We start from the raw sequence: 144179 nt of genomic DNA on the forward strand, positions 1-144179 counted from the left end.
AAAATTCTCATATAAATTATCAGAATCTATAAGAAACAGAAGCTGTAATATTGTGAGTATAAGTATTTATAAGTTTTCGAAAAATGTAAAGTTTACAATTGAGTAGATTTTGGAAATGAATAAGATTGTATGAGACGATTTCTGAAGTAATCATACGAGATTTGATACTGATTAATTAATGTGAGTACAGTTATTTTCCATATAGTTTATATGCTAAATGATTGAATTTTTTAGCATGAATTCAAAAAGTTTCTATTATGTATACTCAAGAATATTTGTATAAGTATTTACGCGGAAAATATTTAGCAATCTATTCACGAACAATCTATGAAATTGAATCCGTTTATTTATTCATCAAAAATTACTCAAGTAAACATTAATATTAAATATTAAAGTCATGATGTATTATGGGATATACTATAGTACAACCCAAACAGGTACTTGTTGGTCTGATATATGACGCAGGAGTACTCGAATAAATCGTATTGAAATTTGGAATATAACACTTCTGAAATAAATGTCTTACCAGGGACACTACAAATCGTAGGCGCGATCTCGTGGCGAGCACCGAACTACTCCCGCTGCTGCTACCTAGCACCGGTGACTTTCCCCTTCTCCATATCGATCTTTTCTCCCGAGAAATTTTTTCTCTTGGCTTAAGCAACTTTTGTTATTTTGGTCGGAGAATACAAAAAAACTTGCGTGAAAAGAATAGTACTTGTTCCGAGAAATTTTAATTTGTTTAACCAAAAAAATGCAACATTGCTACAAAAAAATAATGTATCTTGCACCAAAAAAAAAAAGAATGGGGCAAGATACATTACTGGGTTTGTAAAAAATCACATAAAAACTTTTATTTTCACTCATCTCCGAACAGTTAAAATATTTAAAGTACAAGAAATAGTGATAATGTTAATATTTTTGGTGTAAATTCTTATAAAAAAAAAATGAAGTTAAGCAATTATTTTTGAATGAATCTGATAAAATTAATATTTTATGTGAATGGAAATTATTTATAAAATCTCATAAGTACTCCATAATATTTTATAAGTAATAGCCTTCTAACTAAAACTTACAAAAACTCATAAATCACATAGCTTTTAAATTAAAATTAAATCTTTTAAGTTTTTACAAGTTAATTCGATTATAGATTTTCTTACTAATTCTCATAAAATTTTTATGAGAAAAAGGTCTGCATTTGTCCATGTGATTCCTGATTCAGTCTCATAAATTTTCGAAGAAATACATGTTAAATATTTTCTCATAAAATATGACAAATATTTTATGATATTCAATAAGATATTATCTCCTAGGATAACTCTTACTAAAACTTATAAATTCTGGAAATTTCATATAAAAAAATAATCTTATTGAGATTTTGTAAGTATTATAACATCGGAATTCGCCTGATCAATTCTTATTGAAAATAGATTAGAATAAACTGTAACAATCTTATAGAAGTGAAAGTACTTAATCAATCTCATAATCGTTGGCGGAATTCGAGTCACAAAATCTCATAAATTAAAAAATCTTACTCATTCTTTTAAAAATCTAGTACGGAAATCATGATAGGAACACATCAAAAGCTTTGACTCATAGATTCTCATAAAAATTCATATGAGAATTTTTTTAAATCTCATAGATATTTTCGAAGCTCATAGATTCTCATAAAAAATATTCAATATCTTATCAGAATTTATGAGAGCTTTTCCACAGGGTATAGTATATCCTATAATACATCATGGCTTTAATATTTAGTATTAATGTTTACTTGAATAATTTTTTGCGAAGTAAAAAAACAATAAATTACGTTTCAGATAAAAAAAAAAAGAATCAACACGTCAACCTTCCGGAGAGAGAATACATTTTTGACTGAGAAAAATTTAAGTTTTTATCAAAGAAGCAAACTTTTGGAGCAAGAAATTTTTTAATTTCCCCCTGAGAAAATCGACGATTTTCAAAAAATTCGGGAAGTTATTGGTTTCATCCCGATTTTCAAAAATCGGGTTTTCATCATATCTCGACGTTTGAAGGCGCTAGGATGCTATTCTGACATTTTCAGAGCGAAGTCTGTATGTATGTATGTATGTAGGGTTAGGGGGGGCAAAAGGGGGTAGGGTAGGCAAAACGGGGTACCCCCAAAATTTTATATAAAAAAATTTTATATTTTAAATGGTTTTTAAACATTCCAAAATCACTTCTGTAAATATAATTAAGCGTTACTTTGAATTGTTTTTGATAAACTTTTTCAAAAATCAATTGTCAGTTGAAAAATATTAATGACGTTTGTTTTATGATAAAAACTATTAAAAATTTTTTTTCTTCTTTTGTCTCCAATAAACATGTCAAATATAATTTTTCTTCATGTAAATTACTTACAAAAAAATTCAACTTAATGAAATTCGTTTAAAATCCAGAAATTTTTTTTTTTTACCTTTTTGAGGGGGTACCCCACTTTGCCCGCAGAAATGAAAAATTTTTTTTTTCAACGGTAACTGAAAATTTCTTCTATTTACTTTGAATATCATTAAAAAAAAAAAGATTTAGCGTATATGAGTCCTCGAAAACTTGGTATTTCCTTCAGTACCCCTTTTTGCCCCTCCCACCCCTATGTATGCGCGCGCGTGTTTGTGTGTGTGTGTGTGTGTGTGTGTGTGTGTGTGTGTGTGTGTGTGTGTGTGTGTGTGTGTGTGTGTGTGTGTGTGTGTGTGTGTGTGTGTGTGGAGGTATACCTCTCATATCTTTTTAATGAATGAACCGATTTAGATGGTTCTTGCGGCATTCAAAAGATCCCTTCTGAACTGAGATTTTCGGAAAATTTTAAATCATTTAGTCAAATAGACTGAGATATTTAAAAAATACGAAAAAACAAAAAATTTTGTTTTTGTTTTTTTAGATATTTTGAAAACTGTTGGATCGATCAATTCCAAAATCTAATCAGCTCTAGAACTCGATAAAAGCTTTCAATTGCCGCCAAAAACGTCTCAATCAGATAATCCGTTCGAAATATATCGTCGACGAAAGAAATAGAAGAAATATTTAAATGGTGTATTACCGTACGATGGACGGCGTGGCTCAATAAGTTATAGATCAAATTGAACGGAATATAGTATAGTGCCGGATAGCTCAACTGGTAGAGCACTCGGCGCGATACCGAATTGATCTGGGTTCGATTCCCAGTTCGGGCTATCTATATTTTTCTCAATTTATCTATAAATTGTCTTATTGAGAAGGTTATTTGCATGTTTGCATGTTTAGATTTCCACTATATTTAAATGGTTTTTGCGAATATCGTCGAAACGACTAAACCAATCATTCACAAAATTTTATCAGCTCTAGACCTCAATGAAACGCGCCGATTTCCACCTCAACCGTCTCAATCGGATGATTCGTTCAAGAGATATCGTCGACGAAAGAATGGAAAAGAATCGTTTTTTTTTCGTTTTTCGTGAATATTTCGGAAACTATCAAATCGATCAATTCCAAAATTTAATCAGCACTAGTACTCGATAAAAGCATTCGATTGCTGCCAAGAACGTCCCAATCAGATAATCCGTTCGAGAGATATTGTCGATGGAATAATAAATGTAAAATCTATACCTGCTTTTTCCATTGAATAACATAATAATTACTCAAAACTAATATGTTCTTCTTTATATAAGTCATTGCAAGTGATTGCTCAAAAATCGTCATGTTCGCTGGTATCACAATATACTTACACGATGTAGATACAACGTATCACGTAAATACTTATTTTTGAGCGAATTATTGAACATAATTGTAAATAAATATATAAAAAACGCTCATTCATTCATTATTTCTGGATTCTAAATTTTTAAACTTTAACATAAACCGTAACCCTTTTGAGCTTTGAAGCTTATAAAAAAGGGAAACAAAGGTATTGTCGAGCTCGAAGAGCTCTTAGAGCTTGAAAACAGCGGGAAGTTTAAGGGCTGGCTTGCAGGGCCAATCGATGCCCAGATTTTTTTTCTTGGACCAAGCAACATTTATTTTCACTTAAGCAATTTAATTTTGGGAGCAAGAGAATTTTTTATTCTTGGCCAGAGGGATTTTTTTTTTCAATCAAGACGTTTATTTTTTGGAGCAAGAAAATTTTTTCTTTGGGGCAAGAAAAAGTTTCTTGGCCGAAGTTAAACTTTTTTTCGTTCAAAACGTGGATTTTTTTGTCGAGAGATGACTTATTTTCTTTAGCCAAGAATTTCTTTTCTTAAACCAAGAAATTTTTAATTTTGCTTCAAAAATAAATTTTTTTGGAGCAAGAGAATTAAAAATTTACTGTCTTGAACTAAAAAAAAGTTTTTGAATCAAGTGTTTTAGTTTTATTGAGTCAAGAAAGAAAATTCGGAAGATAATATTTTTTTTTAACCAAGTTAACTGTTTTTTCTGTGCAGCTATTTCAATATTGAATACTCTGAAAAAAGTTTTCTATCATCATGTGTAACTCTTTTTCCATATTTAAATCTTTGGTTCAAAATGTTCATCACAAAAAAATTATCGTAAAAAAATGATTTTAAAATATTATGTATGATCCTTTATATAAATTATTTCGAATGTATAGATAACTTAAATCCGCTTTTGTCTCAATATTGAGTAAGATTAATTTAAAACTAAATAAAATATTAACGTTGAAAAAATACTGAAGTAAAAGTAAATATTTCATAAAATTATTTCAATAAAGAACAATAAAAAATCAATAAATAATATACAATGATAAAACTTATTAATAACAAGTGTCGTCGACACATATCGCACATACATTGACCTTCTGTTCATATTATATTCATCTCTCTGAAGTAAAATACTATATGGACATGTACTACTATACATCTATATAAAGACAATTCTACATACAAGACACAAACAGCGCAGAATCCAACGATCCACCCCCGATATGTATAAACACCCTTCTAACAGAGAATTCGGCGTCGCTTATCGTTTTTCCTTGTAGAATGGTGCACACTATCTTGCAGCAAACTATTACACCTACCTTTTTGACTATCTTCGTGAGCCAAGTAAGCCAAGTGATAATGATAAGACTTTCTGAGATTTAATAATTTAAATAATACTTTGTTTGAATATTAGCATATTTTATTAGTTATTTGTTTGAACATAAAGTAAAAAAAAAAAAAACAGTTTAACAATGATTTAGTGCGGTTGTATATATAAGAAAATTTTTGATCTGCATCCGTTTCAAGTCGATCAATACGAGCTGTTTCTTTCTGCTCTTTGGAGTCACTATAAACTCTATCAAATAAATCAAGTGTATTTATTTCTTTATGCGTAAGTTAAACTATTTTTTTTTTATTTTCCACGTACATACTGTTAATTTTTAAATGTTGTTACGTGTAAAACACTGGAGTGAATGTAAATTTTTAAATAACTACTATTATACAACTATTCGATGTTTATTTTTATTTTAAAATTTATTCTGGTCAACCGACACTACTGCTAAAAAAATGAGTACAAGTATGTTGACGGCTTTGTATTTGACGTAATATAACTAGAATAAACCTAGTATTATAGATATATATATAAGTGTACATATCAATAATAGTTTGATGTTTGTTCTACCCTTGAAGGTCTCTGCTAAATTCTGCAATGGAGGGCATGTGTAAGTTTTGAATGCATTATAATTGTTGCTGTTAATATCATTACTTGTTATATTATCTATACACACGATATTTTATTCAAAAAAATATGAAAGTTAATAAAACATTTGTATTTAATCTTACAGTTGCTCTCCTCCAAAAGAGTGCTGCTTATTGGGCTGTTGTTATATGTATTCACAGCCAGCTACTCCAGTTACCGAAATGTTTGCTTTCTTGATTTGGACTTATTGGTATCTATGGTTCGTAAAACTAAAATTTCAACAAGCCACTCTAAATTTTAAATGATAATGAATTCTCTTATAAATCCTTTTTATCATTAATTATTGATACGTTTTTAAAAATATTTCTTTCATTCAAGTAAAATATATTGAAATATTATTATCATTTTCTAATATAATATTCAGGATCTTTCTCCGATTTTTTCGGACATGAGATCTGTGTTGAAATACAGACACGCATTAATACTCTCTAAAACTAAATAAGTGAAAATTTCACTAATTGAAATAGTAATCTTAAAATTCACTACAAAATTAGTGATTTTGAATTAGATTCACTAATTCATTAGTGATTCCCCGGATTCTACAATGATTACTAGTGGTGCCTCGCTTAAGGACTTTTTATTCTGTCATAGAATTATCAAATTCAGGGCAAAATTAATTACGATAATTTTTAAATACAACTGAACAGTAGTAATTAAGGTAAGTTAATTAAATAAAACCTAATTTAGTTGCTAAATAATACATCTTGTTATTTTTTAATAGCTTTATATTTTTACTCCAACTTTTTTTACCGAACCTTAATCAAAACCATCATTGACAATAGAATCAGGTTATGAGTATAATTATGATATAAATATTTACCATACGAAAATAATTTTAATTGTTAATTTAGTCGATCAAGTTGCTAAAAAAATTTTATAATCAATTACAAATAATAATAATAATAATAATATTTTGATACAATATTATTAGCAACGATACAATATTTTTCCAAATAAATCCTCGTCAACAAGTGAATTAGTACATTTTTGACTAATTCAATCAGTGAAATTCTCACTAATTCTATATGTTGTTTTTTTTCACTAATTCAAAAAGTGAATAGTCACTAATTCATAGTCGTATACTTTGGACAATTTAGATTAGTGAATATTCACAAGTAATTAGTGGTTTTTCACTAATTTAGTTTTAGAGAGTACATTTCTGTACTTCGGCAGTAAATTATATCCTTTGTATCCATCATGGTTGCGGATGATTTGTTTTGCAACAAACCTAGGGACTCGTTCGGACAATTCTGTACGTGTAATCACCCGCTCATTAGTCTAGTTAACAAGTTCAAAAACACGAAAAATCTTGACAAAACTCTTCTATATACTAGGGTGGTCCTTATTTTGGACATTTTCGAATTTTTATGCTCCCAGAGGCTTATGTGGTTCGAAATAAATAAAAAAAAAATATCCTCAAAGTTTCAGGTCTCTATCTCAATTTTAACCGGTGCCTCACAGCTATGTAATTTTCTCATTTAAATAACACGGGGTTTTTGGCATTAAACGATTAATTTTTTGTTCCGGCTAAAGTAATTGTTCGAAAAATTTGAAACTCTTCAGACTTTATCTTTATATTAGCAGCTACTCCTCAGAATTTTTACAGATTTTCAGCTACACGAAGAGAAATGAAGCTCAATATAAACGAAAAAATACTGTCTGATTTTCGATTTCTACTAGATCTGTTTAGAAAATCATAAATTATGATAATTTTTAAGAAAAATTAGTAGAAAGTAATAGGTACGCAAAAAAAATTATAGAGTAGCATAATGATTTTTGAACTCTTTGATTTTTAATAACCAACAAATATAAAATAAGTTATGCTATGAAGGTAATATCAAAATAAATCTTGAAATTTTATAAATTGAAAGTAAAGTTTTGATAAGAGTTTGCTATTAATTAAAATGTAAATAAAAATTATTATGTGTTATATATTATAGTTTTTAAATTATGGATTTGTAAATTTTTTATAATTTGAATGAATAATTGTTCCAGTGTATAGCCGCATGTACGACCTTTTACACTTTTTGCCTTTACATCGCAACTGCTTCCTTTCTTTATCTGCTTTTCATTGTGCGGCTGTGGCCCGACTTGTGCTTATACTGTACTGTACCATTACGGTGATACCCTATCCTCCACCTTGGCTGTGGGGGTATAGGGGCAAGGAAAACCACAGAGAAAACCATTGCCAGTACAGTTCGGTTTGGGTGAAACTCCAGTGGTCGATAAAATTCCCATTTTACCGATCACTGGATCTTCATCCCGCGCCTAACGGTCAGAGACCTTCGTTCGAACCCAACGCGTGGCTAAACGGTCACCCAGCCAAGTAGTGGCCATGCTCAATGCTACTTAACTTCGGTGATCGCCCGAGCCACGCGTGTGCCGAACGGCTGCCTCAGCCGCTTAAAAATTTTTTATAATTTTGTATCAAAAATTATATTCAGCATAAAAATAATTATTTTAAACAGTATTAAATTCGAAATAAATTCGTTACATTTTAAACTCCCGTGTAAAATTTTTTCTATGAAAAAATTTTTTTTTTGTTTTATATTATATAAATTTTATAATTTTTGATCACACAAGAATTAATAAGAACTAAAAATAATAATTGCCACAATAGAATAACAAAATTTACAGATTTTGTCATGATATTTATATTTACTTCAATTTTTGTTATTATTTACTGGGTATAAATTCTCGAACATTGATTCAATTGAAAATTCTAAAGCTAGCATAATAAAAATTCTTAAAATTTTAAAACTTTTAGTTTTGTCAGTTGATAAGTTTCATTATATGATCAGTAGAAATTCTACTTTATCAGTAATGCAAAATTTCTCGTGCCAGCATAATAAAATTTGTGAAATTTAAACTGATATTTACTCAGTTGAGGAACAACACTTATAGAAAATCATTAAAGTTTAAAAAATTAATAACAGTCTTTACACCCATTTAATAAAATTTCATTGAAATACAGTTATTTATAATTTTTTGACAATAATTTTTGTTTGTCTTTGAGTAATTTTTACAACGGTGTTTAAACAAAATAATCTTTTGTTCTGAATGTTCGGATTTATTAGGTTATTTTTCTGATCACCCGATGAAAAAAGATTTTGTCTAATCATATATTATTATATATGTTCATATATATGATCATATATGATTATATATAATCATATATGAAGTTATATATAATCATGCATGATTATATATGGGGTCATATATATTTATATATAATTATATATGACCCCATACATAATTAAATCTGATCATACCTGGCTGTTATAAGCCCTTATATAAGTCTATATATGATCAGATCTGATTATATATAAGTCTATATATAATTAGATCTGTTCAGATCTGATTATATATGAGTCTATGTATAATTAGATATGATCATACCTGGCTGTTATGACCCCATATATAATCATGTACAAGTCTATATATGATCAGGTCTGATCATATATGAGTCTATATATAATTAGATATAATCATACCTAGCTGTTATAACCCCATATATGATCATATATAAGTCTACCCTCGCAGATTTGAATGACGGTGGAAACACCGTGGAAGTGTAAACACCGTGGATCCACCGTGGTTACACGGTGGGTTTGTTCCATCTCACCACCAGGTATACACAGTGTATCCACTGTGATAACGCGGTGTATCCACCGTGATTCCACGGTGGGTTGACCACTGTGTATACACGGTGTTCCCACTGTGATTACGCGGTGCATTCACCGTGATTCCACGGTGGTTTTTTGCTATTTCACCACCGTGGTTCCACGATGTATCCACCGCGTAATCACAGTGGGAACACCGTGTATACACAGTGGGCAACCCACCGTGGAATCACGGTAAATTCACCGCGTAATCACAGTGGTAAAATGGAACAAACCCACCGTATTTCCACCGTGATTCAAAAATGCGAGGGTATACATGATTAGATCTGATCAGACATGATTGATACAAACCCATATATAATTAGATATAGGCCTATATATAATTAGATCTGATCAGACGTGACTGATATAAAACTATATGTAGTTATATATGTCTATGTATGATTAAATCTGATCAGATTTCATTGATATGAAACCTATAAATATTTAAATATATATATATATATATATATATATATATATATTTTATATATATATATTTTATATATATATTTTATATATATATATATATATATATATATATATATATATATATATATATATATATATATATATATATATATATATATATATATATAAAATAATATGACAATTTTTTAATATCAATGTTATTAAATTTTGATTCTGTCAACTATCAATCAAACTTAAATCCCCAATACTTAAAAAATGTTCAAAGGTTTCGGCAGCAATTTAAATGTATAAAGTATCAATTTGATTATTTGAGTTAAGTAATGCCATAAACTTTTGTTAATTGTAAGTGTATAACAGACTAGAGGATCAGACGACAAACCATCGATAACCAAAGTTAAGCAGCATCGGCGTGGGACATTAATTGGATGGGTGACCTCGTAGTAAAATAATTGTCGATGGTCAATAGTTTTTTTTTTTTTTTTTTATTTAATTTTAATCGACAGTGATATTGATGAAGACAATAAATCCTAATTAAACTACTTAATTAATAATTTACAGATATTCTAAATGAGATTCTAAAAATGACTCTATTCGTTCATGCATGATTATATATAATCATATATGATCATGTATAAACAGATCAAGTTATGTATGATCAGACCTGGCCAATTTTTGGATCTGATCATATATAGACAATTATGCATGATCATATATGATTAGACAAAATCTTTTTTCATCGGAGCAGTACTCCGCGGGAATTCATTCAAGAAGCATCTATTTTATTTAGCAAGTGTCAATTATTCAGTTGAGTTTTATGGGGTTGTGTGATTGTGAAAATCTTTATTCTTGTTGATTTTAATATTATTATGCTTTTGAGATTTGTTTGCATAACTATTTTTACGTTTGATAATAAATTACACACTTACGAATAAGAATAAATTATATTTTTTTTGTTTTAATAAAATATAAAACTATTTGATGTATTATTGTGTGTAATAAATGTAAACCGCATGGATTTTAATTTTATGGAAAATTAGATGTATTTTTATTTATTTTATATCATCCTTATAAATGTTCATTAAGTTAGATGAGTAGTTATAAGACTTTTTGTAAAATTTATAATAATAATATAATAATTTTAACGAGACTTTTCTTTGCTCTGTAAATTCCATATTGTACGAATCGTAAAATTAATTTTTGAAATATATTGTCAACTAACTACCGATACCAATGCTGCTAAAAAAATATAAAATTAATATAAAATAAAAAATACAGTGTTTTGTGTTGATATTCTCTAATGTTTCTATCAATTTCATTTAATATTTATACTATACGTTTTTGTATATACATATAAGACTATTAAAGATAATTGATAGAAACATATGAGAATATTAACACAAAACACTGTATTTTTTATTTTATATTAATTTTATATTTTTTTAGCAGCATTGGAATTGGTTATTAGTTGACAATATATTTCAAAAATTAATTTCAAGATTCATGCAATATTGAATTTACAAAGTAAAGATAAGTCTCGTTAAATTTATTATGTTAGTATCATAAATTCTACAAAGAGTCTGTATACATTTTTTAGATTAGTAATATAATTTTTATAAAAGTTAATTTAAAGAGTAAAAGAACAAAAATGAAAATTATCATTTTTTTCAATAAATTTTTAAATAATTTTGATCGTATAAGTAAAATAATTAAAACAATTTTTATTATGCTAGTGGTACATTTTGTTATCATAAGACGGTGAATATTGCATCCTAGCGACTCAATTTTTGTCGTGTCAGTTATTATAACTATAAAATACTTAATAATTTTTATTATGCTCAATACGAAATGTATTATGTTCAAGAAAGAAATTTTTGTGGACCGAATCGAAATTTTATTATGCTTCAATACAATTAGTAACAACACGCATAACATAAAATATTGGAATATCATACGGTTTCAAGTTTAGTCCGCTAGCATAATAAAAATTTATGGATTTTCACATAAAATTTCTTGGAATTTTCACCTTCATTTTTCTCCGTGTACTATAATTTTGGGGGTACAGCATGATAAAAAAAAGAAAAAAATTATTTTTTTTATTTCTATCTAAAATTTTTTTTAAATAACATATCAAACCAGTCTGCATCCTTATCAGAATTTCTTAATCTTTTTCATTCTCGCACCTAAGTGGGTGAACGGTATATCTTTGTTGCACTAATACAGTAATCAGGAACTTTGCATTAGTGTGCAGTAAAGTGTGCCTTAAAAGGATTTTTTGAGTTCAATTTCAATTACGATAGGAAAAAATTCCCTTAAAGCTTGAGCTCTTAATTCCAACAGGACCACGTGCCGCAAATTTTTTTTCTTGTGATTTTTTAAGTTCATTATATTTATTTAAAAAAAAATCTATTTTATTTATAATTTATTATAGTTAGAAAATTGTAAATAAATAATTATTTCGATATTATAATTCACAAAAATATCAGCCTTTTGTTTATTATGTATTGCTTAAAACAAATAATAAACTTAAAGGTGACCAACTTATTTAAGCAAATATTGAAAGAAATTTGATTTATTGATAATATTTATTAAATGATAAACTAAGGCATAATATGATTAGTGGCATAGATATACAGATCTCAGATATCAATTGAATGCATTATGTATTTTTGAAAAAGACACAAAGTCAAATAACATAAACAAAAATATTTCTTTAAAAAATCACAAAAAAAATTTTGCGGTGACTCTTCCCGTTAGAATTAAGAGCTTAAACTTTAAGGGAATTTTTTCTGTTGTAATTGAAACTATTTTGAGAGTCGATCGTAATAAATTCGAAAAATCCTTTTAAGATACACTCTACTGCACATTAACGCACTATTGTCTTATTTAGCGAAGTGCGCTTTAATTTTTTGAAAATATTCGTTTGTTCATAAGAAAAACTCGTCCAAAGCTCCTGATTACTGTATGAGTGCAACAAAGATATGCCATTCACCCACTTGGGTGCAAGAATGAAAAAAAGTAAGGACTTCTGATAAGGATGCAGAGTGATTTGATGTTATTTAAAAAAAATTTTAGATAAAAATAAAAAAATTTTGTTTCTTTTTTTTTTATCATGCTGTACCCCCAAAATTATAGTAGCTGAAAATCTGTAAAAATTCTGAGGAGTAGCTGCTAATATAAGGATAAAGTCTACAGAGTTTCAAATTTTTCGAACAATTACTTTAGCCGGAATAAAAAATTAATCGTTCGATGCCAAAAACCCCGTGTTATTTAAATGGGAAATTTACATCGCTGTGCGGCACGGGTTAAAATTGAGATAGAGACCTGAAACTTTGAGGATATTTTTTTTTATTTATTTCGAACCACATAAGCCTTTGGGAGCATAAAAATTCGAAAATGTTCAAAATAAGGACCACCCTAACATATACGTGTTTTATTAATTTTTATCTAACTTGTTTTCTTTTATTTATAATTTTTCATTTCTTTATTATATTACTTACCTATATTTCGTAATATTATATAAAATTAATGAAACACATATATAATGAAACACGTATATAATTCAAACTATATGAGATACAGATATGATGTAAAAGTTAATTGGTAGATATTTTATCACTAAACAAAATTGTTCTAAGGTTCATAGCTGTAATTTCATTATGTATTTAACAAGTCATAAAAGATACGAAAAAGTCAAAAAAATTTCATATTTTTATAAACAAATGCATATAATAGCTGGTAAACAATAGTTACAAACTTGGTCTTTTGGTGATATTAAAGATTAATCAATTGTTTATAAAAACCACTTAAATGTTCATTGTCGTATCTCTAATAGTTTATAAGTTATATCAATTAGTTACTTGACAAATCAAGAGGCCAATTCAACTTCGGTCATGTCTATATTATTAAGAGAATAAGAAAAATTCTCTTGGGAAAGCTAACTGTACTATACTAAAGTGGCGGTAGTGTAGACTCTACATTGTACAGTGTGCTTACTGGATATAGGTAAAGTAAATGAATGTTCAGGGAATAATCGGATAGCATAACTGGTAAAGCTCTCGCGTGATGCCGAATCGGTCTGGGTTCGATTCCTACCATGAGCAAACCATTTATTTTTTCTTAAGTTGTTCATAAACCATTAATCGAGGATGTTTATCTCTTATCCTCTCTACTGCTGTATCGTGATATTCTGAATATACACATATAATTTTCTGCTTCACAACATTTAATATTTATATTAGGTTAAATTCACTCAAAAATATAGGACGATATATTTTTTCAAGTAGAGTCATTTATTTTTTTGAATCGAGACTACATTTTTTTTAAGTCAAGAAAAAAAATCATCAATGGGAGAATTTTATGTCTTCCGTGAAGTAAATATTTGCATGATTCAAGAAAAGTTATTTTATTAAGTTAAGATTATAATTTATTAAAATCAAAATTAAAATTTTCTCATTACAATAGACCGTTGTCTTGAGTCGATAATGTAGTTTTCTCAAACTGAGAGTAAATGTTCTTCTGCCACGCAAAAAAAGTTCTTGGTTTGAGATGTTGATATATATTGTGACAATATACTATACTCACCAACCAAGACAGAAAAGTATCTTGTTTTGATAGTTTTTTTTACTTGGTTGGAAACAAAATAAATTTGATTTAAAATAATTATTCTTGAATCAAGATTATTTAACTTGAATTAAAATTTAATTATTCTTGACACAATATTTTTATAATATTAGTCGAAGAAAATGTTCTCGGATTAAAAAAACCCAATTACTCAGCCCAAGAATGAAAAAATGAAGGCAAAAATTATCTTGGGCCATGTCAACCTTTTTTTCTGTGTAGTTTAAACTCTTTTTAATTGCCAAGTATTGAGATAAATAAATTTATCTATATCATTCGAATGACATTTAAATGACGCGAGAAAAAAGACGATCGTATTTATTTTCTTTAAATAAATTAATACGTTAATTATTCTGTCACTAAATATGACTGAATGTCACTGAATTTATAGCTATATTATTTATATCGCGTTACTTAATTCAAAATGACAGATTTTTTTTTGTCAACTTATAAAGAAATGCCAATTATGATTTTGAAAGAGTTAATAATTTCTTAACTAACTATTTAAACAATCAAAATATTTAAAAAACGATTATACAAAATAAAAAAATTTTTTTAAGAAAAAATTTTTCTTTAAAAATCATTATTTTGCCAAGACTATAAAATGGTAAAAATTTTTTTTTTTAAATATTGAACTTGTCTATTTGTTTATAAACAATATCTTAACGAATGATGTAAACAATGTTATTCCAACGTTATTTGATGCTATTGATAGATGTGAAAACAGCGATAACAAAATATTTATTGAAATAGTATATTACACACCTAGGGCAGAAAGTAAAAAATGTGTCAGATATATCACATGTAATACTCGGCTTCGCCTCGGCCAACAAACATGTGATCTGGGGCTCTCTTATTCAATCCCCAAGTGTGTAATATACTATTAACAACGTTTCTTGGATTTTTCATTTTTTGTTAACTTTAAAAAATTATTATAAACAAGCTAATAAACTTTTATTGCGTGATCTTGTTAAGTATATATTTAGTGGTTAAGGTAATATTAAATATAATAAACCAATTAAACCGACTAATTATGTCAAATAATTATTTTATTTAACGAACGAATTTAACACAGTAAAATTTGAGAATACAATAGAAATGCTTAGATGCGTGTATGCAGTTCAGCGGTATCACTTATTGTGTCTTTACGAATGAGGTAAAGACGGAAAATAAAAAAATCGATGTTCGGGGCAGATTACCGAAATTAATCGATCACTTATCATTGTAGCAACGCTACATATATATAAGAAAAGATCCACGAAGCCAAAAATTTATAGGTATATTATTTAAACTTTTATGTCGTCATTTATGAAAACGGAGATTGGAAAAAATATAGTTAATTCACAAAAGTATAACTTTTTGAAAATTTGGTTTAAAAATTTTTTTTCCAACGGGGATTTATTCTTTCAAGTGTCTAGATGATACCATAATTTATTTAAATTTAAATTTATATTTGTTACTATAAAAATAGTAGTTTATCTATCGAGTGCGATCGTGTTTAAGACGCGAGGTGTGAAGATTGGTGCCCGAGCCGAAGGCGAGGGTACCAACACACGAGCGTCTTAGACTCGATTGTACTAGATAAATACATTAGTTTTTGTGACAGATATTTGAAATGTACTACATTTAGTGCCTATAAATGGCAGGTTATAACCCGCATTTATTTATCTGGTAAGATTGTTTCGAGTATTTTTTGAAAATAAGAGAGGAGTCGGTAAGTGTATTAATTAATATGATGATAAATTTTGTCACAAGAAGGCTCGTTAAGTTACTTCGATATTTTTTGGTCGTTTTACGTAAGGTTACTAGAATAGGGAGATTGGGTCAACCATTATCCCAATGTTAAATTTTGTCGCTGGTCCCTTTTCTAGGGATAAATGCTGGTCTACCGATGAGCTTTCCCGAAGCATTTGGATGAATTTTCAATACTCTACAGAGATTTTATCTGTGCTCTATAGGTAATTAAAAATAAAAGCCAAGCGCGATAGATGAGAAGCAGCAAATAGTAATATTTTTATATATATTAAATTTGAAAACTAAATGCCGCTGATTTATATAAAGAGTGTAGGGAAAATGTTTCAATTGAAAATGATTATTTTCAAATTTAATTTTGCAAAACTTTGCCATCAACTAAACTAAATTTGTAAAGAAACATGGAGCTAGAATATGATCGTTCAAAAATTTTCAGCAAAAGAACTTTTTTTTTTTAATGTGGTTTTTTTAACTCAAAATAAGTTACTAACTAGAAATTTTCATGAAAAAATTTTATAAAACTTCTTGGACAACGATTATTTCATAGTAAAATGAAATTAAAATTAAAAAATTCAATCAAAATTAAGTCTTTTATACAAGCGAAAAGACTACCTTGATTAATTTTATGTGAATTTACAAAATTAAAAAACGTCAAATCTGATTAAAAAAAAAAATTATTTGCAGCATAAGTCAGTGAGTCCTGATTTTCTATAGATTTTTTTAGACGTTGATCTGCAGCAAAAACTACTGTCTCGATCGAATTTTCGAGTCTGGAGACATCAGAGAAGTCGTTTGGAAGAACGCTAGCATATGAACGTATGGGAAAAATAAATTTTTAACTTCCCGCTCAGAAAATTGTATATATTAAAAAAAAAGGGAAGTCTTTGGTTTCGGTCCGATTTTCAAAAACCGAGTTTTCAACAGATCTCGACGTTTTGAGGTCCTAGGAAACTATTCGAACTATTTTTAAGAGGATGTTCGAGTGTATGTATGTTTGTATGTATGTAAATATTCTATAACTTCTGAACGAATTAAGCGATCGAGATCGTTGAGGTGGCTTCCGAAGCGAATTATTAATCTGTAATAGGGTGCTTTTTTTGCGACTATTTTTTTTTTGATCCCATCCCGAAATTTTGTTGGAAGTACCCCCCAAAAAATTCCCTGAGAGTTTGAGCCCTTTATACCCTCGCAGATTTGAATCACGGTAGATACACCGCGTAAACACCGTGGATCCACCGTGGTTACCCGGTGTGTTTGTTCCATTTCACCACCGGGTATACGCAGTGTATCCACTGTGATTACGCGGTGTATCTACCGTGATTCCACGGTGGCTTGACCACTGTGTATGCACGGTGTTTCCACTGTGATTACGCGGTGTATCCACTGTGATTCCACGGTGGCTTTGTGCTATTTCACCACCGTGATTCCACGGTGTATCCACCGCGTAATCGCAGTGGAAACACCGTGTATACACAGTGGTCAAGCCACCGTGGAATCACGGTGGATACACCGCGTTATCACAGTGGTAAAATGGAACAAACCCACCGTGTTTCCACCGTGATTCAAATCTGCGAGGGTATTAATATTAAGTACTCGCCCGGGAAAAAAAAAATCTTAAATTTGACTTGATTTAACTTAATTTCCTTTGAAGTCGTCGAATGCCAACAACTGTATTCCACATTTTAACTTTTTAAACTTTTTTTGACTTAATATTGACTTAATCTTGACTTTTTTTTAATTTTTTGCCTTAGATTAGACTTTTTTTGACTTAAATTGTTTAGTTTCCTTTAATTTAACGTTTTTGGGTTAAATTATTTCATTGCCTTAAATTTAACTTATTTTGTGTCACGATTGGAGATCGTGATGGGCGTAGGTACGAATTTTCGTATAAACGTATTGAATAAAAGGGTACTTACATTGATCAAGGTCCAGTTCGTATGCCCGGCTACCGTTAACCAAATGCTCAGTTTTATTCTGTTTATATTCAAATCGCGCCTACACAATATTGTTGAAGACAATATTGATAAGACCCAAAGCGATTTCCAAACTATGAGTGTGACTTATTTAATTTCACAATCAAACGTCGAGCGGTAAACGTAAGATTGTGTACCCCCTACTGTTAACTATCTGTCTGAGCGGCTAAACAGGTAGAAAATAAGGGATAAAGGAAGGTGGGCTGCCGAAAAGCCTCGAGAAGCTAGTATTCTATTGCTAAAGTAAAATTGTCCAAGAAATAATGTTTTTCAAATGTTTATGCTCACGAGTAATTATTTATTTAGGATCAAATATACTCAAAATACAAAAGGGTTACAAATATTTAAAATAGTCAATGTAAAATAAAGTGTGTCATGCATATGTTTTATAATCAGGTTCAAAATATATAAAATGATAAAAGTATAATGATTATAATGGTTAAAACTTACCCTAAACAGGTTTAGGTGAGGTGTCAGTACTGTCAGCAGTAACACAGGACACTTATACACACGCGCTCTCGTGGCTAATTAATATGATTCTAATTGATCGATTTATTCAGTTTGTTTTAATTATTTATGCGTTTCAAAATCTTCGTAGTTTATGTAAAATATAAATTGATAATAAGTCTTCGCGTTTTTCGCGGTAAAATAAAATGTAAATTTGTTCGTAAAAACTTCGCGTATTTTCACGGTAAAATATAATTCTTTAAAATCTTCGCATTCTCGCGGTAAAATATTATTCAAAATCTTCGCGTATTTTCGCGGTAAAATAATTCTTTAATCTTCGCTTTTCTCGCGGTAAAATATTCTTTGATTCTTTACGTTTTTGTGGTACAATTCAATATTAAAATAAAATAAAATGATTAAAATAAGATGAAGAAAATCAGCGCTACCGGTGCTTCCGATTGATATTAAATCACGACTTACGACGATCAAGGTCCGGTTCGTATGCCCAGCTACCGTCAACCGAATGGTGAATTTAATAACACGCCAATTATTCTCCTGAGACTAGTAGAAAATGATATACCGATTATTCGAGTGCTTGCGTCGATCAAGGTCCGGTTCGTATGCCCAGCTACCGTTAACCGAATGCTCAATCGGGACATCAATCCTCTAGCCACGAACACCGTCAAGTGTCCGGAGTTCAGTATGGTTCAGAGTTTGAATCCCAAAAGAACTGATGAGCTAAAGTCCATGGTCTTTTTATATGGTCTTCACCTATGAAAAGTGGTGGTAACTTGTTTCCCATACGAAAAGACTCGGACCCACTCGAAAGTTCTAGGCTCATGCACACGTGTGATCCCTGGGAAATAGATTTTGACTATTGAGTAGGCCGATGACCTGGCGCCACTCTGCCGCCGAGGAAACCATAAATTTTGGTAGTTTCCATCAGCTTTCTCTAATTTCCAAGAATCACATGCAGGTGCACATGAGTTGGGTGGTCTATAGTTTTTTAAGAAGAAAATCAAAGAAAGACTACCGCTCCTATGCTTAGATTCTTAAATGGGAACGGATACATAAATTTTAAAAGTACGTTAAGTAAAAATGATGAAATTTAAAGGAAAAAGAAATCGATAATACACGTGGTCCATTAGTACAACACGACCTAATTGTAAAGCGTTGACAACGCTCAGGTAGGTATATTTGTCCGGTACGACTGCTGGCGTCAGTAAGTCGGACGTCATAAAAAAGGTCTAAGTGCAAGAGATCTTAGTGTGTACTTATTTGGGAAGAAAAATAATAAAATTTTTGAATGTAGCAGCCGTGACATTTGTCTTAAAAAAACAACTGGTTATCGATTCGAAATCTAGTTTTATATTTGACTTAATTTTAACTCAAAAATTAAGTCAAATCGAATGTGGTTTTTATACTTATTTATTAATTAAACTAATCTAAAATTAAAACTCAATTTTAATTATAGCAAATTTTTTAAAAATTATTTCTGATTAAATTAAAATCACTATTAAAAAAATTTTTATTGCAATGATTTTTTTTTATTCTGTTCCTGAAGAATATAATAATTATTTTTTCAATTAGTAATATTATTATTCAATACATTATTGTTATCATAACATTATGTCTATAACTTCTATTACTGGTGCTACCACCATTAATGTTGACAATAACAACAATAATAATCATAATAATAATATATTCGACATAGTTTTTAATGTTCATATTATTATTATCATTTTTAATATTATTATTATTATAATTAACATTATTATTATAACTGTCGCTAATAATTATTTCTATCATTAATTACGTGTAACTAATTATAAGTATTTTTGCACACCTCAATCGCGAAAGCGTTATTGGCAGGGTGTGGAGTATAGGGTGGGGACAATCGAATCGATTGTAGCGCCTGCAGTGGACGAAATACGCGTTAAATTGCACTTGTCTTGTAAATAGTTAAATGAAAGCAATGTTAAAAAATAAGGACAAGTAGTTGTTGTGTTGTTAATTGCAAAAATACTGACAGAAATAGTAATTGCAAGTTTTATACATTTCCATCCATGATATTCATCTTTGGCTAAAAATTATTACGGGGAATTTTTTAAATTACAAATTTTTAACCCAAAGTATTTTTAATTGTTGAGTTTTAAAATTTAAAATTACGAATAATTTAAATCACTTCAATTTCTTTACTTAATGCAAATTAATAATTTTAACTTTGAAAAAATTATAATTATAATTATTTTAACTCATTTGTTATTATGACTATTATTGTTGTTATTATTATTATTACAAGCTAACCTTATGTCGTTCAAAATATTATTTATTTTGTATTTATTAAAATTTTTTATACTTATTTTTTTCAGTACAATCTACTCTATATTTTTCCACCTTTCAAATGTGGTATCACACATATATTTCGCAATCTTTAAAAATTTTAATTATTTGTTTATAAAAACTTTCCGTATTCTCTCTGTGCTTTTTGAGGATGATTTAATGCGGTCGACAGATGTCGTTTTCGTCGCGCACCTTGCCAATTGCACACCTCAATCGCGAAAGCGTTAGGTGTGCTTTACTGTCACTCTCTCACTCTCGGCCCTTTCACGGACTTTAAATCCTCTCTACTTTCTTTATAGTACACCAAAGTTGTTAATGATATATACCATTTTAAAGGAAATTTATTAAGGAACATTTTTCAATGCAATCCTTATTTGATGAATGATGTGATTAATTAAAAAAAAATGATTTAGTTCGAAGCCCTCAGTGCGTCAATTGTGGTGTTCGGACTCGTCTAAACACGATAACTTTCGAAAAACAAGACTTATCGACTTAGTTTTTTTTTTATTATCTGGGTATTTCTGATCACAAGAACCCTTTCAAAAATTACTATCTGAATCCTTTTTGTTTTGGTGTAATTAATAAAAAACGTGAAAACTGATTCTTCGTGAAAAATTTAGTTGCTATTTTTACTGTTGTTATTATTTTTTTCATTGTTTCTCTCTATCAACTACTGGTGGCAGTACTAGCGTATCAATATGTTTGAAAAAAAAGCGACATTTAAGACAAAACAAGGCAGGATATTTAGAAAAAAATGTTAGTAAAAAAATATTCAACTGAAAATAAGAAATAAAAATAAAAAAATCAAATTGATAATTTGTAAGTTGAATAAAAGTTCATAATAAAAAAAAATATATTAATATTATATAATAATAAAAGTAATGATTAAAAATAAATTGAGCGATTGAGGTGTGCACTTTTGGATTTTCCAACATTTTTTTAATTTGCGTTGTAACTGTCTAATTTTGTTTTATTCTGACTTTGATGTAACTTTTTTTAACTTAAATCTAAGTAAAATGTATTAAAAGCGACGCAATTCTGACTTGAATGTGACTTTTTTTGTCTTAAACCTTAAGGAAATAGAGTCAAACTGAACCAGTTTTGACCTAAACGTGACTTATTTTGTCTTAAATCGATCCTAACTAAGCCACAAAAAGTCAAATCTAAGTCAAATGTTATGGAAATTTTACACTGACTAAAAAAATTAACTTAGTTAAATTTGAAGGATTATGACTCAAATTTTAAGTCATAATTAAGATTTTTTTTCGACCCGGGCGTCCCCATCGTGTGAAGATTTCCCATTAAAAATACACGGAAACTTTGATTTTTTGAATATTTTTATAGCTCAGCGGCATTTTATGGTATTATTTTGTCCAAATACGGGATTTTCTCAGAATTAAATGCTATACAAAAGTGCCGATTGTCGCGAAGTCGTTACTCATACTGGTGGGGTAGTACGGACCGCTAAACTGAATTTTTTCATACACTGAAAAAAAAAAATCTTGACTCAAGAAAATTTTTCTTCAACCAAGAAATTTTTCAGCGAGTGGAATGAAAACCGGAAATTTCTTGAACGAAGTGAAATAATTTCTTGAATTTTAAATCTTGAATTAAGAAAAAAAATTCTTAAGCCAATACACATTTCATACTCGTTCCAATAATAGGATTACTTATTTTAAAAACTTGCATTTCTAATTATAATAAACATTTTTCTTAACCTAAGTATGTTACTTACTTATACCAAGCAATATAAATATTTAGTTCAAGAAAGTTATACACTTAATTAAAGAGCTATGATGTTTTGAAACAATAAACGGTACAAACTCGAACTAAAAATAAAGGGAGTTGGTTTAAAAAATTTAAACTCTTGGTTTGAGTGTAGTGTACTTTCTCTGACCAATCACACGAAAAATCTCAAACCAAGATTACTAGAGTCTCAAGCCAAGAAAGTTTTCTCTTGGATTCTCACTCATAGATGCTCCCTCCTTCGCACCCGAAGGAATGAATACTCCCCACTCTCTCTCTTTCTCACACTAGCGTAGCAAATGGATTTTGAGTCCACCTTTTTATTTTAAATAAATTAAAAATTAAATAACTAAATTATATTATTATAATAAATTAATTAAATAATATTGAATAATTTCTCAATTTTTTTTTGTAGGTAAATTTGTTTTTTTGTTTTTAAAACTTTTTTATTTTTATGTCGAAATTTATTTATGAACGATTCATACGATCCGTTCAGTATTTTGGTAAAATGTCAAAATTAACATTTTCTTAAATTATTGGTATAACATTTGTAATATTAATTCTGTGTTTAGGATCTAAAAATGTGACTGACCATAAGCCAGTATGGCTCAGTATATGTGGGCAAAATAAACGTGTTCTGACAAAGGCTGGGATGGCTTAATTGGTAAAGCTCTCGCGTGGCGCCGAATCGATCTGGGTTCGATTCCTGGGTTAAGCGATAATTGTTTGTTCTCAATTTGTTTTAAATGTTTAACTTATTGCGAAACTGGCCTATCCCGTATAAATGCTTCTGATGCAGAATTTATTTGCTTCACAGCATTGTTTGTAATATTTAAACAAAAAAAAAAAAATTGTTCAATAAAAAAATGAAAAAAAAAAATAAAATTTTTTAGCTCGATAAATTAATTTGCTTAATTAAAAAAATTAATTTCTTGGCTAAAAATTTTTTTTTTGTTTGCGACAAAAAAAAAATTTCTTGGCCCAAGAAAGTTTTCTCTTGGTTTAAAAATTTTTTTTCTTAGTACAAAAACTTTCTTTTTTTAGTTCAAGACACTGTTTCTTGACTCGATAAGGTAACAGCCTTTAGACGAGAAAAAAATTTCTCGAGTTAAGAACAAACTTTCCTGGCCTGAGAAAAATAATGTTTTAAACCAAGAACAAACTTTCTTGGGCCAAGAAAGTTTGTTCTTGGATTAAAACGTTATTTTTCATGGTTCAAAAACTTTTTCGTTTCAGCTCAAGACATTTTTTCTTGACTTAAAAACGTAACAATTTTCAGCCAAAAAAAAAAATTTGTTGAATTAAAAAAAAAATCTTCTCGAACCAAAAAAAAAATTTTTGGGACCAAGAAAGTTTTTTCTTGGTTTAAAAAATTTATGTGTCAGACTACAAAAGTTATGTCTTCCGCGAAGGAAATAATTTCTTGATTCAAATAATTTTTTTACTTCAATAAAGTAAGAAATTTCGCTTGGTTCAAGAAAAAAATTTCGAAGACATTTTACTTCTTGGTTCAAGATTTCCTTTTTTTCTGTGTAGAATTCTTATTTTTTCTCTCACTATCTCATAAACAACAAGACCTACAGAAAAAATGTTACTGACAATTTTATAGGAAATTCAATTTTCTACAATAAAAGTCTTTAGCATCGAATCACTACACAGAAGAAAAGGAAATCTTGAAACAAGAAATAAAATGTCTTCTAAATTTTTTTCTTGAACCAAGCGAAATTTCTTACTTTATTGAAGTAAAAAAATTATTTGGATCAAGAAATTATTTCCTTCGCGGAAGACATAATTTTCTTAGTCTAAAACATAGATTCTTTGAACCAAGAAAAAACTTTCTTGGTCCCAAAAATTTTTTTTTTGGTTCGAGAAGATTTTTTTTTCAATTCAACAAATTTTTTTTTTGGCTGAAAATCGTAACGTTTTTAAGTCAAGAAAACATATCTTGAGCTGAAACGAAAAAGTTTTTGAACCATGAAAAATAATGTTTTAAACCAAGAACAAACTTTCTTGGGCCAAGAAAGTTTGTTCTTGGTTTAAAGCATTATTTTCTCGGGCCAAGAAAGTTTGTTTTTAACTCGAGAGATTTGTTTCTTGTCTAAAGACTGTTACCTTATCGAGTCAAGAAACAATGTCTTGAGCTAAAAAAAAAAGTTTTTGTACTAAGAAAAAAAATTTTTTAAACCAAGAAGAAACTTTCTTGGGCCGAGAATTTTTTTATTTGTCGCAAACAAAAAAAAAAAATTTTCAGCCACGAAATTAATTTCTTCAATTAAGCAAATAAATCTATCGAGCTAAAAAATTTTATTTTTTTTTGTTTCATTTTTTCAATGAACAATTTTTTTTTTGATTAAACATTACAAACAATGCTGTGGAGCAAATAAATACTGTATCAGAAGCATTTATAAGGGATGGGCAAGTTTCGCAATAAGTTAAATATTTAAACAAATTGAGAAAAAGCAATTATTGCTTAACCGAGGAATCGAACCCAGATCGATTCGGCGTCACGCGAGAGCTTTACCAACTAAGCCATCCCAGCCTTTGCTAGGCTACGTTTACTTTGCCCACATATACTGAATCACACTGGCTTATGGTCAGTCACATTTTTAAATCCTAAACCCAGAATTAATATTACAAATGTTATCGCCAATAATTTAGAAAAATGTTAGTTTGGACATTTTACCAAAATACTGAACGGATTGTATGAATCGTTCATAAATGAATTTCGACATAAATATAAAAAAGTTAAAAAAAAAAAAAAAACAAATTTAATTACAAAAAAAATTGAGAAATTATTCAATATTATTTAATTACATTAATCAATTAATTTATTATAATAATATAATTTGGTTATTTAATTTTTAATTTATTTAAAATACAAAGGTGAACTCAAAATCCATTTGCTGCGCTAGTGTGAGAAAGAGAGAGAGTGGGGAGTATTCATTCCTTCGGGTGCGAAGGAGGGAGCATCTATGAGTGAGAATCCAAGAGAAAACTTTCTTGGCTTGAGACTCTAGTAATCTTGGTTTGAGATTTTTCGTGTGATAGGTCAGAGAAAGTACACTATACTTAAACCAAGAGTTTAAATTTCTTGAATCAACTCCCTTTATTTTTAGTTCGAGTTCGTACCGTTTATTGTTTCAAAACATCATAGTTCTTTAATTGAGTGTATAATTTTCTCGAACTAAATATTGCACGACTCATAATGCGAAGCATTAGGGAGTGCTTTACGATCGAAAATTTTTATTCGCCTCCTTTCTACAACTATTTCTGTTATTATCGTCTTATTAGTGAACAGAAACATCTCACATGATGCACCAATTTACAGACAATGTAATAAAGATTATTTCTGCGATTTTCAAAAACAAATTCAGTGCAATAGAAACGAGAAAATCATTAAAATAAACTAAAATCTTTTCCCGTCAAGCAGTAAAAAAATTTTGTAGCTTGAAAACACAATATCTCGAAAAAGAATCCATAATTTAACTCCATTTTTTTTTTAAATGACTCGTTTTGCCCTAGAAGGATTTGCTTTCGAAAATGGCTATCTAACTTTGTGTTATGCAATTGTAATTAATAAACAATTAAATCGCATTTTCTTTAATTTTAGCCTAAAAAATATGTGTGGACATTCGTCTTAACAAGCGCGCATGCGTGGTATTTTTTTTCTAATACTATCACCCAGTGTGCCTGCGCCATACTTTTAACCGATTCATTTGGCGCGGGTATTTCGAAAATAACAATATAAAAAATTGAGATTAGACGAATAAATAAATAAATAAAAATAGTAAATAAACAAGTGAAAAATAAAAATAGAAAAAAAAAAGTAAAATTTTTCACAGATCGTACGGCGAAAAATTTCGGAATTTTTTACGTTTGAAATTTATTATTTTTTTTTTTTTTATTTTAAATAAAATTATTTTTTTTATCATTTTTATATAAATAAATAACATTTGTACTTCAAATTTTATTTATTTTTATTTTTTTTATTTTGCCTGCGACATTACCTTTTCGGAATATTTTAATGTTTACGATCAAATAAGCATTATGAGTCGTGCACTTTTGGATTTTCCAAACTTTTTTTATTTCTTGGTTTAAGTAAGTAACATACTCAGGTTAAGAAAAATTATTATTAAACTAAAAACTGCAAGTTTTTAAAACAAGTAATTCTATTATTGGACCAAGTATGAAATATGTATTGGCTTAAGATTTTTTTTTCTTAATTGAAGATTTAAAATTCAAGAAATTATTTCACTTCGTTCAAGAAATTTCCGGTTTTCATTCCACTCGCTGAAAAATTTCTTGGTTGTAGAAAAATTTTCTTGAGTCAAGATTTTTTTTTTTCTGTGTAAGATTGATATTTTCTGAGATATTAGTCAAATAAAAAATTAATGTTCTCTAAGATTTGATTTGAAATTTTATGAAATTCAATGCTATACGTAAATTTCAATGACTAATATAAGCTTAATCAGTACATTATGTTCAGAATTATTTGAAAAATAAAATTTGTGAAAAAAGTTTTTTTCGAATAACTTCGAACTTACTTCATAGATTGATTCCAAAATCTAATTAGCTCAAAAACTCTATAAGCCTTTAACTGATATCGTTAACTAAAACATTTCAAGAAAGTGTTTTTTTTTTAATAAAATCAAAAACGTTCAATTGATTATTTTAAAAAAACTTTAAGCTTAAGAGACTAAAAAACTGCGTCGAATGTCACATTAGACGTCAAAATCGGTCTATTAGTTCAAAAGATATCGGCGATGAAATATTTAAATAATATTGTCGACAAAATATATGAAAAATCACTGCTTTTTACACCTCTTAGATATTTTGTCTATTAACGCTTTGATTTGATTCAACTCATCGAACTTTCTATTTTAATCGCATTTGGCTGTCTGAACCGGCCTGGAACCCGACCAACTATAAAAAAATAAAAAACTACCTTTTTTTTTAAGTCTACAGAGCCATTAATATTCTGTTCATTCAATATTCATTACAATATTTTGAATGAACTTTATAAAGCATATGAACTGATTTTTTACAATTTTTATTCAGTCCGTCATCATTTATTGTAGGAATTTTCATACAGAAGTATTCTATTATTGTTTTCATTTTTTCTACAAGCAAAACTACCCGGATAAAAATTATTGTTCATGAATGTATTATTAAACATGATACCGTATTTTCTGTACACGGAAAGAAATTTTTCGCGGATACCACTATGCTGTATGGTCGATTCCACCATACGGGAATGGTAACATTCACAATAATCATGGCGGATGAGTCTATGCCAATATGGGCGTCAGGCCCATACTCCCAGCAAACGAAGTCGGATTGAAGTCCGATACGAACCAACCCGATTCAATGCGATTTTTGAAAACAGTGTTTCGTGTTAAAACGCATTGAATCGGATAGAATATATTCGAGGCAGAGTTCAACTTACCGACCAAGTCGGTATAAGCCAAACGCATGCAAGTGAAATTTTCCTTTTTGATATTTTATTTATATTAAGAAATTTATGTCTTTAAGGTTGGGCCGTGGTAAATTGATAAACATAATTTTATTTTTCTAATAACGTCAGAGACACAAGTTAAAATTAAATAAGTTTATCAAAAAGAACATATTATAAATTATTGTAGAAGCTAAAAATAATTTAATTTTAAAATTTCCCTAAAAACTTCTCAAAAAATTTATAAGAAAATAAAATTCTGAAAGTGAATAAAAAAAGAAATCAACACATTATTAATAAATTTTTAGAAGTTTTAGAAGTTGGTAACAAAATTTTCTGTAGTTATCCAATACTAACGTGTCGGGTCTGATCGTATTAAAACGGATTGAAAAACGGAGATTTCAAAAACTGCATTGAATCGTGTTAAAGCGGATAGGATGTTGAATCCGACTCAATCCGATCTCGTTTGCTGGGCTGCATGGTGGTATCCACAATGCTTCTGGCAGATAACCCTATTCAATATTGTAAAATCACGTATGCTTATATTGCAGTAAGGTAAAAGACCCTGTTGTTGACCGTGACCCAGTTTCTGACCTTTTCAACTTTTTTCTAACTTACTTAAAAAACTATAACTTTAATACGTAAATCGATTTTTTCTTAATTTGTAGTAATCTTTTCTGAGCCTAATTAATGGCAATTTAAAAAACATAGAAATTATTAACTGAATAAAAAAAAATATCTTAGTCATAGGTGGCTGCGGAAGCCATTTTTTAAGTGTAGTCTAAGCAGTTGATGTTAGAAAGTGCGACAATCGAATCTGTGCACTAATTATCATTTAAGTAAAAAAAATTAATTAAAAATGTATGTGTAGATCAATATTTAATTAAAATTTATTTAAATACACGTATAAAACATATTAAAATGAGTTTTGTTGCTAAAATTTGATGGTCAATAACTAGGCTCAATTTTAAAGGTGTGATCAAGTTGTTGACCCTCAAATTCTAACCTACTACGAACGAGGTTATCTATTTAATTACATGTCTATAAAATGTAAAAATAACAATATTTATAGTTTATTTTGTATTGAATTTATTGAAATTATGAATATTTATAGTTTTATTAAATTATTTTTCATTATTTTTTATAATACAGGTTTAAATTGACATTTAATATTTATTTTTATAAATAAAAGATTATGTTTAGATCTTGAAAGTATATTTTTGGAGTGATAAAATTATTGTAAAAATAATGTCAATTCTGATAGTATTTAAATTGTTATGACTCTTTAAAGTGTTAAAAAAAAAACTATGTATTTGTTATAATAATTATTTAATTTATTTATTCAAATAATAATTTTAGTTTATTTAAACTTAGTAAGTACTTCATAATTATGGTTTACTGTGAGGGTCAGAAACCGCGCCACTGTGACGGTCAGAAACTGCGATCTGAAGAATTCTGGCGGTCAGAAACTGGGCCTCTGATAGTCACTCTTTAAAACGTCAATTTTAATTATTAATTCAATTCAAATAATTATTTTACGCACATGACTTTATTTGACAAATCCTAAACTAGTCGATAAATTTTTTTTTTTTCTAATTAAGTTAAATCTTACATTAACTCTTATAGTATAACCTCAACCGGCACTCTTAAAAGGTCAGAAACTGGGTCCCTTACCTTAGTATCAGTAGTACCAAAGCTTATTGAAGTCAAAACATAGGTTATGTTTGGTTATAGTTTTAAATATATAATCTATAAATATTATAAGATTAAACCCAATATTTATAAGTAGAGAAATATATAAGAACATAATATTAATGATAAATCTATGTTATTATTAATATTAATTATTTTCAGTATAAACTATATGATTTTTTTTATTCCCGATTGAAATCAATTCATACCAATCAAAAATTCTCGATGGGATTCAGTGGAAATTGAAATATGATAAAAATGTTCTGAAAAATATTCATTGCTTTAAATAATAAAAATATATCTTTTAGAAAAATTAATTTTAAAATGATGAGGCATTATTTCTTGTAAAATTTAAAAGATAAATAGGGAAATAAATTATTATTAATTTCTAATTCAAATTAATTTATTTATGATTTCTTTTTTAATTTGATTAATGTACAGCATTATTGACATTAATAAAGATTATATAAAAAAATTAGCAACTACATGTACGCAGTATTAATGGTAATCCGATAGTGCATTGACTACTTCACAAAGATCTATTGTAACGCAGCCTAGTGGCATTGCCGTTTCTTCAATGTAGTATGGGACTCAAGCCCATACTGATATTGTCTATCCCGCTGTACAGACATGTAAACTACGCAAAGATTTTTGTACTATACAGTATAGTAGATAACGCCAAAGTACCATACATTTCTTTCCGTGTACCATGCATGATCCCGTGGTTTTTTAATTTTTTTAATGCTGGGCCGTACTAAACGAATTTTTGAATTTTACTTTTCTTTTAATTTATTAATCAATTGTTATCACATAATTTTTATAGCTTCCGAAAAAATGTGAAAGACAAACTTTTTCGGAAGGTTTTCATCATTCGAGTGACGTAATTATTCAAAATGTAATTAGAAAAGTAAAATTCAAAAATTCGTTTACTACTGCCGACCCTTAAGAATTATATGAAAGTTTTGAATACTAAAGTAACGGCATCTAACAGATGTAACAAAATTGGAGAACTGTTTACTACTATCGGTATTGAAAATCACGGAACGATCAACCATCGCTCTGAAATGTTACAGACACACGATATTATGGTTGTGTTTTCATAGAAAAAAATCGGTCTATCGGTTAACTCTGCGGGCCAGCCCCAAAACTTCCTGCTGTTTTCGAGCTCGTTAACGAGCTCGAAAACATTATTTTGAATACATTTTCGAGCTCGAAAATACTTTTGTTTGCCATTATTTTCTAAAAAAACATTTTTTAGCGTTTCTTTCTCCCACGATATCTCGCGAACGAACTAACCGATTTTGATGGTTGAGGCGACAATCGACGAGTTTTATTAAGTTCCAGAGGTAATTAGATTTTGGAATCGAATGATTCAATTTTTTTATAGATATCCGAAAAAAAACGTTTTTTACTATTTTTTTAATCAACGATATCTCGTAAACGAATTGACTGATTAAGACGGTTGAGGTGGCAATCGACGTGTTTTATCAAGTTCTAAAGCTGATTGAATTTTGAAATTGATTTATCGAGTCGTTTTTGAGAAATTTCGAAAAAACAAAAAAAAAAATTTTTTTGAATTCTTTCGTCAACGGTTTCTCTTGAACGATTAGACTGATTTTGATGGTTGAGGTGGCATTCGACGCGGCTTATGAAGTTTTAGAGCTGATTAGATTTTGGAATCAATCCATCGAACAAATTGAAAGTTATCCAAATAAAACATTTTTGAAAAAATTTTATTGCACGCCTCGAACGCGAAGCGGCGAGGTTGTGCTTTGTGTAACGGACCTGTCAAGGTCACTTGATTTTTCCTCATTAAACTGTATATATTATTTTTATGTCACACTCACACGTTATAAAAAGCACATTAACCTAAAGAGGAAACACTAATTAATAAGACTAATACTTTCATTAAGTTGTCCGATACGTATTATAATAAAAAAAAGTTCAATAACAAATATGTATCGTGGACGTCAGTTAGTCTGTAGTCCAAAAAAAGTCTATGGCACGGATATTTCGTGAACGGCTTGACAAAATGACTTTATTTTTTTTCACTGTCTTCAGAATTATGCAAAGAAGGGTCTTTTCGAAAATCACTACTGTAGACCCTCTCGTTTTTTTTTTAATAAATCATTTCTGTTAAAACCGGCACTACTCCATGTAAACAAACACACACTGCAGCCATTTTTTTATTTTATCGGGAATTTTTTTTTTATCATCGAACTTTGCTGATATCATAAGGTTCTACTTTACCATCAAATCATTTTTTTTTTTTTACCAACTGTCATAGAATTAACTAAATTAAAAAAAAAAAAACGACGAATTTCTTTCTAGATATTTATTAAAAAATTTTGTAATTAAAAAGAAAATTAATAATTTATATATTTCATTGTAACATGAGCGTTCGAGGTGTGCACTTTCGGATTTTCCAATTTTTTTTTAAATATCTCCGAACGCACTCTACCGATTAAGCTCAAATTTGTACAGCTTTAAGATATTAACAAGCCGCGTCGAATGACACCTCAAAGATCAAAATCGGTTCATCCGTTCAAGAGTTATGAATATTTACATGCATACATTCGTACGTACGTACACACATACATACACTCGGACATCATCGTGAAATTAGTCAGGATAGCTTCCTAGAACCTCAAAACGTCAAAATCTGATAGGAATTCGGTTTTTGCAAATCGGACCGAAACCAATAACTTCCCGAATTTTTGAAAATTTTCAATTTTCTTAGCGGGAAGTTAAAAATGACATGTAATAAAAAAAGGGACCAGCGACACAAACTTGTCCCAACCTCCCTATTCTACTAACCTTGGTTTTACGGAGAAGAGGAGCAACTACTTTGAAAAATTTTTTGATCATAATCCTAAACCGTGGCTTAATGATTTGAGGGCTCACAGAAAAACTATAGTGACAATTAATCGGCTCAGAAGCGGTCATAATTCACTGAGATCAAGTCTGCACAGGTTTGATATCGTAACATGAGCAACCTGCCCATGTGAGGAGGCAGATGAAACCCCAGACCATGTATTTTGGACGAGTTCTCGTTTTAACAAGCAACGGGAAACTCTTATTAAAAAATTGAATAGTATCAACATTCCTTCTGCCCAGAGAGGAAAGTACGACGGGCCCAGGCTTGGCGCAGGCTTGGCCCAAGTATGTAAAACCTTGGCCCAAGCTTGTAAGCCAGCCTTGGCCCAGCCTTGGTAGGACTCTGGAATGATAACATTGGGCCAGACCTGGTTGCTAGACCTGGCCCATGCTTGGTTGCCAGTCCTGGCCCTGACTTTTTCGCCAGACCTTGCCCATGCCTCGAGGAAACGAATAAATTTAATTAAAAAAAAAATTTTATTATTATTAACATCGTAGATTTTATGATCATTAACGTTTAAACTATCTGAAGGAGGTAAATGATGTGAAAAAAACTCGGTGAAAATTCTGCTGGGCTCCGGGCACGAACTGCCGTCCTTCAGATTGCTGGGTCCGAACGATAGCTACTGGACGAACCTACTAACGTTGAACTGATACATTTATATGATCTACTTATTAAACCATAGGTATAGCCAAACTTGGGTAATTCTACCTTGGCCCAAGTCTGGGTTGCCATTGGACGGCCAAGGCAGGGGCATCCAGTCTTGGCCCAAGCCTGGGTTGTCATTGAATGGCCAAGACTAGGTTACCCAGTCTTGGCCCAAGTCTGGCTCCCCATTGGATGGCCAAGGCTAGGTTACCTATTCTTGGCCCAAGCCTGGCTTGCCATTGAATGGCCAAGACAGGGGAACCCAGCCTTGGCCCAAGTCTGGGTAATCATTGTAACGGCCAAGCCTAGATTACCCAGTCTTGGCCCAAGCCTGGGTTGCCATTGAACGGCCAAGGCTAGGTTACCCAGTCTTGGCCCAAGTCTGGCTCCCCATTGGATGGCCAAGGCTAGATTACCCAGTCTTGGCCCAAGCCTGGGTTGCCATTGAACGGCCAAGGCTAGGTTACCCAGTCTTGGCTCAAGCCCGGGTAATCATTGTAATGGCCAAGACTGAGTACCCAATCTTGAGCCAAGCATGGGCCAATATAGATGTGCCAAAGCTAGGTTCCCCAGTGCTGGGCCAAGTAGGGCCCTGTGGTTCAACTCTGGCGGCTCCTGCATGGGTGGTAACATCGATAACCTACTCTGCAATTTAAATATTGACATAATAATAGCGTTAAGTCAATTTATTTCTAATATTGATATTTTTATATAATAGTTGAACAGAACAGATATTTCTATACGACTTAGCATTATTTCAAAATTAGTTTAATAGTGCAGAGCTAGATAGGAGGGTCTATATCTGTGGTGAGCTTGTGGACGATCCATCTCCCAATGGACCGCGAGATAGTACAGTCTGTTAATTTTTCTTTTTTCTTAATTTTATAAATGTGATGTAATTTGTGTACTGTTCCCTTAAGCTCAATCGAACTGTGTTCCCGAGCGTTCCTGTAACTTTATTTTTTTCAATAAAAAAAAAAAAAAAAAATTTTTGGTCGTTTGCTATCGCACATGTAACCAAGAATTATTTTTTGATCCGTTAATGACGTCACTATTAGAACGATTAGGAACCTTTTTTCCAGCTGTATCTTTTCTAATATTTTTAGCTGCCGGCTATAGGCGCTAAATGTCGTACATTTCGTGTCTGCCACAAAAAATTATTTTATGTGCGGTACCCTGTCTCTAGCGGCCGTGCGTCCATACCGTAACGGCCACGCGGAGCCCTATTTTCGGCGTTAAATTAAAATTATAAATAATAAAGGTAGAGTTCGGGGAGTAAGAACTTTTTTATTGGAAATTTCCGCTTCTTTACGGATCTTTTTCAGAATTTCAAAAATGTTAATAGTTTTTGAGATAATAACGAAAAACTAAATGCCATTTTTTTTTCATCTTAATTTGTTAATAACAATTGCAATTTTTTGTGTGCTAATACATCCTCGAGTTACATTTTTCTAGACATCATTCCGAATCGAATGAGCTATAGCTCATATTTTTAAGAGCTTTGTCAAGATTTTTCGTGTTTTTGAACTTTTTGACTAGACTACATGCTAAATACAGGTGTACATGAATTTCTAGCCATTGGCCTTCATTAGATCCCACAAAATAATAATCGCCACGATTCAGTGTGAACATACACTACAGATATCATGAACATCTGTACACAGACTTTTCCCACTCTGCTTTCGGTGCATATAGATTAACTATATACCACACATTTAACATCACTGATAACGATAAGTTAATTTTTAATTAATTGGGAATTATTTTTTGAATTTGTTTCAAAAAGAGCGGCTGAGGCAGCAGTTCGGCACGCACGTGGCTCGGGCGATCACCGAAGTTAAGTAGCATCGAGCATGGTTACTATTTGGCTGGGTGACCGCTTAGCCACGCGTTGGGCTCGAACGAAGGTCTCTGATCGTTAGGGGCGGGATGAAGAGCCAGTAATCGGTAAAAATGGAAGCTTCACCCAAACCGAAACTGTACTGGCTAGGTTTTCTCTGTGGTTTTCCTACGCCGCTGCACCTCTATTGCACAGGGGAGGTAGTAGGGCCTCACCGTAATGATGCAGTACAGTGCATGCACAAGTCGGGGCACAGCCGCACAAAAACAAACCGTGTATAGAAAATGAGCTGAGTTAAAAATTGTATACCATGAGACAGGCCGCTGGCCTACATACATGGTGAATTAATATAAAAAAAAAAAATTTCCTTAAAAATCCTAGTTCAAGAACTATTAACAGTATTATCTCAATCCTTCAAGCTTTGTTAAAATTTTTAATTAATACAATTTACAAATAATTGGAAATAATTCATACAACTTTTTTTATTTTAACCCAGACCATTTATGTCAAATCGGCATTTAAAAAATTTTGATCATAGTTTTAAAGTATTTTTTTTTTGTTATTCTATTATATCATCTTTATTTCAAATCAAATTTATCTATATACAAATTTATGATTCTGTGATATTTATAGAACGCTCATATAAAATTCGTTGATTAATATTATTTTGAAATTAAAAATAATTTTTTCTTTTTTAATTTTATAGGGCAGCTATATTAGCAGGATTGACCCTTGCAGCAGTATGTGGATGCTGGCTATGGCAACGACGTCGATTAGGATCATCAGGTGATAGTTCAATATCTGATCGTGTATCATCATCATCTTTTTATCCACCACCACATTACAGTCGTTGCAGTTCTTTTGTGCAAGCATTGCCACCTCCGTATAATGAGGTAAGATTACATAATAGTACATCACTTGTATACCATATTTTTTATTGGATTTATTAATATGCGAGATATTAAATATATTTCTATTATTATATTATATTATTGCTTTTATTAAGGTAACAGCGAAACCGGATTTGTACCCATTAGTAATCGGATTTGACGAGGGAATGGGTAAAGGAACATCAGGTTTTGTAATGCGATACTTCCGTACATTGTCACACGCAAGTACTTTGGACTCACTCAGCTCAAGTTTTATGTGTAATGTAGTGAATGAAGCTAATACAATTATTCCACCTCCATATTCATGCAATAATAGTATCGATGAATTATCAACAATGGGGTGTGATAGAGCAGAAATTGGTGTTGGAGAGTCCGTTGTTTCACTTGCCAATAATAGAACAACCTCAGACATATCAAGTTTAGCGGCACAATCGCCGTGTTCTCCACCTAGAGCTACTAGTCCAACATTAGAAGTAAATATATATAACATATTATAAAAATCGAATGATCTATTATAAATAATTAATTTTAAATTAATATTACAGTTACGAGAATTGTTAGATAAAATTCAACAACTACCAAATGAACATAACAGTAATGTGATAAATCACCCTCAAAATCGGCCGCTAGCACTACATCCATCAAATATTAATTCATCATTACAAAGACCATTGAGTCCTAGTGGTGAGTATGCAACGTCACGTATGAGACGTGCACGAGGAAAAATGTACATGCCTTTAGGATTACCGAATTCAAGAAATAAATCTAAACGATGGTTATCACGATCAGCGCCTACAACTCCATCTGGCAATATTCCAATGGCTTTGTTTCCTGGACAAAGTATGAGGCCTTCAGAACATGATAATTATAATCAACAAGTCATACCATTACTTTCAGAAGAAGAAACGGATAATATTGATAGTATTGAAAATTCACGTAATGTTACATTAATAACAGAACGAGAGGAAGAATTATGACAAGACTAATTTTAATTAATTATTACTAATATTAATCATGTAATTAGATTTAATGTTTTCATATCGATTAACTATATCGATTGTGTTATATGTTGTCTTTTATCAAAATTTAAAAACAGTCCTTGAATGTAACGATTTAAACGTTATAAAAAAATCAAGACTGCTGACCGGGTCAAGACCATAGTCATATTATTATTATTATTATATTTATAGTATTTTAATTTTTAATTGAAAAAAAAAAATATGTATATATATATATATATATATATTTCCTTTAGAAGTCATTTATTTCAGGACTCATAAAAATCAAAATTCTCACGTGAGATTTGAAAGTTAATATATTATGGATTTTTTTAACTCCCTTCGCGTTGTCATATATGTTTTAAAACATCTGATTGATTTAAATAATTGTAAAAATTAATAATTATTCAAGTTTAAATAAGTCTTAACCGTTTTAGTAAATAATAAAATTCAGTCTTTTCTTCTCATAAAAACTAAAAACTAATAAGAATTACGTCTATAGTGAAAAAATACATCGAATTAAATACATTTGCGTACTATTAATTGAGTATTACTAAATTTAAAATTTAAATTAACAAAAAAATTGATAACAACAATTATAACTATTGCGCATTAAAAGAAATTGCTTATAATTATCACTTCAACAAGCAAGAATACAGTATTTAAAATTTTTCAATAAATTTTATAATTAGTTATGAAAATATTAGTTAATTTTTAAAAATCCATCCAATAAATTACCACCCGGAAGAAAATAAAAGTATAGATTAGCATAGAATTTTTATGACAATATCCATTGTTAAAATAATAATAATCATTAAAATACTTTTTAAACGGCGAGATTACATTCACAAGTCAATGTACAATATCAAATCCGTCAAAAAAAAAAAAATTGAAATAATTATACATATGTGTTAAATGGGCAGTGATAAAATAGTTTGCATTCGTTTATATATGCCCAAGTGCACTCATGTATCTCTAGTCATATTAATAATTATTAATATAATAATGTAAAATCTAAAATAAAAAAAAATTAAATAAATAAATAAATGATGCACTAAAAGTGAAAAACATACACTCGATACGAGTAATTATTAATGAACGCTAGAGAAAAAAAAAAATTTACAATTTGTGGTAAACACAATACGTTTTTAAAAAAATGTGTAACTTAAAAAAAAAATAATGTAAAATAAAAATTATGTCAAGCGGCCCGATTTATTATCATACAGTAAGTATATCATCCACATACATCACGTATTGCCATGTATTTTTTATAAAGTATAAATAAAAATCAATTCAGGCTTTTCTGAAGTTTTGAATTTAGAACAAATCTTTGTTATTATTTTATATCCTCGTTTTTATTAGATATTTTAAGGAACTTAAATTATTAAATATTCAAGAATATTTAATTTATCATTTCAACTCAATCAATATAATTTAAGAATTATTTTTAAAATATATTTCAATACTTAAAACTTTGACTTTATTGTTCCATCGAAAATATTTTAAATAGAATATATGTAGAAAATAAAATACAGTGATAAACAAAAGTACAAAAATAGTTAATAAAATAAATATTAAAATAGACATTTTTAGTAATTTATGAATTTATTCATGTTCAGAAATAGTTGAATAATAAATATAATACTTATAAATATTAATTTATACATGCAATTTATATTATACCAGTTTACATTACAATACGACGGATAAAGTACTAGAGTATAGTTTTATATTTAGCATACTACTGGACGTGAAAATTAACTACTACTTTCATAGTAAATTAGAAGTTAGTTAAAATTTTTTTTTATTTAAAATTTTTAATGCCTTTTACATTTTTTTTTTATCTAAATAAATAAATCTGCACTAGATTTGTTAGAAAAAATGCAGCAGTAGCAAGTAATTAAATTACTATTTCTGGCATATTTTTATTTTATTTATATTAATTTATTGAATCAATTAATGAGTATATTTTTATACAATATCTAAATTAATATAACATTTGTAATAGTAAAAAAATAATAAAATATTTTGACATACAATAAAAAAAAAATTATAATAACATCATTGCGGTAATACGCTAAATTATTTTAAATTAAAATTACATAATTTTGTTTTTTGTATCATTGTCTTTAAGTTCATACTGAATGATTAATAATTAAAGTAATGAACAGAATATAATTTTATTTTAATTATTTTTCATTTTAATAATAACCATTTTAGAACATATTAAATAAATGTTTTTTTTCATATATATATATATATATATATATATATACAAGTTTCAAGATAAATAAACAAGGGGCATTTTACAATTGTACCATGTTTAAATATATCACACATTGAAAGAAAGTTAGAAAGACAAACATATTATTTTTATTATTCAATCCAAATATAACTAAATATCATTTCACTTTCTTTTTAAATTATATTTATGTCAGTATCTACTGTTTAACAAGAAATCACACTAAAATGTAGAATTCTAACAACAAATTACATTTACATAATATTTGCTTTTTTTAGCACATATTTTATATTTTAATTTATCAATAGTCATCATTGATGTGCGTACGGACGAATATATTTTATATTAGTGCACAAATAATTATGCATTAAAAATGAACTATATATGTATATATATATTATATATATATATATATATATATATATATATATATATATATATATATATATATATATATATATAATAGGGTGATTCATTTCCGCAAAAGTTTTTTTTATTTTACGTCCTCAAGCAAAATCTCAATCTACATCGGAAAAACAAAATTCTCACCAAATATGAGCTCTTAATTCCAATGCTAAGTACTTGCCATTTGATATCAAAGATTTCCCATTTAAAATACACGTAAATTAAATTACTTGTTTTTTAACTTTCTAATACTCAGCTGCATTTCATGATATCAAGGCGGTTTTGGTCGCAAATTCTAAGGCATTTGGTGTTCTTCAAAAGTGCCCATAGTTACTTAGCTGTAATTCCAGCTGTTTCACTTGTGTCCGTTGTGGAACTCATTTTTCCTATGAAATTGACGTTTATTGGCTTGCAGAACAGAAACCAATGAAAGTACATCAAAAATGCTAATAGAAATTTCATAGGAAATTTCATTCCCTTCGAAAAAAGTCCTATGAGTCAAGTCGCTAAAGTCCATAGTTTCCGAGTTATAATCATCTTAATAATTTGAAAAATATAATATAAAAAAAAAATTATAATTGATAATTATTTTTCAAATTATTAAAATGATTATAACTCGGAAACTATGGACTTTAGTGATTTGACTCATAGGACTTTTTTCGAAGGGAATAAAATTTCTATAAAAATTTTTGATGTACTTTCATTGGTTTCTGTTCTGCAAGCCAATAAACGTCAATTTCACAGGAAAAATGAGTTCCGCAACGGACACAAGTGAAACAGCTGGAATTACAGCTAAGTAACAATGGGCACTTTTGAAGAACACCAAATGCCCTACAAGTTGCGACCAAAACCGCCCTGATATCATGAAATGCAGCTGAGTATTAGAATGTTAAAAAAAAAAGTAATTTAATTTACGTGTATTTTAAATGGGAAATCTTCGAAATCAAATGGCAAGTGCTTAGCATTGGAATTAAGAGCTCATATTTAGTGAGAATTTTTTTTTTTCGACGTAGATTAAGATTTTGCTTGAGGACTTAAAATAAAAAAAAACTTTTGCGGAAATGAATCACCCTAATATATATATATATAGAATCTATATATCGAAAAAATTTTTGACAGAGTGACAAAAACAAATACCTTGAAGCTATTAATTTTTTAACCCTTTTCAAGTATTATATCTATATGCTTTATTATAGTATTAACTATTTATTGACTTATCTATCATTATCAGACTTTTTAAAAAAATTTTTTTTCGTTTAGATATTATTATCCTATAATTATTTTTTAATTCCTGTCATGGTATAAGTGTTATTGAATCTTTCTTTGAAAACTTATTTCAACTGACAAAGTTTTGTAAATACTTATTAAAAATTTGGTATTCATTTTAAGTATAAATTTATAAAAATTATGTAAAAAGATTGGTAAAAAATGTTATAATATAAATATTTGTGTCCTGATAATCGAGAGACCTATTGAAAAAAAAAAAAAAAAAAAAAATCATATGTAATGAAAATCTATTTTGTTATGGTAATTTTAAGCAATACTTGTGTGATTATTAGCTCCACTGATTGCACTAAAAAGAGCCGCGCTGTTGCGTTTAAAACTTCCAACTTGATCATCAGGCCACACAGATTCTCCAAGTAATGATGATAAATTTTGACAGAGTTTTTGATAATTTTCTCTAAGGGCTTCTTGGTATTCATGCTGATCATTAGTAATAAGTTTACTATTTATTTGTAATGCTGTGTAACAGATTTTAATGAAATCTCTAAACACATCTTTCAATTCGTCAACTTTGTCATCAGGGTATTGTGGTGATAATGCAGGATCTAAAAATGCTGATGCATATGTTAACGGTCCAGCATTAACAGTAACACAAACACTGCCTTGGAGTCTTAACTGTAATTTTTTAACATCAGTTGGTGCTATTAACGCAACATCTTCTAATTCTTGTACACGTTGTCTCATTTCATCTAATGCCACTTCTATTGGTGTTAATTCAATTACTTTTTTTTCTATTATTGGAATACGTTTTTTAATATATGGAAATGAATATTGTGTTGTTATTATTGTCCTTCGTTTCCATTGATCTTCAGGATTACCACGTGGTTTACCTTCATGAGTAAATGGAGTTTCAAACATAAAACATGAAACATCATGATTTTGTTCAAATTCCGTTAATCGTGATTCTAATTCCATTTTTTCAAAATACGGTGTCACATGCGTAACTTGAATATAAGCTATTTTTTGATCAAGATCATTTAATTTTATTGGCGCTGAATCCATTATCATTTTAACATTTTCTACACCAAATTTTTCAGCGTACAATCGTTGTAATCGTTCAGATATTTCTGATAATGACGTTACTTTAGGTTCTTTGTAAATATATTCTTGACCATTTTCTTCTTCAAAATATGCCTGGAAAAAAACAAGAAAAATGAATAATTTCTTTCTTTCAAACAATAAAATTACGTGCAATTAAAAATGATCTTACAGATCCAAAAAATGCAACGCGATAAAATCTTCCGAGTAATCTTTTTCCTGTTTTAGTGACTTCAACAATTTTATTACATGCTTGAGTCAAATGAGAATAACAATTAGCTAATGCATTATAATTTCTCTTGTTTTCATAAATGGGAACAATTAAACGATACAATGGTCCAAGTAATTCAAAACGTTCAGCTTTTTCTAACATTTCAGCGCAACTCTCCAATTGTTCCAACAGAGTTGATTCATTATAATGGATGTCTTGCACCCCTAAAATATCAAATTATTATTTAAAAATATTTTCTAGCAATAAAGTATTTACAATAATTATACATATAGCAATCCATGTGGCATTTAAAAAAAAAAACATCTATGAAGCTGCTAAGCATGCATTAAACTACAAACAACATCACGACATACAAATCTCACCAGCATCGAGCTTAAGCCCTCGTTCATCTCTAGAAATATTAACAGATATTTTGTCAAATGCTTCAGCTCCCCATAAATGAATTTTTTTTAATTTTAAATACTCGGCCATTAAAGCAGCGATATGTAATTGACAACAGGCAGCCTATAAAAAATTATAATTTTAGTAAGTAATTGACATAAGTAAAAAAAAAATAAATTTGGCTTTTTTTTCAATTTTTATGACACTAAGTGGTAATTAATTAAATTGAATAATTTACCTCAGAGTAATTTCCATCTCTAGCATGATTACGTGCCATAGTTTCAAGCCAAGTATGCCGTAATTCCGGTGTACTAGCATATGAATTGGCTAAACTGTGTTGTAAATCAACAAGCATTTCCGGATCATTGTTATGTTCTCGCATTTGTGCAGTAGCCATTAAAACAGTACGAATTCTTTTATTTAAATCTTTAACTTCAACTGGAAAACCAGTACCTTTCATCACTTTATCAGATGTCGCATAACTATTGATAAGCGAAAGTGATTCTTGAAATCGTGAATTATTTAATCCAATTACATTCCCAAGCATTTGTGATACTGATATTATTACCTAAATAGCATATTTATAAATAATTAATTAAATTTTCAGTAACAATAATAATTGAATAAACTGAAATTTACCTGTAAATGTACGCGAATTAAACCTTTTCTATTAGTGAATTCAAAATTACTACGCATTAATAAATAAAGCAGTGCACACGATTCTTGTCTTATCGAACTTAATTTATTATTACAGCAGCGTAATAATTCATAGCAAAGACGTCCACAAAATACTGCATTACCTAATGAAAAATATAATAAATGATTTATTAAACAATCAAATTAATAAGTAGTAACAATAATGGTTTATATTTTTAAAACTATGTATTTGCCTTTAAATAATGCAGTTGAATAATTATTTAAAAAGGCTCGTAGACTTGCAAAAACATGACGAAATAATGTTTCAGATTGACCAAGTTGAAGAAATGATAAATAAATATTGAAAAGTTTTTGCATTACGGGATTATCTCCATCATTTACAAGAAGTATATCCTAAAATTTTATTATAAATTTCTTAATTTGTTATGATCATCAATAGTATTTAATTAATTAATTATTATAAAAATTTCATAAAAAAAAGAAGTATATGGACAATTTTAAACTTACTTTAAAATGAATACAAAATAATCCAAGACAATCGAGAACAATTAATCCAACTTCAGTAGCCATATTTGCTTCTAATAATGCCTGATGATTAAGTGCATTATCTTCATCGACTAAATTTTCACGTGTCGAAGTATTATGTGGTTGTAATGTACCAGTACCAGATGCATCATTTGAAAAATCTGGTGGTGCCATTCGAGCTGGCAATGTCATGGCTTTAACAGTCTTAGGTTTTCCACTATTAGTAGCACTCGTGTTTGCTATAATTAATCTTTTACCAACATATTTAAAGTGATATAAACCCATTTCAATTACACTAAAAAAACTTATTATTTCGGTTTCAGAACATTGTTGCCACCATGCAATTACTTGATGATCACCCAAATATTTAACAACAAACAAAAAGCATAATAATAAATCTTTCATTTCAGATGACTGAAGTTTATCACATCTTGATGATGTCTGAGTGACACTAACTGATCGAGAATGACCTTTTTTTTCAGATACACCATTTTCCGCAGGTTCTCGAGCTATTGTAGTTTCTTGTGAAACAAGTGAATGAGATGTACTCGATAATGTCGATGTACTTGATTCAATACTAGTACAAGAAAATCCATTGGCTAAACCTTGTCCAGCAATAGCCGCAAAATAAGTAGAATCTCTAAGATGCATTGATGCTCTTATTGGAGATTGTGAATCCAAATGTAGTGTAAATCTGTGGACAGATTTAGGTGTATCTGTAACTGTAACTCCATTAACTGGATCTTTATTTATTAAACAATTACTGCTGCTGCTTGACAATCGATTGGCGTGATTTTGTTTTAATTCAGTCTTTAGATCAGTCTCATAAACTGATTGTAATCTATGTAAATTTTCTAAAACAACTCCCAACCATGGAATATAAATAGCAGCAATACGACTCAATTGGCCTTTGTTTTGATATCTATCATCCAATTCGTGTTTTGCTAATAAATCCCGTAGAGTAGCTATAGCAACTTTACGAATTTGTACAACTTCATTTAATGATGATTTAACTTCTTGTAATAATAAACCCACAAGAAAATGATACTTGCAGAAATCTTGAGACAAACAATACTCCAACATTAAATCTGAAATAATTGAATAATAAATTAAATGATAAATTTAAAACTTTTTTTTATTTTTTCACATCAATATTATAATTATAATCAACTTAATGTGTTGTGCGTGTGTTAATTGTAAATAAAAAAAAAAGTAAAACACGAACATGTGCTAGGTTTAGTGTATTATAAAAAATAAAACTCCCATTCACTAGTATCTACGAGTAATATAAAAGTAATAATAATAATAATTTTTTTTGTTTTATTATAAAGGGAGTTTACAATATCAGAACGTACCATCACCTTCCGGCTCTGATTCTGAGTCTTCATAACAAGCAATAAAATTCATTATAAACTGTTTTAATAATTTATTAGATAATATTTCTTTAATATAATTATTTTCAAAAATAAAAATATTAAACTCACCCTTACTTGTAACACGCGTCTGCATCATGGGTAAATTAAATGACACATAATGCTCATGTGAACATATTATTTGTAGGAATGTAAATTTAAAATCTTGCAAGGTCCGAGCATCCCCTGGTGAGAAATTGTCCATATAGTCATTAATTAATGAAAATACAAATCCACGATCCATAAATGTAAGACATTTCTGTAGTAATAGAAAAAATTAATCAATTAATTAATAACAAAATTATCAATATAATTATTTATGCAATTATTTGTTATAAATAAATTACTTTTAAAAATTGTGCAAGACTTTTGTTAAGTTCATGGGTTTCAACCGGCATATCTTTATATTTATTCATAAGATATGGTGTAAGAACTTGTAATAATTTTGTAATGCTATCATGATAATCTTTTGTAAATCTTTCATTACGATGCATTTTAATTCGTCCACTAGTGAGCATATGTTGTGCCATACTTTTAACCATAATATCAATGAAAAAATTGGAATGATGCATAAATTTATTGACAACCAAAAAATCAGTATTGTTTGGATGTAATAAAATAGGTAAATATTTAGCAAGTTGTTCATGTACTGTTGTTGTCGCGATATTTTTTGAAGGTAATATAAATACAAATTTAACATAAGCATTAATGATATCTTTTCTTTGAGCTTTATAAATTAAATTAATAATATGTATTAACAATCTTATAATATAAAGACCAACTTCATCACTTAGATTGCACGTTAATAATGAAAATAATTGATTTAATATTGTTGGTAGGAATGTTATTGCAGTAACTAGTTGTATAGCATGAGCAGCTTTTAATATTTTACAAGTTTCAGAATCAGACGGTATACCAGACAATTTATTATCCAATATTCTTTCCGCATGTATAAATAAATTATGTAAATGTGGATCTCGTGTAAACACCGTTGATGCTAATTGAAACGATACATTAAATATTGGTCGCTGTGCATCAATCCAAGTGATATCGGGGCCAGCATTACCTTTACCAAGACCAAGAGGTTGAATTGATAAATAACCTGGTGGTAAATCTGTTGCAACTGGTAATGTTTGTATATTATTTTCCATATCAACTGTTAATTTACCTTTATGCAATAACAACATCCATGAATAACCAACACAATTTTCAACACCATTTTCTTTTTTTCGCATATCACAGCTAATATGATAAAATGAAAATAAAATATGATGTTTATTGTGTAATTTTGGAGGTAATCTCATTTTTATTTCTTCATACCATGATGGTACTGCACTGTGATGTAAAACAGTACAACTGGCACGTGTTGTTAATATTTGTGAGCCAGGTTTACCATAAATACATCTCAATGGTTTAGCATTTTCATTATCATCATCACGTAGCTCAACAATACAAGCGATATTTCTTGCTCTTGTGAAAATTTTTTGCGTATCAAAATTTAAAATTTGAGGATAAATATACAAATGATTAATATATGTTGTGTAAGGATGTACATCTTTTTCAGATGTACTTTCAAATTCAGCTATTTCGTACGTTGGATTATTAACAGGCGGCAAAGGAAATGGTTTCAATGGCGCATAAGATGTGGTTAATGTATTTTCAGGAATTTCAGATAGTGGTTCAATTGTAAGTTTTATCCAACCAGGTATAACAGTTAATTTACTTAATTTATCAGGTTTCCTGTACTCTGTAAGCATCTTTAGTATCTCATCATCCCGCATTTTATTACTTTCTTGTCGGTAAATTGCTGGAAAGTCTGACGATGTATCAAGCTCATTACTGTAAAGTCTAAATAACGGCCTCGCTGACCAAGCAAATGGCATGCGATAATTGCCGAGTCTCTGACAGTAGGCTCGTACATTTTTATGTACTTTAAGACCTAACCGAGGATCCTTTGTAGCGCGAATATAAGGCTCAGATGTTTGACAAATACTTCCTTGTAGTATTTTTTCAATTCTTACTACGAGAAAAATATCAGGATGTGGATTACTAATACTGAATATTGCTTGTTTCGGATATTTTATCCAATTATCTGGTATCTTTTTAAATTCACTTGGTAATTCAGCTTTATCATTATCTGTTAATTCACTTACAGGACTCAATTCTTGAATTATGTCACGCACTATTTCATGATTAATATCAAAATTAAAATTTTCCGATAATTTTTTACCATTTCTTGCGTCGAATAAACTCAATGTTGTGTAATAAGGTTCAACTTGACATAGAGATTCATTTTCTTCAATAGGTGCTTGTAATCGAAACTTTAATGTTTCACATTTTATAAATATTCTTTGTCCAAATTGTTCTTTATAAGGATCAATATTTCCGTCAATTAAATTACCTTGGGTTTTACCAAGCGTTAAATGATGATATAAACTAAATAAACTTTTTCTATTTTCTCGTCTACTTAATAATATACTTGTATCTGTTTCACGTGAATATTTAATTAATTGTGGATTCATACTTTGGTCTAATCCTTTTAATGTACCATAAGTTTGTACTGGTACAGGTGATGGTGGTGGTGTATGACAAGTACGTTCTAATGAAGCAGCACGTTTTTCTTCTTGCTGTTTATAATGCTGTAAGACTGAACTCAATTTTAATAACCATTCTTGCATTTCTGTTTCATTATCAGCAGCAAATGTAAAAAATTTATGAGTACCACTCATGCGTAATTCAAAACAAAACCTACCGCGTTTTGGATTTCTCACAACATCGGTACAAAAATCCATAACAATCGTAAATTTAGCTTCACCTTTTTTTTCATCTTTGAATAATTCAAGAATATAAGTCCCATCAACTTCTTGTCTTAAATGACAAAAACGTCGTTTAAATGATTTAGATCCAATATTGACAAACATACGATCACTACTACCAATCTCCGGACCTTTCATTAAATATCCCTCTTTTGTAATACCATCACTTTTCATCATTTCCTCATCCACTTGATCTACATCCGTATCAATTTCATAAATTTCCTCCTTTAGCTCATTACCTTTTGACAGCTTTGGTAAATCAAGATATGAGCCACTGTACGCGGCATATTTATAGTGAACTAAATTCCAATTTGATGCATAACTTTTTAAACATTCTTTCGTTAAAAGACTCTCACTGCCGTCTGACTGTTCTAAAATATTTTGTACAATTGGTTGTATTGTTCGGTATCTTCTCGGTAATACAACTTGCTATAAAATAAAAAAAATAATTAATATATTATGTAGTTCGAAATAAATAAGTTACTTGGTTATTTAATCATTTGGATAAGGATATCCTGGGAGTTGCTTATCTTAATGTACATTTTCCTCAGGGTAAAGCGATAAGAATGTGAATAAAGATACGTACAGACACATCATCCGGTGGATACAGCAATAGCTCACGTTGTGGATCATTTTGCATTAATGTTTTATTTTTTAATATAAAACTTTCAAAATCTATTGGATCCACTAAATGCGGTTTATTCTGTAAATAAAAAAATAACAGTAGTAACAGTCATTATCATAACTTTTATTGTAGCAATGATGATTTAACTGGAATTTTCAGTTTTTAAAATAAATTTACGTCATGACAGTATTATGAACATGTATTGAAATATTAGTGTAAAAAAAAAAAAAACTTCGTTATATCATGGATAAATATAAAAATTGTTTTTATGAATAGCGGCAAAAATAGAAATGTTGTGTCTGTTTTGGAGAAACGTGTCAAGGTACCTACCTGGACTGTACTCTCACGAACAACTTGAGAAACTGTTTCTCTGAGTTGTGCAGCCATCCCGGGCTTACCTAAAGCCCGGGTGAATTTTCTCTCACTCATATTTACTATTGACACCGTAATTTCATTTTTATTTTTTTAAGAGATATCACTTTTAAAATGTCTAACAAAACAAACTACAGCAGCCATTTAATTTTATGATTCCACTGCCATGTCGCCGCTGCTGTTGCATTAATCTAGATTATTTTTTACATGTCTACCAACTTTCTTAACTTTTTTTCACTATCCTCAATTATGTTATGTCCTCAGTGGCCTCAGGTGCCTCCACCTGTTAATTAATTAGTGAACTTGAGATCCATAAATAGGCGCGCATTTAAATTTCATTTGAAATTATATATTAACATCTTACAACACTTATTGCGTCTTATCAATATTTAGTCAATAATTTACATAATAAATCGTCGTGGCACATACTTATTAAATTATATATTTTTATTATAAGAAACTTTAAATAAATAGATAAATAAATCTTTATTTTGTATTCAGAGAAATATAAATACAGTTTGAGTGGTCTTGGAACGTTTCCTGTCACCCGATACTTAAAACCTAAACAAAACACACGCATAAAAATCACGAATAGGCCCTTGTTCTATAGTTAACAGTAAATATGGTTATAAACAAATGCATACTCTATAAACAAATAAGAAAAAGATATATTTGATAAATAAATGTTACTTATAAATGAAAACCATATCACAAGAACTCAATTATTATTGTTAATATATATACGTATTAAATAAAGAGTGACTCGTATAATAAATAAATTAATAGAAATATAGAAATATAACATTAGAATAACTATAATGATGTTTCACGATAAATGATAATGTCAATCGTATCAATTAATTAAATATAGAATAATTATAAAAGAATACACCTCTGATAGTCTAGAATATTTAACTGAAAGATTGTATCCAAATACAGAAAAATAGAATATAAATAATATAAGTAATAAGTAAAGTCATAGAATGGGTAAAGTAAAGAACGTAAATATGTAAGTTTATGTCTCGAATTAGTATTAGTAAAAAGTATAAGTATATTTGGTAAAGAACATGGATATATATATATATATATATATATATATATATGTATGTATATTGTATGAGCCTGAGTGTGAACATGAGAGTAGTGGGGAGAAGTTGGAGAGTAGAGGTCAGAGATCTCTCTGCCGTCTGATGTAACTTCACTTCTCTCCGAGAACTATTGACGAGCACAACTGTTATTACTGATCAAATCTTATCTACACTTTATAATAAAACTCAGTCTTCAGATAAAAGTTATTTTATCAATTACATCTATCCTTATCCATAATTTCATTATTTCATTAAATAATAATCATAATCATCATCATCATCACAGTCAACAATAAATTTATCACTGTTTTCAAATTCAAAATTGGTCCCGCGTGACAACGAACTGCCCACTGTCCAGGAGGTGGCGTCTGCTCCGGATCCTAGTAACCTCCCAGGACATAACAATATATAATATAGAGATATTTTGGACATGAATTATTTTCGCATATATTTATACTTAATAGAATAAGTTTACATAGAGATAATTTTACATAGAATTATTTTGCAACATAAATATATTTAGTATTGATATTTTCGCATAGAAATCTATTTAAGAGAGTTGTATGTTGGTAGAGTGATAATAGTAGAGATGTGCAAGGCACGCTTGTAACCGGGTACGGTATGAATACCCGCCGCTGATTGTATCTTGAGTAGCTTGCCAATATGGCAAGGTGCGCGACGAAAACGACATTTGTCGACCGCATTAAATCATCCTCAAAAAGCACAGAGAGAATACGGAAAGTTTTTATAACCAAATAATTAAAATTTTTAAAGATTGCGAAATATATGTGTGATACCACATTTGAAAGGTGGAAAAATATAGAGTAGATTGTACTGAAAAAAATAAGTATAAAAAATTTTAATAAATACAAAATAAATATTATTTTGAACGACATAAGGTTAGCTTGTAATAATAATAATAACAACAATAATAGTCATAATAACAAATGAGTTAAAATAATTATAATTATAATTTTTTCAAAGTTAAAATTATTAATTTGCATTAAGTAAAGAAATTTAAATGATTTAAATTATTCGTAATTTTAAATTTTAAAACTCAACAATTAAAAATACTTTGGGTTAAAAATTTGTGATTTAAAAAATTCTCCGTAATAATTTTTAGCCAAAGATGAATATCATGGATGGAAATGTATAAAACTTGCAATTACTATTTCTGTCAGTATTTTTGCAATTAACAACACAACAACTACTTGTCCTTATTTTTTAACATTGCTTTCATTTAATTATTCACAAGACAAGTGCGATTTAACGCGTATTTCGTCCACTGCAGGCGCTACAATCGATTCGATTGTCCCCACCCTATACTCCACATCCTGCCAATTATTGCCACTGGCTTCACGCATTTCTCTCTAACTATTTCTATCTGTTTGTCCCACTTTAAAGAGCTTTCAAAGTGCAGGCCCAAAAACTTAACTATAGTCTGCGATCTAACTCTCTGACCATCAATCATCATACACCAGGAATTTTAGATGTGATGCGCCTATCCTTGCTAAAAATACAAAGTTGACATTTCTCTGGGGCTATCGATAACCCACTATCCTCTAAAAACTTCACCACCTCTACCATTGTATCTTCCAGAAACTTGATTCCTACCTTGGGGTCTGTATAATTTCGCCAAACATGAAGTTGGTCACTTCTTCGAAATAGGTGGCGTGGGAATAGGCGCTAGATATAAAGTAGCAAGATGGAATAGCTTAGCAGAAAAACCACTAAGATAATGTAGAAAAACAAAAACCTTACAGCTCTCTCTTTTAGATGGCATGCGAATGCCAATATTACAGCGAAAAAGAATATACGTAATGGAGAATAGAGTCTATCTCTATTCTCCATGTATATAAATTTTGAAAAGAAATAATAAATAAAGAAAAAATTTTTAAAGGACCGTTTATATTAAATATAACATGATTCTAATTATTTTCATATTGTTGTAGCTAACTAAAAAATATTAATAATTAACTCCTAGTCAACTGAGGTCAGAGATGGAATAAGTCTTCACACGGTTCATACGGTTTAAATATCTCAGTATAATCATTTGAACCCCGCAATTATTCGATGTTGAGAAATTTAAGCAGTATCTCAAATAAAACTTAAGTTAAAAACGATAATATGTTTAATTTTTACATACTCACCTACGACCTCGAGCTGACTAAGACTTCGCACAATCAGTACGGTTTCTGAAATACGAATAAGCATTTTATCCTTGCAATAATTTACGGGAAAGAATCTTATGCAGCTAATCATGTGGTAGTAATTAATTATGGACGTCATTAGCGAATTAAAATAAACTTAATTTTTTTAACCGACTGAACTGCGATCTCCAGTCGACTAAAGCCCGGCACGGTTCGTACGTTTTTTAAAATATAAATAAGCATTTTATCCTTGCAATAATTTGCGGAAAAGAATCTCATGCAGCTACTCAAGTGGTATAAATAAGCGTTTGAGCCATGCAATTATATGCGGAAAAGAATCTTGAGCTGCATATTATCTTCTTATAATCAAGTTTAAATTATATTAGCACATTAAAATAATAATCTAAAATTTTCCCACTCAACTGGGATCTTCAGTTAACTGAGACCTGGCACGGTTTATACGGTCTAACAATATGAACATCCGTTTGAGCCTTGTTATGTTTGCGGGGGACGATGTTTTGGTTTATATAATGTACTACTAGTTAATTTTTAATTTTATCAGTAAATTAAAACACAGTTCTTTAGTTTTCTCTACCGAACAGAAAAATCTTATCGACTACGACCTCGCTTGGTTCATATAGTTCATTCATATAAATAACGGAATAAGCTGTGCAATTCTAGTAGACTTAGATCTCGTACGGTTTGTACGATTCATTCATGGAATTAATCGTTACAACCCCTGTACTTATTCACGGACGACAATGGCAATCTCCGTTTAATAAAGTACTGTATCTGCAGCAAGTATAAGAGTACTTGTAACTGTCTCCTGCCTTGGCACGGTTGAGACGCTAAGGATGAAATCATTAAATTTAATTAACTAATTCCATATGATATATTCGGAAGGCCTCAATGTATTAGCAACTGGCTTGTGTCTTGGCACAGTTCAGACGCTAATAAGAATAAAATCATTAAATTTAATTATTATTTATCCATGATACATTCAGAAAGACTCAATGTACGAACAACTGGCTTGTGCCTTGGCACGGTTCAGACGCTAGTAAGACTAAAATCATTGAATTTAATTATTATTTGTCCATGATACATAGAGAAAGACTCAATGTACGAACAACTGGCTTGTGCCTTGGCACGGTTCAGACGCTAGTAAGACTAAAATCATTGAATTTAATTATTTATTATACATGATACATTCAGAAAGACTCTATGTACTAGCAACTGGCTTGTGCCTTGGCACGGTTCAGACACTGGTAAGAATAAAATCATTGAATTTAATTATTATTTATCAATGATACATTCAGAAAGACTCAATGTACGAACAACTGGCTTGTGCCTTGGCACGGTTCAGACGCTGGTAAGAATAAAATCATTTAATTTAATTATTATTTGTCCATGATACATAGAGAAAGACTCAATGTACGAACAACTGGCTTGTGCCTTGGCACGGTTCAGACGCTAGTAAGACTAAAATCATTGAATTTAATTATTATTTGTCCATGATACATAGAGAAAGACTCAATGTACGAACAACTGGCTTGTGCCTTGGCACGGTTCAGACGCTAGTAAGACTAAAATCATTGAATTTAATTATTATTTATCAATGATACATTCAGAAAGACTCAATGTACGAACAACTGGCTTGTGCCTTGGCACGGTTCAGACGCTGGTAAGAATAAAATCATTGAATTTAATTATTTATTATACATGATACATTCAGAAAGACTCTATGTACTAGCAACTGGCTTGTGCCTTGGCACGGTTCAGACACTGGTAAGAATAAAATCATTGAATTTAATTATTATTTATCAATGATACATTCAGAAAGACTCAATGTACGAACAACTGGCTTGTGCCTTGGCACGGTTCAGACGCTGGTAAGAATAAAATCATTTAATTTAATTATTATTTGTCCATGATACATAGAGAAAGACTCAATGTACGAACAACTGGCTTGTGCCTTGGCACGGTTCAGACGCTAGTAAGACTAAAATCATTGAATTTAATTATTATTTATCAATGATACATTCAGAAAGACTCAATGTACGAACAACTGGCTTGTGCCTTGGCACGGTTCAGACGCTGGTAAGAATAAAATCATTAAATTTAATTATTATTTGTCCATGATACATAGAGAAAGACTCAATGTACGAACAACTGGCTTGTGCCTTGGCACGGTTCAGACACTGGTAAGAATAAAATCATTGAATTTAATTATTAATTATCCATGATACATTCAGAAAGACTCTATGAACTAGCAACTGGCTTGCGCCTTGGCACGGTTCAGACGCTAGTAAGACTAAAATCATTGAATTTAATTATTATTTATCCATGATACATTCAGAAAGCCTTAATGTACTAGCAACTTTCTCGAGCCTTGGCACGGCTGAGACGCTAGCAAGCATAAAAATTATTCAGCAGTCTTTAGGATTTATAATTCCCCGGCACGGTTGACACATTTATTATTATGTCAATTTACTTTATAATAAAAGATAAATTTATTTTCATCGCTGTCAGAATCGTTGATTGTATCAATTTTTAAATGATTAATGGGTGTTTTTTTTCTTCTATGTTGATGATCATTATTTTTTTTTCATTTTGTAAATATTTTCTTTTTATTTTTTTCAAAGTTTTAAAGTTTTCTTCGGAATTTAACTTTCCCATTATTAAAAAACTCTCTAGTTCCGTTTCTTCTATATCTTTTTCTATTGTTTTGGTGCTGTCAATATTTTCTATTTGATTTTTTAAAATCTTATTTTCTGCTTTAATTAATTCTTGTATTTTTTTAAAACTATTAATTTTTTCGATTATCTGCTCACCATCTAGTATGTTTTCTTCCTCAGCTTCTTCAACGGAATCCCAAAATTCTTGAATTTCAGTTTCATTAATTTTCGTCTTTTTTTTTGGTGGCAAAGGCCTATAATTATTATTTATTATACTCTTTCGAGTTGATCTTGCTTCAACAAATATTTCTTTTAGGACAGCTAAAATGAAGTTCAAATTATGATTAATTTATTAATATCGTTCAAAAAGTTAACCAGGTTAGTTAGCTGGCTAGCTTGTCAGCTTAGCTAATTTAACCGGATAACTTCATAACAAAAAATTTATACTCTATTACTTAAAAAAAGATTCATTTTAATTTTGAAAATCATTCAATTATAAATATATATCGCGTTACTTATGCCAAAAGGGCGTATAACAAAATTTTTTTCTGATCAACTTGGAAACGTTTTTCTCATTTAATTTCATGTTTTTTTCCAATTGATCGAGTTGTAAAGTCATTTATTTTACTGTTCTCTTGATTTTTTTTCGCTAATAGGAATTAATAATAATTGAAAAGAACAAAAATGATACGCCCTTTTGGCTTTAAAATTTTTTTTTGTTTTTTTCTAAATAGTTTTTTGTTGTAACATTCCCGAGTTTATCCGAAAAATGATTTTTTGATACGACTTTTTGGTTTTACAGAGCCAAAAAGGCGTAAATTTTGAGATACGCTTTTTTGGCACTAGTAACGCGATTTATTTTCAAGCTAATAGTTTGAAAAATTGTAGTGAATTTTCTTTGAACTGATAGTATACATTTTTTGTTATAGCTTTTTCGGTCTATAATTAAATTAATATGAAATTTTCTATATATTTTCTAAGATAGGGTAGCGAATAGATGAAAAAAAAAATTAACCATTTAACCGGTTAAACCCTCAGCTAATTAGCCTAGCTAATTTGAGTTAACCGGTTAATCCTTTGGCTGCTTAGCCAAGCTAATGAAGTTCACCGGTTAAATTAGCTAAGCTGACGAGCTAGCCAGCTAATTAACCTGGTTAACTTTTTTATCCAGTTAAGCCGGTTTAGATGTACAGCCCTAGTATCTACCCAAGATTATAAATTGCAACAAATTATTTTTACGTTAATCTAAATCACATTTTCTCGAGTATATCTTAGAAAAAATGAACAAGGGCTGTCTCATTTACTGCCTACTGCAAGCATTAATTCTAACAAAGCTCTTTATGCACTAGCCAGTGCCTTGAATCATGCTTACTAGGGTAATTTCAAAATAACTATTATCTTCATGCATCATTATGTTAAATCTTACTTATAAATGCATTTGGACTCGGATGTTTTTGTAATCGACCATTAAGATTACTGTGGTAGGATTCTAGATGGTTATTTGTCCTATCACTTCGCATGCCGTATACGGAAAATCCAGCAGGTGTTATTTGCCTCAACCAAAAACTTTCAAAATAATCAAAAAATGTATTGAACATATCGCCGAAATCATTTATTGCTTCTTCCTTAATTACTGAATAAGCTTGTTCAATTAGATTAGGTGGAAACAATGGTAGCCTATTTATTTGGTGAAGAACTATAAAAATGTCAGGATCAGTCTGCGAGTTCTTACTTTTATTTATTAATTTAAGCTGCTGTGCCTTTCGAAAGATCGCCTAAAAGAAACATTAACGTCCCTTAGTAAAAATATTAAATTAGTACAATAGATTTTTGTTTGCTTAAATTTCAACATTTCTTACAATTATTATTAATTATTGAGAGAGAGTAACTTCTATCGTAAGGAAAAAATAGATTGTTTTATTGAAATTCAGTGTCAGTAATTGTAAATATGATCCCTCGCAGATTTGAATCACGGTGGAAACACCGTGGAAGTGTAAACACCGTGGATCCACCGTGGTTATACGGTGGGTTTGTTCCATTTCACCACCGGGTATACACAGTGTATCCACTGTGATAACGCGGTGTATCCACCGTGATTCCACGGTGGGTTGACCACTGTGTATACACGGTGTTCCCACTGTGATTACGCGGTGCATTCACCGTGATTCCACGGTGGTTTTGTGCTATTTTACCACCGTGGTTCCACGGTGGATTCACCGCGTAATCACAGTGGTAAAATGGAACAAACCCACCGTGTTTCCACCATGATTCAAAAATTCGAGGGATTATATGAAAGGTCTATATTAAATAAGTTAATAACGGTTCGCACGGATTTTTTATTCTGTGAAGCGAATTAATTTTAGTAATTAACCATTCACAGTCAGTAATTGCAAAAAAAGACAATCATTCAATTATTTATTTTTAAATTCAGCACTTGTTATTGAAAAAAATCCCGGGAAAAAATGATCAGGCCTGATCATACCTGTCCATGCCTGTTCATGTCTGAGGCGTTAAATACACTCAGGCCTGTTCATGGCTGTTCATGTCTGTTCATGCCTGACCATGTCTGTTCATGTCTGAAGCGTTATATGCGTTCAGGCCTGATCATACCTGTCCATGCCGGTCCATGTCTGTTCATGTATGTTCATGTCTGAAGTGTTAAATATGCTCAGGCCTGATCATACCTGTCCATGCCTGTTCATGTCTGAAGCTTTAAATACACTCAGGCCTGTTCATGGCTGTTCATGCATGTTCATGTCTGAAGTGTTAAATATGCTCAGGCCTGATCATACCTGTCCATGCCTGTTCATGTCTGAAGCTTTAAATACACTCAGGCCTGTTCATGGCTGTTCATGTCTGTTCATGCCTGACCATGTCTGTTCATGTCTGAAGCGTTATATGCGTTCAGGCCTGATCATACCTGTCCATGCCGGTCCATGTCTGTTCATGTCTGAAGCGTTGAATAAGCTCAGGCCTGATCAGGCCTGTTCATGCCTGGTTATGTCTGTTTATGTCTGTTCATAGATATATAATTTTTTGACCAAGAATCTATCACGTATAACCCGGGAAAAAAGGATCAGACCTGATCAGACATGAACAGGCATGAGTCTTAAGACTTTCAGTACTTCAAGTTCGTACGAGACCAACTTTTCAACTCAATCTCTTAGGTCAACAGGTAACGAGGCGAACTTTCAAGCGCAAGGTCCACGGTTCGAATCCTAGACACTCCCATATTTTTTATTTTTTTTTTCATTTTTATAGAAATAATAATATATAATTGTATATAGTTATGCATAATTATATAGGACCATTTTTTATAAATAATTGTTTTACCAGAATGGGCATGAACAGGCATGAACAGACCTGAACATACCTGATCAGGCCTGGTCAGGCATGGTCATTTTTCATGTCTGATCAGGCCTGAAGACTCATGTCTGCTCATGTCTGATCAGGCCTGAACATTTTTTCTCGGAATAATTAAACTTACATTCGATAGTTTGCAGGGGTGTTAACAGTTCGTACAGTAGCTATAAGGAGTTTGGCACGGCAGGCACGATTGCTAATTCAGCTATTTCTCTAATATTTTTGTTATTAATGTAGATTACTATGAGTCAATTTAAAGAGTTAATTATTCAAGCAATTCCCGATACTTACTTGCGAATAATGGAAGTAACAATGCCTGGCAATGATTTTCGGAAAAACTCGTTTCAGGGCATTGTGCAATCCAATTTCATAATCGCTCATGTATGAAGAAGGATCGAAAGTTGGAAATTTATTTTTAATAAATTCAAAAATCTTGACATAGCAAACTTCCGCCTTGTTTGTCATTAAAACTGTTATGCATGGAATTGGCTGCATATATAAATATTATACCAGCATTAATGATAAAAATATAATACAAATTTATAAAATTACTTAATAGATAAAAGTATTGGGCAAATGCTTTAGGCACGGTTGGGACGCTAGCAAGAATGAAATCATTAAATTAAATTAATTAATTATCTACACTAATGGAAAAAATTAAAGGATCAAAAAATAATTCTAAATTTTTAGGCGATTTTCAACAGGCTCTAACTTTGCGCGAAATGGTCGTACAAGAAAGAAAAAAAAAGAAAATTGTAGCTCCAAGTATCTACTTTTTGGATTAGAACTTTGAAATTTTTTAGCGTCATTAGTTTTTGAGTAATCTTAGAAAAACCAACGACAAAAAAATTTTCAAATTTTTTTAATTTTTTTTTTTTTGGTCTCCGGGCGTGAAAAAAATTATTTTTGCTTAACCACTATGAGGCTCGGATACCGTTATTATTCAGCTTTAATTTCTTTTTTTATGGACCTTGATACGTCCACTTCTCGCCGAGATATCGGTCTTCAAATGGCAAAGGATCCTTTTGTCTTTGATTATCGATATCTCAGAAACCAATGATCGCACAGAAAGTTAATGGTGGGTTTTAAAAACTTAAATAAATTCCCTTCAATGATTAGCCATTGCTTTTTCGAAAAAAAAATTTTTTCCTATCGTCACATGAATTTAAAAATGCAACCAAAAAAGGGCTTTTTGTGATTTTTTGGAAAATCAAATGCTGAAACGGAAATATTGTGGAAATCGATAATGTTGACTGTGCATTTTACAGTTCAATATGTCCACAAAAACCCTGCAGAGAGCCAGATTAATCCAACTAGCCGTTTTTTTGTTTCACGCGATCAAATTTTTAAAAAAATTAAAGGATCACATTTTTTGCTCTGAAAAGCTTATAATCTTTAACAAGATGAAAACAAACATTTTTTCGGAGCTGTGTCCACAATTTTATTGCAGACAGTGCTTAAATTTCCCGAAAAGAAAAAACTTTTTTTTCGAAACAAAAATTAAAAAAAAAAAAATTTTTTTTGAATTTAATGACTGAGAAATCAGTAAAATCACGAAATGCAGCGACGTAAAAGTGTTAAAAATTATTGGGTGTTGGTTTTGTAAATTTCCTAAAGTTATTCCAAAAAAAAAATTTCATTGAAAAAATTTTTTTTTTTTAAATTTTGTTTCGAAAAAAAAGTTTTTTCTTTTTTGGAAATTTAAGCACTGTCTGCAATAAAATTGTGGACAAAGCTCCGAAAAAATATTTGTTTTCATCTTGTTAAAGATTATGAGCTTTTCAGAGCAAAAAATGTGATCCTTTAATTTTTTTAAAAAATTTGATCGCGTGAAACAAAAAAACGGCTGGTTGGATTAATCTGGCTCTCTGCAGGGTTTTTGTGGACATATTGAACTGTAAAATGCACAGTCAACATTATCGATTTCCACAATATTTCCGGTTCAGTGTTTGATTTTCCAAAAAATCACAAAAAGCCCTTTTTTGGTTGCATTTTTAAATTCATGTGACGATAGGAAAAAATTTTTTTTTCGAAAAAGCAATGGCTAATCATTGAAGGGAATTTATTCAAGTTTTCAAAACCCACCATTAACTTTCTGTGCGATCATTGGTTTCTGAGATATCGATAATCAAAGACAAAAGGATCCTTTTCCATTTGAAGACCAATATCTCGGCGAGAAGTGGACGTATCAAGGTCCATAAAAAAAGAAATTAAAGCTGAATAATGACGGTATCCGAGCCTCATAGTGGTTAAGCAAAAATAATTTTTTCCACGCCCGGAGACCAAAAAAAAAAAAATTAAAAAAATTTGAAAATTTTTTTGTCGTTGGTTTTTCTAAGATTACTCAAAAACTGCTGACGCTAAAAAATTTTAAAGTTCTAATCCCAAAAGTAGATACTTGGAGCTACGATTTCCTTTTTTTTTTTTCTTGTACGACCATTTCTCTCTAAGTTAGAGCCTGTTGAAAATCGCCTAAAAATTTAGAATTTTTTTTTGATCCTTTAATTTTTTCCATTAGTGTATGATATATTCAAAAGGCCTTAATCTACTAGCAACTGGCTTGTGCCTTGGAACGGTTCGGACGCTAGTAAGAATAAAATCATTAAATTTTATTAATTAATAATGTATGATATATTCAGAAGGCCTCAATGTACTAGCAACTGTTTCGTGTCTTGGCACGGTTGAGACGCAAGTAAGAATAAAGTCATTAAATTTAATTAACTAATTACGTATGATATATTCAGTAGGCCTCAATGTACTAGCAACTGTCTCGTGTCTTGGCACGCCTGAGACGATAGCAAGCATAACAATCAAATTGCGACTCATATTAACAGTTTTAACTGTTGGTTTTATAATTAACTAAACACACGTTAGAATACCTTCTCTTCTTTAGACGATGGATTAGACACCTTCACCATTATTGTCAACAATTGGTGAATCGCGGTATCTTCAAATTGAGGACAAGCATCGAAAGTAGCATCAATATATAAATGTTGAGGTTCTTTACACATAGACTCTATCAAATTCTCATCATAAACATATATATTTGACGCTATTACTTCGCCTTTAGATACATGAGCTTTGAACTCTTCGATTTCAACTGATAGCTTGGATTCGTTGTGGACTCCAGAAGTTAAATTCCCAGCTTGTTGGGCTTGACGAAGAGATTCAACAAACGATTTTATATTGTTATTTTTCACACCCAGTCTCACTTTTTCCGGCTGCATCTCGAGAATGTAATTGTTTATTGAAGACCTATACTTGCTATAGGGGTAATTTGCTGCATCGACTTGACACCTGTAGTCAAAAAGGATATAACTGACATAAATAATTTATGAATAAATGATTTATAATTTATTAATATTCAACAATGAAGTGGTATTCATGGCTATAAGTTAAATGAAACAAATAATTTATATGTTGTATTTTAATTCTTAAATCAATAAAACTTCTGAACTCACTCTGCAAGCGCGCTTTTCCAAATATTAATCGGATCAGTGTGCCTGACAACACAAAATTTTTTAAGCGTCTCGCGGAATTCGATTTTTTTCCTCAAATCAGGATCGGGCTCATGGTCATGGTCTTTCTTTTGATGAAATATCCCGTCTATAACGTGGCCATATCCTTTACATCCGTTGATGTCTTTGATACAAGCCACATATCTAAATCAGAATAGAGAAAGAGATTAATATTTTTAAAACAGTACACTAAAGAAATTATAACTATAATATAGGAAAATTAGCAATGATTCAAAAGTTTTTTTATGCACTTTTAATTATATCCAATTTAAATATTGTAAATTAATGTTAGGTAGAGAATTACATAATTTCCACACTCTGCTTGTTTTTACGTCGTCGCTTTACGTGGTAAGAGAACCCATCAAAATAAAATTCAGTAGTATGATACTGAGTACTTTTTTTTGTTTCCATAATGTATTAAATTAAAAATAAAATTAAAAACCGTAAAATCAATTAAAATGTTTAAAAGAAACAGCTCGATGCAACATCAGAACGCGCGTGAGGTTTTTCTGCGACTGTCTATTGTTTTTCGAATGTTGACCATTTTGATTAATATAGCAAATAAAATTTTTTCTAGCAAGGGGAAATTTTTACATTCTAAAAAATAACTAATTTCAATCGAAGCGGTTAAATAAAAAAATCAGTAAAATTGTATAACGTCAATTAGCATATTATTTAACATACAAAGATAAAAATTACATACTTACTGTGAAAACTCTAAATATTTTAATATTAAAACAAAAAATATTGTGCGGACCGTGCGAATGAGACTGCTAACTATTAAAATTGCTTACGTTTCATTTTTATGTCTCATAATAATTAGCGAAAATTAAGCAATACATTATTAGAAAAATATAAAAAATAAATTTTATAAAATTTCACGTCCCAGCTTTTTCCTAATACATTTACAATAAATCAGTCAGTAATAGTAATTTTTTTTAAATACCGTCCTGACCGTGCGTAGACTTTATAAAAAGTTTTTATCACATTAAAGTTTAGAGAAGTTCTTATAAATTAATTCTTACATATTGATTAAATTGCTAACATTACCCTTTTTCTCATTGACAGCTGATCCAAACTCATTAATAGTGCCGTTCTTTACTGTCTATTTAAAATAATAATGAAATTTGTCGATATGAAAATTGATTCATTAGGGCCAGTTTTTTAACCGGATTCATTGTTATCCGGGTTTAAGTTGATATTGCTAATATATGTATACATTAATAATATACAAATATACCAGCAAAAATTATTTAAACCCAGATTAAATTTATCCCCAATTGAAAAAGTGGTCCTTGGTATCCTTTAGTTCATATGCATCATTCATATTTTTGGCGCAATTATTTGTAGTTGTCTGAACTGATTAGTGACGTCATTTCCTATTTTTTATGTTGGTACATTTTCCTTCCTATTCTATATGTGTAACCGCTTGTCTGTTATGTGCGCAGTTTCATTCTTCTTTCTTCTGAGATCTCTCTTTGTTTTATAAAACTAAAATACTTTAATTCAAACAATTTAAGTGCCTTAATTAAAAAAAAAATGGCAAATCGTTCGTCAAATATTCCAAAAAAATTTGGAACATATGACGAATTGAAAATTTGGCTCGAGGATTACGAGAGAACTAATGGTAACCGATTCAATATTGTTCGAAGTAAGAGCTTGTATAAAGTATACAAAAATCGGGAAAATGTGGATTTCAATCCATATTTAATCTATGATCAACTAAAATACCATTGCTCAACTATGGATAAAAATGAACAGGTGACTTCGTAAGTATAAACATTTGAATAAATTAAAATGTAATTTTTAATCATTTTTTGTCACGAAATAATATCACGATTTTTATGATTAAGAAGTTAGCAGACATTTAAAAATTTTTGAAATTTGTTTTTCAACAAATCAATTGCAAAAAAATTAAATAAAAATATGCACATGTAGAAAATTTAAAAAACTATTGGTGGAAATTTTTCAAATACTTTTTTTTTTTATGGTTTATCGTCTAAAAAAAATCGAAAAATTATTAGACGTCTGCTAACTTCATACTTAATCAAGTTCATGCTTAATCATATTTACATGTCTCAAAATCATATTTATCTAAAAATTTCGTGTCATTTTAATAAATAAAAATCCTTCTATGTAACAATTTCCATCACAACAATCTTTTGACGGATACGACATAAACTGGCCCAACATTACGTACACAAAATAATCTTATATTAGTCTTGTACTATTTTTATTAAAGTATTTTGAGGAAGACACATAGGTATTTACATCTTTTTATACATATATCAATCTGTCACAAGATATTAATTCACATGATATAGTACAAATGGAAATTGAAGATGTCTTGTACGATGTCTAGGTCAAGGTGTGCTTGTTTAGTTATTTACGCGTATCTTGAGCAAGTCTTGTCAAACTTGGACAAGATTGCTATAAGAATATGCGCTAAATTATTACTTTGATAAAATTGGAAATAATTTAATTTATTCCTCATGATTTCATATCATCTCCCTAAATCATCTCACAATAAATACCACATGGTTTTGGAATTAATTATTATATTAATTTGTTAAGATCATCATGCAGAGCAACATTGAGCCTGAGTACATCCCCATACAAGAAAAATCTTCAAGTAGATGGATTTCGGGATGACCACAATCATCCACCAATGGTATGTATACGAATAGAGAATTACTTGTCGACGTAAGTTATTATCAACTTATGAAGGAAATACTGATTTGACAAAATTTAAAAGTTAAAAAGAAAATAACTTCATGACTATTGAAACAGATTCTAGGAAGAAGGGGATCCGAAAAACAGCGGCCTAAATTGTTGGAGGAGGCGAAAAAATTGTGGAAAAAAATTAATCCACAAAATCCAGTGATAATAAAACCTGCAGATCCCTTGATGGAGGCTGTCATTAAATTACGCAGAGTTGATGAAACGGAAACCACGGAAAGAAGAGAATTCGTTTCATTTTTGGAAACTCTTAAAGGGAATATCGATATCGACAGTATACTTGCTAACAAGAAAAAAATTAATCTAATGCAATTAAAAGAAATAAATAAAGATAATGTTAGCAAGTATCTGCGATTCGATATAGAAAAACATCGCGTTTATTTTGAGCAACCTGCACTAAAATACTTCAATATATTACTTGAGGGAACAAAAAAAGTAAATTAAAAAACATTACCTCATGCATAAAGACTACCACTGATTACTTATTTTACCCTGATATCTAAAACACACTAATTATTATAATTGCCAGCGTCTAACCGTGCCAAGGTACGAGCCAGTTGCTAATAAATTGAGTCTATCTGAATATATCATACGTAATTAGTTAATTAAACTTAATGATTTCATCCTTAGCGTCTGAACCGTGCCAAGGCACAAGCCAGTTGTTCGTACATTGAGTCTTTCTGAATGTATCATGGATAAATAATAATTAAATTTAATGATTTTATTCTTACCAGCGTCTGAACCGTGCCAAGGCACAAGCCAGTTGTTCGTACATTGAGTCTTTCTGAATGTATCATGGATAAATAATAATTAAATTTAATGATTTTATTCTTACCAGCGTCTGAACCGTGCCAAGGCACAAGCCAGTTGTTCGTACATTGAGTCTTTCTGAATGTATCATGGATAAATAATAATTAAATTTAATGATTTTATTCTTACCAGCGTCTGAACCGTGCCAAGGCACAAGCCAGTTGTTCGTACATTGAGTCTTTCTGAATGTATCATTGATAAATAATAATTAAATTCAATGATTTTATTCTTACCAGTGTCTGAACCGTGCCAAGGCACAAGCCAGTTGCTAGTACATAGAGTCTTTCTGAATGTATCATGTATAATAAATAATTAAATTCAATGATTTTAGTCTTACTAGCGTCTGAACCGTGCCAAGGCACAAGCCAGTTGTTCGTACATTGAGTCTTTCTCTATGTATCATGGACAAATAATAATTAGATTTAATGATTTTAGTCTTACTAGCGTCTGAACCGTGCCAAGGCACAAGCCAGTTGCTAGTACATAGAGTCTTTCTGAATGTATCATGGATAAATAATAATTAAATTCAATGATTTTAGTCTTACTAGCGTCTGAACCGTGCCAAGGCACAAGCCAGTTGTTCGTACATTGAGTCTTTCTCTATGTATCATGGACAAATAATAATTAGATTTAATGATTTTAGTCTTACTAGCGTCTGAACCGTGCCAAGGCACAAGCCAGTTGTTCGTACATTGAGTCTTTCTCTATGTATCATGGACAAATAATAATTAAATTTAATGATTTTATTCTTACCAGCGTCTGAACCGTGCCAAGGCACAAGCCAGTTGTTCGTACATTGAGTCTTTCTGAATGTATCATTGATAAATAATAATTAAATTCAATGATTTTATTCTTACCAGTGTCTGAACCGTGCCAAGGCACAAGCCAGTTGCTAGTACATAGAGTCTTTCTGAATGTATCATGTATAATAAATAATTAAATTCAATGATTTTAGTCTTACTAGCGTCTGAACCGTGCCAAGGCACAAGCCAGTTGTTCGTACATTGAGTCTTTCTCTATGTATCATGGACAAATAATAATTAAATTAAATGATTTTATTCTTACCAGCGTCTGAACCGTGCCAAGGCACAAGCCAGTTGTTCGTACATTGAGTCTTTCTGAATGTATCATTGATAAATAATAATTAAATTCAATGATTTTATTCTTACCAGTGTCTGAACCGTGCCAAGGCACAAGCCAGTTGCTAGTACATAGAGTCTTTCTGAATGTATCATGTATAATAAATAATTAAATTCAATGATTTTAGTCTTACTAGCGTCTGAACCGTGCCAAGGCACAAGCCAGTTGTTCGTACATTGAGTCTTTCTGAATGTATCATTGATAAATAATAATTAAATTCAATGATTTTATTCTTACCAGTGTCTGAACCGTGCCAAGGCACAAGCCAGTTGCTAGTACATAGAGTCTTTCTGAATGTATCATGTATAATAAATAATTAAATTCAATGATTTTAGTCTTACTAGCGTCTGAACCGTGCCAAGGCACAAGCCAGTTGTTCGTACATTGAGTCTTTCTCTATGTATCATGGACAAATAATAATTAAATTAAATGATTTTATTCTTACCAGCGTCTGAACCGTGCCAAGGCACAAGCCAGTTGTTCGTACATTGAGTCTTTCTGAATGTATCATTGATAAATAATAATTAAATTCAATGATTTTATTCTTACCAGTGTCTGAACCGTGCCAAGGCACAAGCCAGTTGCTAGTACATAGAGTCTTTCTGAATGTATCATGTATAATAAATAATTAAATTCAATGATTTTAGTCTTACTAGCGTCTGAACCGTGCCAAGGCACAAGCCAGTTGTTCGTACATTGAGTCTTTCTCTATGTATCATGGACAAATAATAATTAAATTCAATGATTTTAGTCTTACTAGCGTCTGAACCGTGCCAAGGCACAAGCCAGTTGTTCGTACATTGAGTCTTTCTGAATGTATCATGGATAAATAATAATTAAATTTAATGATTTTATTCTTATTAGCGTCTGAACTGTGCCAAGACACAAGCCAGTTGCTAATACATTGAGGCCTTCCGAATATATCATATGGAATTAGTTAATTAAATTTAATGATTTCATCCTTAGCGTCTCAACCGTGCCAAGGCAGGAGACAGTTACAAGTACTCTTATACTTGCTGCAGATACAGTACTTTATTAAACGGAGATTGCCATTGTCGTCCGTGAATAAGTACAGGGGTTGTAACGATTAATTCCATGAATGAATCGTACAAACCGTACGAGATCTAAGTCTACTAGAATTGCACAGCTTATTCCGTTATTTATATGAATGAACTATATGAACCAAGCGAGGTCGTAGTCGATAAGATTTTTCTGTTCGGTAGAGAAAACTAAAGAACTGTGTTTTAATTTACTGATAAAATTAAAAATTAACTAGTAGTACATTATATAAACCAAAACATCGTCCCCCGCAAACATAACAAGGCTCAAACGGATGTTCATATTGTTAGACCGTATAAACCGTGCCAGGTCTCAGTTAACTGAAGATCCCAGTTGAGTGGGAAAATTTTAGATTATTATTTTAATGTGCTAATATAATTTAAACTTGATTATAAGAAGATAATATGCAGCTCAAGATTCTTTTCCGCATATAATTGCATGGCTCAAACGCTTATTTATACCACTTGAGTAGCTGCATGAGATTCTTTTCCGCAAATTATTGCAAGGATAAAATGCTTATTTATATTTTAAAAAACGTACGAACCGTGCCGGGCTTTAGTCGACTGGAGATCGCAGTTCAGTCGGTTAAAAAAATTAAGTTTATTTTAATTCGCTAATGACGTCCATAATTAATTACTACCACATGATTAGCTGCATAAGATTCTTTCCCGTAAATTATTGCAAGGATAAAATGCTTATTCGTATTTCAGAAACCGTACTGATTGTGCGAAGTCTTAGTCAGCTCGAGGTCGTAGGTGAGTATGTAAAAATTAAACATATTATCGTTTTTAACTTAAGTTTTATTTGAGATACTGCTTAAATTTCTCAACATCGAATAATTGCGGGGTTCAAATGATTATACTGAGATATTTAAACCGTATGAACCGTGTGAAGACTTATTCCATCTCTGACCTCAGTTGACTAGGAGTTAATTATTAATATTTTTTAGTTAGCTACAACAATATGAAAATAATTAGAATCATGTTATATTTAATATAAACGGTCCTTTAAAAATTTTTTCTTTATTTATTATTTCTTTTCAAAATTTATATACATGGAGAATAGAGATAGACTCTATTCTCCATTACGTATATTCTTTTTCGCTGTAATATTGGCATTCGCATGCCATCTAAAAGAGAGAGCTGTAAGGTTTTTGTTTTTCTACATTATCTTAGTGGTTTTTCTGCTAAGCTATTCCATCTTGCTACTTTATATCTAGCGCCTATTCCCACGCCACCTATTTCGAAGAAGTGACCAACTTCATGTTTGGCGAAATTATACAGACCCCTACCTTGGTGCTCTGAGACTTTTCTTATTTTACTGGCCTAGGTACAATATCGGTCATTAATTCTTGCGCGGTAGCATAGCATCGGGAGAAAAAAAACATCTCAAAAAGAAAACATGTATCACTTTTTTATACAAATAAAAACTATAAAAAAAAAAAATTGTAAAAAAAAAATACAATATTTAAAAATATATCTATATTAATTAAATGTAAAATTATAAATATGTATTGTAAAATTAGTGAATAAAAAAAAGTCCCTATAAAAAAAATCTCTAGATTTAAAAATCACTAAAAAAAAATTACAATAAAAAAAAAATTCCTACAAAGAAACATTTGCATATCTAAACATCTACTTCAAAAAAATATGTAAAAATGAAAATCTCTACAAATAAAATATCTATAAAAAATCGGCTGTTTTGGAAAATCTCTATAAATCATCACATGTACAAATAAATATCTGAACCAAGTATAACCTCGAAAACTGGAAGCATTGCCACCACGTGCTCATAATCATGAATAAGTTCGTGTTGTAATATATAAGTATAAATAATAATAATAATAAAAATTATGGTTATTATTATGTTATAAAGAAAAATATAATAAATAATTTTAAACTTATAATAAGTGACTTCGAAAAACGTGAAAGATTCAAATTTGATAACTCCAAAGCACTGAGCCTGTAATAATTCATATAATTTTAATTTTTTTTATTTTTATTAGTTAAACTTTATTTGAGAATATCATAAAATTATTATTATTTATTTTATAATTTTTAATTTTGTTTGACTATCAAGCCGTATGCCAGGATTCGATGAACGTCCAAAAATCATTTTTCTTTTTTAACTTCCCGCTAAGAGAATCGACGATCTTCGAAAAATTGGGAAGTTATTGTTTTCACCCCGATTTTCGAAAGTCGAGTTTTCATCAGATGTCGACGTTTTGAGGCCCTAGGAAGCTATTCTAACTATTTTCAGAATGATGTCCGAGTGTATGTATATATATATGTATATATATATATATATACTAATGCAAAAAATTAAAGGAGCAGAAAAATTTAATAAATTTTTTAGTGATTTTTGGAAGGCTGTAACTTGGTGAAAAAAAATCGTATCGAAAATTTAAAAAAAGCATTTTATAGCTTGAAATCTCTAGTTTAGGTGTATTTTTTCAAAATTTCTTAAAAGCTCCGATTATTGCGCAAACATGAGAAATACCGCGAGCCAAAAAATTTCTAAATTTTTTTTTTTTTTCCAAAGAGCCCACGGACCGCGGAAAAATTCTTTCAACTAAACGAATGCATACATCGTTTAGCAAATTTATTCAGCTTCAATTTGGTTTTTTTTTTAACCTCGTAGGACGATTTGTCGCAGAGATATCAGCCTTCAAATAGAAAGTGATCCTTTTGGCTTTGATCTTCGATATTTCAGGTACCAATGATCGCACAGCAAGTTGAAGGGCGGCGTTAAAAACTTGAATAAATTCCCCACAAGACCCTGTCATCATTTTTTGAAAAAAAAATTTTTTTTTATTTTTAACATCCATTAGAAGAAAGTACAAGAAAATGACTTTTTCTGGTTTTTTAGTAAATCAACCGCTACTCTGCATATATCATTAAAAAAAATAATGTTGCCAGGGACTTTTTTAGCTTAATGTACCCCCACGACCCCTGTAAATTTTAAAATTGATGTATCGTACCGTTTTTTGGGAATCATCGATCAAAGTTTAGCTAAACAATTAAAGGAGCAAGTTTTGTTCCTTTAAATGTGTAATCATAATCAAAATGAAAAAATTTTTTTTTTCTCGACTTTTCTCAAATTTTTGCGTTGGTAACTCAGCAAATGCAAGGAAATGACAAAAAAAATAAAAACATTTTCCAAAAAATGTCAAAAAAAAATCGAAGAAAAAAAATAAATTGAAACTTGTTTTTTGTGTTCTAAATTTTTTTTTTGACATTTTTTGGAAATTTTTCATTTTTTTTGTCATTTCCTTGCATTTGCTGAGTTACAGTCATGTTTGCGCAATAATCGGAGCTTTTAAAAAATTTTGAAAAAATACACCTAAACTAGAGATTTCAAGCTATAAAATGCTTTTTTTAAATTTTCGATACGATTTTTTTTCACCAAGTTACAGCCTTCCAAAAATCACTAAAAAATTTATTAAATTTTTCTGCTCCTTTAATTTTTTGCATTAGTATATATATATATGGGGCATTCCATGCCAAATCACCGAGGTTTCGGCCCGACCCCCTTCGATTTCGCTGAAAATTTTTTACCATTTTCTACCCTACCAAAGACATTTTCCTGAATTTTTTCAGATTTTTTTACCCAACCCAAAAAAAGTTACGAATTTTTGAAAAAAAACGCTCTTTTTTTTTCAAATTGCTGTAACTTTGACACAAATTGACATTTTGGCACTTTTTTTTTTTTGAAAAATTTTGTTTTTAATTGTAGTTTTCAGAAAAAAATACAAAAAATTTTTCGGAAGTCACGATATATAAAATATTTCAGTTTTTTCAATAAAACCGTAATTTTTTCGAAGTCGGAAACCTTCGATTCTCAATTTTTTTGTCTCAAAAAAAACTTCAACCAAGACAGTATTGGACCCCGCCATTCCCATTTTGTGCCGACTTTCCTTTACATTTTTTTTTTTCGATTGAAATTAAAAAAATTTCTAAATTTGGCTTATTTTTTATGACTTTGCGCTGAAGTTTCTTTGGATTGTTTTTAAAAGCTCAGAAGTTGAATAAAATTGGACAATAACAACCGTAAAGTGTATTAGGGGCAAGAATTGATTTTTTCGGAAGAAAATTCCCAATTTTGAAATACAGTGAAACCTAAACCTACAATTAACCTTCTCACTAAGACAATTTATGGTTGAAGTTTTTTTTGAGACAAAAAAATTGAGAATCGAAGGTTTCCGACTTCGAAAAAATTACGGTTTTATTGAAAAAACTGAAATATTTTATATATCGTGACTTCCGAAAAATTTTTTGTATTTTTTTCTGAAAACTACAATTAAAAACAAAATTTTTCAAAAAAAAAAAAGTGCCAAAATGTCAATTTGTGTCAAAGTTACAGCAATTTGGAAAAAAAAGAGCGTTTTTTTTCAAAAATTCGTAACTTTTTTTGGGTTGGGTAAAAAAATCTGAAAAAATTCAGGAAAATGTCTTTGGTAGGGTAGAAAATGGTAAAAAATTTTCAGCGAAATCGAAGGGGGTCGGGCCGAAACCTCGGTGATTTGGCATGGAATGCCCCATATATATATATATATATATACATATATATACACATACACTCGGACATCATTCTGAAAATAGTTAGAATAGCTTCCTAGGGCCTCAAAACGTCGACATCTGATGAAAACTTGACTTTCGAAAATCGGGGTGAAAACAATAACTTCCCAATTTTTCGAAAATCGTCGATTCTCTTAGCGGGAAGTTAAAAAAGAAAAGTGATTTTTGGACGTTCATCGAATCCTGGCATACGGCTTGATAGTCAAACAAAATTAAAAATTATAAAATAAATAATAATAATTTTATGATATTCTTAAATAAAGTTTAACTAATAAAAATAAAAAAAATTAAAATTATATGAATTATTACAGGCTCAGTGCTTTGGAGTTATCAAATTTGAATCTTTCACGTTTTTCGAAGTCACTTATTATAAGTTTAAAATTATTTATTATATTTTTCTTTATAACATAATAATAACCATAATTTTTATTATTATTATTATTTATACTTATATATTACAACACGAACTTATTCATGATTATGAGCACGTGGTGGCAATGCTTCCAGTTTTCGAGGTTATACTTGGTTCAGATATTTATTTGTACATGTGATGATTTATAGAGATTTTCCAAAACAGCCGATTTTTTATAGATATTTTATTTGTAGAGATTTTCATTTTTACATATTTTTTTTAAGTAGATGTTTAGATATGCAAATGTTTCTTTGTAGGAATTTTTTTTTTTATTGTAATTTTTTTTTAGTGATTTTTAAATCTAGAGATTTTTTTTATAGGGACTTTTTTTTATTCACTTATTTTACAATACATATTTATAATTTTGCATTTAATTAATATAGATATATTTTTAAATATTGTATTTATTTTTTACAATTTTTTTTTTTTATAGTTTTTATTTGTATAAAAATGTGATACATGTTTTCTCTTTGAGATGTTTTTTTTTTCCCGATGCTATGCTACCGCGCAAGAATTAATGACCGATATTGTATGTAATATAGGGGAGAGAGGGGTCAATTGAACCAAAATTACTTTAACATTTTTTTTTTAGATGAATAAAAGCAAAATGATAACTTTTTTTTTTACCAAATTATACTTTATTGTATAGACTATCATTTCTCATAAGTGCATAACAAATTATGAAAATTTTTTATAAACATGAAATTGTACAACTGCATCAAATGGTTCAATCGTCCCCTTTGCGGGGACAATTGAATCAAGAGTATTAGAACCACAAACGTATGACTTTAATGAATAATTTACTATTCATTACAGCTTAAAACTGAAATTACAATACTTCTAATAATATTGATTATTTTATATGACATTATATGTTAAAACAATCGCATTTACAACTTCTGTCAATATAATTATTTTTTTTCTTGGTTAGTTTAGCTTTTTTCACATTCAGTCAAGATGCGCGCGCATGTCTGATGCACACAGTGTGGTTCGTGTGGTTCAACCGTCCCCGAGAGTACTGATTCAATTGACCCCATATGATTTTATTGAAATAATTAGTTTAAAAAAAAATATTCAAGAATTATTTTATTCGATGTAAAGTTAGAAATTTATCACTAATATATGAAAGAAGGTATTACAAAAAAATTTTAAGATTACATTTGAAAATTAAAAACTTATTAAACAATTTGTCAAGAGCTTAAAAAAAATGTCAAATGCCTAAAAACACAAAAACTTGAATTTTTTTAAAATTAAGTCATCATATTGGTTCCTAATTTTGGTCAGACTAAGGTTTAGTATATTAAAATATAAATCCGAGAGGACGACTCATTTTTCTATTTTTTAAGCTTACTGGTTCAATTGCCCCTTGGTTCAATTGACCCCACTCTCCCCTACTATTTTCTTATTTTGTTAAAGATTATGAGCTTTTCAGAGCAAAAAACGTGATCCTTTAATTTTTTCAAAAATTCGGTCGAGTGAAACAAAAAAACGCCTGGCTCGATAAATCTGGCTCTTTGTAGGGTTTTTGTGGACATATTGCACTGTAAAAGGCACACTTAACATTATTGGTTTCCACAATATTTTCGATCCAGCTCTTGATTTTCCAAAAAACCACCAAAAGCCATTTTTTTTGTTGCATTTTTAAATTCATGTGACGAAAGGAAAAAAGTCTTTTTTTCGAAAAAGCAATGGCTAGTTGTTAAAGGGAATTTATTCAAGTTTTTGAAATCCGCCATCAACTTTCTGTGCAATCACTAGTTGCTGAGATATCGATAATCAAAGACAAAAGGATCCTTTTCCATCTGAAGACCGATATTTCAGCGAGAAGTGGACGTATCAAGGTCTATAAAAACAGATATTAAAGCTGAATAATGAAGGTATCCGATCCTCAAAGTGGTTAAGCAAAAAAAAATTTTTTCCATGCCCGTAGACCAAAAAGAAAAGAGACCAAAATTTTGAAAATTTTCTTGTCGCTGGTTTTTCTAAGATTACTCAAAAATCGCTGACGCTACAAAATTTTAAAGCTCTAATCCAAAAACTATACACATGGAGCTACAATTTCCTTTTTTTTTTATTTCTTGTACGACTATTTCTCTCAACGTTACAACCTGTTAAAATCACCCATAAATTTGGATTTTTTTTTTGATCCTTTAATTTTTTCCAGTAGTGTATATATATCGTATATATTATATTATATTATATCGTATATATATATATATATACACGATATAACGCGCGGTTCTTCCACGATAGCGTCCACAATTCTACACCGATCTTGATGAAATTTTTTATACATATTCTTTAGCTAAAAAGCTTAGTTCAGTTCGAAGATGAGCTAAATCGGCAAGAAAGTTTAGAAGTTATAGTCGTTTAAAGATTTTTCAATTTTTCAAAAAATCCGACTCTTCTTGATTTATCTTTAAATTACTTTTAATCCTAAAAACATAATCTATTTTTAGTAATTGAATTTTTAAGTTTATTCGATTAGCTCTAATTTAAGTTATGTTGCTTACTCTTTCGATAATTTTTAACTTCCCGCTAAGAAAATGAAAATTTTCAAAAATTCGGGAAGTTATTGGTGTTATGTCCAAATAATTTTTTTTTATTTTTATAATTATTTAAAATAATTATTTCTGAGCTCCTCTTTGCAAAGCGCGCGAAAACGCAGCGTCAGCTTTTTCACCTTTTTATGCGGCAAAGAATAGTGGAAAGACAACTGCAATAAGTTTAACGAATAAACAATAAACTATCGTCACTTTCCACCAATGACGATAATTAAAAATTCCCCATCAATTGTCAAAGCAAAGTTTATAAAAAGCCTGAGCACCATGGCTCAGGGCCTCAGTTTTATTTAAACTTCTTGGTCCGCGTAAACGGCGTCGATAGCCCGTAATCTTATTGCAGAAATCTTCCGACGTGGCAATAAGTAATCGTCGCTGATCTAGGTATCCGGCTGATTAATTTCGTGTAGGATATTATTTTATTAGTTACGGTTTTCCAAAATTCACTTTAAATAAATTGTAAATCGATCTAGGTATCCGGCTGATTAATTTCGTGTAGGATATTAATTTATTCATTTACAAAAATTCAAATCAATTATACCGTAAATCGATCTAGGTATCCGGCTGATTAAGTTCGTGTAGGATATTAATTTATTCATTTACGGTCATTATTAATAAATTAAATTGCCAATTGAGTTAGATACTCGGCTGATAGTCAACTATCGTGTAGAGTATAGTTCTTAATTGCAATTGAAAGATCTCGAAGATCTATCCGGTTCGAGTGAATTGTGACACAAATCACGTGAATTTGTGATCTCACTTTGTGCCGAGTTTCTGCGCATAAAACCCCTTTTGGGTGTGAAAAAGGACGCATTTATAAATAAAAATCTGTTTAAAATATCCGATAAGATAAATAATCTTATAATACAAATTATATAAAAGTTGTGAAAAACTAGAGTGAACAAGTGACGTTCTGTTAAAACGTTGTAATTTAAAATACTAAATAAAAGATCAAGTTCATCACTCAAGCCGTTCGATTTTCATTCGAAAGTAGTACATAAGACATCATCCTACCAACCCAGCCGCACCCATTCTACCAACCTTACAGGAAGGCCGAGTGAGCTGTTTAGTTCTGGAGGGATAATAGCTGCCGCACTAGAAGAATTGACATCGAAAGGTAGGTGAAAGAACTATTTTTCTATCATCATAAAATACTTTTGGCTTCAACAAGAGCACCAGTCTCTTTGAAGACGTTTGGGTTCTTAATTTTCGAAAAGATCCACTATAAATAATAAATTATAGGAAGATAATTTCTTCCTCGTATTCTTTATTGTTGTCCGCACCCTCCAACCCGCTTGTCCAAAATTACTATCGCTACCAAAGGGAGAAATCCCGGATAAATAATTAAAAATTAAGCGGCGGACATAACATTGGTTTCGGTCCGATTTGCAAAAACCGAATTTCTATCAGATTTTGACGTTTTGAGATTCTAGGAAGCTATCCTGACTAATTTCACGATGATGTCCGAGTGTATGTATGTGTGTACGTACGTACGTATGTATGTAAATATTCATAACTCTTCCCTGATCAAACAAAATGATTAAAAATGATTTGTTTTTTTATCATTTTAAATACTTTTTAATCCTTCAAATCATTTCTAATCCTGTCTCTTATGGACATTTAACGTGTGAAATCATTTTTAATCATTTTGTTTAATCAGGGTTGAACGGATGAACCGATTTTGATCTTTGAGGTGTCATTCGACGCGGCTTGTTTCTAATACTTTGATGAATTTCAAAATTTTCAGAAAAATAGAAAAAAAATATTTTTTTTCGGTTTCTCATTTAATAACTTTTACGTAAGACATAATAGTTGAATCTCGTTAATATTTTGATGTAGCTTATCAAATGAGTTTCATATTACAGTACTATTTTTTTATATTCAACAAAAATTACCTATTTACTTATTGAAATCCAGCTGTTGCATTCGTTTTTCCACTTTTTAATAAATTCATGGAACTGCTCCAATTCAGATTACTGCCGTGTAACACTTTTGAAATCTTAACATTAAAGTATAAATAAAGTATTTTTTCAAAATTGACCAGCATAAATATAATTGACCTAATAAGCTTTAGATGAACCTTTAAACGCCACCATCCAGCTTACGGATTTTAATAATTAAATAAATATTGAGAAATCTACTTTCATTTCGGCTACCGAATGGCCTTTTTTTGGTTTGAAATCAATTATTTTTCCTGCTAAAAGTAAAATCCCTAGATTATTTTTTTTTCAAGCACATGCGCGGGAAGATAATGCAGCAAATAATGGTGGGGATAAATTCCAATTTGGCAACTGCGCGGGCGTACCTGTGTAATGACGAGTCTGTCTACCCTTTTTTTGTCGTGATTGTGAGTTTGTGACTGTGAGTTGCAAATGGTGGTCGGACTGTCATTGTTGCATCGTTGACATCAGGTATATATTATTTAATACGTTTCCATACATTTTTTAACCAACAATTCTTTAAAATATCGTTAATCATATTACTTTTTTAAAATTTACCATTGTTTTTCTTTTATTCGATTTTATTTTTAATTATACTTATTTTTTTTTTTTTGTTACGTAAAAATTATTGCACAAGACAAAAATAGCCGCTTTAGTCTATTAATTTGATTAGTATGCTTCATTTATTTAATGAAATTTTTAATTATTATTTATTCCAATCGTACCATCATTGAATTATTTCGTTATTATTTATTTAGATTTTAAGAATACAAAATTTATTATATCCAAGACCTTGACACATCTTCAATAAAACCGGAAAATAACCTAGTTTAGAGACACACATTAAAGGTGCACGTGTGTGTGAATTTGATATATTAAAATTTGCCGGTGTTCATGTTCTTTTTTTTTTAAATATTTTAATCTACATTGAAACAATTTTTTTTTTCTAATGTAAATGATTAATTTCATTAAGTTATCAAGTTTTACAACAATCATTTTTATTTAGAAATTCAACTTTGAGTGCGATGCGGACTATGTATACTTGACCTGATTAAATCATGAGATATATATTTTATTTTACATGAACATTTACGCGAAATGTGATTTCACTGCAAAAATCGTTTGACTTTCCAATCGTTTAATCGAATATTTATAAAAATAGAAAGTGATTTTTAACCTAAAGTTAAAATTAATAAGCAATAGAAAGGTTATTTTTTTATCGGTTTACTGTTGAGGTAATTAAGAGAGTGAGATAATAATTACCATTATTACAAAAGAATTTTAAATTCTTTAAGGCTTTCCGTTGTTGGTCATGTGATGATGAATATAAATATTATATAGCCTTCAAACATTTTTCTATCTGTTTTAATAAATAACACAATTATATTACTACGAACAACTAAATTTTTTTGTTTTACACAAAAATGTTGACAGCTATTTTTGAGATAAGTATTGAAGTAACAATGATCAAGAGCATAACAAGTAGAGGTCAATTTAATACGCCAATTTATTTGGCAGTTCACCAACCAAACAAGCTATTTTAAATACATATACATATTTCTTTTTAAATCAGCACAACACCAATTACTACCCGGCGTCTACAACAGATGCGAATGATTTTGTTATTTATAAATAATAGAAAATACGATACAACTATCATTATAAAGAATAATAGAATAATAAAATTTAACTCAATGGCCTAATGATATTAATTTTCTTATATTATCTAGTGAAAATATAACCCAGACAGTCGTATAAATCAACGGATGATAGAAATTTAACTCAAACAAAAAAGATTTCATAGTGACTCAATTACTATGTCCACAATTTTAATGCACCTGAACATCGGAACGTTTTTTTTTGGCGCGAAATCAAAAAAACGAAATGCAAAGTAAAAAATCTACTGGATACAGATTTCTAAAATATTTCGGACGTCAGCTAAAAATTGCAGGCCATCCCTAATTATCCCTTAAGTCGAATTACATAAATTTTTTAATTTTCGTTGCGCGAAAAACGTTCCGATGTTCAGATACATCAATTTTATTAGATATATATAAATACTAGACTGGGCCAAAAAAATTGACTATTTTTTTTTTTCATAGCTATATCGAAAATATTATTCAGAATGACAAAAAAAAAATTTCATGAAAGTTTGAGCTCTTAATATTAATTTTAAGAGGTCTATCGTCGCTATTTTTAATTTTAATTCATAATTTTATATTTTACGTCAGAACTGCTAAAACATTGGAGTAAAAAAAATTAATTTCCACTTATTCTTATGTAAAATTAAATTCCCTACAAAAAAGGTCTGATTGAAAATTTTCGTCAGACAAGCCGTTTCCGATTAATTAAGCTTAATAAAGTGATATATTTTTTCGATTTAACATTTTTACTTTTGAATTTTGTAACTGACGAATCAAGAAATATCTCAAAAAGATCATGACAGATTTTTGAAGGAAATTTAATGCTCTACAAAAAAGGCCTCTTAACATTTTTTGCTGAATTCACTCCTTCGAAAGTTATTCACGTTATTGAAATCGTTTTGACTCAAATTCAACCTTGAAGAACTTTCGGAGGAGTGAATTTAGCAAAAAATGTCAAGAGACCTTTTTTGTAGAGCATTGAATTTCCTTCAAAAATCTGTCATGATCTTTTTTAGATATTTCTTGATTCGTCAGTTACAAAATTCAAAAGTAAAAATGTTAAATCGAAAAAATACATCAGTTTATTAAACTTAATTAATCGGAAACAGCTTGTCTGACGAAAATTTTCAATCGGACCTTTTTTGTAGGGAATTTAATTTTACATAAGAATAAGTAAAAATTATTTTTTTTTACTCCAATGTTTTAGCAGTTCTGACGTAAAACATCAAATTATGAATTAAAATTAAAAATAGCGATGATAGACCTCTTAAAATTAATATTAAGGGCTCAACTTTTCATGAAATTTTTTTTTTGTCATTCTGAATAATATTTTCGATATAGCTAAGAAAAAAAAATGGTCAATTTTTTTGGCCCAGTCTAATATATACATATTTGGCAATATATACATAATATACACATATTTGGCAATGAAAATTAGTGTCATTCGTTATAGCTGTGATAATGGGTTTGTTCTTAAATCTATTAACGTCTTCTAAATTTTACTTTATTCAATTATAAATACTGTGTAAATAATTTTATTTTATTCTAAAATATTGACACTATCGATTACCGTGTTTTATCTTTTATAAATATATATTAAATGATAATATTTCAATGATAAATTGTCTTTAAAATAATAACTTCAATAAAATCCCCGTGGAGTAAGATATTGAATGATTTAGTAATTATAAAAAATTTTTGAAGGTGCTAGACTAAGTAATTATTGAGATAACTATAACTGATAACGTGTGATGACGTTAAATGTAAACGACCTGCGTTTAATATTGTACATTATTTTAAAATATGAAATTCTTTATTTCAGATCATAATGTATAAAGCTCGGGCAGTATTTAGTTCCCTTACACCACTGGCTCCACGTGTCTGCGGGGGTGAAAGATTCGCATCATGGTTAGTTCGTTATAGTCCAACAGTTCGTACACCACAAAGTATTGCAACCGCTGAACCAGCACGAAGATTTTCTAGTAAAGTTGCAACTGAACCATTTCTCAATGGAAGTTCTAGCTCTTATGTTGAGGAAATGTACAACGCATGGCTTCAAGATCCAAGCAGTGTCCACGTGGTATGCAACAATTCAATAAAGATTTTTTATTTTATTAAATATTTTATAAATGAGGTGGTTTAAAATAATTTTTTTTTTTTTTTATAGTCATGGGATTCTTTCTTTCGAAATAGTACTGCAGGAGCAGCTCCTGGATTTGCTTATCAAGCGCCACCATCATTAGCACCGAGTTACAATCAGGTGCCACTTGGATCTCTCTTGCCTGCACTAGGAGGTAGCTCTCAAATTGGTCAAGTACCTGTTAATGAAAAAATTATTGATGATCATTTGGCTGTTCAAGCTATCATTCGATCTTATCAGGTAAGTCATGATTTTACATTGATAAAACAAAATTTCTAATGAAAATGAAAATATTAATGAAAAAAATATAACATATATATTAGGGTACTCCGTTTGAAACGAAGATTTTTTTTTTTTTCGTTCCCCATCAAAAATCGTCCTACATGTAAAAATAAAAATTCAGTGAAATTTTGAGCTCTTAATAACAATTTTAAGAACTGTCACAACGTCGTTGAAGGTTTCTCATGCTAAAAGCATGTAAATTTTGATTCTTTTCTTTTTATCGAATAAAACTCAGCCCCATATTCACGAATCTTAAAAGTTTAAAGTTTTGTTGGAAGAGAATTGTATGCTCTTTGAAAAAGCCTGTTTGTGCTTAGCAGTACCTTCAACTACAGCCCTCGTGGAAGCCTTGAAAGTCTAATTTCCTACGAAATTAGTGGTTTTTTTATTGTTAACTTGTAAACTGTTGACTTTTAGGAAAAAAGTACATGACATTTTTTGTAGGAAATTTAGTCTTCTACAAAAAAGTTCTTATAAGTTAAACCTCTAAAATCAACACTGAAAGAAAAAAAAACTTTTATCCTTACTTTAAGAAAATATACTTGATTGGAGTACATTTTTACTAAGATTAAACAAATATTTACTCGGTAGGATACAAACATTTATATACTTGAAAAAAGTTTTTTTTTCTCTCAGTGAATATTTAAAAAAAAATATGAACTTGACCTAAGTAAAATTCAAAATTTTAGCTGAATGTCAATGTTCAATACTATAAAATATATTCAGTTATTAACTTATGGTAAGTATCAATTAGTATATATTTATATGAAATATAAAATTCCTGTGATTATTCATCGAAATTGTTCTCAAGTACCAACCTCATTTGGAATTCTTTTCAAAAATTGAATGATTAAAACACAGGTTTGAAGAATCTCATTCGAATTTTCAATTTCCTCGGGACCTAACAGATGAATTATATTCGAAAAAACATGGTTTATCGAATGGTTCTTAATTATAAAACCGTTAATCTTGACATTTAGCTAAAATTTTGAATTTTACTCAGGTCAAGTTCATATTTTTTTTTAAATATTGATTTTAGAGGTTTAACTTATAAGAACTTTTTTGTAGAAGACTAAATTCGCTACAAAAAAAGTCGTGTACTTTTTTCCTAAAAGTCAACAGTTTATAAGTTAACAATAAAAAACCAATAATTTCGTAGGAAATTAGACTTTCATGGCTTCCACGAGGGCTGTAGTTGAAGGTACTGCTAATCCCATACAGGCTTTTTCAAAGAGCATACAATTCTCTTCCAAGAAAACTTTAAACTGATAAGATTCGTGAATATGGGGCGGAGTTTTATTCGATAAAAAGAAAAGAATCAAAATTCACATGCTTTCAGCATGAGAAAACTTCAACGACGTTGTGCCAGTTTTTAAAATTGTTATTAAGAGCTCAAAATTTCACTGAATTTTTATTTTTACATGTAGAACAAGATTTTTGATGGGGAACGAAAAAAAAAAATCTACTTTTCAAACGGAGCACCTTAATATATATATATATATATATTCAAGTTTAAATAAAAAAGGCTCGAGTTGTTAAAACAATTTTAATTATGAGCCACTTTGCACCTCCCAGTTAAAAATTTAAATTTAAAATAGTTAAGTAAAAAATACTAATTACGAGATATTAGTAAAATATAAATAATTAAACAAATTTGTTATAAACATTAATTTTAAAAAATTCAAATTATGATTAATGGCAATAGCATGATTTAAATGAAAATATATATTGATCAATGTATTTCTAAAAAAGGCGTAAAAAAATAGATCAATGCTCTGCATGAAAACATTATGCGAATTATCATTGCTACATCGTTTATAATAGTCATCTTTTTATTATCTTTTAAGCTATTATGTATTTCATTGAAATTATTTATTATAATATATTAGAGATAACATTCATTATACAATTTTCTAAATTAACTGTTTAAATACATGATAGCTTTTCGTTAAATTAAAATGGTTTATATCGACATTTTAAGCATGCCAAAGCTACTGACATTAAAAACAAAAAGTATGTATATATAGAATGTGATAATTGTAAACGATTTTAAAATATGCTGTTTACATTTTTATTATCAGGAATTTTTTATTGACTTCTGTCATATACTAGCATATATTATCCGTTAAAAAATTACTTATCTCTATAAATATGTTTATCAAAAAATATTAGTTCATTAATTTAAAATTATATTTTTGCATGTAATTTTTTTAATCAATTTTTTTTTTTTTTTTTTTTTTTTTTTTTTTATTAAATGTGTAAAATAGATGTGTACATTTGTTTTTTTTTTGTGTAATTATTTTATATAAAAAATTTGATTAGAATTAGATACAAAAAAAAATAAAATAGTAAATAGATCGATACTGTCAAGCCTTAAAAAAAAATTCGGACTATACGTTTTGTATTCGATGAAATTTAGGCCCGGGGTCATTTAGTAGCTGAATTGGATCCCCTGGGTATTATGAGAAATGATGCAGTACACACACATTATGCAGCCCGCAAAGGGGCACCTGAACTTGTTCTACGACAATACATGCTTGGTAAGGTTTTTCATTAAACCATCATACGAAAAATATATATAACCATATCAATATCATTTAAACTTAGGTATTCATTAAATATGGTTAAGGCTACACTAATTTGATTGTTGGATTCATATAAATTTAATTAATCATTTATCCATTGCTTTCATGTTATTATTTTGTTACTTCATTGATTTTTTTTTTTTTTTCATTCATGATTAATTATTCTATTTATTTTATTATTTACACTGATACTGAAAATGCATATTGGTCAAAATAAAAAATGCGTCTAGACATGATAAATTTTAAATTTCATGAGCGCGTTAACATACATGTATTTTAATAAAAAAAAGAACATTACAAGACTTGTTCATATACATTAGGTATTATATACGTATGTAATATACTATACATGAATATGTATAAATGTATGCTGTCTATTGTATGTAATTGCTTTGCATGGTATTGGATACACATTTTATTTTTTTGTTTATTGCTCGTTAATAAATTATCTGCTTCTTCTTTTTTAAATAAAATGCTTTTTTTTGGTTACTAAAAAAACATCGAAAATTATTAACAATAAACTATTGTTTGGATTTTTAATGTTAATAAATTAAATAATTATGAGATTTGATTTTGCTCCACTTGTGGGAGGTGTTAGGTGAGCTACAAAGTAGCTTAATATTTTGTTGATTGTATAGTAATTGATTAACAATTTATAATACCGTAATACAAGAGATACTATATATACGTTTAACCAAATTCAAGTAATAGGAAAGTTTTTATTTTAATTAAAAATAGAAATTAAAAAAGAAAAAAATTAAAATTATGTTTTGAAATTTTATAATTAATAATTGTTGATAAGGGATTTAAATTACGTATAAATCGACATGGTCGATATGAATTTGACAGATCCGAGGCCATCATATCGCCAAATTGGATCCACTTGGAATCAACAGTGCTGATCTTGATGATAAACATCCCCAAGAGTTACTGTACTCTTATTATTCATTTGGTAAGCTTTATTAATCGGTAAATTACGTCATCAAATTATAAAATTATTTTTATTATTCAATTTAATAAGCCTGCTAAATTTTTAAAATAAGGGATTTTTATTATATCAATAATAGAATTAATCATTTACTAATGTCTATCAGAGATAAATTGTATTTATTGATTTATCAAAATAATTATATTATACAAATTTATGTAGTCTCTTGTTTATAGACTTCATCTTCTAAATTTTAAGAACAAAATCGTTGTTATTGTTTCACATTTATTTGAATCATTTTCGTCATTATTATTTTTTTTTTATTCATGTCATTATCATTATCATCTTAATAATGTTTATTAAGACTTGAGTCATTTTGATTTTTATCTTTTCTGAGATGTCAAGTGTTTTATTCATAACGTCAATCTGCCCACAAATTGAGACGTAATAGCTTTCTTAAAATCAAGTGACGTTTATGCTAAATTGACGTAAGAGTCTTATAATAAGAATCATAACAAGTAATTAAGTCCAGTAATGACAATGAAAAATTTTTTCTTAACTTTTAAATGAAAGAAAAAAGAATGAAATATTTGATGACCACTGAAAAATTATTTTTATACTTATCAACGTAATTAAAATTTATTAAAATATATCATAATATTTTTAATAGGAAAACTTAGATTTCATTAAAATAAAATTTTTAACTCAAACAATTTTCTTTCTACACAATAAAAAAAAAAAAAAATTTTAATTTTAAAAATATTTAAAAATACTTCTGATCTGTTTTTATTAATTTGAAAAAAAGAAAAAATAGTTATCTAGTTTTTAGTTTAAGTTTAATGTCCACAGGAAAGAATCCTCGCACCACTTACTCTCAAGACCTACAATATCGAGTAGCTGCACTTATGAAAAGTATGTAATTAACATACCCCAACTCGATTTTTTGTTTTAAATAATTTATTCTGTTATTATTGGGACTCTCATGTCATTGGATCGATATTTGTGAATAAATATTTTAGCAAAATCTGGGTTTTTGAGGTGATAGGGTATATATTTTTTCTGTATCTCTACTTGCTATTAAATTGATTTAAACAAAAAAAAAAAAAAAAATGCCCTATCTAATTAAATGTCAAAAATTCAGAAAGTAATCAATGACCTTTGCTTGTTATTAATTCATCGGTGATTGGGTAGGATTATATTTTCTATTATTGTTTTTTGGTAATCTAAAAAAACAAACAAGAAAAATTTATAATTACATCTGCTTCGTTATCAGTATCACTCATTTATTTATTTTTTATTTTATAACTTCATATCATAAAATATACTTTTGTTGTTTTGTATAATCATCATAATGCTTCATCATTTTGTACCACTGTATTAAATATGCACGCATGTAATTGTTGATTTACAATAATCATATTTTTTCAGGAAAAATCTACATTAATATATATAATGAGCATTTTCAGTATCAGTTATTAAGTCCATCAACAAAAAAAAACTCGTAATATCTTTATTATAAATGATATTGATTATAATTGACTCTATTTTAATAATAAACGACTTTAAAGAATTTTTATAAGATATTAAATAAATAAAGCTATTTAATAAATGATTTATTTGTAATTTAATAATCACAAGAAAAGTATAAAATTTATTACTTAACAGCAATTAATTATGTATAGTTTTGTTTGTAATAAAAACAAAATTTTTAATGTTTCATGTAGATTAAATTCCAATACCATTATATTAATTACCGATTCAAATTTAGTCGTTTATTTATTTTTGCAATTATTACACAATAAGATTTGAACTGAAAATTAATCATTTAAAAATGTCTATAATTATTTTACATAGTATGAAGCTGATTAATGAATAGAAAAAAAAAACAGTTTTATTTATTTGATACCGTATTAAATTCCACAATAATATTTGAAAGGTTTAATAATTATCTATATAAATATATCATAAAATATTTGTTCAGTTATTTAATAATCAAAGAAGAGTTTTATATAATAATTTTTTTTTTAACAGAGGAAACAGATATGGACCGTGTATTTAAACTTCCATCAACAACATTTATCGGGGGTAAAGATAAATCTTTGCCACTTCGTGAAATATTGAAACGTCTTGAGACTGCATACTGTCGGCATATAGGTGTAGAATTCATGTTCATTAATTCATTGGAACAGTGCAACTGGATTCGTCAAAAAATGGAGACTCCAGGAATTATGGAAATTAATAATGATGAAAAACGTTTGATTTTAGCTCGTCTTACTCGTGCAACTGGGTAAATGTACATTAAATTTATTTCAATTTTAATTTATTTAATTGAATTAATATAATTTATTATTTTAATATAGTTTTGAAGCTTTCTTAGCACGTAAATGGTCATCAGAGAAAAGATTCGGTTTAGAAGGTTGCGAAATTCTTATCCCTGCAATGAAACAAGTTATCGATAAATCAACTGAATTGGGAGTTGAGTCAATCGTGATGGGAATGCCGCATCGTGGTCGTTTGAATGTATTAGCAAACGTTTGTCGTAAACCTCTTAATCAAATATTCACTCAATTTGCTGCATTAGAAGCAGCCGATGACGTAAGTATTTAAAATTGAATACTATCGATATAGGGCATTCCATGTCGAATCACCGAGGTTTTGACTCGACCCCCTTCGATTTCGCTGAAACTTTTTTATCATTTTCTATCCTACCAAAGACATTTTTCTAAATTTTTTCAGATTTTTTTACCCAACCCAAAAAAAGTTACGAATTTTTGAAAAAAACCGCTCTTTTTTTTTAAATTGCTATAACTTTCTCACAAATTAACCTTTCGGCATTTTTTTTTTTTCAAAATTTGTGTTTTTAAATGTAGTTTTCAGAAAAAAATACAAAAAAATTTTCGGACTTCACGATATATGAATTATTTCAGTTTTCAATAAAACCGTCATTTTTTGGAAAGTCCGAAACCTTTGATTCTCAATTTTTTTGTCTCAAAAAAAACTTCAACCAAGACAGTATTTAACCCCGCTTTTCCCATTTTGTGCCGACTTTCCTTTATATTTTGTTTTTTCGATTGAAAATAAAAAAATTTCTAAATTTGCCTTATTTTTCATAACTTTGCGCTAAAGTTTTTTTGGATTGTTTTTAAAAGCTCAGAAGTTGAATAAAATTGGACAAAAACAACCGTAAAGTGTATTAGGGGCAAGAATTGATTTTTTCGTAAGAAAATTCCCAATTTTTAAATATAGTGAAACCTAAACCTACAATTAACTTTCTCAATAAGACGATTTATAGATAAACTGAGAAAACATCGACAGCCCGAACTGAGAATCGAACCTAGACCATGTCGGTATCGCGCCGAGTGCTCTACCAGTTGAGATACCCGATACTATACTATATTCCGTTCAATTTGATCTAAAACTGTATATAAGGCTATCTATATTTTTCTGAGTTTATTTATAAATTGTCTTATTGAGAAAGTTAATTGTAGGTTTAGGTTTCACTATATTTAAAAGTTGGGAATTTTCTTACGAAAAAATCAATCCTTGCCCCTAATACACTTTACGGTTGTTTTTGTCCAATTTTATTCAACTTCTGAGCTTTTAAAAACAATCCAAAAAAACTTTAGCGCATAGTCATGAAAAATAAGCCAAATTTAGAAATTTTTTTATTTTCAATCGAAAAAACAAAATGTAGAGGAAAGTCGGCACAAAATGGGAAAAGCGGGGTTAAATACTGTCTTGGTTGAAGTTTTTTTTGAGACAAAAAATTGAGAATCAAAGGTTTCGGACTTCGAAAAAATGACGGTTTTATTGAAAAAACTGAAATAATTCATATATCGTGACTTCCGAAAATTTTTTTGTATTTTTTTCTGAAATTGAAATTTGAGAAATATGAAAAATCAATTTGAAAAAAAAGAGCGGTGTTTTTCAAAAATTCGTAAATTTTTTTGGATTGGGTAAAAAATTCTGAAAAATTACAGAAAAATGACTTTGGTAGTATAAAAAATGATAAAAAAGTTTCAGCGAAATCGAAGGGGGTCGGGTCAAAACCTCGGTGATTTGGCATGGAATGCCCCATATATAACTGGTGATTCCAATTGTATGATAGCTTTTTCTAAATAACGATCATTCATAATAATTAGGGTTCCGGTGATGTCAAGTACCATCTGGGAACTTACATTGAACGTTTAAATCGTGTAACAAATAAGAACATCCGTCTAGCTGTTGTTGCTAATCCATCTCATTTGGAAGCTGTTGATCCTGTTGTCCAAGGAAAGACGCGTGCCGAGCAATTTTATCGCGGGGACGGAGAAGGCAAAAAAGTAATTTTTATCTTTTTTAATTGATATAAATTTTATTATGAATAATTAATATTTGATATTTTTATTAAGGTCATGTCTATACTTTTGCACGGTGACGCAGCTTTTTGTGGTCAAGGTGTTGTCTTTGAAACAATGCACTTGTCAGATTTACCAGACTACACAACACACGGTACAATCCATATTGTTGTGAATAATCAAATTGGTTTTACAACTGATCCACGACACTCGCGATCATCACCTTACTGTACTGATGTTGCTCGTGTTGTCAATGCTCCGATTTTCCATGTTAATTCGGATGATCCAGAAGCAGTAATGCACGTATGTAAAGTAGCAGCTGAATGGCGTTCAACATTCCACAAAGATGTTGTTATTGATATCGTATGTTACCGTCGTAACGGACATAATGAAATTGACGAACCCATGTTTACCCAACCACTTATGTACCGTAAAATAAAAAATACTCCACCTGGATTGGATATTTATTCAAAGAAGCTGATAGACGAAGGCGTCGTAACTCCAGAAGAAGTTAAGGATGTTAAAGAAAAATATGAAAAAATTTGTGAAGAAGCTTACAGTAATGCACGTCAAGAAACCCATATTAAATATAAAGATTGGCTTGACTCTCCATGGTCTGGATTTTTCGAGGGTAAAGATCCACTAAAAGTATCTCCAACTGGAATTAAAGAAGACACTCTTATCCACATTGGTAAAAAAGCATCATCACCACCACCAAATGCCGCAGAATTTGTTATCCACAAAGGTATCGAGCGAATTCTTAAAGCGCGTATGGAGATGATTGAATCAAGACAAGTCGACTGGGCTCTAGGTGAATGTATGGCATTTGGTTCATTGTTGAAAGAAGGTATTCACGTGAGATTGTCTGGTCAAGATGTAGAAAGAGGTACTTTCTCTCATCGGCATCATGTACTCCATCATCAAACTGTGGACAAAGCTACTTACCGTCCTCTTTGTTATTTGTATCCTGATCAAGCACCTTACACGGTCTGCAACAGTTCGTTATCTGAATTTGGAGTACTTGGATTTGAATTGGGTTACTCAATGACCAATCCAAATGCTCTTGTTTGCTGGGAAGCACAATTTGGTGACTTCAATAACACTGCTCAGTGTATTATTGATCAATTTATCAGCAGTGGTCAAGCTAAATGGGTACGTCAATCCGGTATTGTTATGCTTCTACCTCATGGTCTTGAAGGGATGGGACCTGAACACTCGAGTGCACGTCTTGAACGTTTCTTACAAATGTCTGCTGATGATCCTGATTACTTTCCACCTGAAAGTGAAGAATTTGCTGTCCGACAACTTCATGATATCAATTGGATCGTTGTTAATTGTAGTACTCCAGCAAACTATTTCCATGTTTTACGGCGACAGATTGCTTTACCTTTCCGTAAACCATTGATTATTATGACTCCTAAATCGCTGCTACGTCATCCTGAGGCACGATCCAGCTTTGATGTAATGACAGAAGATACTCACTTTTTGAGAATTATCCCAGAGGATGGTGCTGCTGCTAAGAATCCTAGCAGTGTTAAGAGAGTATTATTCTGCTCTGGTAAAGTCTTCTATGACCTTAAAAAAGCACGATCGGAGCGAGGATTGGATGATAAAGTTGCTATCACCAGGGTAGAACAGGTAACAGACTTTTTATATTTAAATTGAATCATTTCATTAACAACTTTTTTATTTTATTAATCTCTATTTTGTGGAATTTGTTAAAATTATAGATATCGCCATTCCCATACGACCTTGTGAAACAAGAAGCAGCTAAGTATCCAAATGCTGAACTTGTTTGGGCACAAGAAGAAGCTAAAAATCAAGGAGCTTGGACTTACGTTCAACCAAGATTTTCCACAGCTCTTAATGACACGCGTGACATTTCGTAAGTTTATTTATTATTGATTTTAGTCTTGACTTATTAATAACAAAGATAAATATTTCTCTAGTTAACACTGATAATACTTTATACAAAAAAAACATTATTTTCATTAATTTTTAATGAAATTCTATTACTATTACTTTATACTCTCAAATTATTTTTTAACATTAAAATTAATAGGTGTTAACTATTGGGATATAGATCTTAATTTATTTTTAAGAAAGAAAAAAACATTATTCTCTATATTTATTTATTTATTTATTTAATTTATTACATTTTTATTTATTTACCTTTCATTTTTGGATTATTTTATTTAAAATTATATGGTGTAATGAAATTATTTTTAAATTGACTGTAAACATGGCCCACACTTTTTTGCTTGAGTAATTATTTTTTTAAAGAGACAAATATACCGTTAATTAAATTTATTATTAATTACTATTGTAATTACTAAATAATACTAGTTACAATATTAATAATTAGTTATAATTTATATATTTGGTATGGTTGTTTTAATTTAAAAAATTAATTTATTCGGAAATTCTATTTTATTATTTCAATTTTTATTTAAACAATTGATTTTTTGTAAAGTAAAGTAAAAACAATGTTGGGCCATGTTACAGTAGCGGAAGTTCGAGTGAAAGTAGTGGTGGTTGGTTAAGTGGATTATTTTCTTCATCAAAAACATCTACGGTGTCTAAAAGTATAACAGAAAATCAAAGACAAAAACCTACTGAATCAAAATCACGTTGTGTGAGGTAATAATTATTAAAAAAAAAAAAATTAACACTAATACACTTGAATAATGGTCAATTAATTATTGAATCTCATTATAAAATAATTTAGAAAAAATATTAATTAATAAATATTTACAATAAATTTAATCATTTTTAATGAATAAAATAATTTTTGTTTGCTAGATATGTCGGTCGTGCAACAGCGGCTTCACCAGCTACTGGTAGTAAAATGCAGCATCTCAAAGAACTTAAACAACTTTTTGACGATAGTTTTAATTTATAAATCATTTTTTAGCGCTATAGTAATTAAATTTCAATATTATTTATTTCTTATCCGTAATATCAATCATTAATTAATGTAAATGTTATAAAATCAAAATAGTTGTTGAAACTGTAGATTTGAATTAATTCAGTATCATATTTTTCTTTAACATATTAGCGTTAAGAAAAAATAAACACTTGATTAAAAATTTCTGTAATATGTCTATGAAATAATATTAAAAAATAATTTATTTTATTTTTAACATTTATATGAATGATCGATTTATTTTTTGTTATTGATTGACAATCAAGTGCAAAGTTCTGTATATTTCAGCGTTAGTAAATGACTTATTTATAATTAGATACACGATTGAATGAGTTTGTGGTATGGATTGTCTTGTAAATTAAACAAATTATAATCTATCAATAATTCTAAATACTCCGAATATTGTAAGTCGAAAAAATATTTACATTTATTATGAAATAACGGCTGGAAGAATTTTATAGAACTGATGAATTTTTAAAAAACTCCTAGTAGTCGACAATGATTAAACTATGAATAATTATAAAGTTAAATTCTTTAATTATTAATATATTATTTCGCGAAATATTTTTCTCGTGTTATAAGATATTAAGTATTATTTCAAAAATCCATTATTTTACTTTGGTGTTCTTTATAATTCATTTTTTTCTATTCACTACTACTAGGGAACTTAATTTAAAAAATCTGTATCACTAATCATTGTAATCTATTCACAATAATTATAAGTTTATAAATCGTTACTTGATTAGTTATTCGTATGAAAACATAAATAACATATGATCATTATGATGACCTGTGAAAATGATAATAAACTTTATTTTTCTGAATGGATGTATCAAAAGTGTTTTGAGAGTGATACTTTGCCTTCAATTAAAAATAACAGACGACTTATTTAAGAGAAAAATAAAAAAAAAATAAAGATAGCGTGAAATAATAAAAAAGTTAAAAAACAATAAATTATAGTTTTGAATGATGGTATTATTTTAAAATAATAATAGACATATAAATAATGTTTACAAAACCACAGTATTTATTCTTTCAATAACCAAGTGTTTGGTGTTATAATTTATTAATTTATAATACAATTTTATCGGACCATATTAAATTGGAGAAAAAAGAAATTAATGAATTGTAGAATATTCGAACACAATGTTAGTCAAAATTTATCAAAGAATTAATGTAATAAATAATGAAAATTGAAAGTAAAATAATTTTTATTTGTTTTGATTGTGGTCCATTATATTGTTTAAAGTATCTTCAAATGGTACGTATGCTTGGAAACAAATATAGTTGAGGTAAAAAAATAAAACATTTTAATTAACATATATAAAGTAATTAAAAGAACCTTAATGTTAAACATATTGTTAAACATTGAATTTTATTATTATTATTAATATATTTTTTTTTTTTTCGCAAGACCCAGTATCAGAGAATAAAAAATTCAGTAATTGATGGCTCTATTTCATAGAGTATTTTTATAGAAAATAAAGTAAAATTTTTATGTGGAAATCGCAGTTATGCTGGTTCCGACAAAAGCATGCATGAATCATGTATGACTTCTCTTACAAAATCTATGTTTAACCTTCATACCAAAAATCACTTGCATGTTGTCAGTAAATACGATGAAAGGTAAAATTTATCAGCATGGCGTTCTCAGGAAACCAGAGTTTCAGCTCAGAAATTGAAACAAAACTATTGACATCTCGATGACGTACAATATGTATAAAAAATTTCAGATCAACTTTTTAGCTCTCATATACGTAAAATAATATGTAAATTTGACGTAAAATTGAAACTGGTACTTTGCATCAAGTTTATCTGTAATTTTACGTGTGGGAAAGAGCAAAAAATTGGAATGAAAGTTTTTATGTGCACTAACGTGATCGAGATGTCAAATGTTTCATATCAATATTTAAGTTAAAATCTTGATCATCTGGCGAGTTTTCATCGAAGTCAATTTTTGCTACCTAAATTTTTGATCTCACATACCGAAAAATATCTACTTTAATTTGACTGTTGGTTGAGTTCAACAGGTCGGGATAGTTTTGCCGAAAAACTAGGGGAATGAAATGATGCTAAGAGCTATGGTAAAAAAGAGCTGATGGCGGAAAGAAAAATCTCAGATAAGGCAGAGCTACATAAATGATGGTAAAGTAGATAATATGAATTTCTGTAAAATTACAAATGATAATCAAAAATTCAAATTGCAAGTTCAGAAAAAAAATAATTGGCAGGGTGTGGAGTATAGGGTGGGGACAATCGAATCGATTGTAGCGCCTGCAGTGGACGAAATACGCGTTAAATCGCACTTGTCTTGTGAATAGTTAAATGAAAGCAATGTTAAAAAATAAGGACAAGTAGTTGTTGTGTTGTTAATTGCAAAAATACTGACAGAAATAGTAATTGCAAGTTTTATACATTTTCATCCATGATATTCATCTTTGGCTAAAAATTATTACGGGGAATTTTTTAAATTACAAATTTTTAACCCAAAGTATTTTTAATTGTTGAGTTTTAAAATTTAAAATTGCGAATAATTTAAATCACTTCAATTTCTTTACTTAATGCAAATTAATAATTTTAACTTTGAAAAAATTATAATTATAATTATTTTAACTCATTTGTTATTATGACTATTATTGTTGTTATTATTATTATTACAAGCTAACCTTATGTCGTTCAAAATAATATTTATTTTGTATTTATTAAAATTTTTTATACTTATTTTTTTCAGTACAATCTACTCTATATTTTTCCACCTTTCAAATGTGGTATCACACATATATTTCGCAATCTTTAAAAATTTTAATTATTTGGTTATAAAAACTTTCCGTATTCTCTCTGTGCTTTTTGAGGATAATTTAATGCGGTCGACAGATGTCGTTTTCGTCGCGCACCTTGCCAATAGATGGCCAGAACAGAACGAAAAACGATATTAAATAAAGGAAAATTGAAAAAGCGTAGAAATAAAAATTTTAAATTAAAACAAAGATGTACTGAACGTTTGTGTAACTCGTTAGTCCGTTTGTTCGAAACGGATAAAATTTCTGAATTATAATAATTTCTTATGAACAAAAGTAACCTATCTAGGCTAATAAATAAACGGGCACAACTTTGAAATTACTAAGAGATTATTATTTATTATTATTATTTTTTTTTTTTAGTGTGGTACAATCGGACCTCGTTATAAGACTAAGTTCCTGTCTTATTTGTAAACAAGGTATCGCAATACTTTCAAAGCGATATTAATAGACGCATGACAAGGTCCTACTGGATAAAATCGTGATGCGTATACTACTCTCACCCGTCTGTCTAAAACGGGTGCGACGCTAATCTGTTGACATACTCCATCGAAAAAAAATCCCTCTATCTCAGCTGATGAATAAATACATGCAACTGCACGACTGCTCAAATAATTTTTGGATTTTTTTTTCGGTGTAGTAAAGTCTTGCGTACTTTTCTCACACAGAAAAAAAGGAATTCTTGGGTCAAGAAGAAAATCGTTTCCAAAAATAAATTCTTAAATTTAAATATCCTCTTTTCTTGTTTAAAAAAATTTTCTCTTGGTAAAAAAATTTTTTTTTTTTAATTAGAGTATATAAAGCTCTTCAATAAAGAAATTCAATTTTGATTTAAAAATATAAATTTTTGCTTTAAATGTTTTTAATTTCTCCGAACAAGAAAACAACTTGGTTGGCTCAAGAAAATTTAGCTCTTGGTTTTAGAAGATACCAATTCATTCTAAAAATATCGTTCTCTCGAATGTAGTCGATATCGATTCATTTCGATACATCGAGTTTTTAAACGGAGGCACATTTAACTTACTCCAAGTAAAAATTAATTTATTTAAAGATTTGATAACATTTAGTTCAAAATAAATGTAGTCTTTATCTGAAAACAATTAATTTTAGATTAAAAAAATAAAAAACTCATTTTAAAACTACATTATACATTAATGTAAAATGAAAAATACTTTTATTTTAAAATACAATAATTCAGTTCAATTTGGTTTGTTCAACTTTTTCTGAAACTACGGTTTTGTAACTTTTTCCTAATTACCGAAAACTTGTCGTACAAAGCTCGGAATGCTTATTTCGATGCATCAAGGCCATAGAGATCGATTCGGAGACATTTAAAAAAACTTGGTTATTTCAAATTTTCAAGCGGCGAAATTACAATATTGTAGCTTTGTTCCTTTCAGAAATTGGACGGACCTAGCTCAGAAGCCTTTTTTGGATGTATCAAGGCCACATACATCGACTTTTCAAGTGGCGAAAACACGATTTTCTAACAATTGTCCTAATTATCGAAAATAAGTCGGAGCAAGCTCAAAACGCTTATTTCGGTGCGTAGAGACGATATTTACCAATTCAGAGATTTTACTAAAAACTTGGTTTTTTTGACTTTTTAGATGGCGAAAGCACGATTTTCTAACTTTTGTCCTAATTATCGGAAATAAGTCGGACCAAGCTCAGAACGCCTACTTTGATGCGTCGATACTATAACACCTCTCCCTGATCCCCGTGCCAAGTGATCAGCGAGCAGGGTTAAGGACAAATATAATATATAATTGTTAATAATAAGAGTATAATTACCGTAATCTCAGGGGTGGACAAAACTCACCGGGCACGCGGGGTACTTACTCAACTACTTATTACTAAAAAAATTAAGGATATTAATACGTATATCAATAATACAGTGTTCATAGTTAATTATATTTTATTGATAAGAATATTCAATGAGATACATACTATTTAACAAAGAACATGTGTAAAAAGTAATAATAAAGAGAGTTAATTGGAAACGCTAGAGAGGTTGCCAGAAGGGCCTAGAACCGTACAGAGCGGAAAGAGAGGAAAATACTCACGTATCATCAACAAGAACTTTTAATATCAATCGTTATTAATCAATAAACAAGAGTATAAAACTTACAGTTGGTATAATACGCCGTAACATCCTGGTAGACAACTCACAAATTAACTAATATAAATTTTATTAACAAAACTGTGACAATTGTACGTTTGAAGGAAAAGATGTTGTTGAGTAGAGTGAACTCCTCTGAATGACCCAATCCACCGGCCTCGATAAGAATTGAGGGCCTCAGGCCCTACTGAGCAGCGACAGCGCGCATGGCTCCGAAAGCAACCGACCCGACCCGAGGCTTCGGGCGAAAAGCTTCGGGGTATTCAAACCACCCCGTTACAATACAATATTCATTGATTCGGTGAATTTTCTGAAAACTTGGTTTTATCGACTTTTCAGCGGGTGAGAACGATTTTTTAACTTGTGTCCTAATCATCGAAAATAAGTCGGATCGAGCTCAGGACGCTAATTTCAATGCATGGAGACGAAATCTACTGATTTGGAGATTTTTCTGAAAGGTTGGTTTTTTCGAATTTTCAGGTGGCAAAAACTCGATTTTCTAACTTTTGTCCTATTTATCAGAGATGATTCGGACCAAGCTCAGAACGCTTATTTCGCTGTGTAGAGACGATATGTACTGATACGCAGATTTTTCTAAAAAGTGGGTATTTTCGACGTTTGAGGTGGCAAAAACACGATTTTCTAACTTTTGTCCTTATCAACAGAAATGAGTCGGACAAAGCTCATAACGCTTATTTCGATGTGTAGAAAAGATATGTACTGATCCGCAGATTTTTCTAAAAAGTGGGTTTTTTCGACTTTTCAGGTGGCAAAAAAATGATTTTCTAACTTTTGTGCTAATTATCAGAAATGAGTCAGACCAAGCTCAGAACGCTTATTTCGAACCATAAAAACGATATTTAGCGATTTGGAGATTTTTCTAAAAAGTTGGTTTTCTCGACTTTCTAGGTCGCGAAAACACGATTTTCTAACTTTTGTCCTAATTATCAGAAATGAGTCGAACCAAGCTCAGAACGCATATTCCGATCCATAAAAACGAAATTTAGCAATTCGGAGATTTTCCGAAGAAGTTAGTTTTTTTCGACTTTTCAGGTGGCAAAAACACGATTTTCTAACTTTTGTCCTAATTATCAGAAATGAGTCGGACCAAGTTGAGAACGCTTATTTGGCTGTGTAGAGACGATATGTACTGATACGCAGATTTTTCTAAAAAGTGGGTATTTTCGACTTTACAGGTGACAAAAACAAGATTTTCTAACTTTTGTCATTGTTATCAGAAATGAGTCGGACCAAGCTCAGAACGCTTATTTCCATCCATAGAAACGATATTTAGCGATTCAGAGATTTTTTGAAACAATCGGTTTTTTTGACTTTTCAGGTGGCAGAAACACGATTTTCTAACTTTTGTCCTAATTATCAGAAATGAGTCGGACTAAGCTCAGAATGCTTATTTCGATGCATAGAGACGATTATGTACTGATTCGGAGATTTATCTAAAAAGTGGGTATTTTCGACTTTCTAGGTCGCGAATACACGATTTTCCAACTTTTGTCCTAATTATCAGAAATGAGTCGGACTAAGCTGAGAACGCTTATTTCGATATAGAGAGGATATGTACTGATTTGGAGATTTTTCGAAAATGTTGGTTTTGTCGACTTTCTAGGTCGCGAATACACGATTTTCTAACTTTTGTCCTAATTATCAGAAATGAGTCGGACTAAGCTGAGAACGCTTATTTCGATATAGAGAGGATATGTACTGATTTGGAGATTTTTCGAAAATGTTGGTTTTGTCGACTTTCTAGGTCGCGATTACACGATTTTCTAACTTTTGTCCTAATTATCAGGAATAAGTCGGACCGTGCTCAAAACGCTCATTTTGGTGCGTCGAGACGTTATTTACCAATTTGGAGATTTTTCGAACAACTTCATTTTCGACTTTTCAGGTGGCGAAAACACGATTTTATTACTTTTGTCCTTATCATCGGAAATGAGTCGGATTGATCTCAAAACGCCTATTTCGGTGCGAAAAGACGATGTTTATCGATTCGGAGATACTTTTAAAAACTCGGTGTTTTCTACTTTTTTGGTGGCAAAAACACGATTTTCTAACTTTTGTCATTGTTATCAGAAATGAGTCGGACCAAGCTCAGAACGCTGATTTCGATGCATAGAGAGGATTGGTACTGATTTGGAGATTTATCTAAGATGTTGGTTTTTTCGACTTTTCAGGTCGCAAAAACACGATTATCTAACTTTTGTCCTAATTATCAGAAATGATTCGGACAAAGCTCAGAATGCTTCTTTCGATGTGTAAAGACGATACGTACTGATTTGGAGATTTTTCTAAAAAGTTGGTTTTTTCGACTTTTCAGGTGGCAAAAACTCGATTTTCTAACTTTTGTCCTAATTATCAGAAATAAGTCGGACCAAGCTCAGAACGCTTATTTCGCTGTGTAAAGACGATATGTACTGATTTGGAGATTTTTCAAAATTGTTGGTTGTTTCGACTTTTCAGGTCGCAAAAACAAGATTTTCTAACTTTTGTCCTAATTATCAGAAATGAGTCGGACCAAGCTCAGAACGCTTATTTCGCTGTGTAGAGACGATATATACTGATTTGGAGATTTTTCTAAAATGTTGGTATTTTCGACTTTTCAGGTGGCAAAAACTCGATTTTCTAACTTTTGTCCTAATTATCAGAAATGAGTCGGACCAAGCTGCGAACGCTTATTTCGATCCATTAAAACGATATTTAGCGATTCGGAGGTATTTCGAAAAAGTCGGTTTATTCGACTTTTCAGGTGGCAAAAACACGATTTTCTAACTTTTGTCATTGTTATCAGAAATGAGTCGGACCAAGCTCAGAACGCTTATTTCGATGCATAAAGAGGATTTGTACTGATTTGAAAGATTTTCTAAGATGTTGGTTTTTTCGACTTTTCAGGTCGCAAAAACACGATTTTCTAACTTTTGTCCTAATTATCAGAAATGAGTCGGACCAAGCTGCGAACGCTTATTTCGCTGTGTAGAGACGATATGTACTGATTCGGAGATTTTTCAAAAAAGTAGGTTTTTTCGACTTTACAGGTGGCAAAAACACGATTTTTTAACTCTTGTCTTTATTATCAGAAATGAGTCGGACCAAGCTCAGAACGCTTATTTTAGTGCGTCGAGCCGTTATTTACCAATTTGGAGATTTTTCTAACAACTTCGTTTTATCGACTTTTCAGGTGGCGGAAACACGATTTTATTACTTTTGTCTTTATCATCGGAAATAAGTCGGATTGATCTCATAACGCCTATTTCGGTGCTAAAAGACGATGTTTATCGATTCGGAGATGCTTTTAAAAACTCGGTGTTTTCTACTTTTTAGGTGGCGAAATCACGATTTTCTAACTTTTGTCCTAATTATCAGAAATGAGTCGGACCAAGCTCAGAACGCTTATGTCGATGCATAGAGAGGATATGTACTGATTTGGAGATTTTTCTAAAATGTTGGTTTTTTCGACTTTACAGGTGACAAAAAAGCGATTTTCTAACTTTTGTCTCTATTATTAGAAATGAGTCGGACCAAGCTGCGAACGCTTATTTCGCTGTGTAGAGACGATATGTACTGATTCGGTGATTTTTCAAAAAAGTAGGTTTTTTCGACTTTACAGGTGGCAAAAACACGATTTTTTAACTTTTGTCTTTATTATCAGAAATGAGTCGGACCAAGCTCAGAATGCTTATTTCGATGCATAGAGACGATTATGTACTGATTCGGAGATTTATCTAAAAAGTGGGTATTTTCGACTTTCTAGGTCGCGAAAACACGATTTTCCAACTTTTGTCCTAATTATCAGAAATGAGTTGGACTAAGCTGAGAACGCTTATTTCGATATAGAGAGGATATGTACTGATTTGGAGATTTTTCGAAAATGTTGGTTTTGTCGACTTTCTAGGTCGCGAATACACGATTTTCTAACTTTTGTCCTAATTATCAGAAATGAGTCGGACTAAGCTGAGAACGCTTATTTCGATATAGAGAGGATATGTACTGATTTGGAGATTTTTCGAAAATGTTGGTTTTGTCGACTTTCTAGGTCGCGATTACACGATTTTCTAACTTTTGTCCTAATTATCAGGAATAAGTCGGACCGTGCTCAAAACGCTCATTTTGAAGCGTCGAGACGTTATTTACCAATTTGGAGATTTTTCGAACAACTTCATTTTCGACTTTTCAGGTGGCGAAAACACGATTTTATTACTTTTGTCCTTATCATCGGAAATGAGTCGGATTGATCTCAAAACGCCTATTTCGGTGCGAAAAGACGATGTTTATCGATTCGGAGATGCTTTTAAAAACTCGGTGTTTTCTACTTTTTAGGTGGCGAAATCACGATTTTCTAACTTTTGTCCTAATTATCAGAAATGAGTCGGACCAAGCTCAGAACGCTTATTTCGATGCATAGAGAGGATATGTACTGATTTGGAGATTTTTCTAAAATGTTGGTTTTTTCGACTTTACAGGTGACAAAAAAGCGATTTTCTAACTTTTGTCTCTATTATTAGAAATGAGTCGGACCAAGCTGCGAACGCTTATTTCGCTGTGTAGAGACGATATGTACTGATTCGGTGATTTTTCAAAAAAGTAGGTTTTTTCGACTTTACAGGTGGCAAAAACACGATTTTTTAACTTTTGTCTTTATTATCAGAAATGAGTCGGACCAAGCTCAGAACGCTTATTTTGATCCATAAAAACGATATTTAGCGATTCGGAGATTTTTCTAAAATGATGGTTTTTTCGACTTTTCAGGTCGCGAAAACACGAATTTCCAACTTTTGTCCTAATTATTAGAAATGAGTCGGACCAAGCTCAGAACGCTTATTTTAATGCATAGAGAGGATTTGTACTGATTTGGAGATTTTTCTAAAATGTTGGTTTTTTCGACTTTACAGGTGACAAAAACACGATTTTCTAACTTTTGTCTTTATTATCAGAAATGAGTCGGAAAAAGCTCAGAACGCTTATTTCGATCCATTAAAACGATATTTAGCGATTCGGAGGTATTTCGAAAAAGTCGGTTTATTCGACTTTTCAGGTGGCAAAAACACGATTTTCTAACTTTTGTCATTGTTATCAGAAATGAGTCGGACCAAGCTCAGAACGCTTATTCCGATGCATAGAGAGGATTTGTACTGATTTGAAAGTTTTTCTAAGATGTTGGTTTTTTCGACTTTTCAGGTCGCAAAAACACGATTTTCTAACTTTTGTCCTAATTATCAGAAATGAGTCGGACCAAGCTGCGAACGCTTATTTCGCTGTGTAGAGACGATATGTACTGATTCGGAGATTTTTCAAAAAAGTAGGTTTTTTCGACTTTACAGGTGGCAAAAACACGATTTTTTAACTTTTGTCTTTATTATCAGAAATGAGTCGGACCAAGCTCAGAACGCTTATTTCGCTGTGTAGAGACGATATGTACTGATACGCAGATTTTTCTAAAAAGTGGGTATTTTCGACGTTTGAGGTGGCAAAAACACGATTTTCTAACTTTCGTCCTTATCAACAGAAATGAGTCGGACCAAGCTCATAACGCTTATTTCGATGTGTAAAAAAGATATGTACTGATCCGCAGATTTTTCTAAAAAGTGGGTTTTTTCGACTTTTCAGGTGGCAAAAAAACGATTTTCTAACTTTTGTGCTAATTATCAGAAATGAGTCAGACCAAGCTCAGAACGCTTATTTTGATCCATAAAAACGATATTTAGCGATTCGGAGATTTTTCTAAAATGATGGTTTTTTCGACTTTTCAGGTCGCGAAAACACGAATTTCCAACTTTTGTCCTAATTATTAGAAATGAGTCGGACCAAGCTCAGAACGCTTATTTTAATGCATAGAGAGGATTTGTACTGATTTGGAGATTTTTCTGAAATGTTGGTTTTTTCGACTTTACAGGTGACAAAAAAGCGATTTTCTAACTTTTGTCTCTATTATTAGAAATGAGTCGGACCAAGCTGCGAACGCTTATTTTGGTGCGTCGAGCCGTTATTTACCAATTTGGAGATTTTTCTAACAACTTCGTTTTATCGACTTTTCAGGTGGCGGAAACACGATTTTATTACTTTTGTCTTTATCATCGGAAATAAGTCGGATTGATCTCATAACGCCTATTTCGGTGCTAAAAGACGATGTTTATCGATTCGGAGATGCTTTTAAAAACTCGGTGTTTTCTACTTTTTAGGTGGCGAAATCACGATTTTCTAACTTTTGTCCTAATTATCAGAAATGAGTCGGACCAAGCTCAGAACGCTTATTTCGATGCATAGATAGGATATGTACTGATTTGGAGATTTTTCTAAAATGTTGGTTTTTTCGACTTTACAGGTGACAAAAAAGCGATTTTCTAACTTTTGTCTCTATTATTAGAAATGAGTCGGACCAAGCTGCGAACGCTTATTTCGCTGTGTAGAGACGATATGTACTGATTCGGTGATTTTTCAAAAAAGTAGGTTTTTTCGACTTTACAGGTGGCAAAAACACGATTTTTTAACTTTTGTCTTTATTATCAGAAATGAGTCGGACCAAGCTCAGAACGCTTATTTTGATCCATAAAAACGATATTTAGCGATTCGGAGATTTTTCTAAAATGATGGTTTTTTCGACTTTTCAGGTCGCGAAAACACGAATTTCCAACTTTTGTCCTAATTATTAGAAATGAGTCGGACCAAGCTCAGAACGCTTATTTTAATGCATAGAGAGGATTTGTACTGATTTGGAAGTTTTTCTAAGATGTTGGTTTTTTCGACTTTTCAGGTCGCAAAAACACGATTTTCTAACTTTTGTCCTAATTATCAGAAATGAGTCGGAAAAAGCTCAGAACGCTTATTTCGATCCATTAAAACGATATTTAGCGATTCGGAGGTATTTCGAAAAAGTCGGTTTATTCGACTTTTCAGGTGGCAAAAACACGATTTTCTAACTTTTGTCATTGTTATCAGAAATTAGTCGGACCAAGCTCAGAACGCTTATTTCGATGCATAAAGAGGATTTGTACTGATTTGAAAGTTTTTCTAAGATGTTGGTTTTTTCGACTTTTCAGGTCGCAAAAACACGATTTTCTAACTTTTGTCCTAATTATCAGAAATGAGTCGGACCAAGCTGCGAACGCTTATTTCGCTGTGTAGAGACGATATGTACTGATTCGGAGATTTTTCAAAAAAGTAGGTTTTTTCGACTTTACAGGTGGCAAAAACACGATTTTTTAACTCTTGTCTTTATTATCAGAAATGAGTCGGACCAAGCTCAGAACGCTTATTTTGGTGCGTCGAGCCGTTATTTACCAATTTGGAGATTTTTCTAACAACTTCGTTTTATCGACTTTTCAGGTGGCGGAAACACGATTTTATTACTTTTGTCTTTATCATCGGAAATAAGTCGGATTGATCTCATAACGCCTATTTCGGTGCTAAAAGACGATGTTTATCGATTCGGAGATGCTTTTAAAAACTCGTTGTTTTCTACTTTTTAGGTGGCGAAATCACGATTTTCTAACTTTTGTCCTAATTATCAGAAATGAGTCGGACCAAGCTCAGAACGCTTATTTCGATGCATAGAGAGGATATGTACTGATTTGGAGATTTTTCTAAAATGTTGGTTTTTTCGACTTTACAGGTGACAAAAAAGCGATTTTCTAACTTTTGTCTCTATTATTAGAAATGAGTCGGACCAAGCTGCGAACGCTTATTTCGCTGTGTAGAGACCATATGTACTGATTCGGTGATTTTTCAAAAAAGTAGGTTTTTTCGACTTTACAGGTGGCAAAAACACGATTTTTTAACTTTTGTCTTTATTATCAGAAATGAGTCGGACCAAGCTCAGAACGCTTATTTTGATCCATAAAAACGATATTTAGCGATTCGGAGATTTTTCTAAAATGATGGTTTTTTCGACTTTTCAGGTCGCGAAAACACGAATTTCCAACTTTTGTCCTAATTATTAGAAATGAGTCGGACCAAGCTCAGAACGCTTATTTTAATGCATAGAGAGGATTTGTACTGATTTAGAGATTTTTCTGAAATGTTGGTTTTTTCGACTTTACAGGTGACAAAAACACGATTTTCTAACTTTTGTCTTTATTATCAGAAATGAGTCGGAAAAAGCTCAGAACGCTTATTTCGATCCATTAAAACGATTTTTAGCGATTCGGAGGTATTCCGAAAAAGTCGGTTTATTCGACTTTTCAGGTGGCAAAAACACGATTTTCTAACTTTTGTCATTGTTATCAGAAATGAGTCGGACCAAGCTCAGAACGCTTATTTTGATCCATAAAAACGATATTTAGCGATTCGGAGATTTTTCTAAAATGATGGTTTTTTCGACTTTTCAGGTCGCAAAAACACGATTTTCTAACTTTTGTCCTAATTATCAGATTGAGTCGGACCAAGCTGCGAACGCTTATTTCGCTGTGTAGAGACGATATGTACTAATTCGGAGATTTTTCAAAAAAGTAAGTTTTTTCGACTTTACAGGTGGCAAAAACACGATTATTTAACTTTTGTCTTAATTATCAGAAATGAGTCGGACCAAGCTCAGAACGCTTATTTTGGTGCGTCGAGCCGTTATTTACCAATTTGGAGATTTTTCTAACAACTTCGTTTTATCGACTTTTCAGGTGGCGAAAACACGATTTTATTACTTTTGTCTTTATCATCGGAAATAAGTCGGATTGATCTCATAACGCCTATTTCGGTGCTAAAAGACGATGTTTATCGATTCGGAGATGCTTTTAAAAACTCGGTGTTTTCTACTTTTTAGGTGGCGAAATCACGATTTTCTAACTTTTGTCCTAATTATCAGAAATGAGTCGGACCAAGCTCAGAACGCTTATTTCGATGCATAGAGAGGATATGTACTGATTTGGAGATTTTTCTAAAATGTTGGTTTTTTCGACTTGACAGGTGACAAAAAAGCGATTTTCTAACTTTTGTCTCTATTATTAGAAATGAGTCGGACCAAGCTCAGAACGCTTATTTCGATCCATAAAAACGATATTTAGCGATTCGGAGGTATTTCGACAAAGTCGGTTTATTCGACTTTTCAGGTGGCAAAAACACGATTTTCTAACTTTTGTCCTAATTAACAGAAATGAGTCGGAGCAAGCTTAGAACGCTTATTTCGATTCATGAAGACGATATGTACGGATTTGGAGATTTTTCTGAAATGTTGATTTTTTCGACTTTTCAGGTGGCAGAACCACGATTTTCTAACTTTTGTCCTCATTGTCAGAAATGAGTCGGACTAAGCTTAGAATGCCTATTTTGATGCATAGAGACGATATGTACTGATTCGGAGATTTTTCTAAAAAGTGGGTTTTTTCGACTTTCTAAATCACGAAATCACGAATTTTTAACTTTTGTCCTAATTATCAGAAATGAGTCGGACTAAGCTGAGAACGCTTATTTCGATATAGAGAGGATATGGACTGATTTGGAGATTTTTCGAAAATGTTGGTTTTTTCGACTTTCTAGGTCGCGATTACACGATTTTCTAACTTTTGTCCTAATTATCAGAAATGAGTCGGACCAAGCTCAGAACGCTTATTTTGATGCATAGAGAGGATTTGTACTGATTTGGAGATTTTCTAAAATGTTGGTTTTTTCGACTTGGCAGGTGACAAAAACACGATTTTCTAACTTTTGTCTTTATTATCAGAAATGAGTCGGACCAAGCTCAGAACGCTTATTCCGATCCATAATAACGATATTTAGCGATTCGGAGGTATTTCGAAAAAGTCGGTTTATTCGACTTTTCAGGTGGCAAAAACACGATTTTCTAACTTTTGTCATTGTTATCAGAAATGAGTCGGACCAAGCTCAGAACGCTTATTTCGATGCATAGAGAGGATTTGTACTGATTTGAAAGTTTTTCTAAGATGTTGGTTTTTTCGACTTTTCAGGTCGCAAAAACACGATTTTCTAACTTTTGTCCGAATTATCAGAAATGAGTCGGACCAAGCTGCGAACGCTTATTTCGCTGTGTAGAGACGATATGTACTGATTCGGAGATTTTTCAAAAAAGTAGGTTTTTTCGACTTTACAGGTGGCAAAAACACGATTTTTTAACTTTTGTCTTTATTATCAGAAATGAGTCGGACCAAGCTCAGAACGCTTATTTCGCTGTGTAGAGACGATATGTACTGATACGCAGATTTTTCTAAAAAGTGGGTATTTTCGACGTTTGAGGTGGCAAAAACACGATTTTCTAACTTTTGTCCTTATCAACAGAAATGAGTCGGACCAAGCTCATAACGCTTATTTCGATGTGTAGAAAAGATATGTACTGATCCGCAGATTTTTCTAAAAAGTGGGTTTTTTCGACTTTTCAGGTGGCAAAAAAACGATTTTCTAACTTTTGTGCTAATTATCAGAAATGAGTCAGACCAAGCTCAGAACGCTTATTTCGAACCATAAAAACGATATTTAGCGATTTGGAGATTTTTCTAAAAAGTTGGTTTTTTCGACTTTCTAGGTCGCGAAAACACGATTTTCTAACTTTTGTCCTAATTATCAGAAATGAGTCGAACCAAGCTCAGAACGCATATTCCGATCCATAAAAACGAAATTTAGCAATTCGGAGATTTTCCGAAGAAGTTAGTTTTTTTCGACTTTTCAGGTGGCAAAAACACGATTTTCTAACTTTTGTCCTAATTATCAGAAATGAGTCGGACCAAGTTGAGAACGCTTATTTCGCTGTGTAGAGACGATATGTACTGATACGCAGATTTTTCTAAAAAGTGGGTATTTTCGACTTTACAGGTGACAAAAACAAGATTTTCTAACTTTTGTCATTGTTATCAGAAATGAGTCGGACCAAGCTCAGAACGCTTATTCCGATCCATAAAAACGATATTTAGCGATTCGGAGGTATTTCGAAAAAGTCGGTTTATTCGACTTTTCAGGTGGCGAAATCACGATTTTCTAACTTTTGTCCTAATTATCAGAAATGAGTCGGACCAAGCTCAGAACGCTTATTTCGATGCATAGAGAGGATATGTACTGATTTGGAGATTTTTCTAAAATGTTGGTTTTTTCGACTTTTCAGGTGGCAGAACCACGATTTTCTAACTTTTGTCCTCATTATCAGAAATGAGTCGGACTAAGCTTAGAATGCCTATTTTGATGCATAGAGACGATATGTACTGATTCGGAGATTTTTCTAAAAAGTGGGTTTTTTCGACTTTCTAAATCACGAAATCACGAATTTTTAACTTTTGTCCTAATTATCAGAAATGAGTCGGACTAAGCTGAGAACGCTTATTTCGATATAGAGAGGATATGGACTGATTTGGAGATTTTTCGAAAATGTTGGTTTTTTCGACTTTCTAGGTCGCGATTACACGATTTTCTAACTTTTGTCCTAATTATCAGAAATGAGTCGGACCAAGCTCAGAACGCTTATTTTGATGCATAGAGAGGATTTGTACTGATTTGGAGATTTTCTAAAATGTTGGTTTTTTCGACTTTACAGGTGACAAAAACACGATTTTCTAACTTTTGTCTTTATTATCAGAAATGAGTCGGACCAAGCTCAGAACGCTTATTCCGATCCATAAAAACGATATTTAGCGATTCGGAGGTATTTCGAAAAAGTCGGTTTATTCGACTTTTCAGGTGGCAAAAACACGATTTTCTGACTTTTGTCCTAATTATCAGAAATGAGTCGGACTAAGCTTAGAATGCCTATTTTGATGCATAGAGACGATATGTACTGATTTGGAGATTTTTCTAAAATGTTGGTTTTTTTGACTTTACAGGTGACAAAAACACGATTTTCTAACTTTCGTCTTTATCATCAGAAATGAGTCGGACCAAGCTCGGAACGCTTATTTCGATGCATAGAAAGGATTGGTACTGATTTGGAGATTTTTCTAAGATGTTGGTTTTTTCGACTTTTCAGGTCGCAAAAACACGATTTTCTAACTTTTGTCCTAATTATCAGAAATGAGTCGGACCAAGCTCAGAACACTTATTTAGCTGTGTAGAGACGATATATACTGATTTGGAAGTTTTTCTAAGATGTTGGTTTTTTCGACTTTTCAGGTCGCAAAAACACACGATTTTCTAACTTTTGTCCTAATTATCAGAAATGAGTCGGACTAAGCTTAGAATGCCTATTTTGATGCATAGAGACGATATGTACTGATTCGGAGATTTTTCTAAAATGTTGGTATTTTCGACTTTTCAGGTAGCGAAAACACGATTATATTACTTTTGTCTTTATCATCGGAAATAAGTCGGATTGATCTCATAACGCCTATTTCGGTGCTAAAAGAATATGTTTATCGATTCGGAGATGCTTTAAAAAACTCGGTGTTTTCTACTTTTTAGGTGGCGAAATCACGATTTTCTAACTTTTGTCCTAATTATCAGAAATGAGTCGGACCAAGCTCAGAACGCTTATTTCGATGCATAGAGAGGATATGTACTGATTTGGAGATTTTTCTAAAATGTTGGTTTTTTTGACTTTACAGGTGACAATAACACGATTTTCTAACTTTCGTCTTTATCATCAGAAATGAGTCGGACCAAGCTCAGAACGCTTATTTCGATCCATAAAAACGATATTTAGCGATTCGGAGGTATTTCGAAAAAGTCGGTTTATTCGACTTTTCAGGTGGCAAAAACACGATTTTCAAACTTTTGTCATTGTTATCAGAAATGAGTCGGACCAAGCTCAGAAAGCTTATTTCGATGCATAGAAAGGATTGGTACTGATTTGGAGATTTTTCTAAGATGTTGGTTTTTTCGACTTTTCAGGTCGCAAAAACACGATTTTCTAACTTTTGTCCTAATTATCAGAAATGAGTCGGACCAAGCTCAGAACGCTTATTTAGCTGTTTAGAGACGATATATACTGATTTGGAGATTTTTCTAAAATGTTGGTTTTTTCGACTTTTCAGGTAGCGAAAATGCGATTTTCTAACTTTTGTCCTAATTATCAGAAATGAGTCGGACCAAGCTCAGAACGCTTATTTTGATGCATAGAGAGGATTTGTACTGATTTGGAGATTTTTCTAAAATGTTGGTTTTTTCGACTTTACAGGTGACAAAAACACGATTTTCTAACTTTTGTCTTTATTATCAGAAATGAGTCGGACCAAGCTCAGAACGCTTATTCCGATCCATAAAAACGATATTTAGCGATTCGGAGGTATTTCGAAAAAGTCGGTTTATTCGACTTTTCAGGTGGCGAAATCACGATTTTCTAACTTTTGTCCTAATTATCAGAAATGAGTCGGACCAAGCTCAGAACGCTTATTTCGATGCATAGAGAGGATATGTACTGATTTGGAGATTTTTCTAAAATGTTGGTTTTTTCGACTTTTCAGGTGGCAGAACCACGATTTTCTAACTTTTGTCCTCATTATCAGAAATGAGTCGGACTAAGCTTAGAATGCCTATTTTGATGCATAGCGACGATATGTACTGATTCGGAGATTTTTCTAAAAAGTGGGTTTTTTCGACTTTCTAAATCACGAAATCACGAATTTTTAACTTTTGTCCTAATTATCAGAAATGAGTCGGACTAAGCTGAGAACGCTTATTTCGATATAGAGAGGATATGGACTGATTTGGAGATTTTTCGAAAATGTTGGTTTTTTCGACTTTCTAGGTCGCGATTACACGATTTTCTAACTTTTGTCCTAATTATCAGAAATGAGTCGGACCAAGCTCAGAACGCTTATTTTGATGCATAGAGAGGATTTGTACTGATTTGGAGATTTTCTAAAATGTTGGTTTTTTCGACTTTACAGGTGACAAAAACACGATTTTCTAACTTTTGTCTTTATTATCAGAAATGAGTCGGACCAAGCTCAGAACGCTTATTCCGATCCATAAAAACGATATTTAGCGATTCGGAGGTATTTCGAAAAAGTCGGTTTATTCGACTTTTCAGGTGGCAAAAACACGATTTTCTGACTTTTGTCCTAATTATCAGAAATGAGTCGGACTAAGCTTAGAATGCCTATTTTGATGCATAGAGACGATATGTACTGATTTGGAGATTTTTCTAAAATGTTGGTTTTTTTGACTTTACAGGTGACAAAAACACGATTTTCTAACTTTCGTCTTTATCATCAGAAATGAGTCGGACCAAGCTCGGAACGCTTATTTCGATGCATAGAAAGGATTGGTACTGATTTGGAGATTTTTCTAAGATGTTGGTTTTTTCGACTTTTCAGGTCGCAAAAACACGATTTTCTAACTTTTGTCCTAATTATCAGAAATGAGTCGGACCAAGCTCAGAACACTTATTTAGCTGTGTAGAGACGATATATACTGATTTGGAAGTTTTTCTAAGATGTTGGTTTTTTCGACTTTTCAGGTCGCAAAAACACACGATTTTCTAACTTTTGTCCTAATTATCAGAAATGAGTCGGACTAAGCTTAGAATGCCTATTTTGATGCATAGAGACGATATGTACTGATTCGGAGATTTTTCTAAAATGTTGGTATTTTCGACTTTTCAGGTAGCGAAAACACGATTATATTACTTTTGTCTTTATCATCGGAAATAAGTCGGATTGATCTCATAACGCCTATTTCGGTGCTAAAAGAATATGTTTATCGATTCGGAGATGCTTTAAAAAACTCGGTGTTTTCTACTTTTTAGGTGGCGAAATCACGATTTTCTAACTTTTGTCCTAATTATCAGAAATGAGTCGGACCAAGCTCAGAACGCTTATTTCGATGCATAGAGAGGATATGTACTGATTTGGAGATTTTTCTAAAATGTTGGTTTTTTTGACTTTACAGGTGACAATAACACGATTTTCTAACTTTCGTCTTTATCATCAGAAATGAGTCGGACCAAGCTCAGAACGCTTATTTCGATCCATAAAAACGATATTTAGCGATTCGGAGGTATTTCGAAAAAGTCGGTTTATTCGACTTTTCAGGTGGCAAAAACACGATTTTCAAACTTTTGTCATTGTTATCAGAAATGAGTCGGACCAAGCTCAGAAAGCTTATTTCGATGCATAGAAAGGATTGGTACTGATTTGGAGATTTTTCTAAGATGTTGGTTTTTTCGACTTTTCAGGTCGCAAAAACACGATTTTCTAACTTTTGTCCTAATTATCAGAAATGAGTCGGACCAAGCTCAGAACGCTTATTTAGCTGTTTAGAGACGATATATACTGATTTGGAGATTTTTCTAAAATGTTGGTTTTTTCGACTTTTCAGGTAGCGAAAATGCGATTTTCTAACTTTTGTCCTAATTATCAGAAATGAGTCGGACCAAGCTCAGAACGCTTATTTTGATGCATAGAGAGGATTTGTACTGATTTGGAGATTTTTCTAAAATGTTGGTTTTTTCGACTTTACAGGTGACAAAAACACGATTTTCTAACTTTTGTCTTTATTATCAGAAATGAGTCGGACCAAGCTCAGAACGCTTATTCCGATCCATAAAAACGATATTTAGCGATTCGGAGGTATTTCGAAAAAGTCGGTTTATTCGACTTTTCAGGTGGCGAAATCACGATTTTCTAACTTTTGTCCTAATTATCAGAAATGAGTCGGACCAAGCTCAGAACGCTTATTTCGATGCATAGAGAGGATATGTACTGATTTGGAGATTTTTCTAAAATGTTGGTTTTTTCGACTTTTCAGGTGGCAGAACCACGATTTTCTAACTTTTGTCCTCATTATCAGAAATGAGTCGGACTAAGCTTAGAATGCCTATTTTGATGCATAGAGACGATATGTACTGATTCGGAGATTTTTCTAAAAAGTGGGTTTTTTCGACTTTCTAAATCACGAAATCACGAATTTTTAACTTTTGTCCTAATTATCAGAAATGAGTCGGACTAAGCTGAGAACGCTTATTTCGATATAGAGAGGATATGGACTGATTTGGAGATTTTTCGAAAATGTTGGTTTTTTCGACTTTCTAGGTCGCGATTACACGATTTTCTAACTTTTGTCCTAATTATCAGAAATGAGTCGGACCAAGCTCAGAACGCTTATTTTGATGCATAGAGAGGATTTGTACTGATTTGGAGATTTTCTAAAATGTTGGTTTTTTCGACTTTACAGGTGACAAAAACACGATTTTCTAACTTTTGTCTTTATTATCAGAAATGAGTCGGACCAAGCTCAGAACGCTTATTCCGATCCATAAAAACGATATTTAGCGATTCGGAGGTATTTCGAAAAAGTCGGTTTATTCGACTTTTCAGGTGGCAAAAACACGATTTTCAAACTTTTGTCATTGTTATCAGAAATGATTCGGACCAAGCTCAGAACGCTTATTTCGATGCATAGAAAGGATTGGTACTGATTTGGAGATTTTTCTAAGATGTTGGTTTTTTCGACTTTTCAGGTCGCAAAAACACGATTTTCTAACTTTTGTCCTAATTATCAGAAATGAGTCGGACCAAGCTCAGAACGCTTATTTAGCTGTGCAGAGACGATATATACTGATTTGGAGAATTTTCTAAAATGTTGGTTTTTTCGACTTTTCAGGTAGCGAAAACACGATTTTATTACTTTTGTCTTTATCATCGGAAATAAGTCAGATTGATCTCATAACGCCTATTTCGGTGGTAAAAGACGATGTTTATCGATTCGGAGATGCTTTTAAAAACTCGGTGTTTTCTACTTTTCAGGTGGCGAAATCACGATTTTCTAACTTTTGTCCTACTTATCAGAAATGAGTCGGACGAAGCTCAGAACGCTTATTTCGATGCATAGAGAGGATATGTACTGATTTGGAAGTTTTTCTAAGATGTTGGTTTTTTCGACTTTTCAGGTCGCAAAAACACACGATTTTCTAACTTTTGTCTCTATTATCAGAAATGAGTCGGACCAAGCTCATAACGCTTATTTCGATCCATAAAAACGATATTTAGCGATTCGGAGGTATTTCGAAAAAGTCGGTTTATTCGACTTTTCAGGTGGCAAAAACACGATTTTCTGACTTTTGTCCTAATTATCAGAAATGAGTCGGACTAAGCTTAGAATGCCTATTTTGATGCATAGAGACGATATGTACTGATTTGGAGATTTTTCTAAAATGTTGGTTTTTTTGACTTTACAGGTGACAAAAACACGATTTTCTAACTTTCGTCTTTATCATCAGAAATGAGTCGGACCAAGCTCGGAACGCTTATTTCGATGCATAGAAAGGATTGGTACTGATTTGGAGATTTTTCTAAGATGTTGGTTTTTTCGACTTTTCAGGTCGCAAAAACACGATTTTCTAACTTTTGTCCTAATTATCATAAATGAGTCGGACCAAGCTCAGAACACTTATTTAGCTGTGTAGAGACGATATATACTGATTTGGAGATTTTTCTAAAATGTTGGTTTTTTCGACTTTTCAGGTAGCGAAAACACGATTTTATTACTTTTGTCTTTATCATCGGAAATAAGTCGGATTGATCTCATAACGCCTATTTCGGTGCTAAAAGAATATGTTTATCGATTCGTAGATGCTTTTAAAAACTCGGTGTTTTCTACTTTTTAGGTGGCGAAATCACGATTTTCTAACTTTTGTCCTAATTATCAGAAATGAGTGGGACCAAGCTCAGAACGCTTATTTCGATGCATAGAGAGGATATGTACTGATTTGGAGATTTTTCTAAAATGTTGGTTTTTTCGACTTTTCAGGTGGCAGAACCACGATTTTCTAACTTTTGTCCTCATTATCAGAAATGAGTCGGACTAAGCTTAGAATGCCTATTTTGATGCATAGAGACGATATGTACTGATTCGGAGATTTTTCTAAAAAGTGGGTTTTTTCGACTTTCTAAATCACGAAATCACGAATTTTTAACTTTTGTCCTACTTATCAGAAATGAGTCGGACTAAGCTGAGAACGCTTATTTCTATATAGAGAGGATATGGACTGATTTGGAGATTTTTCGAAAATGTTGGTTTTTTCGACTTTCTAGGTCGCGATTACACGATTTTCTAACTTTTGTCCTAATTATTAGAAATGAGTCGGACCAAGCTCAGAACGCTTATTTTGATGCATAGAGAGGATTTGTACTGATTTGGAGATTTTTCTAAAATGTTGGTTTTTTCGACTTTACAGGTGACAAAAACACGATTTTCTAACTTTTGTCTTTATTATCAGAAATGAGTCGGACCAAGCTCAGAACGCTTATTCCGATCCATAAAAACGATATTTAGCGATTCGGAGGTATTTCGAAAAAGTCGGTTTATTCGACTTTTTAGGTGGCGAAATCACGATTTTCTAACTTTTGTCCTAATTATCAGAAATGAGTCGGACCAAGCTCAGAACGCTTATTTCGATGCATAGAGAGGATATGTACTGATTTGGAGATTTTTCTAAAATGTTGGTTTTTTCGACTTTTCAGGTGGCAGAACCACGATTTTCTAACTTTTGTCATTGTTATCAGAAATGAGTCGGACCAAGCTCAGAACGCTTATTTCGATGCATAGAAAGGATTGGTACTGATTTGGAGATTTTTCTAAGATGTTGGTTTTTTCGACTTTTCAGGTAGCGAAAACACGATTTTCAAACTTTTGTCTTTATTATCGGAAATAAGTCGGATTGATCTCATAACGCCTATTTCGGTGCTAAAAGACGATGTTTATCGATTCGGAGATGCTTTCAAAAACTCGGTTTTTTCGACTTTACAGGTGACAAAAAAGCGATTTTCTAACTTTTGTCTCTATTATTAGAAATGAGTTGGACCAAGCTCAGAACGCTTATTTCGATCCATAAAAACGATATTTAGCGATTCGGAGGTATTTCGAAAAAGTCGGTTTATTCGACTTTTCAGGTGGCAAAAACACGATTTTCTAACTTTTGTCATTGTTATCAGAAATGAGTCGGACCAAGCTCAGAACGCTTATTTCGATGCATAGAGAGGATTTGTACTGATTTGGAAGTTTTTCTGAAATGTTGATTTCTTCGACTTTTCAGGTGGCAGAACCACGATTTTCTAACTTTTGTCCTAATTATCAGAAATGAGTCGGACTAAGCTTAGAATGCCTATTTTGATGCATAGAGACGATATGTACTGATTCGGAGATTTTTCTAAAAAGTGGGTTTTTTCGACTTTCTAAATCACGAAATCACGAATTTTTAACTTTTGTCCTAATTATCAGAAATGAGTCGGACTAAGCTGAGAACGCTTATTTCGATATAAAGAGGATATGGACTGATTTGGAGAATTTTCGAAAATGTTGGTTTTTTCGACTTTCTAGGTCGCGATTACACGATTTTTTAACTTTTGTCCTAATTATCAGAAATGAGTCGGACCAAGCTCAGAACGCTTATTTCGATGCATAGAAAGGATTGGTACTGATTTGGAGATTTTTCTAAGATGTTGGTTTTTTCGACTTTTCAGGTCGCAAAAACACGATTTTCTAACTTTTGTCCTAATTATCAGAAATGAGTCGGACCAAGCTCAGAACACTTATTTAGCTGTGTAGAGACGATATATACTGATTTGGAGATTTTTCTAAAATGTTGGTTTTTTCGACTTTTCAGGTAGCGAAAACACGATTTTATTACTTTTGTCTTTATCATCGGAAATAAGTCGGATTGATCTCATAACGCCTATTTCGGTGCTAAAAGAATATGTTTATCGATTCGTAGATGCTTTTAAAAACTCGGTGTTTTCTACTTTTTAGGTGGCGAAATCACGATTTTCTAACTTTTGTCCTAATTATCAGAAATGAGTGGGACCAAGCTCAGAACGCTTATTTCGATGCATAGAGAGGATATGTACTGATTTGGAGATTTTTCTAAAATGTTGGTTTTTTTGACTTTACAGGTGACAAAAACACGATTTTCTAACTCTTGTCTTTATTATCAGAAATGAGTCGGACCAAGCTCAGAACGCTTATTTCGATCCATAAAAACGATATTTAGCGATTCGGAGATTTTTCTAAAATGATGGTTTTTTCGACTTTTTAGGTCGCGAAAACACGAATTTCCGACTTTTGTCCTAATTATTAGAAATGAGTCGGACCAAGCTCAGAACGCTTATTTTAATGCATAGAGAAGATTTGTACTGATTTGGAGATTTTTCTAAAATGTTGGTTTTTTTGACTTTACAGGTGACAAAAACACGATTTTCTAACTTTTGTCTTTATTATCAGAAATGAGTCGGACCAAGCTCAGAACGCTTATTTCGAACCATAAAAACGATATTTAGCGATTCGGAGGTATTTCGAAAAAGTCGGTTTATTCGACTTTTCAGGTGGCAAAAACACGATTTTCCAACTTTTGTCCTAATTATCAGAAATGAGTCGGACCAAGCTTAGAACGCTTATTTCGATGCATAGAGAGGATATGTACTGATTTGGAGATTTTTCTAAAATGTTGGTTTTTTTGACTTTTCAGGTGGCAGAACCACGATATTCTAACTTTTGTCTCTATTATCAGAAATGAGTCGGACCAAGCTCAGAACGCTTATTTCGATCCATAAAAACGATATTTAGCGATTCGGAGGTATTTCGAAAAAGTCGGTTTATTCGACTTTTCCGTTGGCAAAAACACGATTTTCTGACTTTTGTCCTAATTATCAGAAATGAGTCGGACCAAGCTTAGAACGCTTATTTGGATGCATGAAGACGATATGTACGGATTTGGAGATTTTTCTAAAATGTTGGTTTCTTCGACTTTTCAGGTGGCAGAACCACGATTTTCTAACTTTTGTCCTAATTATCAGAAATGAGTCGGACTAAGCTTAGAATGCCTATTTTGATGCATAGAGACGATATGTACTGATTCGGAGATTTTTCTAAAATGTTGGTTTTTTCGACTTTTCAGGTAGCGAAAACACGATTTTATTACTTTTGTCTTTATCATCGGAAATAAGTCAGATTGATCTCATAACGCCTATTTCGGTGGTAAAAGACGATGTTTATCGATTCGGAGATGCTTTTAAAAACTCGGTGTTTTCTACTTTTCAGGTGGCGAAATCACGATTTTCTAACTTTTGTCCTACTTATCAGAAATGAGTCGGACGAAGCTCAGAACGCTTATTTCGATGCATAGAGAGGATATGTACTGATTTGGAAGTTTTTCTAAGATGTTGGTTTTTTCGACTTTTCAGGTCGCAAAAACACACGATTTTCTAACTTTTGTCTCTATTATCAGAAATGAGTCGGACCAAGCTCATAACGCTTATTTCGATCCATAAAAACGATATTTAGCGATTCGGAGGTATTTCGAAAAAGTCGGTTTATTCGACTTTTCAGGTGGCAAAAACACGATTTTCTGACTTTTGTCCTAATTATCAGAAATGAGTCGGACTAAGCTTAGAATGCCTATTTTGATGCATAGAGACGATATGTACTGATTTGGAGATTTTTCTAAAATGTTGGTTTTTTTGACTTTACAGGTGACAAAAACACGATTTTCTAACTTTCGTCTTTATCATCAGAAATGAGTCGGACCAAGCTCGGAACGCTTATTTCGATGCATAGAAAGGATTGGTACTGATTTGGAGATTTTTCTAAGATGTTGGTTTTTTCGACTTTTCAGGTCGCAAAAACACGATTTTCTAACTTTTGTCCTAATTATCATAAATGAGTCGGACCAAGCTCAGAACACTTATTTAGCTGTGTAGAGACGATATATACTGATTTGGAGATTTTTCTAAAATGTTGGTTTTTTCGACTTTTCAGGTAGCGAAAACACGATTTTATTACTTTTGTCTTTATCATCGGAAATAAGTCGGATTGATCTCATAACGCCTATTTCGGTGCTAAAAGAATATGTTTATCGATTCGTAGATGCTTTTAAAAACTCGGTGTTTTCTACTTTTTAGGTGGCGAAATCACGATTTTCTAACTTTTGTCCTAATTATCAGAAATGAGTGGGACCAAGCTCAGAACGCTTATTTCGATGCATAGAGAGGATATGTACTGATTTGGAGATTTTTCTAAAATGTTGGTTTTTTCGACTTTTCAGGTGGCAGAACCACGATTTTCTAACTTTTGTCCTCATTATCAGAAATGAGTCGGACTAAGCTTAGAATGCCTATTTTGATGCATAGAGACGATATGTACTGATTCGGAGATTTTTCTAAAAAGTGGGTTTTTTCGACTTTCTAAATCACGAAATCACGAATTTTTAACTTTTGTCCTAATTATCAGAAATGAGTCGGACTAAGCTGAGAACGCTTATTTCTATATAGAGAGGATATGGACTGATTTGGAGATTTTTCGAAAATGTTGGTTTTTTCGACTTTCTAGGTCGCGATTACACGATTTTCTAACTTTTGTCCTAATTATTAGAAATGAGTCGGACCAAGCTCAGAACGCTTATTTTGATGCATAGAGAGGATTTGTACTGATTTGGAGATTTTTCTAAAATGTTGGTTTTTTCGACTTTACAGGTGACAAAAACACGATTTTCTAACTTTTGTCTTTATTATCAGAAATGAGTCGGACCAAGCTCAGAACGCTTATTCCGATCCATAAAAACGATATTTAGCGATTCGGAGGTATTTCGAAAAAGTCGGTTTATTCGACTTTTTAGGTGGCGAAATCACGATTTTCTAACTTTTGTCCTAATTATCAGAAATGAGTCGGACCAAGCTCAGAACGCTTATTTCGATGCATAGAGAGGATATGTACTGATTTGGAGATTTTTCTAAAATGTTGGTTTTTTCGACTTTTCAGGTGGCAGAACCACGATTTTCTAACTTTTGTCATTGTTATCAGAAATGAGTCGGACCAAGCTCAGAACGCTTATTTCGATGCATAGAAAGGATTGGTACTGATTTGGAGATTTTTCTAAGATGTTGGTTTTTTCGACTTTTCAGGTAGCGAAAACACGATTTTCAAACTTTTGTCTTTATTATCGGAAATAAGTCGGATTGATCTCATAACGCCTATTTCGGTGCTAAAAGACGATGTTTATCGATTCGGAGATGCTTTCAAAAACTCGGTTTTTTCGACTTTACAGGTGACAAAAAAGCGATTTTCTAACTTTTGTCTCTATTATTAGAAATGAGTTGGACCAAGCTCAGAACGCTTATTTCGATCCATAAAAACGATATTTAGCGATTCGGAGGTATTTCGAAAAAGTCGGTTTATTCGACTTTTCAGGTGGCAAAAACACGATTTTCTAACTTTTGTCATTGTTATCAGAAATGAGTCGGACCAAGCTCAGAACGCTTATTTCGATGCATAGAGAGGATTTGTACTGATTTGGAAGTTTTTCTGAAATGTTGATTTCTTCGACTTTTCAGGTGGCAGAACCACGATTTTCTAACTTTTGTCCTAATTATCAGAAATGAGTCGGACTAAGCTTAGAATGCCTATTTTGATGCATAGAGACGATATGTACTGATTCGGAGATTTTTCTAAAAAGTGGGTTTTTTCGACTTTCTAAATCACGAAATCACGAATTTTTAACTTTTGTCCTAATTATCAGAAATGAGTCGGACTAAGCTGAGAACGCTTATTTCGATATAAAGAGGATATGGACTGATTTGGAGAATTTTCGAAAATGTTGGTTTTTTCGACTTTCTAGGTCGCGATTACACGATTTTTTAACTTTTGTCCTAATTATCAGAAATAAGTCGGACCAAGCTCAGAACGCTTATTTCGATGCATAGAAAGGATTGGTACTGATTTGGAGATTTTTCTAAGATGTTGGTTTTTTCGACTTTTCAGGTCGCAAAAACACGATTTTCTAACTTTTGTCCTAATTATCAGAAATGAGTCGGACCAAGCTCAGAACACTTATTTAGCTGTGTAGAGACGATATATACTGATTTGGAGATTTTTCTAAAATGTTGGTTTTTTCGACTTTTCAGGTAGCGAAAACACGATTTTATTACTTTTGTCTTTATCATCGGAAATAAGTCGGATTGATCTCATAACGCCTATTTCGGTGCTAAAAGAATATGTTTATCGATTCGTAGATGCTTTTAAAAACTCGGTGTTTTCTACTTTTTAGGTGGCGAAATCACGATTTTCTAACTTTTGTCCTAATTATCAGAAATGAGTGGGACCAAGCTCAGAACGCTTATTTCGATGCATAGAGAGGATATGTACTGATTTGGAGATTTTTCTAAAATGTTGGTTTTTTTGACTTTACAGGTGACAAAAACACGATTTTCTAACTCTTGTCTTTATTATCAGAAATGAGTCGGACCAAGCTCAGAACGCTTATTTCGATCCATAAAAACGATATTTAGCGATTCGGAGATTTTTCTAAAATGATGGTTTTTTCGACTTTTTAGGTCGCGAAAACACGAATTTCCGACTTTTGTCCTAATTATTAGAAATGAGTCGGACCAAGCTCAGAACGCTTATTTTAATGCATAGAGAAGATTTGTACTGATTTGGAGATTTTTCTAAAATGTTGGTTTTTTTGACTTTACAGGTGACAAAAACACGATTTTCTAACTTTTGTCTTTATTATCAGAAATGAGTCGGACCAAGCTCAGAACGCTTATTTCGAACCATAAAAACGATATTTAGCGATTCGGAGGTATTTCGAAAAAGTCGGTTTATTCGACTTTTCAGGTGGCAAAAACACGATTTTCCAACTTTTGTCCTAATTATCAGAAATGAGTCGGACCAAGCTTAGAACGCTTATTTCGATGCATAGAGAGGATATGTACTGATTTGGAGATTTTTCTAAAATGTTGGTTTTTTTGACTTTTCAGGTGGCAGAACCACGATATTCTAACTTTTGTCTCTATTATCAGAAATGAGTCGGACCAAGCTCAGAACGCTTATTTCGATCCATAAAAACGATATTTAGCGATTCGGAGGTATTTCGAAAAAGTCGGTTTATTCGACTTTTCCGTTGGCAAAAACACGATTTTCTGACTTTTGTCCTAATTATCAGAAATGAGTCGGACCAAGCTTAGAACGCTTATTTGGATGCATGAAGACGATATGTACGGATTTGGAGATTTTTCTAAAATGTTGGTTTCTTCGACTTTTCAGGTGGCAGAACCACGATTTTCTAACTTTTGTCCTAATTATCAGAAATGAGTCGGACTAAGCTTAGAATGCCTATTTTGATGCATAGAGACGATATGTACTGATTCGGAGATTTTTCTAAAATGTTGGTTTTTTCGACTTTTCAGGTAGCGAAAACACGATTTTATTACTTTTGTCTTTATCATTGGAAATAAGTCGGATTGATCTCATAACGCCTATTTCGGTGCTAAAAGAATATGTTTATCGATTCGGAGATGCTTTTAAAAACTCGGTGTTTTCTACTTTTTAGGTGGCGAAATCACGATTTTCTAACTTTTGTCCTAATTATCAGAAATGAGTCGGACCAAGCTCAGAACGCTTATTTCGATGCATAGAGAGGATATGTACTGATTTGGAGATTTTTCTAAAATGTTGGTTTTTTTGACTTTACAGGTGACAAAGACACGATTTTCTAACTTTTGTCTTTATCATCAGAAATGAGTCGGACCAAGCTCAGAACGCTTATTTCGATGCATAGAAAGGATTGGTACTGATTTGGAGATTTTTCTAAGATGTTGGTTTTTTCGACTTTTCAGGTCGCAAAAACACGATTTTCTAACTTTTGTCCTAATTATCAGAAATGAGTCGGACCAAGCTCAGAACACTTATTTAGCTGTGTAGAGACGATATATACTGATTTGGAGATTTTTCTAAAATGTTGGTTTTTTCGACTTTTCAGGTAGCGAAAACACGATTTTATTACTTTTGTCTTTATCATCGGAAATAAGTCGGATTGATCTCATAACGCCTATTTCGGTGCTAAAAGAATATGTTTATCGATTCGGAGATGCTTTTAAAAACTCGGTGTTTTCTACTTTTTAGGTGGCGAAATCACGATTTTCTAACTTTTGTCCTAATTATCAGAAATGAGTCGGACCAAGCTCAGAACGCTTATTTCGATGCATAGAGAGGATATGTACTGATTTGGAGATTTTTCTAAAATGTTGGTTTTTTTGACTTTACAGGTGACAAAGACACGATTTTCTAACTTTTGTCTTTATCATCAGAAATGAGTCGGACCAAGCTCAGAACGCTTATTTCGATGCATAGAAAGGATTGGTACTGATTTGGAGATTTTTCTAAGATGTTGGTTTTTTCGACTTTTCAGGTCGCAAAAACACGATTTTCTAACTTTTGTCCTAATTATCAGAAATGAGTCGGACCAAGCTCAGAACACTTATTTAGCTGTGTAGAGACGATATATACTGATTTGGAGATTTTTCTAAAATGTTGGTTTTTTCGACTTTTCAGGTAGCGAAAACACGATTTTATTACTTTTGTCTTTATCATCGGAAATAAGTCGGATTAATCTCATAACGCCTATTTCGGTGCTAAAAAAATATGTTTATCGATTCGGAGATGCTTTTAAAAACTCGGTGTTTTCGACTTTACAGGTGACAAAAACACGATTTTCTAACTTTTGTCTCTATTATCAGAAATGAGTCGGACCAAGCTCAGAACGCTTATTTCGATCCATAAAAACGATATTTAGCGATTCGGAGGTATTTCGAAAAAGTCGGTTTATTCGACTTTTCAGGTGGCAAAAACACGATTTTCCAACTTTTGTCCTAATTATCAGAAACGAGTCGGACCAAGCTTAGAACGCTTATTTCGATGCATAAAGACGATATGTACGGATTTGGAGATTTTTCTAAAATGTTGGTTTGTTCGACTTTTCATGTGGCAGAACCACGATTTTCTAACTTATGTCCTAATTATCAGAAATGAGTCGGACTAAGCTGAGAACGCTTATTTCGATATAGAGAGGATATGGACTGATTTGGAGATTTTTCGAAAATGTTGGTTTTTTCGACTTTTCAGGTCGCAAAAACACGATTTTCTAACTTTTGTCCTAATTATCAGAAATGAGTCGGACCAAGCTCAGAACACTTATTTAGCTGTGTAGAGACGATATATACTGATTTGGAGATTTTTCTAAAATGTTGGTTTTTTCGACTTTTCAGGTAGCGAAAACACGATTTTATTACTTTTGTCTTTATCATCGGAAATAAGTCGGATTGATCTCATAACGCCTATTTCGGTGCTAAAAGAATATGTTTATCGATTCGTAGATGCTTTTAAAAACTCGGTGTTTTCTACTTTTTAGGTGGCGAAATCACGATTTTCTAACTTTTGTCCTAATTATCAGAAATGAGTGGGACCAAGCTCAGAACGCTTATTTCGATGCATAGAGAGGATATGTACTGATTTGGAGATTTTTCTAAAATGTTGGTTTTTTTGACTTTACAGGTGACAAAAACACGATTTTCTAACTCTTGTCTTTATTATCAGAAATGAGTCGGACCAAGCTCAGAACGCTTATTTCGATCCATAAAAACGATATTTAGCGATTCGGAGATTTTTCTAAAATGATGGTTTTTTCGACTTTTTAGGTCGCGAAAACACGAATTTCCGACTTTTGTCCTAATTATTAGAAATGAGTCGGACCAAGCTCAGAACGCTTATTTTAATGCATAGAGAAGATTTGTACTGATTTGGAGATTTTTCTAAAATGTTGGTTTTTTTGACTTTACAGGTGACAAAAACACGATTTTCTAACTTTTGTCTTTATTATCAGAAATGAGTCGGACCAAGCTCAGAACGCTTATTTCGAACCATAAAAACGATATTTAGCGATTCGGAGGTATTTCGAAAAAGTCGGTTTATTCGACTTTTCAGGTGGCAAAAACACGATTTTCCAACTTTTGTCCTAATTATCAGAAATGAGTCGGACCAAGCTTAGAACGCTTATTTCGATGCATAGAGAGGATATGTACTGATTTGGAGATTTTTCTAAAATGTTGGTTTTTTTGACTTTTCAGGTGGCAGAACCACGATATTCTAACTTTTGTCTCTATTATCAGAAATGAGTCGGACCAAGCTCAGAACGCTTATTTCGATCCATAAAAACGATATTTAGCGATTCGGAGGTATTTCGAAAAAGTCGGTTTATTCGACTTTTCCGTTGGCAAAAACACGATTTTCTGACTTTTGTCCTAATTATCAGAAATGAGTCGGACCAAGCTTAGAACGCTTATTTGGATGCATGAAGACGATATGTACGGATTTGGAGATTTTTCTAAAATGTTGGTTTCTTCGACTTTTCAGGTGGCAGAACCACGATTTTCTAACTTTTGTCCTAATTATCAGAAATGAGTCGGACTAAGCTTAGAATGCCTATTTTGATGCATAGAGACGATATGTACTGATTCGGAGATTTTTCTAAAATGTTGGTTTTTTCGACTTTTCAGGTAGCGAAAACACGATTTTATTACTTTTGTCTTTATCATCGGAAATAAGTCGGATTGATCTCATAACGCCTATTTCGGTGCTAAAAGAATATGTTTATCGATTCGGAGATGCTTTTAAAAACTCGGTGTTTTCTACTTTTTAGGTGGCGAAATCACGATTTTCTAACTTTTGTCCTAATTATCAGAAATGAGTCGGACCAAGCTCAGAACGCTTATTTCGATGCGTAGAGAGGATATGTACTGATTTGGAGATTTTTCTAAAATGTTGGTTTTTTTGACTTTACAGGTGACAAAGACACGATTTTCTAACTTTTGTCTTTATCATCAGAAATGAGTCGGACCAAGCTCAGAACGCTTATTTCGATGCATAGAAAGGATTGGTACTGATTTGGAGATTTTTCTAAGATGTTGGTTTTTTCGACTTTTCAGGTCGCAAAAACACGATTTTCTAACTTTTGTCCTAATTATCAGAAATGAGTCGGACCAAGCTCAGAACACTTATTTAGCTGTGTAGAGACGATATATACTGATTTGGAGATTTTTCTAAAATGTTGGTTTTTTCGACTTTTCAGGTAGCGAAAACACGATTTTATTAGTAGATTTCATAGAAATCTAACTATTGTATTTGTCCTCATAACGGAATTTTCGAAAAATTTTGCTATATCTCAACTCAGCTCGACGAACTGAGTCAGAAAATACATTTGGTTCAAAAGTTTATATATGTATTTATATATATATATATATATATATATATATATATATATAATATAACGCGCCGTTCTCCAACGATAGCGTCCACAATTCTACACCGATCTTAATGAAACTCAGTATACTTATTCTATAGACGATTACCTTGGATGAGTTCGAAGATGAGCCAATTCGGCCAATAAGTTTAGAAGTTATGGTTAATTGAAATTTTGTAAAATTTTCAAAAAAAAATTTGTTTGCCGCTTTAACTGGATGTAACTTCTAAACGGAAAGAGATAGCTTATTTTCGTTTGTCCTATCTGAAAGCTCGATCGATTGCCTTCAATTTTCACTATGCACCTTATTGATTTGTTCACTTTTTCTAATAGATAAATGATTTTGAAAATTTACAAAATATTATAAAAACTAATTTTATGCAGGTTGTCACTTCGATTATTGCCACAATTTTAAACCGATCGCTTTAAAACTAAGTATACGTATTTTTTGGGTGATTACCTTGATCGAGTTCGAAAAATGAGCTCGATCGGTCAATTAGTTTAGAAGTTATAGCATTCCAAAATTTTCAAAATGTCAAAAATTCATATTTTTACTTATTCTTTCTTAGATATTTTTTGAATGCTATAACTTATCGACTCTCTATAAAATTCATCTAAAAGCTCTTCAAATAAGCTTTAATTTTCATGCCTATATATATGCCTAGACCACTGAAATTACTTATTTTACCATTCATTCAATGAAATTTTTAGTAGATTTCATAGAAATCTAACTATTGTATTTGTCCTCATAACGGAATTTTCGAAAAATTTTGCTATATCTCAACTCAGCTCGACGAACTGAGTCAGAAAATACATTTGGTTCAAAAGTTTATATATGTATTTATATATATATATATATATATATATAATATAACGCGCCGTTCTCCAACGATAGCGTCCACAATTCTACACCGATCTTAATGAAACTCAGTATACTTATTCTATAGACGATTACCTTGGATGAGTTCGAAGATGAGCCAATTCGGCCAATAAGTTTAGAAGTTATGGTTAATTGAAATTTTGTAAAATTTTCAAAAAAAAATTTGTTTGCCGCTTTAACTGGATGTAACTTCTAAACGGAAAGAGATAGCTTATTTTCGTTTGTCCTATCTGAAAGCTCGATCGATTGCCTTCAATTTTCACTATGCACCTTATTGATTTGTTCACTTTTTCTAATAGATAAATGATTTTGAAAATTTACAAAATATTATAAAAACTAATTTTATGCAGGTTGTCACTTCGATTATTGCCACAATTTTAAACCGATCGCTTTAAAACTAAGTATACGTATTTTTTGGGTGATTACCTTGATCGAGTTCGAAAAATGAGCTCGATCGGTCAATTAGTTTAGAAGTTATAGCATTCCAAAATTTTCAAAATGCCCAAAATTCATATTTTTACTTATTCTTCCTTTAATATCTTTTGAGTGTGATAACTTATTGACTTTATATCGAATTCATCTGAAAGCTCTTCGAATAAGCTTGAAATTTCATGCCGATATATATATGCCTAGACCACTGAAATTACTTATTTTACCATTCATTCAATGAAATTTTGCTATTGCATTAGTTCTCCTACTTCTTAGTACATTCATGGAACTACTTAAATTCATATTATCGCAGTGTGACACTTATAAAATCTAAACATCTCAATTCAGTGGGTATATACAATTTGGTTCTATCGACAGTGTATAAATGATATGATATATCAATCACAAGATTTACATTAGTTATGATGATAATATTCACTATATCTACTCGTCGTTTGATATTCTAATAGGCTTTTTATTTCAAATATTAGTACTAATTTCAAGTATGACACTTTGATGTATCACAATCAATTTTTAATCTTATAATATTTTATTCGTAGATTTTATTAAAAGCAAATTATCGCCTTTGTCCTTATGGTAGAATTCTCGAGCATTAAAACCATAATCTATCATTTTTCGAATAGGGTCCGGAATACCATTGGTCCGATAGTTTGAATATATGCATACGAATCTTTAAATAACGTTAAATCAAAACATGTAGTGCATTATCATCAAAAATTCTTCTGAAGCTCATTTAGTTAGCATCAATTTTTGGCATTATACTTATAATTTTTTGATTTTTTTTGTTTTATCATCTCGAGAATTTTTAAGAAAATGTAGAAAAAAATTTCATTTTATCATTAGCTTTCATTTGAACAGTGAAAAAAATTAAACAATGAGAAATCTACTTCCATTTCGGCTGCCGAATGGCCTTTTTACTTTTGTCTTTATCATCGGAAATAAGTCGGATTAATCTCATAACGCCTATTTCGGTGCTAAAAGAATATGTTTATCGATTCGGAGATGCTTTTAAAAACTCGGTGTTTTCGACTTTACAGGTGACAAAAACACGATTTTCTAACTTTTGTCTCTATTATCAGAAATGAGTCGGACCAAGCTCAGAACGCTTATTTCGATCCATAAAAACGATATTTAGCGATTCGGAGGTATTTCGAAAAAGTCGGTTTATTCGACTTTTCAGGTGGCAAAAACACGATTTTCCAACTTTTGTCCCAATTATCAGAAACGAGTCGGACCAAGCTAGAACGCTTATTTCGATGCATAAAGACGATATGTACGGATTTGGAGATTTTTCTAAAATGTTGGTTTGTTCGACTTTTCATGTGGCAGAACCACGATTTTCTAACTTATGTCCTAATTATCAGAAATGAGTCGGACTAAGCTGAGAACGCTTATTTCGATATAGAGAGGATATGGACTGATTTGGAGATTTTTCGAAAATGTTGGTTTTTTCGACTTTTCAGGTCGCAAAAACACGATTTTCTAACTTTTGTCCTAATTATCAGAAATGAGTCGGACCAAGCTCAGAACGCTTATTTAGCTGTGTAGAGACGATATATACTGATTTAGAGAATTTTCTAAAATGTTGGTTTTTTTGACTGTTCAGGTAGCGAAAACACGATTTTATTACTTTTGTCTTTATCATCGGAAATAAGTCGGATTGATCTCATAACGCCTATTTCGGTGGTAAAAGACGATGTTTAACGATTCGGAGATGCTTTTAAAAACTCGGTGTTTTCTACTTTTTAGGTGGCGAAATCAATATTTTCTAACTTTTGTCCTAATTATCAGAAATGAGTCGGACGAAGCTCAGAACGCTTATTTCGATGCATAGAGAGGATATGTACTGATTTGGAGATTTTTCTAAAATTTTGGTTTTTTCGACTTTACAGGTGACAAAAACACGATTTTCTAACTTTTGTCTCTATTATCAGAAATGAGTCGGACTAAGATGAGAACGCTTATTTCGATATAGAGAGGATATGGACTGATTTGGAGATTTTTCGAAAATGTTGGTTTTTTCGACTTTCTAGGTCGCGATTACACGATTTTCTAACTTTTGTCCTAATTATCAGAAATGAGTCGGACCAAGCTCAAAAGGCTTATTTTGATGCATAGAGAGGATTTGTACTGATTTGGAGATTTTTCTAAAATGTTGGTTTTTTCGACTTTACAGGTGACAAAAACACGATTTTCTAACTTTTGTCTTTTTGATCAGAAATGAGTCGGACCAAGCTCAGAACGCTTATTCCGATCCATAAAAACGATATTTAGCGATTCGGAGGTATTTCGAAAAAGTCGGTTTATTCGACTTTTCAGGTGGCAAAAACACGATTTTCAAACTTTTGTCATTGTTATCAGAAATGAGTCGGACCAAGCTCAGAACGCTTATTTCGATGAATAGAAAGGATTGGTACTGATTTGGAGATTTTTCTAAGATGTTGGTTTTTTCGACTTTTCAGGTCGCAAAAACACGATTTTCTAACTTTTGTCCTAATTATCAGAAATGAGTCGGACCAAGCTCAGAACGCTTATTCCGATGCATAGAGAGAATATGTACTGATTTGGAGATTTTTCTAAAATGTTGGTTTTTTCGACTTTACAGGTGACAAAAACACGATTTTCTAACTTTTGTCTTTTTGATCAGAAATGAGTCGGACCAAGCTCAGAACGCTTATTCCGATCCATAAAAACGATATTTAGCGATTCGGAGGTATTTCGAAAAAGTCGGTTTATTCGACTTTTCAGGTGGCAAAAACACGATTTTCTAACTTTTGTCCTAATTATCAGAAATGAGTCGGACCAAGCTCAAAAGGCTTATTCCGATGCATAGAGAGAATATGTACTGATTTGGAGATTTTTCTAAAATGTAGGTTTTTTCGACTTTACTGGTGGCAAAAACACGATTCTCTAACTTTTGTCCTAATTATCAGAAATGAGTCGGACCAAGCTGAGAACGCTTTTTTCGATGTATAGAAACGATATTTAGCGATTCGGACATTTTTCGAAAAAGTTTGTATTTTTTGACCTTTCACGTCGCGAAAACACGATCATCTAACTTTTGTCCTAATTATCAGAAATGAGTCGGACCATGCTTAGAACGCTTATTTTGGTGCGTCGAGCCGTTATTCACAAATTTGGAGATTTTTCTAAAAACTTCGTTTTTTCGACTTTTCAGGTGGCGAAAACACGATTTTATTACTTTTGTCTTTATCATCGGAAAAAAGTCGGATTGATCTCAAAACGCCTATTTCGGTGCTAAAAGACGATGTTATCGATTCGGTGATGCTTTTAAAAACTCGGTGTTTTCTACTTTTTAGGTGGCGAAAACACGATTGACTAACTTTTGTTCTAGATATCAGAAATGAGTCGGACCAAGCTGAGAACGCCTATTTCGATCCATTGAAACGATATTTCCCAATTCGGAGATTTATCTAAAAAGTTGGCTTTTTCGACTCTCTAGGTCGCGAAAACACGGTTTTCTAACTATTGTCCTAATTATCAGAAATGAGTCGGACCGAGTTCAGAAGGCTTATTTTGATGCATAGGAAGAATATTTACTGATTTGGAAATTTTTCTAAAATTTTGGTTTTTTTGACTTTTCAGGTCGCAAAAACACGATTATCTAACTTTTGTCCTAATTATCAGAAATAAGTCGGACCATGCTCAAAACGCTTATTTTGGTGCATCGAGACGTTATTTACCAATTTGGAGATTTTTCTAACAACTTCGTTTTTTCGACTTTTTAGGTGGCGAAAACACGATTCTATTATTTTTGTCCTTATCATCGGAAATGAGTCGGATTGATTTCAACCTATTTCGGTGCAAGACGATGTTTATCGATTCGGAGCTACTTTTAAAAACTCTGTGTTTTCTACTTTTTAGGTGGCGAAAACACGATTGACTAACTTTCGTCCTAATTATCAGAAATGAGTCGGACCAAGCTCAGAAGTCTTATTTTGATGCGCATAATATATATTTACCAATTCGGATATTTATCTAAAAAGTTGGTTCTTTCGACTTTCTAGGTCGCGAAGACAAGATTTTCTAACTTTTGTCCTAATTATCAGAAATGAGTAGGACCAAGCTGCAAACGCTTATTTCGATGTGTAGAGAGGATATGTACTGATTTCGAGATTTTTCTAAAATGTTAGTTATTTTGACTTTTCAGGTCGCAAAAACACGATTTTCTAACTTTTGTCCTAATTATCAGAAATGAGTCGGACCAAGCTCAGAACGCTTCTTTCGATGTGTGAAGACGATACATACTGATTTGGAGATTTTTCTAAAAAGTTGGTTTTTTCGACTTTCTAGGTCGCAAAAACAAGATTTTCTAACTTTTGTTCTAATCATCAGAAATGAATCGGACCATGCTCAAAACGCTTATTTTGGTGCGTCGAGACGTTATTTACCAATTTGGAGATTTTTCTAAAAACTTCGTTTTTTCGACTTTTTAGGTGGCGAAAACACGATTTTCTAACTTTTGTCTTTATCATCGGAAAAAAGTCGGATTGATCTCAAAACGCCTATTTCGGTGCTAAAAGACGATGTTATCGATTCGGTGATGCTTTTAAAAACTCGGTGTTTTCTACTTCTCATTCTTCTAAAAACTCGGTGTTTTCTACTTCTCAGGTGGCGAAAACACGATTGTCTAACTTTTGTCCTCTTTATTGGAAATGAGTCGGATCAAGCTCAAAACGCTTATTTCGGTGCGTAAAGTCAATATTTATCAATTCGGAGATTTTTCTAAAATCTTGGTTTTTTCGACTTTTCAGGTGGCGAAAAAACGATTTTCTAACTTTAGAAAAACTAATTTTATAACTTATATTTTAACTCAATTTTATTGAGTCTGTTCCGTTATATTCAGTATTTTTTGTTTTATGTACGTTAACATATAAAATCGTATGCTTTTGTTTGCTCACTTTCTGAGCAGCCGATTACTCATACTAGTACGAGTTGGCGTCAGAAACAATTGTTATTTTTAGTCAAATGCCATACAATTATACAGCGGCGAATACTTGGCAAAGTCTTATAACATATTTTTTTTCCAAATTACCGTATGAATTTTCGAGGAAATTTTATGCCCCTTAATTTGGTGGCCTGAAAAAGTCTCTACGACGATTTAGCGCCGAGTTATCATTGATCAAAGCAAAAAAGTCCATTTTGGCTTTGATAATCAATAACTCCGGATGTATTTGTCGTATAGAGAATGGAAGCAAGGTTTTGAAAACTGGAAAACATTTTCTATAAAGCAAAATTAGTAGCATTTGATAGAAAAATTTTTTTCAAGGCTATATTGTTTAGTAAAAAACAGGTCAAAATTCACATATTTAAGGATATTCGGATATCTTGCTATAGCTTTGGATATAACGGATGAACAAAGGATATCTTCGTCTTTTTTTCAACCTCAAAGTGTCCTGAAAAAACCCTGATAATTTCAAATCGTTGCGATTTTTCTTTCTTAGTACCCCGAAGCTTTAAATTTATCGATTTAGTCAAAAATCACCATAATTGGTAGTTTCTCGGTTTTTGTTCATTTTCTCGATTTGAAAATGTTTTTTTCACCGATAACCTTCATTTCCTTGATCAAAAAGATTGATGGTCGAAAAAAATTGAAAAAAAAAAATTTCGACAAAATTTTTTTTTGTTGTATTTGCTATGATTTATCATTGTAAAAAAAAATTCCTCACATTTTTTTTATTACCGGCATTAGCGTTACCCAGAGCGTATGTTTGTTAAGTTGACATTTAAAGCAGATGCAGTTACAGCGGTAAAAAAAAATTTGAGGAATTTTTTTTGACAATGATAAATCATTGTGGATACAACAAAAAAAAAAAATTTTTTTTTTTTTTCAATTTTTTTCGACAATCAATCTTTTTGATCAAGAAAATAAAGGTTATCGGTAATAAAAACATTTTCAAATCGAGAAAATGAACAAAAACCGAAAAACTACCAATTATGGTGATTTTTGACAAAATCGATAAATTTAAAGCTTCGGGGCACTAAGAAAGAAAAATCGCAACGATTTGGAATTATCAGGGTTTTTTCAGGACACCGAGGTTGAAAAAAAGACGAAGATATCCTTTATTCATCCGTTATTAAAATAGACTTTTTTGCTTTGATCAATGATAACTCGGCGCCAAATCGTCGTAGAGGCTTTTCCAGGGCGCCAAATTGAAGGGCATAAAATTTTCTAGAAAAGTCATATGGTCGGATTATTCAAAAAAGTTTATTGACGCCCATAGAGGTATTGAAAGACCAGCAAAAATTTTGAAATTTTTTTTTTGTTGGTTGTCCTATGATTACTCCAGAACCGTACATAATGAAAAATTTTGAGGTCCAGATCTGAAAACTAGAAACTTGAGACTACAATTTGCTTTTTTCAGTTTTCTTATACGACCATTTTCACCGAGTTACCGCATGTTGAAAATCACCTAAAAATTTCGGATTTTTTTTCTATCCGTTAATTTTTGTGACCAGTGTAAATCGGTTCATCAGTTAAAAAGTTACAAAGAGTTTACACACACACACACATACACACACTCGGACATCATTCCGAAAATAGTTAGAATAGCTTCCTAGGACTTCAAAACGTCGACATCTGATGAAAACTCGATTTTTGAAAATCGGGGTGAAAACAATAACTTTCCGAATTTTTCGAAAATCATCGATTTTCTTAGCGGGAAGTTAAAAATGTTGTTTTCCGGCACACCCTAATTTTTATATTATAAAATAATTCAAATTTTTAGTATTGATTACAAATACAATTTACAATTATCTGATAATTTTTTTTCAAGTCGATATATTTTCATACTTAAATTGAAAAAATTTTAATTGCTTACAGTGTTTTTATTTCTCAGTATGAGAGACATTTTATTCAAGAAAGTTTTTCGTTAAAAAGGAAAATGAATTGTATTTTTTAATCAAAAAATTGAAAGCAGAATATAGTAAAATGACGAGGTATTCTAAAAATCAAGTTGTAGTAAAACACAATACCTATTGTAGAATTGGGAGTTTGCTTGTTGATTACATATAACCATATATAATTATGTAAGATTATATATAACCGTGTGATATTTTTCAGTGGTGTTGCGTAATTATCAAAAGTTCCACTAGAACATTTGGTAACTTCGCGCTCTACTCTATCAGAGGTGCTGCTATCGACGCGCCCTCTGATACTCGGAATTCCCACTCGGTAGCTAATTACGCGGTAACTACCTTTATTCTGCATCACATGTTGTAAAAAAAATATGTGTTTGTACTAATCTTTACTATTTAGCACTCATTTCAAGCAAATAATTAAAAATACTCTTTTAATTATAACAAGTACTCATCAAGCTCATTAAGAAGCTGTTGGACAGTGAGGTGTTGGTAATTCAGTCTTGTACCAGTGACAGCAAACGCCACCAGCGGCAAAATTTTGACTTAAACAGTAATGTCAATCTTATCTATAAAATAAAAATTGTAGATTAGCCACATCTACGTCGCTTATTTGTATTATTCAACTACAATTATTGGGAAATCAACATGATTTTATGTTCAACTGTAATAAAATTATGTATAACATAAACAACCAATTTGAAATAACTAGTTTGCGAATATTTGTTCAGAATAGCTCTAATATTGAAAGAAAATATTCGACCATATCCTTAGTCATCAAATCGTTTGAATCAAGTTTAAAATACAAATATGCGTAGTAAAAATAGAATTATTTTGCAAACTAATTTTTCATTTACCAAAAAGAGTTCGAGAATACAACTGGCAGCATTTCTATTCCCCAGGTGCAAATAATTGATATGACATTATGAAGAAACTGTTTGTAAATATATACAATTTTTCTAAACGGTGTTTTTCCGAAATGTTATTAATATCTCACCGCAATTTTAAATTACTAAAAGGTGTTCAGATGAATAGATTTTAAAATTTACGATAACAACATGCACAAAAAATTGTAAGACTTGCTTATAAATCACATGCAAAGAATAAAAATGTTTCTGAACGGCGTTTTTTCGAAATCTTATTGATATCTCAACGCACTTTTAAATCACTAAAAGGTGTTCAGATAGATGGATTTTCGAATTTACAGTGATAACATGCATAAAAAATCGTAAAATTTCTTATAAATATTCATAAGAGTAGAGAAAAATGAAAAATTGATTCACGGGCCCTAAAAATTTAGTAACATCTACTATCAAAGAATCTAAAATTTATGGTGAATGGTTATAAAATTTGTTTTCACGCTCCTTTGTCCTCTCTATAATGGAGTCGGTCTGGGGCCCAATAGAAGAATCGAATTTCGGTCTTCAAAAATTAAAAAAATAAATGTCATACAATAATAAATATTATATTCTCACTCACACGCATTATCTTATTGTTCTGGACTCAGGCCTCGTAAAATAATTCTATTTTATTCTTTAAAAAGTCACAAACCAAATTTTAATAGTAAATAAATTTTTTATTATCACTCTCACGCATTCATAAAGTTTTCTGGCCTCAGAAACCACGAAATAATCGTATTCAATTCTTAGAAAATTATAATATCAACATAAGTCGTTACTTGAATTCTCACTCTTCACTCGCACGCATTATTCAAGTATCTTAGGCCTCAGGCCGTACAGAATGATTGAATTCAACTCTTAAAAAATTTCAAAATCAATTTCCGTCGTTACTTAAATTGTTTTTTCTTACTTTCACACCTTCTCTGAATTTTCTGGCCTCAAACCCCATAAATTAATTAAATTAAACTTTTAAAAATTAATTTTCCTCGTTAATTATATTTTCTTTCCTCACTCCCGGGCATTTTTCAAATTTTCCAGGCCTTAAACCGTACAAAATAATTAAATTCAACCCTTAAAAAATTTAATAATTAATTTTCCTCGTTAATTTTATTTTCTGTCTTTACTCCCACGCATTTTCCAAATCTCCTAGGCCTTAGGGAGTATAAAATAATTAAATTTAGCTCTTTAAAAATTTTAAAATCAATTTCTGTCGTTAATTAAACTTTATCCTCTTACTCTCACGCCTTCTCTAAATTTTTTGACCTGAGGCCCCATAAATTAATTAAATTCAACTTTTAAGAAATTTAAAAATTTATTTTCCTCGTTACTTAAATTTTCTCCACTCACTCTCACGCCTTCTCTAAATATCCTAGGCCTTAGGCCGTACAAAATTAGTAAATTCAACTTTAAAAATTTTTAAAATCAATGTCCCTCGTTAATTAAATTTTCACCACTCACTCTCACGCCTTCGCTAAATTTTTTAACCTTAAGCCCCACATAATAATTCATTTCAACTCTTAAAAATTTTTAAAAATAATTTTCCTCGTTGATTATCATTTATCCTCACTCTCACGCATTTTCTAAATTTCCTAGGCCTTAGGCCGTACAAAAGAAATAAATTCAGCTCTTTAATATTTTAAAATAAATTTCCGTCGTTAATTAAATTTTCTCAACTCACTCTAACGCCTTCTCTGGCCTCAGGCCGTACAAAATTATTAAATTCAACTTTTAAAAATTTCAAAAATTAATTTTCCTCGTTAATTTTATTTTCTGTCCTCACTCCCTCGCATTTTCCGAATCTCCGAGGCCTTAGGCCGTATAAAATACTTAAATTTAGCTCTTTAAAAATTTTAAAATCAATTTCCGTCGTTATTTATTTTTTTTCCACTTACTCTCACGCCTTCTCTGAATTTTTTGACCTAAAGCCCCATTAATTAATTAAATTCAGCTTTTAAAAATGTTAAAAATTGATTTTCCTGGTTAATTATATTTTCTATACTCACTCCCACGCATTTTAAAATTTTCTAAGCCTTGGGCCCCTCGAAATAATTGAAGTCAACTTTTAAAAGTTTTTTAAAATTATTTCCCTCGTTGATTGAATTTTCTTCACTCACTTTCGCGCCTTCTCTAATTTTTCCGGCATCAGGCCCCACGAAATATTTCAATTCAAGTATGAAAAATTTTAAAAAATAATTTTCCTCGTTGATTATATTATTTATTCTCACTATCACGCATTTTCTAAGTTTCCTAGGCCTTAGGCCGTACAAAAAAATAAATTCAACTTTTTAAAATTTTTAAAATCAATATCCCTCGTTAATTAAATTTTCACCACTCACCTCACGCCTTCTTTAAATTTTTTAACCTTAAGCCCCATAAACTAATTCAATTCAACTCTTAAGAATTAATTGATCTCGTTAATTATATTTTCTGTCTTCACTCCCACATATTTTTCAAATTTTCCAGGCCTTAGGCTGTACGGAATAATGAAATTCAACTTATATGAATTTTAAAATCTATTTCCGTCGTTAATTAAATTTTCTTCACTCACTTCCTCGCATTTTAAAATTTTCTAGGCCTTGGGCCCCTCGAAATAATTGAAGTCAACTTTTAAAAGTTTTAAAAATTAATTTTCCTCGTTAATTAAATATTCTCCAATCACTCTCACGCTTTCTCTAAATTTTTTGACCTCAGGCCCCATAAAATAATTCAATTCAACTCTTAAAAATTTGAATAATTAATTTTCCTGAATAATAATATTATTTATCCTCACTCTCACGCATTGTCTGAATTTCCTAGGCCTTAGGCCGTACAAAAAAAATAAATTCAGCTCTTTGAATATTTTAAAATAAATTTCCGTCGTTACTTAAATTTGCTCCACTCACTCTCACGCCTTCTCTAAATTTTCTAGCCTCAGGCCCTACGAATTAATTGAATTCAACTTTTGAAAGTTTTAAAAATTGATTTCGCTGGTTAATTACATTTTCTATTTTCACTGGCACGCAGGTTTCAAATTTCCTAGGCCGTAGGCCGTACAAAATTATTAAATTCAACTTTTAAAAATTTTAAAAATTAATTTTCCTCGTTAATTTTATTTTTTGTCCTCACTCCCACGCATTTTCCAAATCTCCTAGGCCTTAGACCGTATGAAATAATTAAATTCAGCTCTTCAAAAATTTGAAAATCAATTTCCGTCGTTAATTAAATTTTTTCCACTTACTCTAACGCCTTCTCCAAATTTTTTGACCTAAGGTCCCATAAATTAATTAAATTCGACTTCTAAGAATTTTTAAAATTTGTTTCCCTCGTTAATTAAATTTTCTCCACTCACTCTCACGCCTTCTCTAAATTTTTTGACCTTGGGTCCCATAAATAAATTAAAGTCAACTTTTGAAAATTTCAAAAATTAATTTTCGTCGTTAATTTTATTTTCTGTCTTCTTTCCCACGCATTTTCCAAATCTCCTAGGCCTTAGGCCGTATAAAATAATTAAATTCAGCTCTTTAAAAATTTGAAAATCAATTTCCGTCGTTAATTAAATTTTTTCCACTTACTCTCACGCCTTCTCTAAATTTATTGACCTAAGTCCCAATAAATTAATTAAATTCAACTCTTAAGAAATTTTAAAATTTATTTCCCTCGTTACTTAAATTTTCTCCACTCACTTTCACGCCTTCTCTAAATTTTTTGACCTTGGGTCCCATAAATTAATTAAAGTCAACTTTTGAAAATTTCAAAAATTAATTTTCGTCGTTAATTTTATTTTCTGTCTTCTTTCCCACGCATTTTCCAAATCTCCTAGGCCTTAGGCCGTATAAAATAATTAAATTCAGCTCTTTAAAAATTTGAAAATCAATTTCCGTCGTTAATTAAATTTTTTCCACTTACTCTCACGCCTTCTCTAAATTTATTGACCTAAGTCCCAATAAATTAATTAAATTCAACTCTTAAGAAATTTTAAAATTTATTTCCCTCGTTACTTAAATTTTCTCCACTCACTTTCACGCCTTCTCTGAATTTCCTAGGCCTAAGGCCGTACAAAATTAGTAAATTCAACTCTTAAAAATTTTAATAATCGATTTTCCTCATTAATTATATCATTTATTCTCACTCCCACGCTTTTTTTGAATTTCCTAGGCCTTAGGCCGTACAAATTAATTAAATTCAGCTTTTAAAAATTTTAAAAATTAATTTTCCTGGTTAATTATATTTTCTTTACTCACTCTCACGCATTGTAAAATTTTCTAGGCCTTGAGCCCCTCGAAATAATTGAAGTCAACTTTTAAAAATTTTTTAAATTTATTTCCCTCGTTGATTAAATTTTCTTCACTCACTTTCGCGCCTTCTCTAATTTTTCCGGCATCAGGCCCCACAAAATAATTCAATTCAAGTTTGAAAATTTTTAAAAATAATTTTCCTCGTTGATTATATTATTTATTCTCACTCTCACGCCTTCTCTAAATTTCCTAGGCCTTAGGCCGTACAAAATTAGTAAATTCAACTTTTTAAAATTTTTAAAATCAATTTCCCTCGTTAATTAAATTCTCACCACTCACTCTCACGCCTTTTCTAAATTTTTTAACCTTAAGCCCCACAAAATAATTCAATTCAACTCTTAAAAATTTTTAAAAATAATTTTCCTCGTTGATTATATTATGTATCCTCATTCTCACGCATTTTCTAAATTTCCTAGGCCTTAGGCCGTACAAAAAAAATGAATTCAGCTCGTTAAATATTTTAAAATTTATTTCCCTCGTTACTTAAATTTTCTCCACTCACTCTCACGCCTTCTCTAAATTTCCTAGGCCTTAGGCCGTACAAAATTATTAAATTCAACTTTTTAAAATTTTTAAAGTCAATTTCCCGCGTTGATTAAATTTTCACCACTCACTCTCACGACTTCTCTAAATTTTTTAACCTTAAGCCCCATAAAATAATTCAATTCAACTCTTAAAAATTAATTGTCCTCGTTAATTATATTTTCTGTCATCACTCCTACATATTTGTCAAATTTTCCAGGCCTTAGGCTGTACGGAATAATGAAATTCAACTTATATAAATTTTAAAATCTATTTCGGCCGTTAATTAAATTTTTTCCACTCACTCTCACGCCTTCTCTGAATTTTTTGGCCTGGGACTCATAAATTAATTAAATTCAGCTTTTAAAAATTTTAAAAATTAAGTTTCCTGGTTAATTATATTTTCTTTACTCACTCCCACGCATTTTAAAATTTCCTAGGCCTTGGGCCCCTCGAAATAATTGAAGTCAACTTTTAAAAGTTTTAAAAATTAATTTTCCTCGTTAATTAAATTTTATCCAATCACTCTCACGCCTTCTCTAAATTTTTTGACCTCAGGCTCCATAAAATAATTCAATTCAACTTTTAAAAATTTTAATAATTAATTTTTCTCATTAATTATATCATTTATCCTTACTTCCACGCTTTTTTTTAATTTCCTAGGCCTTAAGACGCACAAATTAATTAAATTAAGCTTTTAAAAATTTTAAAAATTAAGTTTCCTGGTTAATTATATTTTCTTTACTCACTCCCACGCATTTTAAAATTTCCTAGGCCTTGGGCCCCTCGAAATAATTGAAGTCAACTTTTAAAAGTTTTAAAAATTAATTTTCCTCGTTAATTAAATTTTATCCAATCACTCTCACGCCTTCTCTAAATTTTTTGACCTCAGGCTCCATAAAATAATTCAATTCAACTTTTAAAAATTTTAATAATTAATTTTTCTCATTAATTATATCATTTATCCTTACTTCCACGCTTTTTTTTAATTTCCTAGGCCTTAAGACGCACAAATTAATTAAATTCAGCTTTTAAAAATTTTGAAAATTAATTTTCCGGATTAATTATATTTTCTTTACTCACTCCCACGCATTTTAAAATTTTCTAGGCCTTGGGCCCCTCGAATTAATTGAAGTCAACTTTTAAAAATTTTTTTAATTTATTTCCCTCGTTGATTGAATTTTCTTCGCTCACTTTCGCGCCTTCTCTAATTTTTCCGGCATCAGGCCCCACAAAATAATTCAATTCAACTCTTAAAAATTTTTAAAAATAATTTTCCTCGTTGATTATATTATTTATCCTCACTCCCACGCATTTTCCAAATCTCCTAGGCCTTAGACCGTATGAAATAATTAAATTCAGCTCTTCAAAAATTTGAAAATCAATTTCCGTCGTTAATTAAATTTTTTCCACTTACTCTAACGCCTTCTCCAAATTTTTTGACCTAAGGTCCCATAAATTAATTAAATTCGACTTCTAAGAATTTTTAAAATTTGTTTCCCTCGTTAATTAAATTTTCTCCACTCACTCTCACGCCTTCTCTAAATTTTTTGACCTTGGGTCCCATAAATAAATTAAAGTCAACTTTTGAAAATTTCAAAAATTAATTTTCGTCGTTAATTTTATTTTCTGTCTTCTTTCCCACGCATTTTCCAAATCTCCTAGGCCTTAGGCCGTATAAAATAATTAAATTCAGCTCTTTAAAAATTTGAAAATCAATTTCCGTCGTTAATTAAATTTTTTCCACTTACTCTCACGCCTTCTCTAAATTTATCGACCTAAGTCCCAATAAATTAATTAAATTCAACTCTTAAGAAATTTTAAAATTTATTTCCCTCGTTACTTAAATTTTCTCCACTCACTTTCACGCCTTCTCTAAATTTTTTGACCTTGGGTCCCATAAATTAATTAAAGTCAACTTTTGAAAATTTCAAAAATTAATTTTCGTCGTTAATTTTATTTTCTGTCTTCTTTCCCACGCATTTTCCAAATCTCCTAGGCCTTAGGCCGTATAAAATAATTAAATTCAGCTCTTTAAAAATTTGAAAATCAATTTCCGTCGTTAATTAAATTTTTTCCACTTACTCTCACGCCTTCTCTAAATTTATTGACCTAAGTCCCAATAAATTAATTAAATTCAACTCTTAAGAAATTTTAAAATTTATTTCCCTCGTTACTTAAATTTTCTCCACTCACTTTCACGCCTTCTCTGAATTTCCTAGGCCTAAGGCCGTACAAAATTAGTAAATTCAACTCTTAAAAATTTTAATAATCGATTTTCCTCATTAATTATATCATTTATTCTCACTCCCACGCTTTTTTTGAATTTCCTAGGCCTTAGGCCGTACAAATTAATTAAATTCAGCTTTTAAAAATTTTAAAAATTAATTTTCCTGGTTAATTATATTTTCTTTACTCACTCTCACGCATTGTAAAATTTTCTAGGCCTTGAGCCCCTCGAAATAATTGAAGTCAACTTTTAAAAATTTTTTAAATTTATTTCCCTCGTTGATTAAATTTTCTTCACTCACTTTCGCGCCTTCTCTAATTTTTCCGGCATCAGGCCCCACAAAATAATTCAATTCAAGTTTGAAAATTTTTAAAAATAATTTTCCTCGTTGATTATATTATTTATTCTCACTCTCACGCCTTCTCTAAATTTCCTAGGCCTTAGGCCGTACAAAATTAGTAAATTCAACTTTTTAAAATTTTTAAAATCAATTTCCCTCGTTAATTAAATTCTCACCACTCACTCTCACGCCTTTTCTAAATTTTTTAACCTTAAGCCCCACAAAATAATTCAATTCAACTCTTAAAAATTTTTAAAAATAATTTTCGTCGTTGATGATATTATGTATCCTCATTCTCACGCATTTTCTAAATTTCCTAGGCCTTAGGCCGTACAAAAAAAATGAATTCAGCTCTTTAAATATTTTAAAATTTATTTCCCTCGTTACTTAAATTTTCTCCACTCACTCTCACGCCTTCTCTAAATTTCCTAGGCCTTAGGCCGTACAAAATTATTAAATTCAACTTTTTAAAATTTTTAAAATCAATTTCCCGCGTTGATTAAATTTTCACCACTCACTCTCACGACTTCTCTAAATTTTTTAACCTTAAGCCCCATAAAATAATTTAATTCAACTCTTAAAAATTAATTGTCCTCGTTAATTATATTTTCTGTCATCACTCCTACATATTTGTCAAATTTTCCAGGCCTTAGGCTGTACGGAATAATGAAATTCAACTTATATAAATTTTAAAATCTATTTCGGCCGTTAATTAAATTTTTTCCACTCACTCTCACGCCTTCTCTGAATTTTTTGGCCTGGGACTCATAAATTAATTAAATTCAGCTTTTAAAAATTTTAAAAATTAAGTTTCCTGGTTAATTATATTTTCTTTACTCACTCCCACGCATTTTAAAATTTCCTAGGCCTTGGGCCCCTCGAAATAATTGAAGTCAACTTTTAAAAGTTTTAAAAATTAATTTTCCTCGTTAATTAAATTTTATCCAATCACTCTCACGCCTTCTCTAAATTTTTTGACCTCAGGCTCCATAAAATAATTCAATTCAACTTTTAAAAATCTTAATAATTAATTTTTCTCATTAATTATATCATTTATCCTTACTTCCACGCTTTTTTTTAATTTCCTAGGCCTTAAGACGCACAAATTAATTAAATTCAGCTTTTAAAAATTTTAAAAATTAAGTTTCCTGGTTAATTATATTTTCTTTACTCACTCCCACGCATTTTAAAATTTCCTAGGCCTTGGGCCCCTCGAAATAATTGAAGTCAACTTTTAAAAGTTTTAAAAATTAATTTTCCTCGTTAATTAAATTTTATCCAATCACTCTCACGCCTTCTCTAAATTTTTTGACCTCAGGCTCCATAAAATAATTCAATTCAACTTTTAAAAATTTTAATAATTAATTTTTCTCATTAATTATATCATTTATCCTTACTTCCACGCTTTTTTTTAATTTCCTAGGCCTTAAGACGCACAAATTAATTAAATTCAGCTTTTAAAAATTTTGAAAATTAATTTTCCGGATTAATTATATTTTCTTTACTCACTCCCACGCATTTTAAAATTTTCTAGGCCTTGGGCCCCTCGAATTAATTGAAGTCAACTTTTAAAAATTTTTTTAATTTATTTCCCTCGTTGATTGAATTTTCTTCGCTCACTTTCGCGCCTTCTCTAATTTTTCCGGCATCAGGCCCCACAAAATAATTTAATTCAACTCTTAAAAATTTTTAAAAATAATTTTCCTCGTTGATTATATTATTTATCCTCACTCTCACGCATTTTCTAAATTTCCTAGGCTTTAGGCCGTACAAAAAAAAAAAATTCAGATCTTTAAATATTTTAAAATAAATTTCCGTCGTTAATTAAATTTTCTCCACTCGCTCTCACGCCTTCTCTAAATTTTCTGGCCTCAGGCCCCACGAATTAATTGAATTCAACTTTTAAAAGTTTTAAAAATTGATTTCCCTGGTTAATTA

The 144179-nt window shown here is 30.9% G+C and overlaps 5 protein-coding genes across 19 annotated transcripts; 3 read left to right on the forward strand and 2 right to left on the reverse strand.

Annotated features, from left to right (window-relative positions):
* Window positions 1-4917: 4917 nt before the first annotated feature.
* Window positions 4918-38360, forward strand: LOC130667301 (uncharacterized). Of its 3 annotated transcripts, none has more exons than XM_057468787.1 (6): window positions 4918-5033; window positions 5601-5632; window positions 5756-5869; window positions 35862-36048; window positions 36162-36518; window positions 36591-38360. In XM_057468787.1, exons 1-6 carry the CDS (start codon window positions 4971-4973, stop codon window positions 37020-37022), a joined length of 1185 nt encoding a protein of 394 aa, XP_057324770.1. In that variant the 5' UTR covers window positions 4918-4970; the 3' UTR covers window positions 37023-38360. The 3 variants fall into 3 exon arrangements, with proteins under 3 accessions (XP_057324770.1, XP_057324771.1, XP_057324772.1); XM_057468788.1 differs by having other exon boundaries at window positions 4942-5301; window positions 36591-38359; XM_057468789.1 differs by lacking the exon at window positions 4918-5033 and adding an exon at window positions 5320-5487 and having other exon boundaries at window positions 36591-38359.
* Window positions 38361-40310: 1950 nt separating this feature from the next.
* LOC130667728 (dedicator of cytokinesis protein 9) lies at window positions 40311-49204 on the reverse strand. 5 transcript variants are annotated; one of them, XM_057469545.1, is made up of 12 exons: window positions 48991-49204; window positions 48622-48738; window positions 45567-48464; window positions 45292-45478; window positions 45163-45189; window positions 43790-44895; window positions 43516-43675; window positions 43265-43425; window positions 42864-43193; window positions 42598-42748; window positions 42185-42447; window positions 40311-42108 (listed from the first exon to the last, which is right to left on the reverse strand). In XM_057469545.1, the coding sequence occupies exons 1-12, from the start codon at window positions 49087-49089 to the stop codon at window positions 41224-41226; spliced, it is 6384 nt and encodes a 2127-aa protein (XP_057325528.1). In that variant the 5' UTR covers window positions 49090-49204; the 3' UTR covers window positions 40311-41223. The 5 variants fall into 5 exon arrangements, with proteins under 5 accessions (XP_057325528.1, XP_057325529.1, XP_057325531.1 ...); XM_057469546.1 differs by having other exon boundaries at window positions 42607-42748; window positions 48991-49203; XM_057469548.1 differs by lacking the exon at window positions 45163-45189 and having other exon boundaries at window positions 45298-45478.
* Window positions 49205-53749: 4545 nt separating this feature from the next.
* On the reverse strand, window positions 53750-78657 carry LOC130667497 (uncharacterized). Its single transcript, XM_057469124.1, has 6 exons — window positions 78328-78657; window positions 61770-61970; window positions 61188-61605; window positions 58600-58797; window positions 56372-56720; window positions 53750-55266 (listed from the first exon to the last, which is right to left on the reverse strand). The coding sequence occupies exons 3-6, from the start codon at window positions 61533-61535 to the stop codon at window positions 54821-54823; spliced, it is 1341 nt and encodes a 446-aa protein (XP_057325107.1). The 5' UTR covers window positions 61536-61605; window positions 61770-61970; window positions 78328-78657; the 3' UTR covers window positions 53750-54820.
* On the forward strand, window positions 63233-65111 carry LOC130667498 (uncharacterized). The gene is made up of 3 exons (XM_057469125.1): window positions 63233-63595; window positions 64401-64497; window positions 64617-65111. The coding sequence occupies exons 1-3, from the start codon at window positions 63366-63368 to the stop codon at window positions 65007-65009; spliced, it is 720 nt and encodes a 239-aa protein (XP_057325108.1). The 5' UTR covers window positions 63233-63365; the 3' UTR covers window positions 65010-65111.
* On the forward strand, window positions 77386-93269 carry LOC130667496 (2-oxoglutarate dehydrogenase complex component E1). 9 transcript variants are annotated; one of them, XM_057469114.1, is made up of 12 exons: window positions 77386-77535; window positions 80530-80787; window positions 80875-81087; window positions 84564-84666; window positions 85492-85554; window positions 86674-86929; window positions 87003-87237; window positions 88785-88964; window positions 89034-90617; window positions 90710-90864; window positions 91485-91619; window positions 91782-93264. In XM_057469114.1, the coding sequence occupies exons 2-12, from the start codon at window positions 80536-80538 to the stop codon at window positions 91879-91881; spliced, it is 3276 nt and encodes a 1091-aa protein (XP_057325097.1). In that variant the 5' UTR covers window positions 77386-77535; window positions 80530-80535; the 3' UTR covers window positions 91882-93264. The 9 variants fall into 9 exon arrangements, with proteins under 9 accessions (XP_057325097.1, XP_057325100.1, XP_057325099.1 ...); XM_057469117.1 differs by lacking the exon at window positions 85492-85554 and having other exon boundaries at window positions 91782-93257; XM_057469116.1 differs by lacking the exons at window positions 84564-84666; window positions 85492-85554 and adding an exon at window positions 83549-83669 and having other exon boundaries at window positions 91782-93238.
* Window positions 93270-144179: the final 50910 nt, after the last annotated feature.

This window comes from Microplitis mediator, chromosome 5 (assembly GCF_029852145.1).
Source record: "Microplitis mediator isolate UGA2020A chromosome 5, iyMicMedi2.1, whole genome shotgun sequence".
In the NCBI taxonomy this organism is placed as follows: Eukaryota; Metazoa; Arthropoda; class Insecta; order Hymenoptera; family Braconidae; genus Microplitis; species Microplitis mediator.

Bases quoted from the DNA above. Each gene is read 5' to 3' on its own strand.
- LOC130667301 (XM_057468787.1), top strand. From the start codon at position 4,971: ATGGTGCACACTATCTTGCAGCAAACTATTACACCTACCTTTTTGACT. The intron at 5,034-5,600 runs GTAAGCCAAGTG...CTACCCTTGAAG, and splicing joins TGACTATCTTCGTGAGCCAA to GTCTCTGCTAAATTCTGCAA. The intron at 36,049-36,161 runs GTAAGATTACAT...GCTTTTATTAAG, and splicing joins TGCCACCTCCGTATAATGAG to GTAACAGCGAAACCGGATTT.
- LOC130667496 (XM_057469114.1), top strand. From the start codon at position 80,536: ATGTATAAAGCTCGGGCAGTATTTAGTTCCCTTACACCACTGGCTCCA. The intron at 86,930-87,002 runs GTAAATGTACAT...ATTTTAATATAG, and splicing joins CGTCTTACTCGTGCAACTGG to TTTTGAAGCTTTCTTAGCAC. The intron at 90,618-90,709 runs GTAACAGACTTT...TTAAAATTATAG, and splicing joins CTATCACCAGGGTAGAACAG to ATATCGCCATTCCCATACGA.
- LOC130667497 (XM_057469124.1), bottom strand. From the start codon at position 61,535: ATGCAGCCGGAAAAAGTGAGACTGGGTGTGAAAAATAACAATATAAAA. The intron at 58,798-61,187 runs GTATTCTAACGT...TTATATATGCAG, and splicing joins CATCGTCTAAAGAAGAGAAG to CCAATTCCATGCATAACAGT. The intron at 56,721-58,599 runs GTAAGTATCGGG...TGTTTCTTTTAG, and splicing joins GTTACTTCCATTATTCGCAA to GCGATCTTTCGAAAGGCACA.
- LOC130667498 (XM_057469125.1), top strand. From the start codon at position 63,366: ATGGCAAATCGTTCGTCAAATATTCCAAAAAAATTTGGAACATATGAC. The intron at 63,596-64,400 runs GTAAGTATAAAC...TAATTTGTTAAG, and splicing joins AAAAATGAACAGGTGACTTC to ATCATCATGCAGAGCAACAT. The intron at 64,498-64,616 runs GTATGTATACGA...CTATTGAAACAG, and splicing joins ACCACAATCATCCACCAATG to ATTCTAGGAAGAAGGGGATC.
- LOC130667728 (XM_057469545.1), bottom strand. From the start codon at position 49,089: ATGAGTGAGAGAAAATTCACCCGGGCTTTAGGTAAGCCCGGGATGGCT. The intron at 43,194-43,264 runs GTAAATTTCAGT...TATGCTATTTAG, and splicing joins TAATTCGCGTACATTTACAG to GTAATAATATCAGTATCACA. The intron at 42,109-42,184 runs GTAAGATCATTT...GTTTTTTTCCAG, and splicing joins GCGTTGCATTTTTTGGATCT to GCATATTTTGAAGAAGAAAA.